This window comes from Cnephaeus nilssonii, assembly GCF_951640355.1.
Source record: "Cnephaeus nilssonii genome assembly, chromosome: 13".
Taxonomy (NCBI): Eukaryota; Metazoa; Chordata; class Mammalia; order Chiroptera; family Vespertilionidae; genus Cnephaeus; species Cnephaeus nilssonii.
Window position 1 is genome coordinate 18,306,099 of NC_137084.1, and position 144,179 is coordinate 18,450,277.

The window sequence follows — 144,179 nt, forward strand, 5'->3', positions numbered from 1 at the left end:
CTGGAATACACAGGAACATAGGTTTGCTGTTATTTTTCTCTCACTTGTTTTTCTTGTGTGTTGTTATGTAGTTACTCCTAGCTTCTAAAGGTTGAATAATCTCGGCACAAGTCAGTGAAATTAATATATTTTTAATTTTGTAAAATTGCTCTTGTTGACTAGTTTTAATGTCTTTTCACAATGTATTGCTCTTGCATGTGTGATGATCCCAATAGTGAAACACCAAATGTACTCCTGTGGGAGATATTGCTAAGGCAAATCTCAAACCACCTAAGTAATTGCTAGCAATGTACCAGCAGATAAATATAAGAAAATGCTATATTTATAGTACTTGAGAGCTTTACTACCATTCTCTGCTTCCCTGGTTTGTACAGTATTTGGAGGAGGCAGGGTCATTCTTGGTCACCTTCTTCTGATTCCCTTCCATACTTATTTTCCCCCCACGTACTCCCTCTCCAGGGATGTCAATTTCCTCAGGCTGCACTCCATTGAGGCAGGATCCAAACTTTTATCTTTGAAAACATGGAAGCCCCTCCAGACAGGTAGTCTAACTCCCAGTTCCCATTAAATGCATTACATGGGTAGCAATATATTGCTGAAAATTGGGTAATGTAAATTTCTTCTCAAAGGATTTATGTTCTAACAAAATAGCTTTCTTTAACTATGGGGTGAGGATGAAGATTTACAAAATAATTTAAGATATCAGACACAAACAATTGTGAAAAATATTCCTTCACTACATGGCTTTCTTTATATCACTGTTGCTTCCAAACATAATAGTGCATAGATAACTGTCGACTTATAATCTCCTTCTTTCCAGAAAATGGTTGTCTGTTCTTGAGGCAATGACCGTCATCATATAAGTTCAGTGCATGACAATACTACCAAGGAAAATGAGGTTTAATGTATGTGTGTATCTGTTGATAGATGAAAATTTGATTGTGGATGGTGTTCACATTTTTTTCTAGATGTATATTTCAGTATGTGATCCATATGGACTTGGATTTATACATAATGTATTTATAGTGTATCTATTATTATTTGAAAAAACAGGAGCAAATATTAAATAATGTATACAATGATATCTCTTGCTCAGAGATAAAAACGTTTACTTATGAACTTTGATTACAACATAAATAAGTGAAATATTTAATTTCCTTATACTAATGACAAAGGAGTTCTGACAAATTCACACAGGTCTAACAGGAAATATCATTGTCCATTAGATTGAATAGGTTATTTATCTGAGTAAGAAGATATCAAATTATTCCTTTACAAATTACTCAATACTTGATTCCTCATTTTTGTTAACAAAGCATGGAACAGATGGACAGATATCAGGAGGAAAGGGGGTTTGGGTTGGAAGAGATTAACCAAAGAACTTATATGCATATTTGCATAGCCCATGGACACATAATATGGTGAAGTCCAGGGGTGAGGCTGAGCCAGGTGGATGGGGGCAAAGAGGGAAAATGGGGGACATCTGTAATACTCTCAACAATAATAATAATAAAGAATGAAATTGAGCCATCTGCTACAATATAGTTGGACCTTAAGGGCATTATGTTAATTGAAATAAGTTAAAGAAAGACTAATACCATAGAATCCTATCTAATAAAAGGGTAATATGAAAATTAACCATCACTCCATCACAAAGATGGCAGCACCCATAGCCACAAGATGGCAGCGCCCAGTCCTCTCAGCCCTGCCGGAGTCCCCCAGTCCCGGGGGGTGGCTGCTGAGAGTGGGCAGTGTGAGCGGCCTGGCAGAATGCTTGCTTCCTCACTGCAGCAACAAGGCAAGCATTCTGCACCCGGCCAGGGATGGGCCTCTGGGCCACGGAGAGCCTCTGGGCAGTGGGTGTGGAGCAGCCAGGCCCCGCAGAGAGCTACTGGTGCACGGATTCGTGCACAGGACTACTAGTATTATTTGTATTTGGAATTGAAAAACAAAATTAATGAACCAAAAATATGAACTCTAGATATAGAAAACAGATTGGAGAATTGAACATTACCTGAGATGGGAATGGGAGTGGAAAAAATGAGTGATCCAGGTCAAAAGTACAAATTTCTAGTTATAAAATAAAGAAGTCATGCCATGTAACATGGTGACTATAGCTCATAATACTGTATTGTATATTTGAAAGTTGCTGAGAGAGATCTTAATAATTCTCATCACAAGGAAAAATTGTATTTATTGTGATGCTGGTGTTCACTAGACTTATTGTGATGATAATTTTGCAATGCAAATATCATATCATTGTTTTGTATACTTAAAACTAATATAATATGTCAATTTTATCTCAATAAAAATAATTTCTTTCATATATATATATATATATATATATATATATATATATATATTAATGATGGCCAGCGAACCTAATTTTACACAGCACAAGAAGATTACATTTTTTTTAAACAAGAAAGTTTATTATGAAATCAGGCTGGTGTGGGGACAAGGAGACAGACAAGTACTTATAGGTCGGGTGGCTCAGCTGAAATAGCGCGGCTTCTTCACATTGATGCCATACTCGCTGAGGGCAGGGTCAAGTCCTCCATGGTTAGAGTGTACTTGTGGTCCTTGCTCTTGCTGCGGAAGCCGCCAGAGGCTATGCCCTTCACTGTGTAGTGCTGTAGTGCATCGTTGGTAATATCTGAGATGAATTTCTGGGCAGCTAGGGAGATGAGCCAAATTATGTGAGGGTCTGAGGCCTCAAAGCCAGCGCATTCAGGTAGTAACCAGTCACTGCATCTGGGACCATGGGCGTGTTACCCTTCAGCTGCATCAAGAAGTCCACCAGAGGCGTGCTGCCCACCACCGGCTTCATGTGGGGCTGGTCTTGTTCTCCGAAGCGGTGTGAGCTGGCAGTGTGGTGGGGGCTGTGACTGGGGGTGCCTGCCAAGGGCCACAGCAGCTCAGGCCAGTGCTGCCTCGGGTCCGCACAGGAACCGCTGCAGCTCATCAGGCCTGTGGGAGAGGCGGCAAACCAGTTTAGTTTTGTAGATATAAATATATTTAATGTTATTAATAAAGTACATTAAGTTGGGAAAAGATTTGAACGGTGATTGAGAGGTTCTGATATGTGATATAGTCTGTGAACAACAAAGTATTGGAGATTATAAAAGGAAATATTTGACATAGTAAAATATATTTATTTTGTCTAAAACTGTGTTCAATAAGTAATGCAAGAAAAGTAACCAGCTCAAAATTGCATGTTTTTAATGTGTTATTTCATTCTTATAATGTTTGAAGTATGTAACATTAAGTGCACTTTATACATTAAAGGAACATATATGTGTGTATATATATATGTGTGTGTGTGTGTGTGTGTGTGTGTATATATATATATATATATATATATATATATATATATATATATATATATCCCTATATATCCTATCTAATAAAGAGGGAATATGCTAACTGATCGTCATGCCCTTACAAAGATGGCGGTGCCCACAGCCAATAAGGAGGGAATATGCTAACTGATTGCCACACCCTCAAAGATGGTGGCTCCCAGTCCTCTCAGCCCTGCCGGGGCAGCAGGCGCGCAGCACAGCCAGGCCCGCCCCCAGGTGGGTCTGGCCACTCCATGCACCTGCCTCTGGATTCCCCCAGTCCCCTCAGCCCCCCAGCCGCCCAGGGCCAGCCTGAGGTAAAGGAAAGCCTCAGACGGTGGCTGCCCAGCCACCCAGGGCTGGCCTGAGGGACGACCAAACTATTGAACAAGCAGGCTGCTTGGGGCAACAAGGCCTGCAGGGGGTTTAGTGAGGGGCGACCAAATGACTGAACAAGCAGGCTATGTGGGGCAACCAGGCTGGTGGGAGGGCCATGAGGGGCAACTAGGCTGGCAGTGAGGGCAGTTGGGGGTGATTAGGCTGGCAGGGGGGGCAGTGAGGGGTGACTAGGCTGTTGGGGCGCAGTTGGGGGCAACCAGGCTGGCAGAGGGGGGCAGTTGAGGGTGACCTGGCTGGCAGTGGAGGGGCAATTAGGGGCAATCAGGCTGGCACACAGAGGCAGTGAGGGGCGATCAGGCCAGCAGGGGTGGCAGTTAGGGGTGACCAGGCAGGCAGGCAGGCAGGCAGGCAGGTAAGCAATTAGGATCCAGTGGTCCAGGATTGTGAGAGGAATCCCAGATTGAAGAGGGTGCAGGCTGGGCTGAAGGGACCCCCCCCCCCACCCCGTGCACAAATTTTGTGCACCGGGCCTCTAGCATGTATATAAAGTTAGAGGACCTCAGTGAAAAACCTTGTATAATCTCTAACTCTGTCCTCCAGAAAGAAGAAGAGAGAACCTCCATGTTTCTTACATATAATAGAAACATGAGAAATAAATGAATACTCCAAAAACCTTGAAATTGTATAATGTTTTTCATAACTGGATTAATAGCTAATCTATAATAGTACAAACATCATGTACAATTACCTTAAGTTATTAAAATAGATTTTAGTATTGCTTAATATCCAACCATAAAGCAATGACAACTATTGAAATTGTGTTTAGAATACAGTTTCAGTTTATTTCACAGATACACATAGAACCAATTTAACTCATTGCAAATGGAATTCTAATGTAAATACTATTTTGTTCTTTGTGTTTTTTCCCCCCTTGAACATAAATTATTGTTAACTCTGGGCATTTAAGTTTTTAAACAAATTTTGTTAATAACTCTTGCATTTCATTTCTTTTTTAAAAAATTAACTAGTACGCCGAAACCGGTTTGGCTCAGTGGATAGAGCGTCAGTCTGCGGACTCAAGGGTCCCAGGTTCGGTTCCGGTCAGGGGCATGTACATTGGTTGCGGGCACATCCCCGGTGGGGGGTGTGCGGGAGGCAGCTGGTTGATGTTTCTCTCTCATCGATGTTTCTAGCTCTCTGTCCCTCTCCCTTCCTCTCTGTAAAAAATCAATAAAAATATAAAAAAACCAAAAACAAATAATAAATTAACTAGTATAATGCTATGAACATGTAAAGGTAGATAAAGTTCTTTTTTTTCTAGTAGCCATTAGGGAAGGTCAAGGTCCTATACCCCCAACATAATTCATGCAATTTCTGTACAGTTGTCAAGAGCCTATATCTGTTCTCCAGAGTGAGGGCAAGAAGGGAAAGACAGTCTGATGTGAAGAATAATAAGTGCAATATAAGTCTAGAACTGCTGCCCTGTCCAAGTGGCTCGGTTGGTTGGAGTGTCCTCCCATGTACCAGATGGTCTCAGGTTCAATTCCTGGTCAGGGCACATACCTAGGTTGAGGATTCCATCCCTAGGACATGTATTGGAGGCAACAATTTGATGTATCTCTCTCACATCTTTCTCTCTCTTCTTTTCCCTCTCTCTAAAATCAATTTAAAAAATTAAATCTAGAGCTGCTGATCATTGGGACAGAATGATCAGAATTAATGGATGCAAAATGTTCTCTTCATCAAATGATCCCTGTATCTGATACTTACTCAGCTTAGACCAAAAGAAGAAATATAGTTGGATTTTATGAAGATGAACATGCTAGAATAAAATTAACAAGAAAAGTTTGTTTTTGTTTTTTTTTCATTGAAAAAGGCTTCTTTTTATTTTTTTGTTCATTCTCACCTGAGGATATTTTTCCATTGATTTTTAGAGAGAGTGGAAGGGAGGGGGAGAGACACAGAAATGTGAGAGAGACACATCAATTGGTTGCCTCCCTCACACACCCCAGTGACAAGGTCCGGGGATTAAGCCTGCAACCTAGGTACGTGCCTTTGACTGGAATTGAACCTAGGACTCTTCAGTCTGAGGGCCTATGCTCTATCCACTGAGCCAAACCAGTGAGGACCAAAGGCTCCTTTTTTATATCAGTCTTGCAGGGGACACACATCCATTCACTCAGTAATTTTTTTATTGAATTTATTGGGTTGACAATAATAAAATACAGGTTCCAGGTACACAATTCTACAATGTATCATCTGTATGTTGTATTGAGTGTTTACCACCCCAAGTCAAGTCTCTTTCCATCCCATTTATACTCCCTTTACCTTCTCCTACCCGCTCCATACCCTTCCCTCTGGTAATCACCATATTGTTGTCTGTGTCCAGGAGTCTTTTGTTTCTTTGCTCAATCTCTCACCTTTCTCATCTAGCCCCTAACTCCCTCCCTCTGACAGCTGTCAGTCTGTTCTCTGTGTCCATGAGTATGTTTCCACTTTGTTAGTTTATTTAGTTCACTAGATTCCACATATAAGTGAAATCATATGGTACTTGCCTTTCTCTGACTGGCTTATTTCACTTCAGCATAATAATCTCCAGGTCCAACTATGCTGTTGCAAAAGGTAAGACTGCCTTCTTTTTGTGTGGCTGAGTAGTATTCCATTGTGTACACGCATCACAGCTTTTTTATCCAGTCATCTACTGATAGGCACTTGGGCTGCTTCCAAATCTTGTAAATATCCTATCTAATAATAGAGTAATATGCAAAGTAACCATCACTCCGTGACAAAATGGCAGCCCCCATAGCCACAAGATGGCGGCGCCCAGTCACCTCAGCCCTGCTGCTGGAGTATCTGGTCTGTCCGACTAACAAACAGAGGCCGGAGAGCAGGGCATGGCGGCTTCCTTAGCATGGCAGCGGGGAAGCCCCAGGCCCTGCAGACACAGCCCTGAGAGCAGAACATGGAGGCTTCCTTAGCGCGGCAGCAGGGAAGCCCCGGGCCTTGCAGACACAGCCCGGAGAGCAGGGCATGGTGGCTTCCTTAGTGCGGGTGCAGGGAAGCCCCAGGCCCTGCAAACAGAGCCCAGAGAGCAGGGCATGTCGGCTTCCTAAGTGCAGCAGCAGGGAAGCCCCAGGCCCTGCAGACAGAGCCTGGAGAGCAGGGCATGGTGGCTTCCTTAGAGCAGAGGCAGTGGGAACACCCCAGGCCCAGCAGACAGAGCCCAGACAGCAGGGCTTGGGGGCTTCCTTAGTGTGGCAGTGGGGGTGAAGTTCCTAGACATGGCAGACAGAGCCCAGACAACAGGGCTTGGGGGCTTCCTTAGCAAGGTGGCAGTGGGAACACCCCAGACCCCGCAGACAGAGCCCGGACAACAGGGCATGGGGCCTTCCTTAGTGTGTCTCTGTCGGCGAAGCCCCCAGGCCTGGCAGACAGAGCACACTGCAGGGCATTGGGGCTTCCTTTGCATGGTGCATGGCAGCGGCAGGCAGAGAGCGGACAGCACGGCATGGGGCTTCATCTCCATGGCTGCAGGGAAACCTCCAGGTCCGCAGAGAGCAGAGAACCATGGGGAGTGGGCCTAAGCCATCAGTAGGACATCCCCTGAGAGCTCCTGGATTGTAGAGGGTGCAGGTTGGGCTGAGGGACCCCCATGCACAAATTTCATGCACTGGGCCTCTAGTTTTAAATATTGCTGCAATGAATGTTTTTGAATGGCATCCTGAAAATGAGCATTGTAAATAGCAAAGTAGAAATAATTCTGAATAAGACAGTCAAGAACCTTGCATTTATAGAACATTGAGTTAGGGCAGGAGAATTTAAATTTAGTCTTAATGATTTATTTACTACTTATTACTTCTAAGTGTTATGATGGAAAATGTATATATAGTAAGATGCCAGCACATAGAAAGAAGATAAAACCCCCCAAAAACAATAATATCTAATTTAAATCACTAAAACTCTTTTCTGACTGAGCAATTTTATTAAATCCATTGTATTGAAAAAAAATGGAGCTTTAGGTAGAATAAATTTAATTGACATGAAGGCAGATGCTACTATACCCATATCTGGGACATACCCATGAATAGAGAAAGTGGCATAAAAAGACCCTCTTGGCAAAACAGTAGAGCAAACATATTACTACTCTTCCTTAGTTTGAATAGAATAAGATTAATAATCACTGTATCCTACACTAAATTTAGGTAAAAAGAGGTAAAGAAATATCCAGAATTGTACTGGCGAGACTACACAGAACACTTGTCAAAGTATCAGAAGGTGAGCTCTCAACATCTCGAAACAAAAAATTTTGGGTGAACACGCTTTCACCCAAGACATAACTTACTGCCAACTGCTTTCCTCAGGGCACCTTTCACATCCTTATTCCTTAAGCTGTAGATCAGTGGGTTTAACATGGGGATGACAACTGTGTAGAAAACAGAAGCTACTTTGCTCATGTCCATGGTGTTACTCAAGCTGGGTCGGAAATACACGCAAAAGAGTGTTCCAAAAAATATCGCCACAGCGGTTAGGTGGGAGGCACAGGTAGAGAAGGCTTTGCGTCTGCCCTCTGCTGAGTTCATTCTAAGGATGGTAGTTATGACGTAGCTGTAGGAGAGGAGGACAGTGATGATGCTGGACCCCACAACACAGCTACAGGAAATGGTCAATGCTATTTCAATGATGGTTGTATCTGAGGAGGAGAGGGCAAGTAAGGGTGGGAAGTCACAGAAGAAGTGATTGATGACTTTGGAATTGCAGAATGACAATAGAGTTGTGCAATAGGTGAAGATTGTCATATCCATTAAACCTGCAATGTAGGCAATGGCCACGAGCTGGATGCAAACACTCCTGGACATGGTAGTTGTATAAAGAAGTGGATTACAAATGGCTACGTAACGGTCATATGCCATGACAGACAGCATGACACATTCAGCAGCTGCAAAGAACCCAAAAAGAAACATCTGAACAACACATACATTATATGGAATCCTCTTTAGCTCAGATAAGAAATCAACCAGCATCTTGGGAGCGACAGTGGAGGAGTAGCAGACGTCACAGAAAGACAGGTTGCTCAGGAAATAATACATGGGCGTGTGGAGTCTGGGGTCCATGTTGATCAGCAGGATCATCCCTAGATTGGCGATCACGGTGATGCCATAAACCAGCAGGAAGAGCACAAAGAGCCCCCGCTGCACATCCTGTCTGCCAGAAAGTCCTAAGAGTATGAAGTCAGTAAACACAGTGCAGTTCTCAGCAGCCATCACTCAGATCTGGAAACCCCAGGTGTTAAAGAAGGAAGTGGAAGTGGGGTTGACATCAGATTACTTTTTTTTTCAGTAATTAGAAAAAGAGATATACATTGCTAAGTATGCTTTAGGTAAAATGACTCTCCTTGAAATATACCCAATTTATTACAAATTATTGAAGTGATTATGCTAATAATATTGCCTACAGTTGGGTAGCGCTGTATAGGGTTTTCAGGGCACTTTTATTCAAAATCACTCATGTTATTTGCACACCAAACCATGTAGTACTTATGGTAATTTTACTACTTCAATCTCATATTACGCAATCGATGTCCTCAGTGTTCTGTATAGGCAATAGTTCTTAAAATTATTTGGTCCAGTAACCCACATATTCTGACAAGATTGTTTTTCTTGTTAGTGTTGTAGTACTATTCTGTCCTTAATAGAGAAGTATAGTTAGTGAGAAGTTCAGATAATAAATGTACTTTTTTATTATTTCTTCATTAATCCAATTGTGAAGCAGGCAGAGTAATGACAGTTTCCTAGATATAACATTCTTCCAATACCCCATCAGCCCCTCAGATCCTATCCAGCCTTAACAAATAAGGGATAGAAATGGTCTGTAACCCAGGACCCAGTGGAGCAGTGAGGGTGGTGGTTGCTGGAGTAGTTTGGTAGGGTCCCTGAGAACGTTATGTTAGGGTTCACAGTCAGGAATATGCCAGTGCTAACCATGCCTCTTCTCACAGCAGCTGTTGCTCAGGGAAAATGATGGGAAGCTTTTGGGATACTATTAGCACAGGTGACCTAGAAGAAAGAAAGAGAGTATGGACTACTGTGTGAATCCTTCAACTCTAATTACTGGAATCCACATAATCTATTATTCACCAACAGATCAAATCTCTAAGACATTCAAAAATACTCACTGGTGCACAATCCCATTATTTTAGAAAGATTAATATCCAAACTATACCCTCACACCAATTCCCTAGAAATTATAATTTTTTTTATTGTTTTCATTGACTCATATTTCACGGGAAGATCTCCAAATCAGCCTCCTTTTGGTGGTGTTGGTGGTTTTTGGGAGGCCAATGGAATTCTATGTCCCACTGCCATATTTTACCCAATCAATTATGCTATGTAATAAAAGCGTAATATGCTAAGTGTCTGACTGATTGGTTAACCCTTTGGTTGACTGCTTGACCAGTTGCTGTGATGTGCACTGACCACCAGGGGGCAGATGCTGCGATGGGTCTGGCCAATCCAACCTGGGTGAGAGGGTCGGACATGCCCTGGAGCCCTTCCACAGTCCCTCCCTGACCAGCTGGCCCCCATTGGCCTGATCTGGAGTGGGTGAGATGGCCTGATTGGCCCCGATCGCTGGCCAGGCAGAGGGACCCCACCTGTGCACGAATTCGTGCAGTGGGCCTCTACTAATATCATGTGTGACCTCCTTAGTTCTGTGGGAATATAAAGTGGAATTGAGGGTATATGACATAAGAAAAAAAAATCTGAATAAGGATCTATTGATCAATGTGCAAGATTCCAAAACCTTGGTCTCAGGTTCTCTAGATATGTCATCAAGAAATGTCTTCCATGTAAAAATAAATCTATTTCGGAAAATGTACAAAAATAGAAGTTAGAATGTTAAAATAATTAAAAATGAGCTACCACCTCCCCAATCCATGCTGACATTTCATGTGATTATATCTACGTGCATGTGTTTAAATTAAATAAATAAACTATATCTGTATCTACATGGCTTTCCTGATATCACTGGTGTCCTTAAGCCTAATACTAAGTGAACAACTGCCTAGTTATAAAATCTATCTTCCAGAAAATGGTTGTCTGATCCTGAGAGATGGCTATTGTCATATAAGTGCATGACAGTGCTACCAAGGAAACCAGGTTTAGTTCAGCCTCCCTGTTGCATGAAACAGGAAAAGAAGGCACCATAGGTGGCCAAAAATACCTCTGTACTATAAGCAATGTAGTGTTTTAACAACATAAAAAATAATAATTTAATTGAACATTCTGTGAATCTAGTATGCTTTACTAATTTCAAAACATATATTGAAACCATATTGTATAAAATAAACTGCTAAAGATTTAAAATAAAAAATGGATTCCTGCAGTTGTCTACAATCTCGTAGTAGATACTCCTTGCTTTTATAAAACCACTTAAATGTATACATACATACATATATATATATATGTGTGTGTGTGTGTGTGTGTGTATGTATATATATATATATATATACATATATATATATATATATTAATCTATACTTTTTAAAGTCATACACTTACTTTTTTCTGTACTCCATACACCATTATCTACTATTGGATTTGATGCAAATCCTTTGTGTTAATAAATTGATAGGCAGGTAGTGTTTTAGAGTGCATATACTGGCTACATATTTTCTCTGCATTAAACATGTTTTTATGTAACTCGTTTTGAATTTGCTCAACTAGTTTATTGAAGTAATTTCAATGAATGAGCATTGCCAGGGCAAAGCATATTCAAAATTTATATTTTGATTAAAAACTAGCTTTCCCCCTAATTGTAGATACTCTTCATCAATCTGTCTCCCAGTGTTCAGTTATGAGAGTTAAAACTGTACAACACTGTTCAAAATTGAAAAACATTAGATGTCAGTGTTTTTATTCTGTGACAGTGTGATATTGCAGATAAATTATTCTGTCATTGTTTAGCACAATCATCATAAATGCTTAATCCTTGACCATCATTTGTATTACTTCATTTTCTTTTTTCCAGTTTCCTTGGAGTATAGTCTCTCTGTTACTGATTTCTAAGAGCTTGTTTAAGACTAAAGATGTTAACCATTTGTTAGTCATTGCAGATGAAATACCATGTGTTTTTTTGTTGTTATTATTTTACTGTGGTGTTTTACTTTTTGGTTGTACCAAAGTTGTGTATTAAATATAATCATGTTTTCTTGTTGTTTTTTAAAGCAAATGAATTTTCAGAATGAAAACAGCCCTGCATTAAACTCTGAACTAATAAAAGAACATTAGCATTTCAGAGACAGTCTAAAGCTTTAATACATGGCAAATATGATAGTTTTGTGTTTTCACTAAAAAAAAGACTGATTTTATCACTGACAATGGTACTGCATATGTAATTAAATGACAGAAATTGTTTTTCTTTTCTTTTATTACTTTATATTTATTGTTGGCAATATTGCAGATATCTCCATTCCTTCCCCACCCCCCTTTGCCCACCTAAATGAAAGTTTTTATGCTACTGTTTTGGTGTGTGGCATCTTATTGTTTAATGAAACCTGAAACATATTTAGCAGAATTATTCTATCATTCATATTCCCTGGTTTGTAAAAGCATGTAGAACCCATTTGTATGACTGACCTTTGACAAAAGGGCAAAACCATTTTCAAGCCAAAGAGATGTGATAAAAAGAAGTGAAAATAAAATAAAATGTGGAAGTTTACCTATCCTTTTATTTTAAGTGACCTTTCCCATTTAAATGAAAATAAGTACAGGAAAAATAAATGTTCTTGAGATATATAGGATTCTGTCTTTTTTCTATGAAAATCACTATGTTTATGTGTGTCTGTTGATATATGAAAATTTGAATGTGGGCAGTGAGTGGTCTAATTTTTATTTTTTCTAGACTTAAAAACTATGATATGGATTAACATTGATACTTTTGAATGTATTATCTCTATTATTATTTGCAAAACACAAGAGCAAACCTTAAATTGACATGTACAGTGATGCTGGGGGTCTTTCTCAGCATCTGCAAGGGGTTCAGAAATCTGGAGAAGGGGCTGCTATAAATTATTAAAGAGTCTAGAGATGAAACATAATTTTGGAAGGCATTTTGGAGGTCCAGAGAAGACTTAGCTAAAGAAACCAAGTCCTCCTGTCTCTTGGGACCCCTTGCTTTTTATTAACATAAATTATCCTAAAGAAGGTAGATATACATATCAAAGGCAAGGTTTACAGAATCTATTGTCAGATTGGTACAAATCTTTAGATGTGGGAAAATGCCCTTAGCCATTTCCAGCAGACAATCCTCAAGGTTTCAAAAACCTTTTGATGAAACTTCTTACATTTATGACATGCTATTGTAGAGTGAGAAAAAGTAATGGTTTACTTATCAACATTTATTAAAATGTAAATCAGATATTTAACTTTCTTATACTAATGATAAATGAGGTTAGACAAATTCACACAGGTCTAACAAAGAAATATCATTATATGGCCATTAGAATTAAAAATTTATTTAACTGTAAGCAGATATGAAATGAATCATTAACCAAATTCCCAAATCTGGATTCTTCATTTTTCCAAAAGTAAGGTTTTTCTTTGCCCTACATTCTTTACATTAAGCCATTTAGAAACCTACCTGAAATGAGCAAGTGTTCCTGTCCTTATCTCTGGTACACCAACAATAGGCAGATTGCATTTTATTTCTACCTCATGACTGTTGGGGACAAATCTCTGAAGATCTGTCTTCACTCTTCTGTGCTGTGAGAACATGATTAATTATATTCCGCTTCTGTGTTTTCCCCTGTGAATGTTGCAACAACTTTAGCAAAGGCTCAACTTTAATTCTTCACTCTCTTGACTAAATTGGTCAGTGTCAGACATTTACCAGACTATTTCAATGCTGTGCTTCTTGGCCTCCATGGGTCTACATTCTCCTCCAGTGAAACCAGATGTCTAATGAGATTAGGTTTTCATCTCCTTTTCATTGTTTAGCCTGTTTCTTCCACCTCTGAAACGTCTCCTTCACTTCTCATTTAGAAATATGGTCGTCTCACATATTGCCATTTTCATTAGTCATTGTTGGATTCCTTCCCACAAGTACACATCAGCTGCCCTCATTGCAAGGATTTTTTTTTTTTGGACTGTGTAGGGGTGGGAAAAGTTTTCCTTCTTCTCTTCTGTTTTCTTTGACTGGCCTAATAGGAAATTGGCATAACACAAATTAACAGGAGAAAGCCAAATTGAATTTTGCATGTAGAGGAGACCCATACCAAATGTGAGACTCAAAGACGTGACCAAAGGACGCAGTTTATGTACCTTTTAGACAAGAAAACAACAAATATGTGAAAAATTGAGGAATTGACAAGATAAAGGGGTTTAAGGTTGGGAGACTGAAGAAGTAACAAGTTTTACTTATACAACCTTCTTAGCTCTAAATTCCCTATCTCTAGTGTTAAGAAAGCAAATATAAATTGTTGCAAATTGACCAATGTGAATACTACTTTGTTATTTTTTAAAAATTTTAAATACATACATTTATTAATAATTATTCCCTTACAACTTAAACTTTATAAACTGGGAGGTTTAGTTTTATTTCTATGATTTTAACTAATACAATGCTATGGACACTTCAAGGGAGATGGAGTCCTTTCTCCCAGTGACATTAGAGAATGCCCTGCTCCTTTATCCCCAACCTTCGTTTATGTAGCTTCTGTAGAGTTGTCAGTAGGACCATATCTGTTCACCAGAATGAGGGAAAGAAGGGAAATTCACAAGCTGATGGGAAGACTCTGAAGTGCAATGTAAATCTAGAGCTGCTGATCCTGGGGATGTCTGCTGGTATAATTGGGGCAGAGTGAGGAGAAATAGAGGATCTGAGAAGTTCTTGACATGAAATGATCCCTGCCCCTGATACTCAGCTGAGGCTAAATGAATCAGTGGAGATGAATCTCTGTAAGATGACATACTAGAATAAAATAAAACAATTGTGGTTTTTAAAAAATGTACAAAAGCTCTAAAATAAAAAGAATAAATAAAATAAAAAGGATTTTTTGGAGGGATGAATATACCAAGGCTCAAATGCATCAATTTTGTAGGGAACAGTCATTCATTATTCAATAAATGTTTTAAAATGTCATGTGGGAGCTGAACATTATAAATAGCAAAGTAGAAATATTGTGAATAAGGCAGAAAAGGGACTTGCATTTATGGATTATGAGTTGGAGCAGCTTTCAAATTTTTTCTTATACATGTATTTAGTACTTACATATTTCTGAACTGTGTCCCATCTCAATTTGCTAGGTTTAAAATGTGTTTTATATATTTATTTTGGATTCATATTTTCCTTGAATATCAGAAACATTATTACATTAAACACACTCACAAAGTAAATATTTTTGGAAAATACTGACCAAAATCACACTACCAATGTTGACTATATTATTAGATTTTTAACTTTTAAACCCAAATTAGGTCAGAATAAATATACCTTATATATATAACCAAGTATTATGAATACAGATAATGCATTTCTTTCTACTCTTGTGTATTAATTTATTCAATGTACTCTCTGCTAATAGATACTTGTTTTATATATAATTGTTCACAGCATGCAAAACTCTTATATGAGTAAATTTATATTTACATAATTGTTCATATCCATGTATTTTTAAAAATAAATTATGAAAATTATGCTTAGAAGCAAAGAGATTGACCTTAAATGAAGAAAAATTTGGCCTTTTTGCCCAAGACAGATGTTTAAATATCTAATGATTAACACATATTATGATGTATTTCATATATTTCAAGGTTGACTTGTCTCTAACAACCTCATGATTTTAAACAGAACATGAAAACCAGAGGTGATAAGTTAATGTCTAGAGTCTCTTTGACATTGTTTCATTGAACTATTAGATGTTGTTCCACAGATTCCTGAATACAGTGCAATGAACCAAATTTGTCTTAAAATATAACTCTCTTAAATACTCTCTAGAATATTATTGTGTGTTTATGTTAAAATGACATTTAAAAAGTCACAAAATTAATGGCCCATAGACTCCTAGATTCTGAGAGAAGTGAGAGACCGTTTAAGTCCCACTTCTAAACAAACATGGGATCCTAACACTGATAGAAGACAGAAGGGGCAATTAGGAAGGGCTACTGCTTTGGGAATGTTTTCTGTATATCATCTGGGCAATGGAATAGAGTTAATGCTGGTATGAAGACAGCAATGTAGAGGGCAGCTGCATTGCACCATGCCCAGGAAGAATTAGTACATGAGGAAATTGGTCCTTTGATGTTGTGCAACCTGGCAGCTTTGTTGGATAATCTTTGCATTGTCCATTTATTGAGTAATAGTTTATGTTGAGTTTGAGTCATTTATAAAATGTATAATAATCATGTACATTAGTTATACATCTTGAATATTATCAGAGTTAACTTAATTGCCAGAGACTTATAAAGGCAAAATTTATTTAAACAAGAAGAAAGATAAGATGTGTAAGGCATGTAGATTTGTGCATTCCAGTAGTTCAGGAAATTTCATGTTTCCATTGAAACCCACCTGGAGTAAACAGGAACATAGGTTTGCTGTTACTTTAGCTCACTTGTTTTTCTTGTGTGTTGTTATGGAGTTACCCCTAGCTTCTAATGGTAGAATAATCTCAGGTAAAATTCAGTGAAATTAATGTATTTTCAATTTTTGGAAAATTGCTCTTAGTGACCAGTTTTAATGTCTTTTCCTAAAGTATTGCCTTTGTGTGTGTGATGATCCCAATACCAAAGCACCAAATGTACTCCTGTGGGAGATATAGCTAAGGCAAATCTCAAACCGCCTAAGTAATTGCTAGCAATTTGCCATCAGATAAACATAAGAAAATGCTATATTATAGTACTAGTGAACCTATTGTCACTCTTCCTTTGTCTCTCTAATGCTGGTGTTTTTTTTAAATACTATTTTGAATATAGAATGATACATTAATTCATCTAAATATACTTTGGAGATAAGAAAGTCAAAACCCAGGAAAATATAAAAATTTACAGAATATTGCATACATCATGAGAACATGAAGATTTAGTTAAGTTTTTCGGTCCCTATCCTAGTTTTTCTTATAGTTTCATATAAAGAGCAATGTTTCTTTTAAAAGAGTGGGTACATGACTAAGAAAAAACAACACTCACTTGAGAAGATATTGGTAACCCCATGTTCATAATAGCATCTATATATATAAAAGGCTAATTTGCTAAGTGTCCGACCTCACTGGTCATTTACAGAGAACCCGCACCATGGAGCTGGTGCCAACAAAGCAACACTCAGCTTCCCTCAAGTGGGACACAGGCTCTGCCACCACCCTGGAGCGACAGCCCACTAAATCGCAGCTGATGCTACCAAGATCCCATGGTGTAAAATGTGGCCACAGCCCAGCCCAGCCCAGAAATGGTGGCTGTGGGTGCCGGGTAATGACATCACATAGCAACGCCCAGCTTCCTCTCCCTAGTGACAACTAGCCTCCTTGCAGTTTCTTCAGCCCAGGAACACGACTTGCTTTATAGCCAGGTGCAAACATTTCAAACTTTAACCAAATGTCTGTGATGCATTTTCCCGTGCCTCATTTCAGTTGACCTTCACAGAAGTCCTGGAGTAGGTAGATAGGAGACTTGGTGGAATCCTATTTTCTTTTCATTAGCCTGAAAACAGATATTTAGAAAGCTTAGAAACTTAATCCGACTGAAAAGAAGTAAGAAATGGTGGACTTTGAAAATGACTGCTGGTTTTCTCACTGTGCAGAATATAGTCAAACACTGCTGCAGTTAAATATTTTACCCTTTCTTCTCTCTGAGTGATCTACAATAATAATCTGCTTTGTGTTGATATTTACTGCTGTGTTGCTGACAATTATCTGAAAGAGAAGTTGGGGTGCTTCACTGGGCTGGAAAAAGTTTAGCTAAATCAGAAAACAGGTCTAATTAAGCAAGTTTATCAATATATATGAAGCTCTAGCTGGTGCCAATTGCAAGCATGTGTTTCGATCTGTCATTGTCGATCATGAATTTGGTTGACACTTCTATTATAGAGAAAGGGGAAATAGTGATATTAAAATATTTCTTTTAATTAATTTTCTTTCAATGTGCACAAGTCTGTGCACTGGCCCACTAGTTACTAATGATAGCCAAGACGTGGAAACAACCTATATACTCATCAATAGATGAATGGATAAAGAAAATGTGATATACATACAATGGCATATTATGCAGCCATAAAAAAGAATGAAACCCCCAAACACCAATCAGAATAATATATGCACTCCTATATTCATAACAGTGTTATTTACAACAGCTAAGATCTGGAAACTACCTAAGTTCCCATCAGTAGATGAATGGATAAAAAAGCTGTGGTACAGTTACACAATGGAATACTATGCAGCAATAAAAAGGAAGATCTTCTATCCTTTGAGACAGCATGGATAGATCTTTAGATTATTATTTTGAGTGAAATAAGCCAGTCAGAGAAAGACAAATATCACAAGATCTCATTTATCTGTGGAATCTATTGAACAAAATAAACTGACGAATAAAACATAGTAAAAAATGTGGAAGTATGGAACAGAATGATGAATCTCAGATGGAAGAGGATCAGGGGGTTGGGATGAGATTAACCAAAGAATTTATATGCATATATGCATAACTCATGGACTCAGACAATAGTGCAGTGAAGACCTGGGGTGGGGTGGAAGCCAGGTGGAGGGGGGTAATTAGGGTAAAGTGGGAGACATCTGTAATATTCTCAACAATAAAGACTTTTTTTATAAGTAGGAAGTTTGCACAGAAATCAGTCAAGGGGTAGTTTTTAATGGCATGATGATGAGATCTTTACATTGATTTTTAAATTGAATTTATTGGGGTGACATTGCTTAATTAAATGATACAGATTTCAGGTATACAATTCTATAACACATCATCTGTATATTGTGTTGTGTTTGTTTACCACCCCAAGTCAAGTCTCCTCCCATCAACATTTATCTCTCCTTGACCCTCTTCTACCTCTCCCACACACCCTATACAGTATCTTTCATGATTTTAGGGATCTTGCTTTAGAAGCACAATAACTCTACATGCTCTGATGATTAGAAGATTAGAGTTTTAGAAGTTACACGCATATATATGTGTGTGCATATGCATATGTGTATGTATATATGTGTTATACATATTATATACATAAAATCTGGCCTTGTTCTCCACAGTGGTGCCAGCGGGCAGTGCAGCCAGATGCCACGACCATCCGTGCCAGGCCCAGGCCAACGCAGCTCAGGCCGGTGCTGCCCTGGAGTTAGTGCAGCTCATCAGGCCTGTGGGAGAGTTGGCGAACTGGTTTAATTTTTGTAGAAATAAATATATTTAATATTTTTAATAAAGTACATTAAGTTGGCTAAAGATTTGAACAGTGATTGAGAGGTTCTGTTATGTGATATAGTCTGTGAAAAACAAAATATTTGGGATTATTAAAGGAAATACTTAAGACATAGTAAAATATTTTTTTTGTCTTAAAAATGTGTTCAATAAGTAATGCAAGTAAAATAACCAGCTGAAAATTGCATGTTTTAATGTGTTATTTCATTCTTATGTTTTTTAAAGTATATTACATTAAGTACACTTTGTACATTATATTAAGGTTAAGGACCTAAATGAAAAACCTTGTATAACCTATAACTCTCCAGAAAGCAGATAGAACCTCCATATTTCTTACATAATGGAAACCTGAAAAATAAATGAATACTCTGAAAACCTGAAATTGTATAATAGTTTTCATAACTGGATTAATAGCTAATCTATAATAGTATAAACATCATGTACAATTACCTTAAGTTATTAAAATAGATTTTAGCATTGCTTAATATCCAACCATAAAGCAATGACAACTATTGAAATTGTGTTTAGAATACAGTTTCAGTTTATTTCACAGATACACAGAGAATCATTTTAACTCATTGAAAGTGGAATACTAATGTAAATACTATTTTGTTCTATGTTTTATTTCATTGAACATAAATTATTGTTAATAACCAAGGGCATTTCAGTTTTCTTAACACATTTTGTTAATAACTGTGGGTGTTTTATTTTTTTAATTAATTAGTATATTCCAGTGGTCGGCAAACTGCGGCTCATGAGCCACATGCGGCTCTTTGGCCCCTTGAGTTTTTAGCAAAGGCCAGCTTAGGAGTACCCTAATTAAGTTAATAACAATGTACCTACCTATATAGTTTAAGTTTTAAAAATTTGGCTCTCAAAAGAAATTTCAGTCATTGTACTGTTGATATTTGGCTCTGTTGACTAATGAGTTTGCCGACCACTGGTATATTCTATGAAAATGTAAGGTGAGATAAATGATGAACAAAAAGATAGATACAGAGACAGTAAAGCATCAAACGGACTGTCAAATTACAGTAGGAGGATTAGGGAGGGGTGGGGGAGATAGGGGATCTACCAAAGGACTTGTGTGCATGCGTATGGGCACAACCAATGGACACAAAACTCTGGGGGGTGAGGGCAGGTATGGGAGTGGGGTGGAGGGGGCAATGGTAAGATATGTACACATATAATCCTACCTAATAAAAGAGTAATATGCAAATTGACCACACCTTCGCTATGCCCAAGCCACACCCACCAGCCAATCAGAGAAAATATGCAAATTAATCCAACCAAGATGGAGGTTAATTTTCATATCAAGATAGCATAGAAAGAAGCCAAGCTTGCAGAAGGGAGCGAAGCTGCGGAGAAGCAAGCAAGCAAGCGGAGCGACGGAGAAGGAAGGGCAGGCAGGGCCGGGGGAGAAGGGAGGAAAGCAGGTGGGGAAGTGACCACAGCAGGAAGCCCTATTGCAGGAATCTTCCTGCAACGGGCCACTAGTACCTTAATAAAAAAATGAAAAAAAAAGTTGTTATTTTCTAGTAGCCATTAGAGTAGGTCAAGATCCTTTACCACCCACTTCATTCATGCAGTTTCTGTATAATTGTCAAGAGCATGTATCTGTTCTCCAGAGTGAGGGCAAGAAGGGAAACATGTGAAGAATAAGAAGTGCAATATAAATCTAGAACTGCTGCCCTGTCCGGGTGGTTCAGTTGGTTGAAGTGTCCTCCCATGTACCACATGGTCACAGGCACACACCTAGATTGAGGATTCCATGCCTAGTCAGGGCACATATGGATGGCAACCAATTGATGTATCTCTTTCACATGGGTCTCTCTCTCTCTTTCTTCCTTCACCCCTCTCTAAAATCAATTAAAATAATTAAAATAATTTTAAATCTAGAACTACTGATCCTTGGGGCAGAATGATCAGAATTAATGGATCCTAAAAAGTTCTGTACATAAAATAATTCCTTGTCTGATACTTACTCAGCTTAGGCCAAAGGAAGAAGTACAGGTGAATTTTGAGAAGTTGAACATACAGGAATAAAATAAAACAAAGAAAGTTCTTTTTCTTCTTCATTGATAAAAATTCTTTTTTATTTATTTTTATTTTTTGTTAATCCTCAATCAATGAGATATTTCCCATTGATTTTTAGAGAGAGTGGAAGGGAGGAGGAGAGACAAAGAGAAACAACTATGAGAGAGAGACACATCAGTTTGTTGCCTCCCACACTCACCGCAGAGACCATGGCGAGGGATGGAGCTTGCAACCAAAGTATGTGCCCTTGACCAGAATTGAACCTTGGACCTTTCAGTCCAGGGGCTAATGCTCTATCCACTGAGCAAAACCATCTAGTGTCAAAGGCTCCTTTTTATATCAGTCTTGCAGGGGACACAGATGCATTCCTTCAATAATTTTTTAAAAAAAATTTATTGGGTTGACATTGGTTAATAAAATACAGGTCTCAGGTATACAGTTCTACAACACATCTGCTATATATTATATTGTGTGTTTACCATCCCAAGTCAAGTCTCCTTCCATCCCATTTATCCTCCCTTTATCCTCTCCTACACCCTTCACCCCGATCCTCTGGTAATCACCATATTGTTGTTCGTGTCCATGAGTCTTTCCTTCTTTTCTTTGCTTAATTGCTCATCCTCCTCACCCACTCGCAACTCCATCTCCTTTGACAGCTGTTTGTTCTGTGTTCATGAGTCTGTTTCCACTTAGTTGGTTTATTTTGTTCACTAGATTCCACATATAAGTGAAATCATGTGGTATTTGCCTTTCTCTGATTGGCTTGTTTCAATTAGCATAATAATCTCCAGGTCCATCTATGCTGTGTCAAAAGACAATATTATCTTCGTGTGTGTGTGTGTGTGTGTGTGTGTGTGTGTGTGTGTGTGTGTGTGTCTGAGTAGTATTACATTGTGTAAATGCACCACAGCTTTTTTTATCTACTCACCTACTGATGGACACTTGGGCTGCTTCCAAATCTTGGCTATTTGTAAACATTGCTGCAATGAAATTTTTTGAATAGCATCCTGAAAACGATGTAAAATATTTGCATTGTAAATAGCAAAGTAGAAATAATGGTGAACAAGTCAGGTAAGGGCCTTGCATTTGTAGACCTTTGAGTCAGGGCAAAAAAATTTAAATTTATATTATTAATTTATTTACTACTTATTACTTCTAAGTGTTATGATGTAAAATTCATAGTATGATGCCAGAACACAGGAAGAAGATAAAAAAACAACAACACAAAAAACAACAACACACACACACAAAAAAAACCCCACCTAACTTAAACCACTAAAACTCCCTTGTGACTGAGCAAGTTTATTAAACTCATTGTTTTGAAAAAATGGAGCTTTATGGAGGATAATTTTAATGGGCATGGAGGGAGATGAGACTATGCCCATATTTCTCTGGGAGATACCTCATTAATTGAGAGAGTGGTATAAAAAGATCCTCTTTGCAAAACAGTAGAGTAAACCTATTACTACTCTTCCTAAATAAGAAGAGATTAAGATTGGTAATCACTGTATCTTACACTTAATTTAGACACAAAGATAGATAAAGAAATAGGAAGAATTGTGCTGGTGAGTGTATAGGACACTTATCAAAGTACCTGAACTTTAGCTCTCAAGATCTCTAAATAAAAATTTTTGGGTGAACATGCTTTCATCCAGAACATAACTTAGTGCCAACTGCTTTTCTCAGGGCACCTTTCACATCCTTATTCCTTAAACTGTAGATCAGTGGGTTTAACATGTGAATGACAACTGTGTAAAAAACAGAAGCTACCTTTTCTGTGTCAGTGGAGTAACTGGAGTTGGGTCTGAAATACATGAAAAAGAGTGTACCAAAAAATATCCCCACAGTGGTTAAGTGAGAGGCACAGGTAGAAAAGGCTTTGTGTTTGCCCTCTGCTGAGTTCATTCTAAGGATGGTAGTTATGATGTAGCTGTAGGAGAGGAGGACAGTGATGATGCTGGACCCCACAACACAGCTACAGGAAATGGTTGTTGCTATTTCAATGATGTTTGTATTCAAGGAGGAGAGAGCTAATAAAGGTGGGATGTCACAGAAAAAGTGATTGATGATGTTGGAATTGCACAGTGATAATGGAAAAGTGCAAGAGGTGAAGATTGTTACATCCATCAAACCTCCAATGTAGGCAATGGCCACGAGCCGGAAGCACACTCTCCTGGACATGGCACTTGTATAAAGAAGTGGATTACAAATGGCTACATAACGGTCATATGCCATGACAGACAGCATGATACACTCCACAGCTGCAAAGAACCCAAAAAGAAACATCTGAAGAAAGCATAAATTATATGGAATCCTTTTTTGCTCAGATAAGAAATCAGCTAGCATCTTGGGAGCGACAGTGGAGGAGTAGCAGACATCACAGAAAGACAGGTTGCTCAGGAAATAATACATGGGCGTGTGGAGTCTGGGGTCCATGTTGATCAGCAGGATCATCCCTAGGTTGGCGATCATGGTGATGCCATAAACCAGCAGGAAGAGCACAAAGAGCCCCCGCTGCACATCCTGTCTGCCAGAAAGTCCTAAGAGTATGAAGTCAGTAAACACAGTGCAGTTCTCAGCAGCCATCACTCAGGTCTGGAAACCCCTTCGTGTTAGAGAAGGAAGTGGAAGTGGGGTTGACATCATATTACCATTTTATCAGTAACTAGAAAAAGAGATAAACATTTTGCTAAGTATGCTTTAGGTAAAATGACTCTCCTTGAAATACACCCAATTTATTACAAATTGTTGAAGTGATTATGCTAATAATATTGCCTACATTTGTATTGCACTGGATAGAGTTTGCAGTGCACTTTCATTCAAAATCAATCATGCTATTTTCACACCAACCTATTTAGTACTTATGATAATTTTTACTATTTCTATCTTATATTAAGAAATGGATGTCCTCAGTGTTCTGTATAGGCAATAGTTCTAAAAATTATTTGGTCCAGATAACCCACATATTCTGACAAGATTGTTTTTCTTTTTAGTGTTGTAGAACTATTCTATGCTGTAATGGAGAAGTGTAGTTAGTAAGAGGTTCAGGTAATGAATATATTTCTTTGTTATTTCTTCGTTAATCCAATTGTGAAGCAGGCAGAGTGATTACAGGTTCCTAGATATAACATTCCTCCAATACCCCATCAGCCCCTCAGGTCCTATTCAGCCTTAACCAACAAGGGATAGAAATGGTCTGTGATCCAGGACCCATTGGAGCAGTGATGTTGGTGCTTGCTGGAGTAGTTTTGGAGGGACCCCGAGAACATTATGTTAGGGTTCACAGTCAGGAATATGCCAGTGCTATCCATGCCTCTTCTGACAGCAGCTGTTGCTTAGGAAAATGATGGGAAGCTTTTGGGATACTATTAGCACAGGTGACCTAAAAGAAAGAAAAAGAGTATGGAGTACTGTGTGAATCCTTCAACTCTAATTACTGGAACCCACATAATCTATTATTCACCAATAGATCAGATCTCTAAGACATTTAAAAATACTGGTGCACAATCCCATTATTCTAGAAAGATTCATATCTAATCTATACCCTCACACCAATTCCATAGAAATTATAATTTTGTTTTATTGTTTTCATTGACTCATATTTCACATGAAGATCTCAAAATTCAGCCTCCTTTGGTGGTGTTGTTGATTTTTGGGAGGCCAATGGAATTCTACACCCCACTGCCATATTTTACCCAATCAGTCATGTTGTATATAATATGTGTGACCTCCTTAGTTCTGTGGGAATATAAAGTGGAGCTGAGGGTATATAAATGTGAGAAAAAGAATATATGAATAAGGATCTAGTGATCAATGTGCAGGATTCCAAACCTTTGGTCTTAAGTTCTCTAGATACGTCATCAAGAAATGTTTTCCATGTAAAATTGAATCTATTTCAGTAAATGTATAAAAATATAAGTTAGAATTTAAAAATAATTAAAAATGTGCTATCACCTCCCCAATGCATGCTGACATTTCATGTGATTATATCTACGTGCATGTGTTTAAATTAAATAAATAAACTATATCTGTATCTACATGGCTTTCCTGATATCATTGGTGTCCTTAAGCCTAATACTAAGTGAACAACTGCCTAGTTATAAAGTCTTTCTTCAGAAAATGGTTGTCTGATCCTGAGAGATGGCCATTGTCATAAAGTGCATGACAGTGCTACCAAGGAAACCATGTTTAGTTCAGGCTCCCTGTTGCAGGAACAGGAAAAGAAGGCTCAGTAGGTGGCCCAAAATACCTCTGTACTATAAGCAAAGTAGTGTTTTAACAACATAAAAAATAATGATTTAATTAAACATTCTGTGAATCTAGTATGCTTTGTTAATTTCAAAAGCATATCTTGAAACCATATTGTCTAAAACAAACTGCTAAAGATTTAAAAATGGATTCCTATAGTTGCCTACAATCTGATAGTAGATAATCCTTGCTTTTATACAACCACTTAAATTTATACATATATATTTATACTTTTTGAAGTCATATACTTATTTTTTTTGTATTCCCTACACTATTATTTACTATTGGATTTTTTGCATTACCTTTGTGTTAATAAATTGATAGGCAAGTAGTATTTAGGGCGCATATACTGGCTACTTATTTTCTCTGCATTAAACATGCTTTTATATGACTCATTTTGAATTCATTCAACTAATTTATTGAAATAATTTCAATGAATTAGCATTGCCAGGGCAAAGCATATTCAAAATTTATATTTTGATTAAAAACTAGCTTTCCCCCTAATTTTAGATACCCCTCATCAATCTGTCTCCCAGTGTTCAGTTCTGAGAGTTAACACTGTACCACACTGTTCAAAACTGAAAAACTTTAGATGTCAGTGTTTTAATTCTGTGACAGTGTGATATTGCAGTTAAATTATTCTGTCATTGTTTAGCACAATCATCATAAATGCTTAATCCTTGACCATCATTTGTATTATTTTATTTTATTTTTTCCAGTTTTCTTGGATTATAGTCTCTCTGTTACTGGTTTCTAAGAGCTTGTTTAAGACTAAAGATGTTTACCATTTCTCATGCTTTGCAGATGAAATACCCTATTTTTGCTATTATTTTACTGTAGTGTTTTACTTTCTGGTTGAACGAAAGTTGTGCATTAAATATAATCATGTTCCATTTTTTTTAAAGCAAATGATTTTTCAGAATGAACACATCCCGACACTAAACTCTGAACTAAAAAAAGAACATAAGCATTTCAGAGACTGTCTAATGCTTTAGCATTAATAGATGTCCAATGTGGTAGATTTTCACTAAAGAAAAAAACTCTAGTTTTATCACTGACAATGGTACTGCATATGTTAGTAAATGACAAAAATTATCTTTTTTATTTTATTATTTTATGTTTATTTTTGACACTATTACAGATGTCCGCATCCCTCCTGCTCCCCTTGCTCACCTAAATGAAACTTTTTATGCTACTGTTGCCGTGTGTGGCATCATAGCGTTTACTGAAACCTGAAACACCTTTTGCAGAAGGATTCTATCATGCACCTTCCCTGGTTTGTGGAAGCACTTAGAACCCATTTGTATGACTGGTCTTTGCCAAAAGGACAAATTCCCTTTCAAACCAAAGAGATGTGATGAGAAGAAGTATAAACAAAATAAAATGTGGAAATTGACCTATCTTTTTATTTTAAGCTGTCTGTTCCATCTAAATAAAAATAGGTACAGAAAAAATAAAAAATAAATGTTCTTGAGATATATAGGATTCTGTCTTATTTCTATGAAAATCAGTCTATTCATGTGTGTCTATTGATATATGAAAATTTGAATGTGGGCAGTGAGTGGTCTAATTTTTATTTTTTTTAATAGGCAAAAACTATGGCATGGATACTTTTAATATGTTATCTCTATTATTATTTGCAAAACACAAGAGCAAATGTACAGTGATATCTCTTGTACAGTGATAAAAGGTACTGGTTTACTTATGAACCTTTATTAAAATATAAATAAAATATTTAAGTTTCTTATACCAGTGAAAAATGAGGTCAGACAAATTCACACAGGTCTAACAAAGAAATATAATTGGCCATTAGAAGGAAGAATTTATTTAACTGAGTATGCAGATATAAAATGATTCATTAGCCAAATTTCCAAACTGGATTCTTCATTTTTCCAAAAGTAAGGTTTTTCTTTGCCCTACATTCTTTACATTAAGCCATTTAGAAACCTACCTGAAATGAGCAGTTCTTTCTGTCCTCATCTGTGGTACATCAACAATAGGCAGATTGCATTTTATTTCTACCTCGTGACTGTTGGGACAAATCTCTAAGCCTCTGCCTCCACTCTTCTGTGCTGTGAGAACATGATTAATTAGATTCTGCTTCTGTGTTTTCCCCTGTGAATGCTGCAACAACTTCAGCAAGGCTCAACTTTAATTCTTCACTCTCTTGACTAAATTGGTCAGTGTCAAACATTTACCAGACTATTTCAATGCTGTGCTTCTTGGCCTCCATGGGTCTACATTCTCCTCCAGTGAAAGCAGATGTCTAATGAAATTAGGTTTTCATTGTTTAGCCTGTTTCTTCCACTTCTGAAACATCTCTTTCACTTCTCACTTAGAAATATGGCAATCTCACATATTGCTATTTTCATTAGTCATTGTCAGATTCTTTTCCACAAGTACACATCAGCTGCCCTCATTGCAATGATTTTTTTTTTTTTTTTTTTTACTGTGTAGGGGTGGGAAACGATTTCCTTTTTCTCTTCTGTTTTCTTTGACTGGCCTAATAGGAAATTGGCATGACACAAATTAACAGGAGAAAGCCAAATTGAATTTTGCATGTAGAGGAGACCCATACCAAATGTGAGACTCAAAGAGGTGACCAAAGGATGCAGTTTATGTACCTTTTAGACAAGAAAACAACAAATATGTGAAAAATTGAGGAATTGACAAGACAAAGGGGTTTAAGGTTGGGAGACTGAAGAAGTAACAAGTTTTATTTTATACAACCTTCTTAGCTCTAAATTCCCTATCTCTTGTGTTAAGAAAGCAAATATAAATTGTTGTAAATTGAACACCAATGTGAATACTACTTTGTTATTTTAAAAAAATTTAAATATATACATTTATTAATAATTATTCCCTTACAACTTAAACTTTATAAACTGGGCAGTTTAGTTTTATTTCTATGATTTTAACTAATACAAAGCTATGGACACTTCAAGGGAGATGGAGTCCTTTCTCCCAGTGACATTAGAGAATGCCCTGCTCCTTTATCCCCAACCTTCGTTTATGTAGCTTCTGTAGAGTTGTCAGTAGGACCATATCTGTTCATCAGAATGAGGGAAAGAAGGGAAATCCACAGGCTGATGGGAAGACTCTGAAGTGCAATGTAAATCTAGAGCTGCTGATCCTGGGGATGTCTGCTGGTATAATTGGGGCAGAGTGAGGAAAAATAGAGGATCTGAGAAGTTCTTGACATGAAATGATCCCTGCCCCTGATACTTACTCAGCTGAGGCCAAATGAAGCAGTAGAGATGAATCTCTGTAAGATGACATACTAGAATCAAATAAAACAAATTGAGATTTTAAAAAAAAATTTACAAAATCTCTAAAATAAAATAAAAAGGATTTTTTTGGGGGGATGAATATACTAAGGCTCAAATGCATCAATTTTGTAGGGGACAGTCATTCATTTATTCAATATATGTTTTAAAATGTCATGCGGGAGCAAAGTAGAAATATTGTGAACAAGGCAGAAAAGGGACATGTATTTATGGACTATGAGTTTGAGCAGCAGCTTTTTAAATTTTTCTTATTCATTTTTTACTACTTATATATTTCTGTGATGATGGAATATTTATTGGCTAATCCTGGTACATGGGAAGGATACAAACATACCTCATATAATCCACTAATACTATATTCTACCTGAGCAAATTTATTAAACTCATTAACAAAATTGAATCATAATAAGAATCATTTGAATTGACATGGGTTGAGAGGTTATGATATTTCACTGGGGCATACCCATGAACAGAGAAAAGGTGTATAAAAAGAACTTTTTGCAAATGAATTTATTAATTCTCTCTCTAGTTTGGAAAGCAGATTAAGGTCAATTATGACTACCTTGTACATTTTGTTTAGGCATAATAATAATTAATGAGTACTCTGAAAACCTGAAATTGTATATTGTTTTCCATAACTGGATTAATAGTTAATCAATAATAGTATAAACCTCATGTACAATTACCTTAAGTTATTAAAATAGATTTTAGCATTGCTTAACATCCAACCACTAAGTAATGACTACCATCAAAATTGTGTTCAGGACACAGTTTCAATTTATTTCACAGATACACAGAGAACCAATTTAAGTCATTGCAAATAGAATAGCAATGTAAATACTATTTGTTCTTCATTTTATTTCATTGAACATAAATTTTTGTTAATAACTCTGGATATTTCATTTCCTTTTTAAAAAATTAATTAGTATAATGCCATGAACATGTAAAGGGAGATAAGGTTCTCTTTTCTAGTAGCCATTAGAGAAGGTCAAGGTCCCATTTCCCCAACTTCATTCATGCAGTTTCTGTATAGTTGTCAAGAACATGTATCTGTTCTCCAAAGTGAGGGCAAGAAGGAAAAGCCACAGTCTGATGTCAAGACTATGAAGTGCAATATAAATCTAGAGTTGCTTCCTTACTGGTGTTGCTCAGTTGGTTGGAACATAGTCCTGTGCATCAGAAGGTTGCCAGGTTTAATTTCCCATCAGGGCACACACCTAGGTTGTGGGTTCCTCCTTGGTCAAAGTGCCTATGGGAGACAACCAATGGATGTATCCCTCTCACATTGATGTTCCTCTCTCTCTCTCTTTCTCTCCCCCCTCTTTAAAATAAATTAAAATAAAAAAGTTTAATCTAGAACTGCTGATCCTGCTGATCCCTGTGACAGAATGTTTAGAAATGAAGGATTCAAGAAGTTCTCTACATCAAATGATCCCGGTCACTGATACACAGCTTGGGCCAAAAGAAAAAGTACAGGTGGATTTTGTGTAAGATGAACATACAAGAATTAAATTAAGCAAAGAAAGGTTTTTTTCCTTCTTCATTGATAAAGGTTCCTTTTTATATCAGTCTAGCAGGGGAACACACGTTCATTCAATCAATTTTTAATTGAATTTATTAGGTTGACATTGGTTAATAAAATACAGGTTCCAGGTATACAATTCTATAAAACATCATCTGTACATTGTATTGTGTGCTTACCACCCCAAGTCAAGTCTCTTTCCATCACCATTTATCTCCCCTTTACCTTCTCCTCCCGCCCTCCACCCCTCTTCCCTCTGGTAATCACAACACTGTTGTCTGTGTCCAGGAGTCTTTTTTTTTTCTTTTGCTCAATCCCTAACTCTTCTGATCTAGCCCCCAACTTTCTCCCCTCTGACACCTGTCAGTCTTCTCTGTATCCATGAGTCTGTCTCCGTTAGTTTATTTTGTTCACTAGATTCCACATATAAGTGAAATCATATGGTACTTGTCTTTCTCTGAATGGCTTATTTCACTTAGCATAATAATCTTCAGGTCCATCTATGCTGTTGCAAAGGTAACATTGATTTTTTTTTTGTGGCTGAGTAGCATTACATTGTATAAATGTACCACCACTTTTTTATCCACTCATCTACTGATGGGCACTTGGGCTGCTTCCAAGTCTTGGCTATTGTAAATATTGCTGCAATGAATGTTTTTGAATGGCATCCTGAAAATGAGCATTGTAAATAGAAAAGTAGAAATAATGGTGAACAAGACATGCAAAGGCCTTTTATTTATGGAACTTAGAGTTAGGCAGGATGATTTAATTTATTCTTATTATTTACTACTTATTACTTCTAGGTGTTATGATATAAAACTTATAGTATGATGCTAGTCCATATTAAGAAGCCAAAAATGAGCTAAATTAAACTGCCAAAACTCCCTCTGGTTTCGCAAGTTTATTAAACTCATTGTGTGTTTTTTTTTAAATGGAACTTTAAGGAGGATAAATTTAATTGAGATGGGGAGAGATGTGACTATGCCAATATTTCTCTGGGACATACCCATGAATGGAGAGAGTGGTATAAAAAGACCCTCTTTGCAAAACAATATAATAAAACTATTGCTCCTCTTCCTTAGTATGAAAAGATTAAGCGTTAAATCACATGATCTCACTCATTTATGGAATATAATGAACAACATAAACTGATGAACAAAAACAGATCCAGAGACAGAGAAGCATCGATCTGACTGTCAAACCTCAGAGGGAAGGCAGGGGAGGGTAGGGGTAAGGAGGAGAGATCAACCAAAGGACTTGTATGCATGCATATAAGCCTAACCAATGGACACAGACACCAGGGAGGTGAGAGCATCAGTGGGGGTAAGGTGGGGGGGGCAATGAGGGGATAAGGACACATAATACCTTAATCAATAAAGAAAAAAATTTAAAAAAGAGTGTTTCCTATACTTAATTTAGACACAAAGATAGATAAAGAAATATCCAGAATTGTACTGGTGAGACTATAGGACACTGTCAAAGTACCTGAACTTGAGCTCTCAACATCTCTGAATAAAAACTCTTTGCGTTAACATGCTTTCACCTAGAACATAACTTAGTGCCTAGTGCTTTTCTCAGGGCACCTTTCACATCCTTATTCCTTAAGCTGTAGATCAGTGGGTTTAACATGGGGATGACAACTGTGTAAAAAACAGAAGCCACTTTGTCCGTGTCCATGGAGTAACTGGAGTTGGGTCTGAAATACATGAAAAAGAGTGTACCAAAAAATATCGCCACAGCGGTTAGGTGGGAGGCACAGGTAGAGAAGGCTTTGCGTCTGCCCTCTGCTGAGTTCATTCTAAGGATGGTAGTTATGACGTAGCTGTAGGAGAGGAGGACAGTGATGATGCTGGACCCCACAACACAGCTACAGGAAATGGTCAACACTATTTCAATGATGGTTGTATCTGAGGAGGAGAGGGTGAGTAAGGGTGGGATGTCACAGAAAAAGTGATTGATGACATTGGAATTGCAGAATGACAATGGAAAAGTGCAAGAGGTGAAGATTGTCATATCCATTAAACCTGCAATGTAGGCAATGGCCACGAGCCGGAAGCACACTCTCCTGGACATGGCACTTGTATAAAGAAGTGGATTACAAATGGCTACATAACGGTCATATGCCATGACAGACAGCATGACACATTCCACAGCTGCAAAGAACCCAAAAAGAAACATCTGAAGAAAGCATACATTGTATGGAATCGTTTTTTGTTCATATAAGAAATCAACCAGCATCTTGGGAGCGACAGTGGAGGAGTAGCAGATGTCACAGAAAGACAGGTTGCTCAGGAAATAATACATGGGCGTGTGGAGCCTGGGGTCTATGTTGATCAGCAGGATCATCCCTAGGTTGGCGATCACGGTGATGCCATAAACCAGCAGGAAGAGCACAAAGAGCCCCCACTGCACATCCTGTCTGCCGGAAAGTCCTAAGAGTATGAAGTCAGTAAACACAGTGCAGTTCTCAGCAGCCATCACTCAGATCTGGAAACCCTGGCTGTGGAGGAATGAAATGGATGTGGAGAGTTAACATCATCTATCTTAATGGTTAAGTGACTGATTCTTTCTATTATTTAGTAATTAGAAAAAGAAGTAAACAATGCTAGGACTTCATGAGGAAACCTGACTCTTTGGAAGTATATGCAATCTAACATAAATCAGTAAATGGTAATGATAATATCTCTTACATTTCTGTAGCACTTCAGAGCGAGTTTATGGCACGTTTTTATGTTTAATCATGCTATTTCCATACTAACATAAATTAAATAGTATTATGGTAATTTTTGTTAATCCTGTGTTATAGATTAGGAAATTGATGTTTTCATAGTGGAGACAATAGTTTGTAAATTAATTGGTTCAGTTATCCACAACTTCTGACAAGATTGTTGCTGTTTTTCAGTATTATTATATCCTTTAATAGAGAAACATAGTTAAGTGAGAGGTACAAATAATGAATATATTGCTTTATTTTTCCCTCATCATTTACTTGTGAGGTAGGCAGAGATATGGTGGACTTCTGGATATAACATTGTCCCATGTCCTTTCCTGTCTCAATGAACAGGGATAGAGATGGTCTGTGATTCAGGACCCAGTGGAGCAGCAAGGGTGGTGGTTGCTGGAGAAGATGCTGGCAGGGTCTCCATGAGTGATCATTAGAGTGGTATGTGCCAGGGCTAACTTTGCTTGCTCGGCAGCTTCTTTTCAGCAGAGATTATAATGAATATTTGGGACCTGATCATAGGCATGCTGGTAGCAAGGATGACAGAGACATAAGGAAGGCCTGATATATTTCTATGTGAATTACTTTCCTCTAATCAACTCAAGTCCACATGATTTATCCACCAACGGAACAGATGTGTCAGATACATGATAAAAGTCCTCATATGTCCATAGTCTGATAACCTCAGAGAGAAACCATGTCTGAACTGTGCCACCATTTCTCTAAGAATTGAAGTATTTTTTATTGTTTACTTGGATCCCTAATTTTCTTGAATATCTGTGAAATACGCCTCTCTTTGCTTTAAAATAATTGATCATAGGAAGGCCAATTGAATTCTACATCCTACAATTATATTTTATCCAAGCAATTATGTTATATATAATGTCACACATGACCACTCCTGTTCTGTGAGAATACAATGAAAGTGGAGTTGAAGGTAGAACAGAACAGGAAAATCTGAATAATGATCTAGTGATCAGGTGCAGTTCTCCAAACCCTTGGTGTAAACTCCTTTCAATATCTGCCCCTGTAGACACATCTTTAAAAAATATGCTTTCCTGCCCTAACTGGTTTGGCTCAGTGGATAGAGTATTGGCCCGGGGACTCAAGGGTTCCAGGTTTGATTCCGGTCAAGGGCATGTACCTTGGTTGCGGGCACACACCCAGTAGGGAGTGTGCAGGAGGCAGCTGTTCGATGTCTCTTTCTCATTGATGTTTCTAACTCTCTTTCCCTCTCCCTTCCTCTCTATAAAAAAATAAATAAAATATATATATTTTAAAAATATGCTTTCCTTAAAAAAAAGAAAACATTTTTAAAAATATAAAAAGTACAGGTAAGAGATTAAAACTAAATAATTCCTACGACCTCCATAATCCATACTTGCATTTCGTTGTAGTCCCTGCCATTTGTGAATGTGCCTTTAAAATAGACTGAAAATCAATCAAAATAAAAGTAATCAAAATAAAAGTTTGTGTAATATTTCACACCCTCTTTAGGTTTTATGCCATGCTTTCAGTCAATAAAGAAAAAAACATGAAAGAAATATAAAATATAAATTAGAAAAATAACAATAAATGGCAGCACCTGTCTCAGAACACCAGCTTCTCTGTTCCATCTGGTCCGTGTGCAGGAGGGCTCAGCACTGTCTCCTCAATGACCTGGGTTATATCACCATCTCTGTGTCTCATCACTGGGTATTGAACACGTCGTCTCTCAGGAATAAGAGCTTGATATAATTATAGGTTTTATCATTGGTTATTTTCTACAGGCTGGGTGACTGAGAAAGAAATACAGCCCTTTAAAAAGTATGTTAGGTGGTTTAAAAAGCCACCTAAATGATTTCCACCAGGAAAACGCAAGAGAGTGCTGTATGTGTGGGATCCAAGAGCTTAGCTACCAGTCTCTGCTTCTCTGGAGTATATTTGGAGGAGGCGGGGGTCATCCTTGGCCCCCTTCTGATTCCCTTCCATACTTTGCCCTCAGGTGCTCCCTCTCCAGGGATGGCAATTTCCTCAGGCTACTCTTCCTTTAGGCAGGATCTGCTTTACCTTTATAAACATGGAAGCCCTCTGGACCTGTATTCTAACTCCCAGTCCCCATTAAATTTGGAGCCTGGGTAGCAATATATTCCTGAAAATTGGATAATTTCAATTCCTTCCCAATGGGTTTGTGTTCTAATAGAAAGACTTTCTTTAACTATGGGTGAGGGGGAAGAGTTAAGGTAGAATTTAAGGCATCAGAGACAAACAAGTGAGAAAAATATCCTGTACCTACATGGCTTTCCTGATATCACTGGTGCCCCGAAATGTACTACTGCATAGATAACTGTCTACTTATAATCTTCTCCTTCCAGATAATGGTTGCCTGCCCGGGAGACACAGACCATTATCATATAAGTCCAGTGCATGACAATGCTACCAAGGACAACCAGGTTTTGTAATGCTTCCTGTTGCAGGAAATAGAAAAAGCAGGGACTGTGGGTTGCTAACACATCTCATATATATGAGCAAGGTAGTACTTTGTGGTAATAAAAGATATTCACTTAATGAAATATTCTATGGAAGTTGCATGCTTTATTAATTTTATAAGAATATTTTGAAAACGTGTGTATATGAAACTGTTAGAGATTTAAAAGTTAATAATGAAATTCTGCAGTTATCTACAATATTATAGTAAATATTCTTTGTTTTTAGAAAACCATTTAAAGTTATATATACATTTTTTTAAGTAAATTTTTGAAAATTAAAATGTTCCCACATCCAAACCCTGAGCAAAAACCAGAAGACCACAAATCTTTCAGAGACTGTCTGTTGATCCCTAGCACAAATCAATGCCAATATGACAAACAGTTTTGTGTGTTTTTATAAAGTATACAGAATTAAAATCATTCTGTTTTTATCCTGTAATAGTAGCTGTATTCTTTTATTGAGTATTATGTTTATGAGATTCCTCCAGGCTGTTGCACATGATGCTATTTTATTCTTTCTCTTTGCTGTGTCATATTCCAATGAATAATCATTCTATACATTTTTTTTTTGGTCAAATCCTAAATAATGCTACATTAATCATTTTTGTATAAGCTTTGGGTGTACATACTTTCTCATCTCTATTGGGCACAAAACTAAAAATGGAATTTTAGGGACAGTCCTAACAAATAATTGCTATCTTGTTTTCCAAAGTTGAACATCAATTCTGACTTCTGTCAGTGAGTGACAGCTATACTTATTTGACATTTAAACAGGAATTTGCTATTAGTATTGTGAATCTTTTTCACTTTAGCTCCTGTTTAGGTGAGTCATGGTACACCAACTACATATAGAAAATGCTTAAGTGGTAAGTTTACAACTAGTTAAAAAAATACCCCAGTGACCAGGACCCAGACCAAAAACCAGAACATTGTCAGAATCACTAAAGCCTTCTACTTTCTCCCTTCTTTTTAGTTCTCTTTAGTTCACATATTAGACTTAGATCTGAAAATGGGAACTCAGATGGAGATAAACTCTGATTTTAGATTCATTTCAATTGTCTTATGGGAAAGTAATGTGCTAGCTAGATGCTATCTTGATACTTCTGGGATTGACACCATCTTTGCTTGGGCTTTAGTCTGATTCAATTGCACTCCTGCCATGTTGATGCTCAAGTTAGTACCTAGTTCATAGGTAAAATCTCAAAAGTCGTGGGTTAATATGGAGATATTATAACTACAACAAGCATCTCCTATTGTTTTTTCCTCTACTTCTATACTTCCCCCTATTGTGACGCAGAATCCCAGAAACGATAGCCCCCTAGAGAACAGAGGAGTCTCATTGTCCTACTTGGGCTTTGCTGGCAATCTGAAATGTTCTCACTCAAAGGCATTTTACAAGGGCACCTTAGCTCTGTAAGTAAATGTGAAATTCAAAATAATTAGAAACAAAATATTATCTTGCTAATAAAGATATTTGTAATTTACAAAGCATTGAAAGTAGCTGCACGGTAAAACATGAAAGAAGTAAAAAGTACAAATTGCTGGTTATGAAATAGTCATGGGCAAGTAAAGTACAGCATAAGGAATATAGTCAATAATCTATACTAATAAAAGGGTAATATGCTAATTAGACTGGGTGACTGGACATCTCTGGACGTCCGACTTCCTTCTGGACAGTTGTGGGGCAACCAGGCTGGCAGGAGGGCAGTTGTGGGGTGACCAGGCTGGCAGGGGGGCCATTGTGGGGCGACCAGGCCAGCAGGGGGCAGTTGTGGGGCAACCAGTCTGGCAGGGTGGCAGTTAGGGGGCGATCATGCAGGCAGGCAGGCAAGTGTTAGGAGCCAGCTGTCCCGGATTGCGAGAGGGGTCCCTGATTGGAGAGGGTGCAGGCCGGGCTGAGCCCCACCGCCCCCCATGCATGAATTTTGTGCACCAGGCCTCTAGTCTATATATATATATATATATATATATATATATATATATATATATATATATATATTGGTAAAAGCCTAAGTGACTGTTATGACAGACTGACTGGAATGACCAGTTGCTATGATGCACACTGAACACCAGGGGGCAGACGCTCAACACAGGAGCTGCCCATAGCCCACAGGCCCTGATCGCTGATAGGGCCTGCCGGCCACCCTCCCAGTCCCTCACCCCGGCCAGCAGACCCTGATCACCTGATTGGGGCCAAGCCCCCCGGGCTGGGACAGGGAACCGGGGATGGGTGGTGGTGGATGTGGCCCTTTTCCCAGGGCGACTGAAGGTTGGCTCCCTCCTCGGAGCTGGTGGCCAACTTCCCAGGTCTCTCCCCTGTTCCTCCCCTCCACCAGCAGGCCCCGATACACCTGCTGCCTGCCCACCTCAGTGGTGGTTGGCCCCTCTCCCTGGCCGGCAGGAACCGGGGATGGGTGGTGGTGGCAGACATGGGTGGCGAGAGAAGGAGGATTGGGGGAGGCAGGAAAACTGATAGGCCCTGATTGCTGGCCAGACCTAGGGACCCCACCCATGCATGAATTTTGTCCACCGGGCCTCTAGTATTGTAGTAACTGTATATGGTGCCAGGACGGTACTATACTTATTGGGGGACTTTGTAAATTATATAAATGTCTAACCAATATACTGTTCACCTGTGCTGGGAACCAATTCCAAGATGTCATAATTACAAGAGTTTCATCAAAAGGTTGGTGAAGCTTGGGGGGCTCAACAAGGGCTGAGCCACATATGTAGTTTACCTGTTGGAATGGCTGGAAAGGCACTTTCCCCAAACCTGAATAGAATTATTGCTTGCTGCCAGACAGCTCAGAGCATCTTAATTTTCATGTTATTGCCTCCTGTTGGCCAAACACCTGAACAGCTGTGGGCTATTCCTAAAACTGACAATGCTTCTGTAAACCCTACCCTTTGAAGTGTATTATCTCCACCTTGCCTTAGGACAAATTGTGTTAATAAATAGCACGGGGTCCTTAGACAAGGAGTAGTCTTTAGTCTTTAGTTGAAGCTCCTCTGACACCCAATGCCTTTCAAAATTATCTTTTGTCCTTGGACTCCTTCTTAATCTATGCATCAACTCCTTTCTCCAGATTGCTGAACCCTTTGTAATGCTAGGACAAGAACCCTGGCACACCTGAAACTAATATAAAATAATATTGAGTGTCAAAAAGAACATAGCTGCACAAATTCATTATGTTTAAAAAACTAGTGACACATATGCATTTCTGCCACATTATTACCACTGAATGTAGTGAGTATTTAGATATGTTTGTTAGTTGCCTAGTTTAGTGACAAAATAATTTTTGAAATTCTCCACTGAATTTTACTGAATGAAACTTTATTTAGCAAAAAATAACATTTCTCCAAGAACATAGCTCTTATTTGCCCTTCTCTATAAAAAGAAATGTGTTCATTCACATCTATTCAAGATATTAATATTTTTAATGTTTTTCTCTTTTGCCAGTTATTTCTTCTCTCTCAAACATTATTTTTATCTATAATAGGCAGGAATGACAAATGCAAGGACTTCTCAATTTCTGTCTCAACTCTTTCCACCTATAATAGTTTCAGGGTTACACAATTTCTGCTTGGAAATTTTCTTGGAATTTTTTGTTATTACACTTTTCTTTTATTCTTAGATTTATATAGTTTCTAAGAGTTGTATTATCTGAGATTCTTTGTGACTCATTAATTACTTGCTTTGCTCCTTAGATTTATTATCAGGGATTTTTATACATCATCTGGCTGTTTTCTTCCAGAGAGAAAGTAATACTACTCTTGCCTTCCTTCATGGAGTGAGTCAGGCCCATATAAATGTGAACAAAATTGACATTTTAAAAAAATGGGAGAAAAGCTTAAAAAACATTGCAAGCTTCACCACATTCTTTTTAAAAGTGTTTTAAAAAATATTTTTGGTAATAATTCTTTATTTTTGAAAGTATTACATATGTCCCCCCTTTTCCCCCATTGACCACCTCCAGCCCTCCCCTGTCAAGCTTCACCACATTATTTTTTTAACTTTGAATGTCTCTGTTCTTGGTGCTGCGTCTCAGGTCCAGGTACTGCAGAGATCTGTTGCCTGCCTATATGAAGGATTCATTAGATAAGCATGAAAGTTTGAAAATAATATAGAGAAATAGCACAAACAACTAACCATTAGGATTTTCTTTATTCACAATGAATATAAATTTATTGTTTGCTTTGTATGATTACATAAATATCTCAGGTTTATTGTAATAAACTGCAAAATTTCAGTAAAACAAAAGAAAAATGATAAAATGATTTACTCTGAGATTTCCATAGTTAACATCGATGATTATATTTTTATTGATCATTTCTAATGTTTATGTATATGTGCATACAAAGTATGTGTGTGATAGGAAATAGTTACTGTGTTTTTATAGGAAATACTTACTTTTATAAACATTTACTTACTTTTCCCTAGTTTCCCTATTCCAACTATCATCTCTAGGAAAATATGTTTAAAAATAATAAAGTGAACATACCCATGACTACTTCTGAGCTCTTCTTTTTATATGCAAACATTTAAATAACAATAGTTGTTTTATCATATTATATGAAAATATTTGATATATATTAGTACATAGCCTAACATTCACTAGTATCTTTATACAAACATCATTTACATTCCTAATGAAAGGTGCTTATAGCTCTAAAAATTAATTTCTCTGTAGAGTCATTGCTTGGCCTAACAATATATATAATTTTAATTAATGTTCCATTACCAATCCAGTTTTAAAAATGACTATGACAACTCTATGAAAATGAGTGATATGATTTCCAATATGTGATACAAGAAATACTATATTACACTTGAGTCTATTACATTGATCCTTGTCAGAAGTTCTTATTGAGAATGAACATTTCACAATAAAATTACACAACTCCCAAAACAGTGATTTGCTATTTGTACTAGTAGACACATACGTAACTATAGAACTGAAGACAGAAAAGTATCTCAACAGTATAAGTAACTTCCAATTTGGAAATAAATAAATTGAGTTTAAGATAAATAACTGTTCAAATTTAATAAAAATCTATAAGATATCAATTTCTATAAATGGACTAATTTTTTTAATGTAGGGAATTATTTACCTAGCAGTTTTCTCAGTGCCATTATGACATCCTTGTTCCTTAGGCTGTATATCATGGGGTTCAATAAGGGAGTCACGATCGTGTAGAAAAGAGACAGCACTTTGTCAGTTCCTGCTGAGTCTTGGGTCATGGGTCTTAAATATGTGATGATACCTGATCCAAAGAATAGTGCCACCACTATAAGATGAGATGAGCACGTGGAGAAGGCTTTGCCCTGACTCGTGGCTGATGGCAATTTAAAAATTGTAGAGATGATTTTGCCATAGGAGAGTAGTATCAACAGAAATGGAACCATGACAAACAACACTACAACTATGTAGACCATCATTTCATTTACAAAGGTGTTCCCGCAGGCCAACTTGACAATTGGGGGGATGTCACAGAAAAAGTGGTTGATGAGGTTAGAACCACAAAACGGCAGAGAGAAAATCTGGACGGTCTGCCCTATTTGGACTGGAACTCCACTGATCCAGGAGCCCGCCACCAGCTGGACACAGACCTTGTGGCTCATAACTAGAGGATAGTGCAGAGGGTTACAAATGGCCATGTAGCGGTCATAGGCCATCACGGTCAGAAGGAAACACTCAGTGGCTCCCAGAATAAGAACCCAGCACATTTGTGTAGCACAAGCAACTAAAGATATTGTTCTTCGTTGGGTCCAAAGATTCGTGAGCATTCTAGGGAGTGTAACTGATACATAGCAGATTTCCAAAAAGGAAAAATTGCCAAGGAAAAAATACATGGGGGTCTGGAGAGCAGGGTCCAGTTTTGTAATTAGAAATATGATGCTATTTCCCATCAAGATAATGATATAGATGATTAAGAATAATCCAAATAGAAACCACTGGAGATGAGGAACATCAGCAAAGTCCAAGAGAACAAATTCCATCAATTTAGTTAGATTTTCTTCTGGTGTTTTTTCTTGGTGTTTCATCTGTGGGAAGAAGAAATTTACTGTGTGCTTTTATTTTTATCTTCATGGATCAGTGCCTGTTCTTTAAATTGTTTGTGGATGTTGAGATTGGTTTTCATGATCACTGAAATTATTTCTAATTTAAGAATATTACTATTGATACATTTCCCATTCTCTCAGTGTAGATACTATAGGACAGGCGTCCTCAAACTACGGCCCGCGGGCCACATACGGGTGTTTTTGCCGTTTTGTTTTTTCACTTCAAAATAAGATATGTGCAGTGTTCATAGGAATTTGTTCATAGTTTTTTAAAAACTATAGTCTGGCCCTCCAACGGTCTGAGGGACAGTGAACTGACCCCCTGTTTAAAAAGTTTGAGGACCCCTGCTAGGTTATCACTGTAAAATTCCTTGAAATTTCCTTTAAGATCATTGTTTGTACTTTCTGAATAGAACCCCAAATAAACCAAACTATGTCCCGCTCCGCATAGAGACTTGCAAAATTGGGAGTTGTTAAAGATAGACCCATAGCTTTGCCATATGATCTAACTTTTAATGAGTTACAGTTCTTGACAATCCAGCTCTATGTCAAAAATTATCTTCTGTATACATTTTCAACTGCATGTGGCAATCCTTCTTTCCCTTACGTCACTCGATTATCTTGAATATACATGTCTTTATTGTACAGTTCATATTATTAGGTAGTTTAAAAAAGAGGAGAGAATATTTCATTGTACATAGTGGTATAAAACAAATTATTTTTTAGTAGAATACCGAGTGGGGAAATAAGAGCGTTTTATTCTAGAAAAGTTGCCTGGGAACACAGATACAGATAGAAACAGTAAAGAGGGAAACCCTGGGAAAACAGGAATGGCCGGGAATGTGCATGTGTGTGGGCAGGGGGAGAACTATGTTGCCTGTGATATTTACCCTATGTGCCCCTCCGCTATTTTTGTTGTTCCTTAAAACACAACACTTAAGGTAACCATTTCTCACTTTTTTTTTAGGAATAAAGATAATTGAAACTAATGATGGCTACTTTGATCATTTGCACAAAGGTTTTATGATTGCAAGTCAGGGCCTTATTTTATTTTATTTTATTATTTTATTATATTTTAATTTTTGTGTGTGTGTTTAATTGGACTTCAGTTTGAATCCTAATTCCTAAATCTGTGTTAAATAAAGCAAGTGTTTAATACAGTTCGCTTCTTTATTTGTGATAATTAAATGAAATCATATTGGTAAAATTGCCTATCAATTTTAATTATTATCTATAATTATAATTATGAATATGATATTATGTTCTTAAATTTTTAGTCCCCAGTGTTATATAACATATTGCCTAGCAAAAAATGTATTTAATGGAGTTATTGAGTTACTTGGTGATTACTTTTTCCATTCTCTTCTTTCATCAGGACAGGGATAAAGGAAGGTGAGTGACACCCCTCGGGTACAAAATTTAAGAGGCACTCACTCATTTTCAGGGCCGGCTGATTCCGTATTATACAATCCTGAATGTGTGTTCCTCCTTAGATATTGTATCCCAAGCATCTCTTGACTCAAGATTGGTCCCAGCCATGCCTTTCATTTCTCTGTCCTGGTGTACCATGTTCACCAAACACAGTGAAACTATAGTGTTATGGATAAACAATATATTCCTACCAAGGATAGACAGGATTTTAATTCTAGCTTCCCACCTGCTTGCTGTGTGGCCTTATGCAAGTTGCTTAATTTCCCTTGGCTAACTAACATATAAACACAAGATTTTTATATGAGTTAATGCATTTAAGATATCCAAAGTAATTTGAAGGAGTTCTGGCATTTATGAAAGCATTGCTAAATGTTAGCTATTATTATTGTTATTTCAAACTCATTTGAATTAAATTTTACTCTTTCTTCTAAGCTGCAATAAAAAATACCTCTAATTTACTTTTTCTTTGTAGCACATGTTTAAAATGAAAAAGGACTAAGATCTTAAAGCTATCAATCAGAGTGTTAAAACTGGATTAATTCTCTGCCAATATTTTTGCTTATGTTATTGTCTCTAATCTGTGGGCCTAATACCATGATTACTCTCACTACCCAGCCCATAGTCTTGCAACTTGGCTACTTCCTTTTGATGACTTTTCTTTTACCATTACTAATGATCTGGAGGCAAGAGCTCTGACTATTTTCTACCTGGGAACAATATAGGTCTTAGAAAATGCCTGATTCCCAAACTGAGTAAAGCATCAAAAATTGTTTAAGTGAAATCATTATTCTTAAAAGGGAGAAAAGGATAAATATACAATGTAATAAAATTCCAATTTTTATGTATTGCATTTATGAATGGCAGCATTTAATAAAATAATTTAACCCTTATTTAAATAAAGTGATTTCTGGTGCTAAAATATATATGCAGTTTCTAACTGTACAAACCCAATTTTGGTGATGAAATCATAAATCTATTTAATGAAATATGTCAGATTTGTTTATGTTTTTCTCGAGAGGGGAGCAAGGTTGAAAAAGCAGAGATCTACTTTTGTGCTTTAACAAAATTATCTATATTTCTCTATTTTCTTGTAAATGTTTAAGTACTTATTAATCAAGGAAAATAAAATTCAATATTTAATCATTTTATTTTAAATGCCAGTCTCCATTCCTTGAGTAAATCCAAATAATTAAGAAAATGTATACAATATTATAATTTGTTAGCTATAAAGAGCTAACCAAGCTTCAAATATATTTATGTATTTGGTATAAAATTTCAAATTAAACCTTGAAATTAATAAAACATCATATAGAACTTAAACATTTCTATTATATTAGAAGTCCTTAATTTTATTTTTTTCTTTAAAATAATTTTTTAAGCTTTCCTAATGGTTGTACTTTATTCATGGACTGTTTTAATTTAAATCTCCTATTACTATATCAAGTTGAATACATAAATATTATACTTATTTGTTATATGTTGGCTCAAAATGAAGTATTTTATAATATTACCTGTACCTAGAAAATATTCTTCAATACTACAGTTTACAGTATTTCAAAGTGATTTAACATCATCATTTCATTGTAAAATTTAATAAAATTAGAATATGTGAGATTTGTTTTAAAACAGACACTATATGTTAAATATTAACTTTAAGAAATATTAACTAAAGCTTAATATCTTATAAAGTAGTTCATATTTACCTTTCTTACTTTGGATGTTGCTGATTTTTCTCATTATACAGGGTTTAAATATTTAAATTAATGTAGGTGAAATACTTGTTTCATCAAAGATATTGAAGCCCACCTTTAAAATATTCTGTTCTTTATAAATCAAAGGTGCTCTTTAAATAAAAGTAAGTCATCTCTACCCCAGGGATCTCTTCCACCTAACACATTTAAATTTTCAATTATACTTTCAAACTTTACTTCTAATAAAATGAGAACATGGCACTAGTCCAGCTGAGGTATTAGAAAAGATGCCAAGAAAACAGGCTTCAATTCTGGGAAAGACAGATTTTTTTCAACACTTATATTGTTTAAGATCTTGAGTTGGAATCTATTTCTTATAACAAACATAGGCTGTTGCTTCCTATTATTTAGTAAATAGTGACTTCTAAGGGTTTATACTTATGAAGAGAAAACATTGACAAGATAGGGAACTCCTATAGTCACGTGATGCTGGAAAGTGACTAGGAAAGTTTATTACAAAGTATCAGGAGCCATTTGTCATCGTGGAAAACAGAGAGGAAGGTGGTGAGAGGCCTCAGGGGAACCAGATGGGACACAGCACAGCAAAGGGGCAAGAGGCAGCCAGGGCTGAGCTACTGCAGATGCACATCTAACAAGCAGCTCAGCTGAAATGGAGTTCTGAGCCTATTAATGAGCACAGAGTAATTTCATGCATGGGTAGAAAGATCTTCTGATGCCAGAGTATAAATTCCAGAAAATGGCTCAAATACAAGCGAGAATTTACTTAATGGAGAGAGCTTACCAAATTGGCAAATCATGGACATAAAGAATAAATGCTACTGGGACAAGTTAGCAGCCTTAGTGGGAAAAATAATAAACCTTATATTTTCTTAATACTCTATATTATAGCAAGAAAAACTCCAAATAATACACAAGCTTAAAGGTTTTAGAGAGTGAAATGATAAAAGTATTCTAAGAAAAAAAAAGGATTTTATAATTTTGGAGTAAGGAAGGTTTAACTATAACTCAAAATTTAGAATAAAGGACACAGAGGTTGAACAAAAAGCTTCCTATGTAATAATAAATAAGTCTGCTTGATAAAAAGACACAAACTCCCCAAAATAAAGTCAAATAGAATTGATATAATGGAAAAAATAATTACAAATGATATCTCAGGTAAATTGCTCTTGGCTTATTCTTAAATACTGAGGAACAGTCCAAACTATAAATAGAAAAACGAACTACACAAATGAAGAAATATTTCACAGAAAAGATAGGAAAATAATCCCTTAAACATATATACAGATACTAAACTTTATTTGTAAAATTTTATATTTTAATCTGAACAATGACTTAGTTTAAAAATTCTGAGATATTTCCTATGCATTATATATATAAAAAATGAAGCAGGCACCATTGACCAATTGTGTTTATTTTTGATTCAATCAATTAAACATGCATGCATATAAAGTTATGCAGTAACATAGTATTGCAACAAGTTTGTAATTGCAAAAGATTGTAAACCAACTAAGTAAAAATAATCATGTGGGTTATCTCTTACTGGCTTAATTGACCTTAATTTTAATATTGTCATGTTTTCATTTTTCTCCCAGAGCTCTATGATGCCTCTAAAATATGAGTTTTATAATTTATGCAAAATTTTCTAGTGCTTTCAACAGGAAGACTGGCTTGCTATGACTCAATGAAACAAATATGGACGTTATTTCTTTATTTGTTTTAAATCTTGGAAAATATATGTGGCTTGGTTTTCAGTAAGTTCTTCATAGGCTTGATTCATTTATCCAAAACAAATCAGTACTATTGCCACTTTGGAATATATTTTTGTTGTTGATTATTTTTTGAGGTAAAAGGCAACTCATTTTTCTGAATTAGTTTCAGGAAAAATAGAAGTGTGGCATAAAAATAAAGAGTATTAGGTTATAGTTCATTATAAATATATGTTAAATAACATTTAGAAAAGAGAGGAAGATATATGTAATGGACATTCTAAATACTGTCTTTTAACCTTAACTAAAGGCATATATACAGCAAGATTATGGCTTGTTTTTCTCAACAATATACTTGATTTATGTTGTATGTAATTGTGTTTTATTAACTTTTATTACTGTCTGGTTCTCCCCTGTATGATGTTGTCAAAATAATTTCCATACTAATTTGAGAAGGATTTAACATAAAATGATGTAAAGATAAAAATTCTCAGATGTGTGCCTGGCACACATATGTATGTATTTCTGCTAGTACATGCCTGGGAGTAAGATAATCAGTGGAATGCTACTCAGCCATCAGAAAAAGTTGAAATAGTGGCATTTGCAACAACATGGATGGGTCTTGAGAATATCATGCTTAGTGAAATAAGTCAGACAGAAAAAGTCATGATCCATATGATATCACTCATATATGCGAGGTAAAACTAAAAACAGCAAATGAACAAACAAGACAAACAAACAAAACCTCATAGACACAGACAACAGTATGGTGGTCACCAGAGGGAAGGAGGTGGGGAGTTCGAAGTAAAGGGTAAAGGGGGTCAAATAAATGGTGACAGAAGATTTGACTTTGGCTGATGGGTGCACAATGGCGTATCATAGAATTGTGCACTTGAAACCTATATAATCTTATTAACAAATATCACTCCAATATATTTCATTAAAAGGTAGATTAAAATAAAATTTAAAATAGTTTCTTCAGATGAAAGCAGGTTGTCTGCTAGAGTGCTGTCCCAATCCTCATGCCTACAGTCATGAAAGCTCCCATTGCTCCATATCCTTTACACCTGCAGTATGGTTAGTCTTGATTTATTCAGTTACAATTTTTTCTTTTTCTGAGGAGTGTGTCATAGATCTCATTTGGTTTTAAATTGTCTTTTACTGTTTACTAATGAGTTATTTTTATTTTCCTGGTCATTTGGATTATCCTTTATTTTGTTTAAAATTCCTCATCATGTTTCCTTTCAATTTTCCTCCTGAGTTTTCTGTGTTTTGAACTTGGAGTACTTCTTCATTTGTACTCCTGGTCCATATGTCATGGACCCTGTGCATTGAAAAGTTCACTCTGAATGGCTTCTTTGGATGAGGAGTACTTCATCATCAATTCTGTTCAACATATCACTGTTTTTCACTATGGCTACTACTCTTATTTAAATATTTTTCACAGCCAAGGTCATGAAGACCATATACATAACCCTTGAAAAGAGTCATGCTGCATTTCATATTTAGGTTTACAAATCATCAGGATTTTTTTCCTAAGTTATGTGAAGTAAAGGTCATGTTCTTTTTTTTTAATACATTATACTCATTTAAATTAATGTAGTTTATTAAAATACCATCTTTTCTACACTGAAAACTTTTACATATTCAAGTGTCCTATAGTCATTCAACAAATATTCTCTATAGGCTTTCCATACACAGTACTCTTTACAAACTGATATCTTTTTAAAGTAATTAATAACAATAAATGGAGAGAGGAACTAAACTGTACATTATGGTTTTTAGGGAAAAACATAGGGACATGCATTACTAGAAAAAAGATACTATATATATGCTGTAAACAGTGTCAAATCAGCAGTGAATTTGTGCTGACAGAGACTAGTCCCCTAAATATACAATTTTCTAAAATATTAGTTTTTTTTATTGGAAATACAATCACTTGGGATATAACTTTAATATCAAAAAGTCCAGCCACAAATGGCAAGTTTAAGAATGAGTAAGCAGAAAAGAAAAGCACATGATAACTTCTGATTAGACCAAAGCCGAAATGGAGTAGGGGGATATATATTCAAATCAGTGGTTAATGTGTGTTTAATAAAATTAAGAGAGACATTTTCTCAATGCCATCATGACATCCTTATTCCTCAGAATGTATATCATGGGGTTAAACATCAGGGTAACAATATATAGAAAAGAGAGATAAATTTGTTCTAGAAGAGTGTTTGGATTCAGGTTATAAATATGTAATGATTCCAGATACACAGAATAGAGCCACAACTATGTTGTGAAATGAGCGAGAGGAGAACGCGTTGGCGACTTCATGGTGGTAGACATGATTTTACTGTAGGAGCCAAGTGTCAACAAAAAGGGGATCATCATCAACAGCACAGCAACTGTTAAGACCAGCATCTCTTTCAGAAAAGTGTTCCCAAGGGCCAGCTTGAGCATTGGGAGGATGTCACAGAATTGATTAGTTTGGTTAAATCCAATAAATGGCAGAGAGAAAATATGGAATGTCTGCCCTAATGTGACTGGAATTCCACTCATCCAACAGCCAGTCATCATCAGCCAGATACAGAGCTCATGGTTCATAACCATGAGCAGAATGTGACAAATGGCCACATGGAGGTCACAGACCATTACTGTCAGGAGAAAGCATTCTGTGTTCCCAAGCATAAAGATAAAACATACTTTTGTAATATGGGCAAAGAAAAATAGGATACTTTTCTGAGTCCAAAGATTTATGAATATTCTGGAAAGAGTGACAGAAACATAACAGATTTCCAGGAAGAAAATATTACTGAGGAAAAAATACATGGGGGTTTGGAAAGCCTGGTCAACTCTGGTTCTGAGAATAATAATGCCTTTCCCCATGAGTAGTATCACATAAACAAGAAAAATGTCATAAAAAGAAACATTCAGTGATTGGGAACACAATAAAATCCCCAAAGAACAAACTCCATCATTGAAGTGAAATTCGCTTCTGGTTGGTATTTTGTAGTGTTCCATCTGTAAAAATAGTGAAATTAATCATTTATCCTTTTCATTTTTTTTATTGACTAGAGAAGATTGAGGAATTTATATATATATATTTCGTATTCAAATTCCAGCATTTTATATCATAATATTAAAGAGAAAAACTGAATCTGATGGTGAACATATACTAAATCTAAAGATAGCAATACAATAAAATATATAGTAGGTTTGCATTTTAATGGAATTGAAGGGTTCCCTTACCTTTTACATAAATAACCCTTGCCTCTATTTCAGAACGCCAAACACTATTTGGGTTTCTGTCTTAATCAGTGCTACCCAAGTAGCTATTTTCTTAAATCTGAAATAAATGCTGCTACCTCTCACTTTGGCTTTTTATTTTTAAGGTTAACAGAAACCTATCTCCCCAAAAAAGAATAAGGTGGTTTGGAAAATAGAGGTTAGAACAAAAAAAAAAGTATGCTTTAAAGCAAATAAAAGTACAAAGAGTAAAAACAAAGATGACAAAGAAATGAGAAATCCCATGTTTGTATTCTATTTTATGCCTACTATTCTTAAGAAGAAAATAACTTCTAAAAATATTTTTAGTGAAAAAATCATAGAATTAATCTTTAATGTAGCATATATATATATTTTTCCATAGTAAGTCATAGAAAGAGATATAAATAAAGATAAACCAGTATCTTTTCTTATTAAAAGGGGTTTGGTCCAAATTAGTTTCAGTTATTTACCTGATTAATTATTAATACAAACATGCTGTACTTATGTAGGATTCTATGATCTCTAAAGTGTTTTAGTATCAGTTCCATTTCAATTTCCTGTATCATAATGAAGGTGAGAAATCCAAATTTTCAGCTTTGATTGGAGTGCAAATTATGAGCTTCAATCCATCTTCTTTACATGGTGAGAATGTTGAATCGTGATTCTCAGAGTTCTACAGTGTTCTAAAATAAATGAAAAATATCAATACAAAAATCAGAGTGACATAATTCATCCTTTTTCTTTCATATTTAGTAATAGCTGCTTTTTTATTTGTTATGCAGTTTTTATTTACTGAATAAAAATTATTTTTTGAGTTACATATTACATTCTCTTTGTAATGGATCCAAACAATAAATGAAAATATAATAATAAATAAATCAGAAATTATTTGAAATCTTACCACTATGAAGAAGCCAATATTTTCTTTTTCTTTTTTAAATATATTTTTATTGATTTCAGAGAGGAAGGGAGAGGGAGCGAGCGATAGAAACGTCAATGATGAGAGAGACTCATTGATAGGCTGCCTCCTGCATGCCCCCTACTGGGGATCGGCCCTGAAACCCAGGCATGTGCCCTTGACCAGAATCCAACCTGGAACCCTTCAGTCCACAAGCCGATGCTATATCCATTGAGCCAAACCGGCTAGGGCAAACCAATATTTTCTAAAAAACAGAGAACAGAGTAGTTGGTGGTTGCCAGAGGCAGGGTTGTGGGGTGGGCAAAATGGATGAAGGCGGGCAAAAGATAGAAACTTGGAGTTATACGAAAAATAAGTCATAGGATGTGACCTAGGTGACTATAGTTAATAATACTCTATTGCATATTTGAATGTTGCTAGGTGAGTAGATCTTAAAAATCCTCATCATAAGAAAACAATGTTTCATAACTATATATGGCAATGGATGTTAAGATGAACATAAACTCATTATCTTGTACACCTGAAACCAATATAATGTTATATATCATTATAACTCAATTAGAACAATAAGAAAGTTATTTTTTTGTTTAATGTATTACAATTTCTTTGTAACAAGTCCAAAATCTAAATAAAAACATAATAACTAAATCAGAAATTGTTTGAAATTCTACCACTGTGAGGAAGGCAATATTCTCTTCTTGTCCACATCCTCCCAGATACTGCTAATCTGAATACACACCACTACTGACAAGCACACGCAAAATGCTACATGAGATTATGGAGTGCGATCCTTCTTTGTTTTATAAACATAGAGCTATGAGCTACATACATGTGCATTCTTTCTCACATGTCAGCAAAGCTTGGGATGTACTCAGAGAAGTGGATCTGACCCATTGTGTTGAAAAGCTCTGCAGAGTTGCTGCTGCAGATGTTTTCCAATGTGTTAGGGGGTTCCAGCTGAGAGGGCCTTCCCTTTGCTTCCAGCTTGCTTTTGCACTATAAAAAATCTTTAGTAAGCATTCTTGAACAAACACATGTAATACTCCTTCTTGGGCAAATATTATTTCTACCACTTGATGTTACTTTGATGCAATTTTTTAAATTAAAAGATAACTATTTTGATTTTACTTTCAAAAGAAAAACAAAAAACCCCACCAAATTATTGCCCCCAAATGATACAGAATTCAATCATTCCAGATGATTCACATAAAATCATTTTAATGAAAAGACTATTTATATGGTGTATTACTTTCTTTGATCTGCTGTAACAGATTACTACAGATTGAGTGGCTTAACACAACAAAAATCAGGTCTCTCACAGTTCTAGAATTCAGTCCCAAATCACAGTGTTGGCAGGTTCTCACTCCCTCTGAAGGCTTTAAGGAAGAATCTTTCCTCATTTCTTCCAGCGTTTGGTGGCTCTTGACCTTCTTGGTTGCTTGGTTCTTGGGTGCATCCCTCCAATCTCTGCCTCTGTCTTCACATGGTGTCCTCTGTGTCTCCATCTGTTTTCTAAACTTTCTATGCCTTTCTGTCTCATAAGGTCACTGGTCAGGGATTTAGTGTCTACTTTAAGTCAGGATGATCTTATTTCCTTAATTTGATACAACTTAATTTGATACAACTGCAAAGGCCTTTTATTTTTTCCAAAAAGGCCACATTTTCAAGTTCTAGATGGAACTTGAAAAAAAAAATATATATATGGTTAATATATATATCCATATATATATATATATCCATATATACACACACACACACACACACACACATATATATATATATATATATATATATATATATATATATATATATATGGTTAATATATATATTAACCCAATATATATATATATATATATATATATATATATATATATATATATATATATTCCTATATTAACCCAATACACATTGATATGGATAGTTTAGAGTAAAAATTTCAGATACTTCTAATACTAAGTAGATATTACTGAAGCAAAACTTGAAATTGCAAGGGGAGGGATGATGTTATCAGAGACAGTTAGTGCTGGGATAATAGAGGGGACACCCTCAGGGTTTGTAGTCTTAAAGCACCATGGACAGTGACAGGAGATAGAAACAAGGAAAAAATGCAAACAAACAAACAAACAAACAAACAAACAAAAAAACCCACTAGTATTCCCCTCTTCCACCATCTCAGCTACTGCTGGTTTTTCTTCATTGACCAAATATAATCATAATACAGTGGAGGTCAGTAAATATATCTGAAGGAATGGGAAGGTTAAAGAAAATATATCACAGAACATGACTCTAATCTCTGGTTATATAACACACTCAGTTAAGTATCATTGTATTGCTCAGACAATCTCTTACCTCACTAGTTCATAGTGAGAGGAAAGATGAATCTTCAAATTAGACTGTTACAATTGAGATAATTTGTGCTCTGATTACACGGAAGCCCTTTACTTAACTCTTTGAAACTAAGGCCCCTTAACATAATGTGAGGTTGCTATGATGATGTAAATGATCATTACTTAAAAATGGGTGGAAGGGGCAAAGGGGGAGAAATGGGGGAACATCTGTAATACTCTCAACAATAAAAACAAATTTTTTAAAAAGTGCAGAAATTTCTGAAAACAACAATATAGGAATGAAACTAGATATTTTTTTCCTGTTGTACCTATGTGACAAACACATAAACAAACCTGTTAGCAAGTTCAAGTCTTTGAGTCATCGTAATAACTTAGTTGCTAATTTTTTCAGTGCCATCATGATGTCTTTGTTCCTCAGAGTATATATAATGGGGTTCAATGTTGGGATCAAAACAGTGTAGAAAAGGGAGATCAGTTTCCCAATTCCTTCAGATTGATTTGGTTTGGGTTGTAAATAAGTGATAGTAGCTGTTCCATAGAATAAGACCACAACAATCAGGTGAGATGAACAGGTGGAGAAGGTTTTAGCCCTCCCTCTGGCTGAAGACAATTTCAGAATGCTGGAAATAATTTTGCCATAGGAGACAACAATCAACAGAAATGGAACCATGATAAATATCACCGCAACTACATAGACCGCTATCTCATTCACAAACGTGTCCCCACAAGCTAGCTTGAGTACTGGGGGGATGTCGCAGAAGAAATGATTAATTGTGTGAGACCCACAAAAGGGCAGAGAAAAAATCTGGCATGTTTGGCCAATTACAACTGGAACTCCACTGACACAGGAGGCAGTCACCAGCTGGACACAGACCTTGTGGTTCATGACTAGAGGGTAGTGCAGAGGGTTACAAATGGCCACGTAGCGGTCATAGGCCATCACGGTCAGGAGGAGACACTCTGAGCCTCCGAACATCAGGACAAAACACATTTGTGTAGCACAAGCAAGCAAAGAAATGTTTCCTTTCTGGGTCAAAAGGTCCATGAGCATTCTTGGGATAGTGACTGTTACGTAACAGATTTCTAGAAAGGAAAAATTGCTGAGGAAAAAATACATGGGGGTCTGGAGAGCAGGGTCAATTTTTGTTATCAGTATTATGATGCTATTGCATATGAGGATAGTCAGATAGATGACTAAAAATATCCCAAAAAGAATCCATTGGATATTGGGAATGTCAGAAAACCCCAAAAGAACAAATTCCATCATTGCAGTAAAATTTGAATTTTCTGTTTTTAATCTGTTCTCCATCTGCAAGTATGGTAAATTCAAGATGGTTAATTCATTTCTGTTCTTGAACCACATCTTCTTCTGTTAATTGTTTGAAATGCATGAAAGTATTTCTATAATCTCTAAAATTATTTCCATCATTACCTTCCTTATTTCTAGGAAATGATATTTGAAACTTTGGAAATGAACTGATGTGCAATTAAATTAATCCAAGAAATAAAATCCTAGTATGTTTTATACTTAAGTGGAATGATATCAAAAGAAAATGAGAAGTGTGCATTGTTATTTAGAGCTTATTGTGCAATAATAATGTCTAATCATTGCACCCCTATTAAGAATGGAATTATGATGCAGGCTTTTTCTATTGTTTTTGTCTGGGTTCATCATTTTTATTCTATATTGATTGACCTATTCCATCTTCTTTCAATGTAAAGCTTTTCTCTTACAGTTTTTGTTTATTCTTATTCAAAATGAGCTTTAAGTCTTCCCAATTGTATAATCAATGAGAATAAACTTTCTCAAAACAAACCTTTTTAAGTTAGGGAATAAATATATCCAATATTAATGATCTACTTTATGTACCACACCTATCACTTATGCTAAGTTTAAAAAACAATTCTATCATCCTGTTAAATAACTTTCCCTATTAACATCTCCACAGTGTATGCACTATCTGATAAATGTAAATAAACCTTTAACTCAGTCAAGAGTTACCTGAAGTGAATAATTTTATTATAAATATCATTACTATTTCTATTTCACATATTTCTAATTTTACTTTATAATTAAGAAAGTTAAGAACTGCATGATTTATTTTAAGTAATTATTCATTTTCAGATAAAGATCCTAGAATTTTATGCTTTCCTGTTTTATTCTTTGTATGTTGATCCTCAAGTTTATAACTACCTTTACATTAAATAAGCTTATGACGCATTTACAGCTTACCTTTATGGATTTGCATGAAGCTGACTTTGTGAGTGTAGGTGCTTTTTAACCTGTAAACTTTTTAAGTTCCTTGGTGTCAGTCATGGTAACTCTACAATTCTTGCTAGCTTCAACGCTGGCTGTTCTTAAGTAGGAAGTAGCCATGCTCACCCTGGGGGACATCTTTCTCCCGTGTATCAATTTAATTTCTAGATGACGGCTTCTGTTTGGCAATCATCTGGGTTTATCACTTGAAACTGCTTTCTCTGTAGATGGCCTGTCTTCTTCATCCCCTTCCTGGCATAAAGCTCCCCAGTATGGGGTAGTCCCTGGGTGAAGAAATACCATTTAATCACCTAGTTTTACTTTCAAGATAAAGTTAAAACTCCTTCTATGTGTTGTATTTCAGATCCTTCATAATTGGTGTGGATTTGCTTTCCTTTATTTTTTCCTATAATTCATACAGATCGAGAGCATCCACAATTTTAGAAAAATGTGCTCATTGTTTATCACATGGACATGGCACACTTCCTCTCTTCCATACATTTGGGTGGTTAGATCCCTTTCCAGAAGTGAAACTCTCTGTCCCCAGATTAACTTTTGTGGAAAATAGAGCATCTCATGTGTGCTGGTAAAATTCTGGGTGATTTTATTCACGTATGGTCAAAAGGGATATATTTAAATGACTCAGAGACACAGACAACAGCAATGTGTTACCTGAAGGAAGGAGGGTGGGGGGTTAGTATACAGGATAAAGGAAGGTCAAATATATGGTGATAGGAGATTTGACTTTGGTTGGTGGGCATATAATGCAATATACAGATGATGTATCTTAAAATTGTACACTTGGAAACCTATATAATCCTTAACTAATGTAATCCCAATAAATTTAATTAAAATAAATAAAAAAATTTAAAAATGCAATATCTGGGAAGCACCATAAAGTGAAGTGCAATTAAAAAAAATGTAAGCCACTAAAAAATAAGCATTGTCTTGGCTGGTGGGGCTCAGTGGTTACAGTGTTGGCCTGCACACCAAAGGTTCACAGGTTTGATTCCAGGTCAAGAGGTTTCAGTTCACTCCCTGCCCCCGCACCTGTGCCCCTATTGGGCACAGTGTGAGGCAACCAGTCAACGTGTTTTTACTACATAGATGTTTCTCTCCCTCCTTCCCTTCCAATCTCTCTGAAAAGCAATGGAAAAATATCCAAAGTGTTATTCAAAGTGGTTATAAGATTTTACTCTCCCATCAGCAGGGTGTGAGAATGATTGCTTGACCCCCCCCTTGCCAACATTTGGCATTGTTAGAGTTTTCAATATTTGCCATTCTAATGGTTGATTGTGATGCCTCATTATGTTTTGATTGCATTTTTTAGTGGACATGGCACACTTACTGGCTATATATATTTGTACTTACTGGCTATATATGTACTTACTGTTTTATGTACTTACTGGCTATATATATTTTTTCTTTTTTTATTTATTGTCTAAAGTTTTACATATGTCTCCTTTGTTTTTTGATGAAGTGTTCATTCAGTCCATTAGCTCTCTCTCTCTCTCTCTTTTTTTTTCTGCGTTGTTTTATTAATATTGGATGGCAAGTATTTGTTATATATTCTTGTCATAAGTCCTTGGTCAGAAATCCAGGGTGGGGCCAAAGCAGGTTTATGTTGTGTGTGCGGGAAACACAGTATTTATTCTTGTATTATTATTTTATTAATTACTGTATTGTTTTCCATATGAACAAATGTAAACTTACTGATGTCCCACCCTATATGTATGAAGGATATATTCCCCTTCTCTCTGGTTTACTTTTGTAGCTTTTAATGCCATGTTTTGAAGAAAAATATGTTAAGCATGACCTCCTGACCTGCCTTGGCACATTCCACTGGGAAAATTTGGAAAGGCTTTCTTTATCCCAATGTCTCTTCCCTTTGTTCTGTGGGAGTCAGCAGAGGTAAACTGGCAATAAGTTAATATTTTATGTCTAGTGTTTTTCAGCTCAATTGTCCATCTTCATATATGACCCATCTGAGCCATACCTGTGCTTTTCAGCCAAAAATTCAAGCTGACCCTGGGAAGCCCACATTTCTTCATGGCGCTAACATTGCTAGGGCAATCCCCAGGACCATATAAGAGTTTCACCACTTTCATGACCCTTCTATGACTATTTGTATTTCTTTCATCTTCCCCCAACTGGATTTCCAATGTGTAATGTCTGATATAAAATTCTAAGTTTATACATTTTAAAAGGAAATAAGATTCTGATGTTCATATGTTGACTGAACATAGAACTTAGAATGCAAGCATTGTGTACACCAATACCCACCCTGTCTTCCCTGCTTCAAACACCTTTCATAGTTTCAGTATTCCATCCATAACAGTTTGATCTTAATGGAGAGAACACAGTTCTAGAGATTACATTGCTAAAAATGTATTAAAAAGCAATCCACAGTATTTTTGATATCTCTTTTACACAGAATTTTAGAATATCTCTAAGATCTATTTACTTAAGATGTTTTATAATCTCTTTTATATAAAGAACAAAACTATATTTTCTTATAATTGGACTTTGATAATTGTTTCTTAAAGGTTTTTTTCCCCCAGTTTTCTCTTAAGCTGTGGTTTTAATGGTAGGGAGAGATTGTACAGAAATTATGTTACATGCACTTTCTCATCACCTTCTAAAGAGCTCTGATGATGGATGTGATTGGAGAGATGGAGAAGGTGGAGGTGAGTGAAGGCATTCTGTGTTCTGAAAGTAACATCATGGGGAACTTAGTGAGAAAACCCACAATCTTGGAGAGGTTGGTGCTCATTTTACAGAATGCAGGATTATGTGGAGGAAAAGAGACATCGGGAGTGCAGAGATGACTAATATGGGTTTTATCTCGTTTTGCTGCTTTAGCATTCAAATTTACATTTTCCTATCTTCTTACACAGTTATTCCTTTGTCATTACACAGTTATTCCTTTGTCATTAAGGCCCTATAAGTTTATTTAAAGAAAGAAAGGAAAATTGCTGATTTATGCCTCAGAGAGAGAGAGAAGCTGGAAGTGAGAAAAGTGACTCTCACACATCCCAGGGATAAAGTTATAGTATCTATATATATAAAAGGCTAAGCAACCATTGAATCTGAAACAACTGAACAGACGACCAAACAAGTTGTGGGGGCGACCAGGTTAGCCGGGGGGGGGGGGAGGGGGGGGAGTTGCAGGCGACCACACCGGCAGGGCATGCAGTAAGGGGCGACCAGGCCAGCGTTGGGGCGAGGGGGGGCACTAAGGGGTGACCAGGCTGGTGGGTGGGCAGTTGGGGGCAACTAGGCCGGCAGGTGGGCAATTGGGGGTGACTACATCATCAGGGGGGCAGTTGGGGGTGACCAGACCAGCGGGGGGGGGGGGCAGTTAGGTTCAATCAGGCAGGCAGGCAGGTGAGCAGTTAGGAGTCAGTGGTCCCAGATTGTGAGAGGGATGTCCTGGATTAGAGAGGGTGCAGGCTGGGATGAGGGGACCCCCCCCATGCACAAATTTTGTGCACTGGGCCTCTAGTTTTTATATAAAAATCTTTGTTTCAATTACTGAAATACCTTTATTTTTCTCACCTCCACAATTTGTATTATTATTTTTCTATACATTTAAAACCTGTAAAACAAAATTACAATCAAGTCTTTTAATTAATACAATAAAGGTAAAAGCAGTTAGTTGGCATTCTAGAGGAAAACTAAAATTTGGAACTAAGTGTGCCCTTTTTTCATATGTGAATTTACCTTACTGAATTAGTTGATGAATCACCAATAAAAACAGGTGAAATGTCAATTTTCTTTAATGCATCAACTTACTGTTGAATTCTAATTCTTCTTTGCTCTCCATGACCTTGCTTGATTTTAATACACTTAGTGATCACAAGCAGGTAAAACATCAGTAGTTACACCTTTGCTGCAAAGTTAATTCAATACCTATTATTTTTCAGACAACATGTTGGGCTCTGGAGATACAAAGATGAATATTCTTTTTTTTTTTTTTTTGGGTGAAAAAAATGTAGGCAATATTCTGGAATCTAGAGAACAATGACAACAACAACCTTTAATGACTCCACTGTGTTATTTCAAAAATTTCAATACCTTGAACTTGAGGAGAAAACTGGTCTTGCAGAACTTGTTATCTAAATGCAGAAGCCATGGAACTGTGAACAATGAATTGCCATGGGGGTGAGAGGAGGGTTGTTATGCTGGTGCCAGGATGGACCACCTGTTGTGGCCTGACACCTGGGGGCCTTCCTGCAGGGCCACGAAGGGGCCAGGGGGCATATCTGCAAGACAAAGACCCCAGCGGGATATATATAGACAGGCTCTCTGCATGTTTCTTCACTCTGATTTGGAAATTATTCCCGGAGTCCACTAGAGTTAATAAACGGGGTCCCTCCCTTTCTCTAGGAAGCATGCTTGGTATTTCTTTGGTCTTCTGTAACAAACTGAGTTTTGAGTTAATTTGCTATTTAAAAATAAGAGCGTAGTTTATTTCATGTGACATACAAATATGACATCACTCGTCCAGAATACTTGAGATTCCTAGCAATATTGGAGAAGAACCAGAATTAATGTCTGGAGTCTGTGATGAATAAGAAACACATTTTAGGAAGCTACATTTTAGAGTCATAGAACAATCCATGTCGATAGGAATTTTCTTAATGCCATCCAAACATCTTTGTTTCTCAGGCAATATATCATGGGGTTCAACACTGGTATCACAATGGTGTAAAAAACAGAAATAAATTTGTCCATCCCTGTTGAATAACTGGAATTTGGTCTTAAATATGAAATCATTCCTGATCCAAAGAACAAAACCACAACCATGAGGTGTGAAGAGCAAGTGGAGAATGCCTTGGCTCACCCAGTTGCCAATGGCAGTGTCAGGATGGTGGAGATAACTTTCACGTAAGATCCAGGAATCAACATAAAAGGAATAGTGACAACTAGAATGGCAAGAACATAAATCAACATTGCTATCATGAAAGTGTTCCCACAGGCAAGCCTAAGGATTGGTGATATGTCACAGAAAAAGTGATTCAACTGGTGAGACCCACAGAAGGGTAGAGAGAAAATCTGGTAGGTGAGCCCTAAGTGCACTGGAATTCCAGTCACCCAACAGCCAGCTGCCAAATGCATACACCGCCTATTGATCATGATGAGAGGGTAGAGTAATGGCTTGCGAATGGCAACTACCTGCCATACGCCATTACTGTCAAAATAAAGCACTCAGTGGCTCCCAAGACCAGAAAGAAATACATTTGAGTAGCACAGGCCAGAAAGAAAATATTTCTGTTTTGTCTACAAAGATCTATTAACAATCTGGGGACAGTGACTGACACATAACATATTATTTCCAAGGAAGAAAAGTTCCCAAGGAAAAAATACATGGGGTTCCGAAGGGACGGATCCGCCTTGATTATTAGAACAATGAGGCTATTTCCCATCAGAATAATCACCTAGATGATCAAAAACACCCCAGAAAGGAATCCTTGCAGACCGGGAACATCCGAAAAGCTGAGCAGGGTAAAACTCATCAGTGTAGTGTGGTTTTCCCATGGGGGATTTTGTCCTGTAGATTCCATATATGAACAAAGCTGTTTCAGTGTAGAAGTCCCTTCAACTCACTGGCATTGGGATAGATAATGCAGGTTTTTGTTTGTTGGTTTTGTACTTTTGTTAATATGTTTGAAATCCAATATCTTAAAATTCTGATATGGCAAAACAGAAAACAATCTTAAACTTTATTTTTCCTGTTCGTATTAACAACATGCACAAATGAAGAACATGGCAAAACAGCCATGTCAGCTAGCTTAGTCTCAGGATAAGAACCTTGCAAGGTAACTTGTGAGACATTTTTCTCCTTCCCGCCCAATCTGCTCCATGTTTGCTTTTTATTTGCATTTTTGTCTGCCTGGCACCTGCTAGTTTACAATCTGTTTAGATTAGTTTTTTTCATCATGTTTGGTTTTATGTTTCCTCTGTGAACTTCATCTCAGATGACTGAAGGGCAAGATCATCAGTAAGACTCCAGTGCAATCCCAGTTCAGGCCAGCCTGGGCCACATCCTATCTGGTAAAGAGACTTAGACACTCATCAGAAAAGTAAGGAATATAGTCTTGTTCCATCATTAAAATGTTCCATTTAAATATCACAGAAAGTTATATGAGTAATAATATATCATAGCTAGTCCTAGGTTCATTTGAATTTTTGAATGTGAAATAAAGATATTAGAATTTGCTTTAATGAGTCCTCACCCCTGCCATGACCCCCAACAATCTTAACAGCTTTACTTATATATTCTGACCTTTAGGTATACTTTAGAGGTAATTAGCTAAATTTAGGGCTTTATGGGATAATTAAAAAAGGGAAAGGTAAAATAAAATGTGTAAGGAAATTTGATCATAGGGTTCACCCCTGATACCAGACAAAATATAAAATTTGCTTTTCTACACTTTTTTATATCTCTAAATATGTATAAACTCTTGAGTACATAATTAATATGTATTACAATTATAATATATATTATTTATAATGCATATTTAAAATATCTGTATTTGAATAACCATTAGAAAACACAGTGCTAAATACAGTGTAGGTTTAGCATTTTAGACCAAATAAGTTCAGTCTTTCCTCCACTGTGTTGGACCCTAGACATCACTTTTATGAAATTTCCACCCAGCCTTCATTGGTGCTAAACTGTGACCTTTTTCACAGCGAAACATACTCCAAGATCTACATTGTCATGAGTTTTGAAGTTTCTCCTCCATTTCCCAGACTCCAATTTCACCTTCTCTTCCTACAGAATACAGTCTTCCTTTCCATCTATATAGAACACTTGGGCTTTTTATGGACTCATAATGTACAACCACGTCATGGCATCTTTCAACATCATTAATGATATATATTGTTTTTCTTACATTGTAGGTAGTGAGTAAAATGCTTGAAAGGTGGTATGCAATAAGAACACAAAGTACATTAGTGAGGGCAAGGGTGGAAGCAGAGAGATGAGTTAGAATGTGTTTACAACAATCCATGTGGGAGGGGGTGTTAATTGTGGCCAGGACCAAGTTTGTAGTAGTGCAGCTATTGTAATCAGTGGTCATAGGATTTACATAGATATTATGCTCAAACATTTTCTTCTGTTTTTATTCTCAATTTTTTTCATACAAAAATTGACAATTGTCAGCCATGCCTGGTCAGTGTTGCTCAGTGGTAGAGCATCGACCACTATGATTCCTGGTCAGGTCACATTCCCTGGTTATAGGTTTGAACCCCAGTAGGGGGCATGTAGGAGGCAGCCAGTCAATGATTCTGTCTCATCATTGATGTTTCTATCTCTCTTTTCCTTTCTCTTCCTCTCTGAAGTTGATAAAAATATTTTCTTAAAAAGAAATAGTATTAAAAAAAAAAACCTCAGCCACATTATAAATTTAACGTATTTATCATTCTTTTACCCACATGTCTAGTGAGTCACCAAAATCATGCGAACTCTGTCTTGTGTCTATCAATGTCTAGTCAGGTCCTTTCCCTCTTCTGGAATACAGTTAATTTTTGTTTCCTATTGAATTTCCTATATTTAAACACCTTATTAGATATTTAAGTCTTTAATTAAATTTGAGTTGATTTTTGTATATGTTGTAAGGTAGGAGTCCTTAATACATTTCAATTTAATTTTTGTGAGTGGTGTAAAATAGGAAATTAATTTCATTGTTTTGCAATGGGATATCCAGTTTTTCTGGTACCATTTATTGAAGAGGCTATTTCCCCCTGTTGTGTGTTCTTGGTGCCTTTGTTGGCCATATATGAGTGGGTTTATTTACGGAATTTCTATTTTGTTTCACTGATCTATGTGTCTATTTGCATGCCAATACCATACTGTTTTGGTTGCTAAGTTTTGTCATATTCAGGGTGGGGGGAAAGTAGGCTTGCAGTTTGAGTGTGCGAAACTCAAGGATTTATTCTTGCATTATCATTATTTATTACCTATAGGCCCGGTGCATGAAAATTCATGCACTGGAGGGGGCATCCCTCAGCCTGACCTGCCCCCTCACACACACTTGGAGTCATCAGGTGCGGGAGGCAACCTGGTGATCAGGGGAAAGCAATGCCCCATCACACCTCTGCTGCTGTCACTGCTGGCAGTACAAGCTTCAGACAGACCTGGTTAAATGAGCCTCTGGCGGCCCTAGGCAGCTGAGGGGCTGAGGGGACTGGGGGACTCTGGAGGCAGGCTCATGGAGTGGCCTGACCTGCCTGGGGGCAGGCCATGCCACATGCCTGCCACCCCCATGGGGCTGAGGGGATTGGATATCGCCATCTTGTGGCTGTGGGTGCTGCCATCTTAGAGGACATGACAGTCAATTAGCATATTCCCTTCTTATTGGCTGTGGGCGCTGCCATCTTTGAGGGAGTGACAGTCAATTAGCATATCCCCTTCTTATTGGCCTTGGGTACTGCCATCTTTGCAACGGTATGAGAGTCAGTTAGCATTTCCCTCTTTATTAGATAGAATTATTGTATTATTTTACATACTAGTGGACCGGTGCACAAAATTCATACATGGGGGTGGGGGGGTGTCCTTCAGCCCGGTCTGTACCCTCTTCAATCTGTGACATCTCTCTCACAATCCGGGAATTTTGGCTCCTAACCACTCACCTGCCTGCCTGTCTAATTGCCCCTAACTAATTCTGCCTGCCAGCCTGATCGACCCCAAATAGCTCCCCTGCTGGCCTGATTGACGCCTAACTGCTCCCCTGCCGGCCCAATTGCCCCCCACTGCCCTCCCCTGCTGGCCTGATTGCCCTCAGCTGCCCTCCCCTGCCACGACCTGCATCTTCTGTAGGGACACGCCTCCTCTGTGGGAGATGGCAAAGATGCTGGGACCAGCCTCCTCCACACCACATGGAGCTGCAGGACCCCCAGGCCGCACAGCCTAGAGTGGCTGCCAGGCCCCGCCTCTGTTGTGGCGGCCATCTTGTGATGACGTGGCGTGCAAGGGTCACCTAGGCTTTTATTAGTATAGATTAACAACTGTAAACTTACTTTTACCCTACCCTGCAGTATGAAATCAGGAAGTGTGATGCCTCCACCTTTGCTCTTCTTGCTTGCTGGAAATTGCTTAGCTATAATGGTGTTCTATGTTGCTTAATATATAATTAAGTCCAATGTAGTTGGATGGTAGTTAATACACAGTTTCTTTGAATGTATTTTAATAAATTGCAGCTCTCAGAATAAGTAGCAATGTGCAAATGCATTGTTATTACTACTGGTGTTTTTTTCCTTACACCATTTATAAATGCAAGAATGCAACATCAGAAATCAATTTGAATCCATGCAAAGGGTAAACAGTTTTGCTAAAAACATTCTTGAAAAAAAAAAAGGAATATTCCTGACAGGAACAATGCTGCCATTGACCAAGAACGTGAGGAGAATGGAGTCATAGCCTGCATTTTTGATAAAGTGAAATTAGCAAGGGACAAATCACAAGATATCTGTGATCCCTATACTGGAAACAACCTCTTGGACATTGTCAGCTCTCAATGACTATAGCTTTATACATATTAAGGTTCTCAATGGCATATCAGTGTCTTTAAAATCCTGTGTGTGAGTGCATGTGTGTTTCACATGAAGCATATTGTTTTCATCTAAACAGATTAATAGTAAATAACAACTTTATTTAAGTCTCACCTGAAGTTAGCAGCCTTATTTTCAGGAGAAAAATGTAATATATATTTTTAAAGAGAAAAATAAAAATTAAGAAATAGGAAAAGTGAATTTTGCAGTTTTTGTTATCACTAGTAAAAAATCACTGGCAATGGCCCATTTAAAAATAAGATTTGTGGTTTTTCTTTTGTCACTGCTTCTGACCTCTTTTGACACATTCTATGAGCCAATGCTAATCATGTCTATTTGGGCACTACTTTTGGAAGATAAAGCTATGTCATTACACTCAGCCATAGATATAATTTATCATCCACTCTTTAAGTGTGTTGTTTATTCTTTTTTACTCTCTTACCAAATCTAGCACACAACTTATTCTGACACACAACGTCTTAAGTAGCATATGATTTGGACATGATAATAAAATAAAACCTCCACTTTAACATGTTTATGTTGCTCATTATATTTTCCAGCTTTATAAATAAAGCTTCTATTGCCATATCCCCTCTAAGCCTGTACCTTTTTTCTTCTTTCTGTTTCTCTTCCCAGTGTATTAATGAATCTGACGCAGTCTCAACATAAACTTAGCCAGTACATCATATTTTATTATGTTTGTTTGTTGAACAACACATGGTAAATATGATCATACAATTTCAGGAGGTTGAGGGTTTGGAGCCTAAGTCAGACACTCAGAGTTTCTGACACACATCTCCATCAGGTTGATCTCCTGTTTGCAAAACCTCAAAATTCCTTGGACAATATTCATCACCTCTTTCTTCAGTTCTTGAGGCAATCAATTTTGATAGTGGCTGAAATTTAGCAAGGACTCTTTAAGATTTAAGGGTGGTTCACAGATATATGCAATGTTTTCACAACAGGATTTAAATCACAAAAATTTAAAAGAACCTTAAAGATAATACATTTCAATTTCACAGCTAAAGCAGTAAATTAGATGTAAAATTAGCAACACATATTCACATTTCTGATTTGTGATCCACACATTCTATTGGACATGCATCCCATACATTTTTGATGAAGCTATTTAACAATGTATGTATGAAGCTATGTATTTTCAATAAAGTTTTTTGCACATTCTTCTTGTACAGACTACAGATTCTCACATCAATTCAACTACTTTGTAATTGATTTTTTTTTTTGCCCTGCAGTCCACCACTTAAGCATTGCCTCTTGGACATCATATTATTTATTTCTGTTCATTGAAACTTGCTGACTATGAATTAACACACTATCTTTGATTTTATTTGATCACTGTGGAGTTTAAATGGAATTATTACTTAACTTAATCTTGGCTCTAGCCTTTTGCCTAATTATTATTTACAATACATTTGCCCTCTTCTCCCATTTTTAATATATCAATGAAAGCTACATTTCCCATATTACTGTACAACTACAAACTAAGCCAACATTATTTTTATATAATAACATCATATTTTCTCATATTTCTCCTGTACTCATATTTTCCTGCCTAAATTCAGGGCTCCATCTACTAATGATTATATTTAGTTGCTTATTTGAAATTTGTGACTCTTGAATATTGATTCTTTTGCTCCTTTCAGCTTACTTGCGTACTTTCCAACTTGGTCACAGGTTTTGAGAACTATTCTCTATTTGGCCTCATCTAATTACTGAATAAAATATAGATTAAAACATAGCCTAAAGACATACATTTCAAAATTCATTAATTTTAATAAATAAATTTCTCAAAACTATTGAATAAGACAAAACATTGATTGAAATGTGTATATTTGGGGAATGTAGTAACAGTAAATATTCAAGTAAAATAAAAGACTGGGAATATAAAAGCCAGAAGGCATGGAGATACTATGACAAAAATGCGAAAAGAACATTACATTCATTGGAGGTGGGAGGGGGTTAATAAATATTGTTAGGTCTTGAAGAAAGAAGAAAATGATAAAATCACACACATACAATATAAAAATTAGAAGTCTCTTAATGCCTTTATTTTTTTAATCCTCATACAAGGATATGTTCCCATTGGTTTTTAGAGAGAGTGGAGAGAGAGGGAAAGACAGAGAGAAATATGGATGTGAGAGAAACACATCTATTGGTTGCCTCCTGCATGAGCCCTGACCAGGGCCCAGGCCAGGGAGGAGCCTGCAAATCAAGATACATGTCCTTGATTGGAATCGAACCCGGGACCCTTTGATCTGCAGGCCTATGCTCTACCCACTGAGCAAAACCGGCTATGGCTCTTAATGCTTTTATAATTAAAATTTCTTTTGAGTTAAAGAAAGTAAAAAATATTTGGAAAAGTTTTCATATAAATGTATTGAACAATAAGCAAGAACATATGATAAAAATAATTTTTAGAAATACTAATGGATTTAAGAAATAGTTAAAATTGACATAAGAATCTTATATTTAATGAATTAAAAAGTAAGAAACATCATTAAATACAATAGCTCCTAATGTTGAAAATATTTGTAGAACTTTTAAATGAGATTAATTAAATGTAGGAAAACTGAACTAGAGAATGGAGAACATGTCTGAAAATATGATTTGTCTAAAATCCCAAATCTCAAAGTAGATTCATCTTTCAAATGTTTTCCTATTTCTGTTTTACTGGAAATTAAAGCATTTGATGGAAGGTCTATATTAGTTTGTATTTGTGAAATAGCCTGGTCCCATATAGGATTCCATTAAATATACAAGGCACGGAAAGCAGAGAAAAATCTAGCCCATGAGCAGCCAGCTGGTGCAGAAGAAAGTAGGCAAGGTACCTAGGAAAGAGTGAACCACCCCCAAGACAGCCTGATCATTCTGCTGCAGGGCTCCAGGGCCAGATACCAACTATATACCTGAGGGGTGAGAGGATGGCCCACAGGTCCAGAGAAAACACCAATAGCTTCGTGAACACTTGTTTGGTCAAGTTCACCTGTGTGGACCATTGATGGCATTATGAATGGTCTAGCTGGATGACCTCTTTGTGACATACCATAAGTTCTGCTATGCCATATCCCAGATGACTTGTTCATCACATCTATCAGGTACAACTTCACCAGCAAAGGTAAAGGAAAGGTGGTGAAACATTTCCCCCCAATAACTGTAAATGTGGCTGTCTCCTTAGCAAGCACTGGCCCTCACTCAGTTTCCTCCAGTGTTCTATGAACCTAGCTGCCTGTCTACCTGCATATTTAGAATGCTTAGATTTAATATAAAGATAAATTTTAACCCTTTGCACTCGCTTGCTTTGTTCTCAATTCCTGCTACCAATGCTAACCGTGTCGAGTCACACTCGACATCTGAGTGCAAAAGGTTAATATATTTTTATTAGAAATTCATAGAGGATTTATCTATGTAAGAAATCCATGAACTATGGTAAGTAATATGTGGCACATTCATCCATTTAAGTCTTCATGCAGTAAACTCTTTGCAAGCAGCCAAATGTGTATGTGTGCGGATTACTGTGTGTGTGTCAGTTTGGGTGAGAGGATGAGAGAATTGGAAACATTTGAGGAGAAGGAAAGGAAATAGAGGTGGTAACTGGAATATCCTAACTAGACAGCGGTTTTCTCAAATCACACTTTTGCACATAATCACAATTATTTTTTAGAGAATATATATGTGTGTATATATGTGTAATGAGGAAAATAAAAGCTGGAGAGTTTATACTTGTAATTAAAAATATAATTTTGAAATTTAAATATTTTCCCATAGATAATTCAATATTTAAAAATGGATAACATTTTTTCAATTTAATAAATTTTGACAGGTAATACATTTTATTTTCTTAGAAATCACAAATGGTGGAAAATAAACACATGAGAAAAAGATAAATGTGCAATTACCAATGTTTGCTATAACTATTTTATGTGATATTGTGACTTTTGTCTCTAAACACCCAATACCTTTGTTTCCCTAGGTAAGATTTTCTTACAAATAGGCCTTATTATTTAGAACCCATGAAGACACAAAATGGTTACATAAAAGTTTTATGGTTACATATAAGTTTGTTTATATACTAGAATATTAAAGGACATAATTAGAAATATTCTCATGAAAATCTGTAGGCTTGAATAGGCTTTGCAAATTCATTAAATACTCTGCTAGGTTCAGAAAATTAACCAAACAATCACAGAAATGAAGGGATCCTTTTCCTGGTGATTACATTCCATAAAGCCTTCTTTACTTCCTTATTCCTGAGGCTGTAGATCAGTGGGTTCAACATGGGGATCACCACTGTGTAGAACACGGAAGCCACTTTGTCCTGACCCAGGGAGTAGCTGGAACTAGGTCTCAGATAAGTATAGATGGCGGTGGAATAGAACAGAACTATGGCTGTCAGGTGAGAGACACACGTTGAGAAAGCTTTGTGCCTCCCCTCCCCTGAATGCATACGAAAGATAGAATAGAGAATATAGGAGTAGGAGGTGAGAATGACCAGTAGAACCCCCACCATATTCACGCCAGCAAAAGTGGAAAAGATGCTTTCATTCAGGTGTGTGTCAGAACAGGAGAGCTTAAAGAGTGGAGGGCTGTCACAGAAGAAGTGCTGGATGACATTGGAACTGCAGAATGGCAGGCTGCTGACATAACTTGTGTTCACCATGGAGTTCAACAGTCCTGCTGCCAAAGCCCCTACTGCCATTTTAAGGCAGACGTTCCTGGTCATGACCAAGGGGTACAGTAGAGGGTTGCATATGGCCACATACCGGTCATAGGCCATTAAGCCAAAGAGGATGCATTCAGTGGTGGCCAAGGCGATAAAGAAGTACAGCTGCAGAAAGCAGCCAGCAAAGGAGATGGTTTTCTTCTCTGACAATAAATCCACCAGCATCTTTGGGGTGATGGTGGATGAATAACAAACGTCCACAAAGGACAGGTTAGCCAGGAAAAAATACATGGGTGTGTGGAGTCTGGAATCAGCCCTGATTAAGAGGATCATCCCAACATTCCCCCAAATTGTCAGTGTGTAAATGACAAAAAAGAGCACAAAGAGGATAATCTGTAACTCCGGAGTGTCTGCTAATCCCAGCAGGATGAACTCTGTCACCAAAGTATAATTAGTTCTCTTCATGTCTTGCACATACAGTTAGCTTAAGCTTGTAGAGATATAGATATTTCCCTCTCCAAAGGTTACAGGAATTATTAGCCTATTACCACATGAAAAATAAAATGTTAATGAGCCTATTACCACATGAAAAATAAAACCCTTAGATTAATATAATATAGTAAGTAGAGTGACTAAAGAAAGAGGAAAATTAGTGGAGAAACAGAGAAGCATTTGAAATTATGAAGCAATTGTCCTTATTAAGCCTGTTATAAAGTTCCTCTGATTGCTGGTCTCAATCCAGGTACTCCACTTAAGTTTCTTCAACTGCAGCAGATGTTGTTCTCTACCAGCCCACATTCAAAATGCAAAGGATAAAAATATTGATGCCTTAGTCTCTCCCATTCTTTGAAAGGTGTGTGCATTTAACACAAATCCATTGTTTATTTCTCAAGACCACTCTGTTTATTCTTCAACTTCTAAATTCATGCATTGCCTCCCAGAAATTTCTTGTGTACCTCAAGTCACAAAATAGTGCCCATTTCAAATACCCAATATTTTATTTCTATTGTATATTATAAGATGATTTTGTAGTTTTAAAAATGAACTAAATTGTTATTCTTGAAACAAAGTACACAATCAAATTAGTGTCATGTAGTTGCAGACACAGTACCTGTCCACTGCAGTGAATAACAGCAAGAAATTTTATGAGCTTCCTTCCCCACTGTCTTACTCGTGCAGACTATTATTTTCATTTTTCTTAGGGCTTCTTAGTTGGAGCTTAAAAAGAAAAAGAAAAATTTCACTCTCTAAATGAAATGAAAGGCAGTGAACATTTGAGTTACTTACTAGTAAAAATATGAGAATCCGCCTGAATAAATACATGTTGCTGCACTTTTATTTTGTTTTCCTAGAAGAGAAAATTGGGTGACCATGGGGACTATATTATAGTGTTTAATTGTGTAGTCAATCCTCTAACGGTAGAAACTCCCAGGCGCAAAATAAAATAAAATATAATCACACGCAGTTATGTGGAATCAAACATTGCATCATGAAGTGGTTCCTGACCTCTGAATCACCTTAAAGACTTTTACCAATGTCAAAAAGAAATTGGCTATTTACATTGCCTCTCTCTTTGTATTTTTAGCCTTTTTTTAATGGGTTGTAGTCTACTACCAAATTCTTATTGTTCCCTTTACCTATTATTTTCTGTGTGTGTGCATGATGACTCAGTTTAAACTTCAATCCAATTCTTTTCCTGAGTGAAATTAATGGCAAGGAGCAACTAACTAAATGCATTGTATAGTGTTTAAAAAATTATACCCTGATTAAATAGGACAATGAATAAGGGAATTGAATTACTTTTTTATTATTTTGAAATTGTGTGAGCGTATTGCAATTATTGTCCTTATCATAGAAGGGGATGATAGCACAGTTTTTCCAGAGCTAAATATGCAGGTAAAACCAGGTTGAATGAAGCACATTGTGTGTCCATATGCATGGAGAATCTACTGGCAGAGAGAACTCACCATGCATTGAGTTCTGTATTACACTTTCCCAATTAAATTCTTAATTATCTACACCAGTTTTCCAGAGAGGTATTATTATTTTTACCTTTTTCAGAATAAAGCAAGACTTGACATTTCAATGAACTAACTGTTAGGAAGTAAAAAAAATTGACTTGAGTGCAGGCTTCAACAGAAACATTAACACCCAACTATCTAATTTTTCTGTCTAGTTTCATTTTATCTCAGTTAGAAGATTTTACTGATATATATATATATATATATATATATATATATATATATATATGACATATAATACAGATATATTCAAATGCATATGCACACATATACATATATGTGTGTATCTTCTAGTAAATCTAACTTCCCTAACATCAGAGCATATGGAGTTGTTGTGCTTCTAAAGAAAAATCTGTAACATCATGAAAGATACTGAATGGAGCCAGTGGGGAGGTAGAAGAGGGTAAATTTAGGATAAATGGTAATGGAAGAAGACTTTACTTGGGTGGTGAACACACAATATAATATATAGATGATGTATTATAGAATTATATATCTGAAATCTATATCATTTTATTAAGCAATGTTACCCCAATAAATTCAATTAAAATAACAATGTAAACAAAAATTGATTGGCATCTGTGCAAACTGTTTTTTTCAATTTATCTTTATTGTGGCGAGTATTATAGATATCTCCCATTTCCCCCCACCACACCATTACTCTGATCCACCAAGCTCATACCCTACCCCAGGACTTCACTGCAGTATTGTCTGTGTCTATGGGCTCTGCATATATGCATATAACTTATTTGGTTGATCTCTTCCTGCTCCCTCCCCTTGAGATTCATCCATCTGTTAGATGCTTCCCTGACTCAGGACCCATTTTGTTCATCAATTTATTTTGTTCATTCGATTCCACAGGTAAGTGAGATCATGTGATCTTCTTATTTCTCTGACTGGCTTATTTTGTTGAACATAATATTCTCCAGGTTTCTTTAAGTTGTCTCAAAAGAAAGAATTTCTTCTTTTTAAAGTTTCATGGTATTCCATTGTGTAAATGTACCACAGCTTTTGTATCCACTCATTTATTGATGGATACTTGGGCTATTTCCAAATCTTAGCTATTGTAAGTAACACTGCTATCAACATAGAAGTGCGTATACTAGTATTATTTTCTATTGGTGTTTCAGGATTCTAGGATATATTTCTTTATTGTGTTTTTCTTCTAATTACCTTATAAAGTAATATAGATATTGACTTTCACAGAAGGTGCATAAGAGATAAACTCTAGTGTTCTGAGGATTATCGTCTCTTCACTGGGTATAAATTTGGTATTGATCAAAGGGAATTGCAATTTATGACGTGTAGGGTAAGTTTTATATTGTCACATGTCACTTCACTATTACCAAAGTAAATTCTATGAGAAAAGGAGTTTGAAAGCATAATTGTAAATGCACTAAATATATTGTTTATCATTGACTTACTTGACAGAGATACTGATCCTATTGTTGATTTAGATTTCCACATATCTTGATTATATTAGGTAAGGTTGTTTTATACTCTGTAATTTAAATACTTTTAAAAGACTACAATATGAAAGGTAAAATGAAACAATTACAAAATCTAGTTAATTAAAGAAAACTTTATTGTTGAAAGTACTACATATGACCCCTTTCCCCCCTGCATTGACCCCATCTATCCTGCCTCTGTTCTTACCCTCTATCTGCTCCACATCCCAGGCCTTCACCACCATATTGTCTGTGTCTATGGGTGTTCATATATGCATACAAGTTCTTTGGTTGACCTCTTCCTACCCGCCCTCCCATGCACTCTCTGCTTCCCTCTGAGTTTCAGCTGTATGTTTTAATCTTTTATGTCTCAAGAAATAATCTAAATTTAAATAATTAAAGAAATCCTATATAATAAAAGAGCAATATGCAAATTGACTGTCACTCCAACACACAACATGGCTGCCCCCATGTGGTCAAAGATGGCTGCCCCCATGTGGACACAAGATGGCTGCCACAAGATGGCCAACAGGGCAGGAAGTTGGAAGGGACCAGGTCTGCAAGGGAGGGCAGTTGGGGGCAATGTGGCCTAAAGGACAGGGCAGTTAGTGGAGACCAGGCCAGCAGAAGAGGGAAGTTGGGGGCAACCGGGCCTTCAGGGAAGGGCAGTTGGGGGGGACCCAGGCCTGCAGGGGAGGGCACTTAAGGGTGACCAGGCCTACCAGGGAAGGCAGTTAGTGGCAATCAGGCTTACATGGGAGTGGTTAGGCATCAATCAGACTGGCAGGGGAGTGGTTAGGGGGTTATCAGGCAGGCAGGCAGAAGCAGTAAGGGGCAACCAATGTGGGGTGAGAGCATGGCCCCTGGGTGCTCAGACAACATTGATGCCTTTGTGAACATCCATTTGGTCAAGGTCCCCTACATGTACCACTGAGGGCATTGTATGTATGAGCAGAGTGACCTGTTAGTGACAGGTCATAAAGCCTGCTATACCACATCTCAGATGACTTGACTACCACCTCTCCAATCACGTGCCACTTCAGAGGGAAGGGCAGGAGAAGTTGTATAAGGAATTTTCCTTCAAAAACTATAAATGTGAGTCTCTCATTTTAGCAAGCCTGATCTCAGTTTCCTCCAGAATTCTACTAGGCAACTTCTGTCTACCTTCCTATTAATAATGCTTATTTTTTCTTTTTAATTGTCTTACAATGGGGGTATAATTGACATATAACATTATTTAGGTCCAGGTGTAAAAGATAATTATTTAATAATTGTATATATTATGAAATGATCACCACAGTAAGTCTAGCTATCATCATTACTATACATATTACAACATTCTTTTTTCTTGTGACGAGTTTCATATATCTACACTCATAGTAACTTTCAAATATTCAACACAGTCATGTCAACTATAGTCACCATGCTGTACGTTACATTTCATGAGTTATTTATTTTATAACTGTAAGTTTGTACCTTTTAATCTGCTTAGCTTTAATATTAATATCAATTCATTACATTGGCAACCTCTTGGATAAAATTGGCTCTCGGTGTCTCAAGCTTTATACATATTAAGGTTCTTAGTAGCATGTCAATGTCTTTAAAATCCTGTGTGGGAGTGCATGTGTGTTTCACATCAAGCATATTGTTTTCATCTAAATAGATCAATAGTAAATAACTACTTTATTTAAGTCTCACCTGAAGATATCAGCCTTATCTTCAGGAGAAAAATGTAATATATATATTTAAAGAGAAAATAAAAATTAAGAAATAGGAAAAGTGAATTTTGCAATTTTTGTTATCTCTAGTAAAAAATCACTGGCAATGGCCCCTTAAAAATGATATATATATATATTTTTTTGGTCACTGCTTCTGACCTCTGTTGGCACATTCTATGAGCTAATGCTAATCATGTGTATTTAGGCAATACTAATAGTGGTGGTAACTGGAACATTCTAACAAGACAGTGGTTTTCTCAAATTACACTTTTCCACAAAATCACACTTGTTATTTAAGGAATATATATGTGTGTATATATGTGTAATGGAGAAAATAAAAGCTGGAGAGTTTATAGTTGTCAAAACTATGATCTTGAAATTTAAATACTTTTCCAGGAGATAATTCAATATTTAAAGATGGATAACATTTTCAATTTAACGAATTTTGACAGAAAATAGATAGTATTATCTTAGGAATCACAAGTGGTGAAAAAAGAATACATGAGAAAAGACAAATGTGCAATTACCAATGTTTACTATAGCTAGTTTTATGTGATATTGTGACTTTTATCTCTAAACCCCCAATATCTTTGTTTTCCTAGTTAATAATATTTACAAATAGGCCTTATTATTTAGCACTCATGAAGACACAAAATGGTTACATAAAAGTTTTATGGTTATATAGAAGTTTGGTAATATACTTGAATATTAAAAGACATAATTAGAAATATTCTTATAAAACAGTAGGCTTGAATAGGCTTTGCAAATTTATTAAATACTCTGCTAGGTTCAGAAAATTAACCAAACAATCACAGAAATGAAGGGATCCTTTTCCTGGTGATTACATTCCACAAAGCCTTCTTCACTTCCTTATTCCTGAGGCTGTAGATCAGTGGGTTCAACATGGGGATCACCACTGTATAGAACACGGAAGCCACTTTGTCCTGACCCAGGGAGTAGCTGGAACTAGGTCTCAGATAAGTATAGATGCCAGTGGAATAGAATAGAATTATGGCTGTCAGGTGAGAAACACACGTTGAGAAAGCTTTGTGCCTCCCCTCCCCTGAATGCATACGAAATATGGAGAAGAGAATATAGCAGTAAGAGGTGAGGATGACCAGCAGAGTCCCAACCGTATTCACTCCAGCAAAAGTAGTAATGATGCTTTCATTCAGGCGTGTGTCAGAACAGGAGAGCTTAAAGAGTGGAGGGCTGTCACAGAAGAAGTGCTGGATGACATTGGAACTGCAGAATGGCAGGCTGCTGACATAACTTGTGTTCACCATGGAGTTCAACAGTCCTGCTGCCAAAGCCCCTGCTGCCATTTTAAGGCAGACGGTCCTGGTCATGACCAAGGGGTACAGTAGAGGGTTGCATATGGCCACATACCGGTCATAGGCCATTAAGCCAAAGAGGATGCATTCAGTTGTGGCCAAGGCGATAAAGAAGTACAGCTGCAGAAAGCAGCCAGCAAAGGAGATGGTTTTCTTCTCTGACAATAAATCCACCAGCATCTTTGGGGTGATGTTAGAGGTACAACAAACGTCCACAAAGGATAGGTTAGCCAAGAAGAAATACATGGGTGTGTGGAGTCTGGAATCAGCCCTGATTAAGAGGATCATCCCAACATTCCCCCAAATTGTCAGTGTGTAAATGACAAAAAAGAGCAAGAAGAGGAAAATCTGTAGCTCCAGAGTGTCTGCTAATCCCAGCAGGATGAACTCTGTCACCAAAGTATAATTAGTTCTCTTCATGTCTTACACTTACAGTTAGCTTAAGCTTGTGTAGATGTAGATATTTCCCTCTCCAAAGGTTACAGGAATTATTAGAAATGTTAATGAGCCTATTACCACATGAAAAATAAAACCCTTAGATTAATATAATATAGTAAGTAGAGTGACTAAAGAAAGAGGAAAATTAGTGGAGAAACAGAGAAGCATTTGAAATTATGAAGCAATTGTCCTTATTAAGACTGTTATAAGGTTCCTCTGATTGCTGATCTCAATCCAGGTACTCCACTTAAGTTTCTTCAACTGCAACAGATGTTGTTCTCTACCAGCCCACATTCAAAATGCAAAGGATAAACATATTGCTGCCTTAGTCTCTCCCAGTCCCTGAAAGGTGTGTGATTTAACACAAATCCATTGTTTATTTCTAAAGACCACTCTGTTTATTCTTCAACTTCAAAATTCATGCATTGCCTCCCAGAAATTTCTTGTGTACCTCAAGCAACAAAAATAATGCCCATTTCAAATAACCAATATTTTGGTATCTATCAATATTATAAGATGATTTTGTAATTTTAAAAATGAACTAAATCGTTATTCTTGATACAAAGTACACAATCAAATTAGTGTCATGTAGTTGCAGACACAGTACCTGTCCACTGCAGTAAATAACAGCAAGAAATTTTATGAGCTTCCTTCCCCACTGTCTTACTCGTGCAGACTATTATTTTCATTTTTCTTAGGGCTTCTTAGTTGGAGCTTAAAAAGAAAAAAGAAAAATTTCACTCTCTAAATGAAATGAAAGGCAGTGAACATTTGAGTTACTTACAAGTAAAAATGTTAGAATCTGCCTGAGTAAATACATGTTGCTGCACTTTTATTTTGTTTTCCTGGAAGAGAATTGGGTGACCATGGGGACTATATTATAGTGTTTAATTGTGTAGTCAATCCTCTAACGGCAGAAACTCCCAGGCGCAAAATAAAATAAAATATAATCACACGCACTTGTGTGGAATCAAACATTGCATCATGAAGTGGTTCCTGACCTCTGAATCACCTTAAAGACTTTTACCAATGTCAAAAAGAAATTGGCTATTTACATTGCCTCTCTCTTTGTATTTTTCGCCTTTTTCAATGCGTTGTAGTCTACTACCAAATTCTTATTGTTCCCTTTACCTGAATGTATGTGTGTGTGCATGATGACTCAGTTTAAACTTCAATCCAATTCTTTTCCTGAGTGATATTAATGGCAAGGAGCAACTAACTAAATGCATTGTATAGTGTTTAAAAAAATTATATCCTGATTAAATAGGACAGTGAATAAGGAAATTGAATTAATTTTTTATTATTTTGAAATTATGTTAGCTTATTGCAATTATTGTCCTTTTTCTTATCATAGAAGGGGATGATAGCACAGTTTTTCCAATGTTAAATATACAAGTAAAATCAGGTTGAATAGAGCACATTGGAGGTCCATATGCATGGAGAATCTACTGGCAGAGAGAACTCATCATGCATTGAGTTCTGTATTACACTGTCCTACTTAAATTCTTAATTTTCTACACCAGTTTTTGAGAAAAGTGTTATTATTTTTACATTTTTCAGATGAATAAAGCAAGACTTGACAATTCAATGGAAGAACTGTTAGGAAGTGAACAAATTGACTTGATTGCACGCTTCAACAGAAGCATTAACAGCCAACTATCTAATTTTTCTGTCTAATTTCATTTTATCTCAGTTAGTTAGAAGATTTTACAGGTATATATAACATATACTACATATATATATATATATATATATATATATATATATATATATATATATACATGCTTATGCACACATATACAAATATGTATGTATCTTCTAGCAAATCTAATTTTCCTAACATCAGAGCATGTGTAGTTCTTCTGCTGCTAAAGAAAAATTTGATACATCATGAAAGACATTGGATGGGGCAGGTGGGGAGGTAGAAGAAGGTAAAGTTGAAATAAATGGTGATGGAAGTAAACTTTACTTGGGTGTGAACACACAATATAATGTATAGATGATGTATTATGGAATTATATATCTGAAATCTATATCATTTTATTAAGCAATGTACTCCAATAAATTCAATAAAAATAACAATGTAAAGATATCATCATGCCATTAAAAACTGATTGGCATCTGTGCAAACAGTTTTTTAAATTTATCTTTATTGTGGCGAGTATTACAGATGACCCCCATTTCTCCCCACCATTACTCTGCTCCACCAGGCTCGCACCCTACCCCAGGACTTCATTGCAGTATTGTCTGTGTCTATGGGCCATGCATATATGCATATAACTTATTTGGTTGATCTCTTCCTGCTCCCTCCCCTTGAGATTTATCCATCTGTTAGATGCTTCCAAGTCTCTGGACCCATTTTGTTCATCAATTTATTTTGTTCATTCGATTCCACAGATAAGTGAGATCATGTGATCTTCTTATTTCTCTGACTGGCTTATTTTGTTGAACATAATATTCTCCAGGTTTCTTTATGTTGTCTCAAAAGTAAAAATTTCTTCTTTTTACAGTTTCACAGTATTCCATTGTGTAAATGTACCACAGCTTTTGTATCCACTCATCTATTAATGGGTACTTGGGCTATTTCCAAATCTTAGCTATTGTAAGTAACACTGCTATCAACATAGGAGTGTATATACTGGTATTATTTTCTATTGGTGTTTCAGGATTCTTATGATATATTTATTTATTGTGTTTTTCTTCTAATAGTAATATAGATATTGACTTTCACAGAAGGTGCATAAGAGATAAACTCTAGTGTTCCAAGGATTGTAGTCTCTTCACTGGGTATAAATTTGGTACTGATCAAAGGGATTTGCAGTTTATGACATGTAGGGTAATTTTATATTGTCACATGTCACTTCACTATTACCAAAGTAAATTCTATGAGAAAAGGAGTTTGAAAGCATAATTGTAAATGCACTAAATATATTTGTTTATCATTGACTTACTTGACAGAGATACTGATCCTATTGTTGATTTAGATTTCTACATATCTTGATTATATTAGGTAAGGTTGTTGTATACTCTGTAATTTAAATACTTTTAAAAGACTACAATATGAAAGGTAAAATGAAACAATTTCAAAATCTACTTAATTAAAAAAACTTTATTGTTGAAAATATTACATATGTCCCCTGCATTGACCCCACCTATCCTGCCTCTGCTTTTCGCCTCTACCTGCTCTCCATACCAGGCCTTTACCACCGTATTGTCTGTGTCTATGGGTGTGCATATATGCATACAAGTTCTTTGGTTGACCACTTCCTACCCACCCACCCTCGTACCTTCCATTTCCCTCTGAGTTTCAGCAGTCTGTTCCATGCTTCTATGTCTCAAGAAATAATCTAAATTTAAATAATTAAAGAAATGAAATAATAAAAATCTACATAAGAAGCCCACATTCAATTAATTAAAATAAAGTACCAACATTAAGTGATAATAGTCCGCAAAGCAGGAAATAGTTGTAGATTTTGTAAGTAAGATTAATTACATGTAGGAGGGCTATATTAGAGAGTAATTAGATAAAATGATACATCTGAAATATGATATTTCTGAAAACTCAAGTCTCAGAATAACTACAGTTCAATTTCCAAATGTTGCTATTTTTGTTTTACTGAAAATTTAAACATTTAATGGGAGGAATATAATATTAGTATTTATGGTGAAACAGTTGGTTCCATATATGATTTCATTAAATACTCAGGAGAAAGAAAGTGGGAAGAATCCACTCAATGATCAGCAGGTGGTGCAGAATCAAGTAGGTGAGCTACTCAGTGAAATAATGAACCACCTCTGAGACCAGCCAAATCATTCTGCCGTAGGCCTCCAGGGCCTGTAACAAATGTGGGGTGAGAGCATGGCCCCTGGGTGCACAGACAACATTGATGCCTTTGTGAACATCCATTTGGCCAAGGTCACCTACATGTACCATGTTGTTAATATGAACAGAAAAAATAAAGTTTAAGATTGTTTTCTGTTTTGCCATATCGGTACATATTTCCATAGAATTAAAGTTCCCAAGGAAAAAAATACATGGGGTTCTGAAGGGAAGGATCCGCCTTGATTATTAGAACAATGAGGCTATTTCCCATCAGAATAATCACATAGATAATCAAAAACACCCCAAAAAGGAATCCTTACAGACCTGAACATCAGAAAAGCCAAGCAGGATAAAACTCATCAATGCAGTGTTGTTTTCCCATGGGGGATTTTGTCCTGTAGATTCCATATATGAACAAAACAGTTTCAGTGTAGAAGTCCCTTCAAGTCACTGGCATGGGATAGATAATGCAGGTTTTTGTTTGTTGGTTTTGTACTTTTGTTAATATGTTTGAAATCCAATATCTTAAAATTCCAATATGGCAAAACAGAAAACAATATTAAACTTTATTTTTCCTGTTCATATTAGCAATATGCACAAATGAAGAACACAGCAAAACAGACACATCAGGTAGCTTAGTCTCGGGATAAGAACCTCTTGAGGTAACTTGTGAGACATTTTTCTCCTTCCCGCCCAATCTGCTCTATGATTGCTTTTTATTTGCATTTTTGTCAGCCTAGCACCTGCTAGTTTACAATCTGTTTAGATTATTTTGTTCATCATGTTTGGTTTTATGTTTCCTCTGTGAACTTCATCACAGATGACTGAAGGGCAAGGTCATCAGTAAGACTCCAGTGCAATCCCAGTTCAGGCCAGCCTAGGCCACATCCTATCTGGTAAAGAGACTTAGACACTCATCAGAAAAGTAAGGAATATAGCCTTGTTCCATCATTAAAATATTCCATTTAAATATCCCCAAAACTTATATGAGTAATAATATATCATAGCAAGTCCTAGGTTCATTTGAATTTTAGAATGTGAAATAAAGATATTAGAATTTGCTTTAATATGTCCTCAGCCCTGCCATGATTCCCAACAAACTTAACAGCTTTACTTATATTCTGACCTTTAGGTATACTTTAGAATTAGCTAAATTTAGGGCTTTATGGGAAAACTAGTGGCCCGGTGCACGAAATTCGTGCACATTGAAAGGGAACAGATTAGGGGAAATATTTTAATATTGCTATTTGCCCTTTCTCTATAATAAAAGTTCAAGAGATAAAAGGAAATGAGTACAATGTATATGGAAATAATACATACTTTTATTAATTAATAAATAATATCAAAATGATATAACAACAATGAACTCATGATATAAAAACAACATTTATACAAATAATGACAGATAAAGTGATTAAACTTATTCTAATTTCTCCCTGTATACCACATTAAGAGTGAAAACACTTTCCGAGTGCTTGACTAATTTCCCTTGGGATAAAGTATTTACAACTTTAACTTTAATGTCACATGCTCTTCGAACTCGAGAGAAAGCAACATATAACTGACCATGTGCAAAAATGGGTTCAAGTAGGAATATTCCTACTCTGTCTAGAGTTTGTCCTTGTGATTTATTAATAGTCATTGCAAATGCTGGCATCACAGGAAACTGTAGTCGAATTAATTTAAATGGGAGGCCAGAGTCAGCTGGGGACAAATCGATTCTTGGTATCAGAACAACCTCTCCCTCTGGAGATCCTGTTAATATTTCAGCTTCAATAATGTTCGGTCATAATCTTTTGATAATAAATCTAGTACCATTACAAAGACCCCATTTACTATTAAGAATTCTATGACACAGCATTCCTGAAGGAGCAATGCTATTAAAAAATTCGATGGGAAAATTTTACTTTTCAGCATCATCTGTTGAGATAATGGAATCATCACTCAAATATGTGTGAAAATCTTCATTCAGTATATCCAAAATTTCTTCATTTTATTTTTGAACGTGCTCATTTTTTGGACATAGAATCGCATGTTTAGATATATTTTTAATATTATCTATAGATATACTATTTCCAAAGGTAGCTTCAATAATAGAGCGATTACAAATCATTTTATGGGGGATTTCAATAATATCAATTCCTAAATGAAAACTGCTATCAAGTTTGCCATCTCCAAGTTTTACTAACCATTCACTATAAACAGAATCCTCTCATCTCATATTTGTTTTAAGAGACAACTTTCTGAAACATCCCCAAACATCACAGTACTTTAAACTCGTTTGTACTATGGCCGATCTCATAGCATGCGGTACAATACTGAGACATTGTCAAAAATCCCCTCAGAGAAGGAGAACTTTCCCACCAAATGCAACATTCAAATTCACAATTTCTCTTAGTAATCTGTCTATGGTGTTTATAGCATGACTGGATGCCATGGTACATTCATCAATAATAAGAAGTTGGGCCTTTTTAATGGTTTTAGCAACTTCGCTCTTTATATTGAGTCTAGAAATTGAGGTTTCATTTAATGGAATTGGTAATTTATATTGGGAATGAAAGGTTCTTCCACCAAGAAGTAAATTTGAAGCAATTCCTGTAGATGCTGTGGGTAAAACAGTACCACCATGACCTCTAATATAATGTATTAAAACTTCATACAGATAGGTTTTTCCACTGCCACCTGGACCATCCAAGAAAAAGCATTTGGGGTGTACAGTTTGATCTTCGATGGCTGACGTTATAGTCTGAAAGGCTGCCAACTGTTAATCATTCAGAAAATTTATCAAAACCTCTGCCTGTTGTTGCTAGTACAATTCATCACATGTATTTGCATTCATTAATAAAGGATAGTCTGGAAGTTTGAAATGTGAACATTTCATTCCATGCAATATGAATACCTCCTGAATTTCGTTAAGGGCATACGTTTCACAGTTTATACAGGTATCTTCTCTTCATTGTAATTTCCAACAGAAATCTTCAATAAAATGAGATTTATTATCATCCCATAATTTGTCTGCAGCAGAAGGACACCCAAACACACTATTTATGCAAAAAGTTGCCGTAGTTGTTTGGGCATATTAAGGATGATTGCATCGTCAAGTAATAATCCTCGGTGTTTAGCAGCTTCATGAAATGTATCATAAGTTACACCTCCTACAGTTCGCAGATCCTCAAAACTTATCGCACCTTTTACATGCAGAAGCAAAAGTCTAAGGTAATATCATTCTGGTTCTCTAAAGCTCACAGTGAACAGTCTACCTAATACTTTATTCCCACCCTTTCAGCGTTTTGTCCACAAAGAATTATTAAAAACATAATGCTGTGGAATCTCCCAATAATAATAATTATGTACATCAGAGTCTTCTCTATTCAATAAGAACTAAGCCATCAAAGTTGAGTTATGTCTTTTAGCCCTATCTAAAACTTCAGCAAAATCATCGGCATGAAAATACACATTCTGATCATTTGGCAAATGAATATCTAATCTTGTGATTGCATGAGATTGGTCATGCATTCGCATTGCAAAAAGTCTCCAAACATCCTCAGGAGCGCTCACATACCTGGAGTCAATGAAGTCCTGTACTTCGTCATGATTGATAATACTTTTTTCAGAAATTTGAATGTTGCACAATCATGCCCTTTATAGATGTATTTAAATAGATATTTGACACTTCTAATTGATGCACAGACTTCAACATTTATATGACAGTTAAATTTGAGGCACAAATATGGGTTATAAGGGACAATCCAAGTATTATCAACAATTTTATTTCCAATAGAAATGGTATTACCAGATCTTCATTTGTATTTGGGATATCCATTAATATTTCCAATGGTCACATTTTGAAATTCTTTTGGATATCCCTTTGAACATTTTCCATTTTCCATACATGGACTATTTGGATTTTGTATTCCACATGGCCCATGTACCATATTTGATTTTACAATTTGAAAAAATCGAGGACACTGGTCCTTATCTGGAATTTCTGCCTTAACTATATGGTCAATGTCATCTTCTGAACGTAATTTGAACTCACTATCTAATATCAATAATATGTGAGCGTGAGGCAGTCCGTGTTTCTGAAATTCAATGACTTGAATTTTAGCTATTACTTTGCCAAATAAATGGAATTTGCATATATCATTTAAAAGAGCATCCTGCTTAATATTAAAATCTCTGGCTACCAAGTCAGGTCTGTTTTCAACTTTTTGCCAGCGTTGTAAGTTGTTTGTAATATCTGCCCATTTGGGATTGCATATCATGGTTATGAATAAATCAGGCTTGCCATACTTCATTACAATTGCCATAGCATCCTGATATCGCTGCTGCATATTTCTGGGACTACCCTCAAAAGATGATGGAAGTATTATCATTTTACCAATCGGCACATTGTCATTTTCAGATCTAGATTTGAGATAATCCATCAAACCACTATATTTTTCAACTCTCTATTTAGATTGGTTTGCTTTAATGAAATTTATCCGATTGGCCTCCATTTTTGAATATGAATCCACAATAAACTGTTGAGTTAATTTTCCTGCATTTAAAATAGGATTGAACGTGTCCCACACAGAGAGATAAATCCATAATACTGCATTTGTGTGACTTGTGTCCTTACATTTCGTCTAGTATTTTTGTCGATTATACTGTTATCTCTGAGTCTTAATGCAATATCTGTTCCCCAGCCTTTTTCACCATGTGGAAAAAGAATAGGATATGTCATTGCATCTAATGTAGGAAACAGGATACTGATTTGTTTCATTTTAGTGGCACTTGGATTATTGGGATCTGGTTTACAATGAATGAGCAAGTCCCTTTCAAAAGGAGGTTCTGCATCTTCATTTCTGAATATGACAGCAACCTCAGTTACATGGAGAGAATTATATCTACCTAGGTCACTGTTATGATTGTATTTAATTGCCATTGTTACTTCTGTGGGAGCAATATCTTTTGCTGCTGCTTCAGATTGGGCTTCCTTTTCTACCTCATGTAGTATCTTGTACGATTTTGTTATTTCAATATATGTAACATTCTGAGGCGACTCAGGTTGGACATTAAGTGTTATGCTATGACTTTTCTCCTTATGCAGAGTATCTGTTTGCTTGCAGAGTGGCTTCCTGGCTTGCTGCCAGCCTGTGCATGGTCCACACTTATGAGTTCAGGATCTATGACAATGTGAATAATTCAGATGTTTACAATAAAAACACATGAATACACGAATTCACTAATGTTAATGTTAAACTTCATGGAAAAAAATAGACTTTTGAATCTTTAGTGGTTAGAAATTAAAGACCTCAAATCATGTGCAATAAACAGTAAATAAAGTTACACTGAATGACAAAAAAAATACATTAGGGGCCAGGAAACGTCAAAAGAACTGGGAAACCATATCCGGATCAGGAAGGGAAGTCACAGGATATATATTATTGCTACGAATACAGTATTTCCTACTACTTACAACATATACAATATAATGTATTAGATGCCTTCCTATTAGATGAAGTATGTATTCTCATAGAGTAATACTGGTAGATATGTTATAGTTATGGCAGTGTGTCATATCCTATCTATATTAATAAAAGGGTAATATGCTAATTAGACCATGAAACCTTCCAGATGTCCTTCTGGACAAAGCCATGGTGGCGGGGCTGAGGCAGAAGCGGTTATGGGTGATCAGGCCAGGAGGGGAGGGCAGTTGGGGTGATCAGGCTGGCCGGGGGGTGCAGTTGGGGGCAAGTAGGCCGGCAGGCAGAGTGGTTAGGGGAGATCAAGCAGGCAGGCAGGTGAGCGGTTAGGAGCCAGTAGTCCCACATTGCGAGGGGTTTGTCCAACTGCAGGTTTAGGCCCGATCCCATAGGGGTCCCAGATTGGAGAGTATGTAGGCCAGGCTGAGGGAACCCCCCCCCCCCGCACCCCATGCACGAATTTAGTATATTAGTGGCCTGGTGCACAGAATTCGTGCACGGGGGGCAGCAGTCTCTCAGCCTGGCCTGCACCCTCTCCAATCTGGGACCCCTCGTGGGATAACCAGCAGTTGGACATCCCTCTCACAATTCAGAACTGCTGGCTCCTAACCGTTCGCCTGCCTGCCTGATTGCCCCTAACTGCTTCTGCCTGCCAGCCTGATTGTCCCTAACTGCTCCCCCACTGGCTTGATTGCCCCTAATCACCTCTGCCTTGGCCCCGCATCTGGGACCCAGGATTCCCTCCTCCAGCCGACCACAGGCACCCGGGATCTGGGCTTCCCTCCCTCTGGTCAGCCATAGGCGCCCAGGCTGGCTGCAGCCTCAGGGGATGGTGGGCAGGTGGCTTCGCCTGTGCTGCAGCTGCAAGTGCTGGTGCCCAGGACCGCAGGGTGGGAGGCTTCTCTGTCTCCCAGGCCACAGCCAGCCACAGGTGCTGGTGCCCGGGACTGCGGGGTGGGCAGCTTCTCCGTCTACCAGGCTGTAGCCAGCTGCAGGTGCTGGCGCCTGGACCACAGGCGGGCGGCTTCTCCATCTTCCCTCAGATGCAGTGGGGGCGACTTCTCCAGCTGGCTGCGGCCTGGTATCATAGGGCAGGTGGCTTCTTCATCTCCCGGGCTACAGCCAGCCTCAGGTACTGGGGCCCGGTTTCTCCATCTCCCCCAGGTCGTGGGGTGGGTGGACATGGGGTGGGCGGCTTCTCCAGCTGACTGTAGCCTGGGATCATGGGGCAGGTGGCTTCTTCATCTCCTGGGCTGCAGCCAGCCTCAGGTACTGGGGCGCGGTTTCTCCATCTCCCCCAGGACGTGGGGCGGGTGGACATGGGGCGGGCGGACGTGGAGCAGGCAGACACGGGATGGGCGGCTTCTCCAGCTGGCTGGAGCCTGGGATCACGGGGAAGGGTGCTTCTTCGTCTCCCAGGTCGCATCCACCCTCAGGCGCTGGCACCCGGTTTCTTGTCTCCCCCAGGATGTGGGGTGGGCGGCTTCTCCAGCTGGCTGTGGCCTGGGATCATAGGGCAGGCAGCTTCTTCATCTCCCAGGTTGCATCTACCCTCAGGCACTGGGGCCGGGTTTCTCAGACCCCCCCCCCCCCCCCGAGGACGTGGGGCGGGTGGACATGGGGAGGGCGGCTTCTCCAGCTGGCTGTAGCCTGGGATCCCAGGGCAGGCGGCTTCTTCATCTCCCGGGCTGCAGCCAGCTTCAGGCACTGGCACCCGGTTTCTTGTCTCCCCCAGGATGCGGGGTGAGCGGCTTCTCCAGCTGGCTGCGGCCTGGGATGATGAGGCAGGAGGCTTCTTTGTCTCCCAGGTCGTATCCACCCTCAGGCGCTCGGGCCTGGTTTCTCAGTCTCCCCTAGGACGTGGGGCAGGCAGACGTGAGGTTTCTGGTGCTGGCTGCGGCCTGGGATCACAGGGCAAGTGGCTTCTTCATCTCCTGGGCTGCAGCCAGCCTCAGGTACTGGGGCCCGGTTTCTCAGTCTTCCCCAGGACGTGAGGTGGGCAGACATGGGGCAGGCAGCTTCTCCAGCTGGCTGCAGCCTAGGATCACTGGGCAGGCGGCTTCTTAGGATCACAGGGCAGGCGGCTTCATCATCTCCCTGGGCTGCAGCCAGCCTCAGGCACTGGGGCCTGGTTTCTCCGTCTCCCCAGGACATGGGGCAGGCGGACGTGAGGCTTCTGCTGCTGGCTACAGCCTGGGATCACCGGGCAGACGGCTTCTTGGTCTCCGTGGCTGCAGCCAGCCTCAGGCGCTGGAACCTGACTTCTCCGACTGCCGCAGGCCCGGAGCGGCTGGGGGGCGGGGCTGCTACCATGTTTTTGGTTTAATTTGCATACTCACTCTGATTGGCTGTGGGTGTAGTGAAGGTAAAGGTACGGTCAATTTACATGTTTCTCTATTATTAGGTAAGATAGATAGATATATATCCTACCTAATAATAGACAAATATGCAAATTGACCATACCTCCGACACACCCACAAGCCATGCCCACCATCCAATCAGAGCGAGTATGCAAATTAACCCAACCAAGATGGCTACAGCCACAGAGAGCAAGGTTTCCTAGGTAACAAGGGAAGCCACGCTTTCCGCCTGCCCTTGCCAGGCCTAAGCCTCCACGCAAGCTACAAAGTTTCAATTATAGAAGGCAAACAAATTCAAACAGAAATGGCGGCAGAATGGAGCTTGAGAGAGCAGGCCAGGGTTGCCCCTGGCAACATGGGAAGCAAAGCTTTCCACACACCCTGGCCGGGCCCACCCGCTAAGGCAACAAAGTTTCAATTATAACCCCAACAGAAATGGCTGCCGGCCTCGGAGGGAGCCCCAGGCTTGGCTCCGCTCCAGGCTACAAAGTTTCAATTGTAGAAGGAAAATAAATTCCAGATACCAGGGCCTCCACTTGGGTTGCCAGGGGGCGTGGCTGGCCTTCCAAAAACCACAGGCCCCTCGCTCAGGCCGCCCCACGCACCAAGGGAACCCCACCCTGATCCGGGACACCCTTCAGGGCAAACCAGCTGGCCCCCACCCCTGTACCAGGCCTCTATCCTATCTAATAAAAGAGTAATATGCAGATTGATCATCACTGCAACACACAATATAGCTGCCCCCATGTGGTCAAAGATCCTGCCCCCATGTGGACATAAGATGGCCAACACAAGATGGCCAGCAGGAGAGGGCAGTTGGGAGGCACCCTGCCTGCAAGGGAGGGCAGTTGAGAGGGACCAGGCCTGCAAAGGAGGGCAGTTGAGAAGGACCAGGCCTGTAAGGGAGGGCAGTTGAGAAGGACCAGGCCTGCAAGGGAGGGCAGTTGAGAAGGACCAGGCCTGTAAGGGAGGGCAGTTGGAGGTGATCAACCCTGCAGGAGAGGGTAGTTAGGGGTGACCAGGCCGGCAGAGGAGGGAAGTTGGGGGCAAACAGGCTGGCAGCAGAGTGGTTAGGGGGTGATCAGGCTGGCAGGCAGAAGCGGTTAGGGGCAATCAGGAAGGCAGGCAGGCAAACCGTTGGGAGCCAGCAGTCCTGGATTGTGAGAGGGATGTCCGACTGCCCGTTTAGGCCCGATCCCAGGGATCGGGCCTAAACGGGCAGTCGGACATCCCTCCAAGGGTCTCAGATTGGATAGGGTACAGGCTGGGCTGAGGGACAACCCCCCTTCATACACCAGGCCTCTAGTATATATATAAAGAGAAAATAAAAATTAAGAAATAGGAAATGTGAATTTTGCAATTTTTGTTATCTCTAGTAAAAAATTACTGGCAATGGCCCCTTTAAAAATAAGATTTTTTTTTTGTCACTGCTTCTGACCTCTTTTGGCACATTTTATGAACTAATACTAATCATGTCTATTTGGGCACTACTAATGGAAGATAAACCAAATCTAGCACACAGCGTATTCTGACACACAATCCTCTTAAGTAGCACATGATTTGGGCGTGATGATTTGTTAAATAAAACCTGAACTTAAACATGTTTATGTTGCTCATTATATTTTCCAGTTTTATAAATAAAGCTTCTATTGCCATATCCCCTCTTAGCCTGTAACTTTTTTCATCTTTCTATTTCTCTTCCCAGTGTATTAATGAATCTGACACAGTCTCAACATAAACTTAGCCAGTACATCATATTTTATTATGTTTGTTTGTTGAACTACACATGGTAAATATGATCATACAATTTCAGGAGGTTGAGGGTTTGGAGCCTAAGTCAGACACTCAGAGTTTCTGACACACATCTCCATCAGGTTGATCTTCTGTTTGCAAAACCTCAAAATTCCTTGGACAATATTCATCACCTCTTTCTTCAATTCTTGAGGCAATCAGTTTTCATAGTGGCTGAAATATAGCAAGGACTGTGAGATTTAAGGGTGGTGCAAGGATATATGCTATGTTTTCACAACAGGATTTAAATCACAAAAAGTTAAGAGAACCTTAAAGATAACACATTTCAATTTCTCAGCTAGAGCAGTAAATTTCATCTAAAATTAGCAACACATATTCACATTTCTGCTTTCTGATCCACACATTCTATTTGACATGCATCCCATACTTTTTCAATAAAGCTATTTAACAATGTTTCTGTGAAGCTATATATTTCAATAAAAGTACATATTTTCAATAAAGTTTTTTGCACATTCCTCTTGTACAGAGTACAGATTCTCACATGAATTCAGCTACTTCGTATTTGATTTTTTTTTTTTTTGCCCTACACCCAACCACTTAAGCATTGCCTCTTGAACATAATATTATTTATTTCTGCTCATTGAAACTTGGTGACTATGGGTGTGTCATAACTTTGATTTTATTTGACCACTGTGAAGTTAAATGGGATTATGACTTCACTTAATCTCAGCTCCAGCCTTTACCTACTTATTGTTTGCAAATTACTTGCACTCTCCTCCCATTTTTAATAGATCAATGAACATTACAATGCCCATAAAACTGTACAATCTACAAACTAAATCCAGCATTATTTTTATACAGTAACATCAACTTACACTCATATTTTCCTGCCTAAATGCAGGGCTCCATCTACTAATGGTTATATTTAGTTGTTTATTTGAATTTGTGACTCTTGAATATTGATTCTTTTACTCCTCTCAGCTTGCTTGCTTGCTTTACATTGGTCACAGGTTTTAAGAGCTATTCTCTATTTGGCCTCATCTAATTACTGATAAAAATATTGATTAAAACATAGCCTAAAGACATACATTTCAAACTTCATTAATTTTAATAAGTAAATTACCCAACACTCTTGAATAAGGCAAAACATTGATTGATATGTGTATATTTGAGGAATGTAGTAACAGTAAACATTCAAGTAAAATAAAAGACTGGAAATATAAAAACCAGAAGCAATGGAGATAGTATTGCAAAAATGCAAAAAGAACATTACATTCATAGGGGAGATGTTAAATATTGTCCCATCCTGAAGAAATGAGAAAATGATAAAATCACACATACACAATATAAAAATTACAAGTCACTTAATGCTTTTTTTTTTTTTTACCTTCACCCGAGGATATTTTTCCATTGATTTTAAGGAGAGTGAAGAAAGAGGGAAAGACAGAGAAAAATATAGATGTGAGAGAAACGCATCTATTGGTTGCCTTCTGCACGAGCCCTGACCAGGGCCAGGGCTGGGGAGGAGCCTGAAACTGAGGTACCTGTCCCTGACTGGAATCAAACTCGGTCTGCAGGCTGATGCTCTACCCACTGAGCCAAACCAGCTAGAGGTCTTAATGCTTTTATAATTTAAATTTCTTTTGAGTTAAAGAGAGTAAAAAAAATGCAAAATTTTTCATATAAATGTATTGAACAATAAGCAAGAACATATGATAAAAATAATTTTTACAAATACTAATGGTTTTCAGAAATGAAATTTACATAAGAAGCTTGTATTTAATTAATTAAACAGTAAGAAATGTTATTAAAGACAATAGCTCCCAAAGTTGAAAATATTTGTAGATCTTTTAAATGAGATGAATTAAATGTAGGGAAACTGAACTAAAAAATAGAGTACATGTCTTAAAATATAATATGTCTAAAATCCCAAATCTCAAAGTAGATTTATCTTTCAAACATTTTTCTATTTCTGTTTTTCTGGAAATTAAAGCATTTAATGGAAGGACTATATTAGTTTTTATTTGTGAAATAGCCTGGTACCATATACGATTCCATTAAATATACAAGGCAGGGAAAGCAGAAAAATATCTAGCCCATGAGCAGCCAGCTGGTGCAGAAGAAAGTAGGCAAGGTACCTAGGAAAGAGTGAACCACCCCCAAGACAGCCTGATCATTCTGCTGCAGGGCTCCAGGGCCAGATACCAACTATATACCTGAGGGGTGAGAGGATGGCCCACAGGTCCAGAGAAAACACCAATAGCTTCGTGAACATTTGTTTGGCCAAGTTCACCTATGTGGACCATTGATGGCATTATGAATGGTCTAGCTGGATGACCTCTTTGTGACAAACCATAAGTTCTGCTGTGCCATATCAAGGATGACTTGTTCATCACAACACCTATCAGGTACAACTTCACCAGCAAAGGTAAAGGAAAGGTGGTGAAACATTTCCCCCCAATAACTGTAAATGTGGCTGTCTCCTTAGCAAGCACTTGCCCTGACTCAGTTTCCTCCAGGGTTCTACTAATCCAGCTGCCTGTCTAACTACATATTTAGAATGCTTAGATTTAATATTAAGATGAATTTTAATATATTTTTATTAGAAATTCATAGAGGATTTATATATGTAAGAAATCCATGAGCTATGGTAAGTAATATGTGGCACATTTATCCATTTAAGTCTTCATGCAGTAAACTCTTTGCAGCAGCCAAATGTGTATGTATGCGGATTACTGTGTGTGTGTCATTTTGGGAGATAGGAAGTGAGAGAATTGGAAATATTTGAGGAGAAGGGAGGGAAACAGAGGTAGAAACTGGAACATTCTAACCAGACAGCAGTTTTCTCAAATTACACTTTTTTAGAAAATCACAATTATTTTTTAGGGAATATATATGTGTGTATATATGTGTAATGAGGAAAATAAAAGCTGGAGAGTTTATAGTGGTCAAAACTGAAATCTTGACATTTAAATATTTTTCCAGGAGATAATTCAATATTGAAAGATGGATAACATTTTCATTTTAACAAAATTTGACAAGTAATAGATAGTATTCTCTTAGAAATCACAAATGGTGAAAAAAGAATACATGAGAAAAATATAAGTGTGCAATTACTAATGTTTACTAAAGCTAGTTTTATGTGATATTGTGACTTTTGACTCTAAACACCAAATACCTTTGTTTCCCTGGGTAAGATTTTATTACAAATAGGCCTTATAATTTAGCACTCATGAAGACACAAAATGGTTACATAAATTTTTATGGTTTTATAGAAGTTTGGTAATATACTTGAATATTAAAGGGCATAATTAGAAATATTTTCATGAAAAACTGTAGGCTTGAATAGGCTTTGCAAGTTCCTTAAATACTCTGCTACATTCAGAAAATTAACCAAACAATCACAGAAATGAAGGGATCCTTTTCCTGGTGATTACATTCCATAAAGCCTTCTTCACTTCCTTATTCCTGAGGCTGTAGATCAGAGGGTTCAACATGGGGATCACCACTGTGTAGAACACAGAAGCCACTTTGTCCTGACCCAGGGAGTAGCTGGAACTAGGTCTCAGATAAGTGTAGATGGCGGTGGAATAGAACAGAATTATGGCTGTCAGGTGAGAGACACACGTTGAGAAAGCTTTGTGCCGTCCCTCCCCTGAATGCATACGAAAGATGGAATAGAGAATGTAGGAGTACGAGGTGAGGGTGATCAACAAAGTCCCAACCATATTTACTCCAGCAAAAGTGGAAATGATGCTCTCATTCAGGCGTGTGTCAGAACAGGAGAGCTTAAAGAGTGGAGGGCTGTCACAGAAGAAGTGCTGGATGACATTGGAACTGCAGAATGGCAGGCTGCTGACATAACTTGTGTTCACCATGGAGTTCAACAGTCCCGCTGCAAAAGCCCCTGCTGCCATTTTAAGGCACACTGTCCTGGTCATGACCAAGGGGTACAGTAGAGGGTTGCATATGGCCACATACCGGTCATAGGCCATTAAGCCAAAGAGGATGCATTCAGTTGTGGCCAAGGCGATAAAGAAGTACAGCTGCAGAAAGCAGCCAGCAAAGGAGATGGTTTTCTTCTCTGACAGTAAATCTATGAGCATCTTTGGGGTGATGGTGGACGAGTAACAAATGTCTACAAAGGACAGGTTAGCCAGAAAGAAATACATGGGTGTGTGGAGTCTGGAATCAGCCCTGATTAAGAGGATCATCCCAACATTTCCCCAAATTGTCAGTGTGTAAATGACAGAAAAGAGCACAAAGAGGATAATCTGTAACTCCTGAGTGTCAGCTAATCCCAGCAAGATAAACTCTGTCACCAAAGTATAATTAGTTCTCATCATGTATTACACATATAGTTTGCTTAAACTTGTATAGATGTAGATATTTCCCTCTCCAAAGGTTACAGGAAATAGTAGAAATGTTAATGAGCCTATTACCACATGAAAATTAATACCCTTAGGTTAATATATTATAGTAAGTAGAGTGACTAAAGAAAGAAAAATTAGTGGATAAACAGAGAAGCATTTGAAATTATGAAGCAATTGACCTTATTAAGCCTGTTATAAGGTTCCTCAGATTGCTATTCTCAATCCAGGTACTCCACTTAAGTTTCTTCAACTGCAACAGATGTTGTTCTCTACCAGCCCACATTCAAAATGCAAAGAATAAAAATATTGATGCCTTAGTCTCTCCCATTCTTTGAAAGGTGTGTGCATTTAACACAAATCCATTGTTCATTTCTAAGACCACTCTGTTTATTCTTCAACTTCAAAATTCATGCATTGCCTCCTAGAAATTTCTTGTGTACCTCAAGCAACAAAAATAATGCCTATTTCAAATAACCAATATTTTGGTATCTATTGTATATTATAGGATGATTTTGTAGTTTTAAAAATGAACTAAATAATTTTTCTTTATACAAAGTACACAATCAAATTAGTGTCATGTAGTTGCAGACACAGTACCTGTCCACCGCAGAATAACAGCATGAAATCTTTATGAGCTTCCTTCCCCAGTGTCTTACTCGTACAGACTATTATTTTCCTTTTAATTAGGACTTCTTAGTTGGGGCTTAAAAAGAAAAAAGTAAAATTTCACTCTCTAAATAAAATGAAAGGCAGTGAACATTTGAGTTACTTACTAGCAAAAATGTGAGAATCCGCCTGAGTAAATACATGTTGCTGCACTTTTATTTTGTTTTCCTGGAAGAGCATTGGGTGACCATGGGGACTATATTATAGTGTTTAATTGTGTAGTCAATCCTCTAACGGAGAAACTCCCAGGTGCAAAATAAAATAAAATAAAATATAATCACACGCAGTTATGTGGAATCAAACATTGCATCATGAAGTGGTTCCTGACCTCTGAATCACCTTAAAGACTTTTACCAATGTCAAAAAGAAATTGGCTATTTACATTGCCTCTCTCTTTGTATTTTTAGCCTTTTTCAATGCATTGTAGTCTACTACCAAATTCTTATTCTTCCCTTTACCTGAATGTATGTGTGTGTGTGGATGATGATTCAGTTTAATCTTCAATCCAATTCTTTTCCTGAGTGAAATTAATGACAAGGAGGAACTAACTAAATACATTGTATAGTTTTTTAAAAATTATACCCTGATTAAATAGGACAATGAATAAGAAAATTGAATTACTTTTTTGTTATTTTGAAATTGTGTTAGCTTATTGCAATTATTGTCCTTATCTTAGAAGGGGATGACAGCACAGTTTTTCCAGAGCTAAATATGCAAGTAAAACCAGGTTGAATGAAGCACATTGGGTGTCCATATGCATGGAGAATCTACTGGCAGAGAGAACTCAACATGCATTGAATTCTGTATTACACTTTTACACTTAAATTCTTAATTTTCTACACCAGTTTTTGAGAGAGGTATTATTATTTTTACATTTTTCAGATGAATAAATCAAGACGACATTTCAATGGACGAACTGTTAAGAAGTGAAAAAAATTGACTTGAGTGCAGGCTTCAACAGAAGCATTAATACCCAACTATCTAATTTTTCTGTCTAGTTTCATTTTATCTCAGTTAGTCAGAAGGTTTTATATATATAACATACTAGAGGCCTGGAGCATGAAATTTGTGCATGGGGCGAGGCCTACACCCTCTCCTAATATGGACCCTTGGGTGATCTCCAACTGCCGATTTAGGCCTGATCCCTGCCTAAACTGACATTTGGACATCCCTCTCGCAATCTGGGACAAATGGCTCCTAATCACTCTCTTGCCTGCCTGCGTAATCACCCCTAACCACTAGCCTGCCTGCCTGATCACCCCTAATCACTCTGCCTCCCTGCCTGATCGCCCCTAACCACCTCTGCCTTGGCCCCCACCACTGTGGTTTCATCCTGAAGGACATTCCAAATGACGTCCAGAAGTTCATTTGGCTGTCTGATCTAATTAGCATATTATGCTTTTATTATTATAGATTATTATAGACTAGAGGCCTGGTGCATGAAATTTGTGCACGGGAGTGTCACTCATTCCAGCCTGCACCTTCTCCAATCTGGGACCCCTCCCACAATCCTGTACTGCTGGCTCTCAACTGCTTGCCTGCCTGCCTACCTGATTGCCCCTAACCGCTTCTGCCTGCCAGCCTGATCACCCCCTAACCACTCCTCTGCCAGCCTGCTCGAAGCCTAACTGCTCCTCTTTTGGCCTGATTGCCCCTAACTGCCCTCCCCTGCTGTCCTCGTCAGCCCTAACTTCCCTCCCTTGCAGGCCTGGTCCCCCCAAACTGCCCTCCCCTGCAGACCATGTCCCTTCCAACTGTCCTCCCCTGTCAGCCTGTTCACCCCTAACTGCTCTCCCCTGCTGGCCTGATCTCAACCCCAATGGCCCTCCCCTGCAGGCTTTATCTCACCCCCAACTGCCCTCCTATGCCATCCAATTTAGTTCTGATTGGTCGGTATCTATGCCAGTTATGGTCAAATGCTCCGCCTCCTTGGCAGCCATTTGCTCCTCACAGTTCACCCAGATTTCATCCTGATTGGTCAGTTTCTATGCCATTCAGTGTCAAAAGCTCCGCCTCCTAGGCAGCCATTGGTTCCTCACAGGACACCCAGATTTGGTTCTGATTGGTCAGTTTCTATGCCAGTCAGCATCAAAACAGGTCCTGATTAGAAATCAGGGGCTGATCAGCAGCGCTAGTGGAGGCCTGGAGAGAAATGGACGCACGGCTGCTGGCCAAACTGGGAGAGAAAGATAGAGGCAAGTCCTGATCAAAATTTGCCACAGAGGCAATGGATCAGTCACTGCTTCTCTCTTCAGGCCTCTCTCTGGCCTTGATTCGCAGCCCCCTCAGCAGTCAGTTCTGGGGCACTGCACCTGCAGCAGAAAGGGTGCCATGGCAACCCAGTGCTCAATGCAAGACAGACTTCCATTGGTCTAGCCTAGGTTGTTACCAGACATTACCACCCAGAGTTTTTATATATTAGGATAATACATATATACACATATGCATGTGCACAATATACATATATGTGTGTATCTTCTAGTAAATTTAATTTTCCTAACATCAGAGCATGTGGAGTTCTTGTGCTTCTAAAGAAAAAAATCTGTAACATCATGAAAGATACTGAATGGGGCAGGTGGGGAGGTAGAAGAAGGTAAAGTTGGGATAAATGATGATGGAAAAAGACTTTACTTGGCTGTGAACACACAATATAATATATAGATGATGTATTATAGAATTATATATCTGAAGTCTATAACATTTTATTAAGCAATGCCACTCCAATAAATTCAATAAAAATAACAATGTAAAGATATCATCATGGAGAAGTTGTATAAGGAATTTTCCTTCAAAAACTATAAATGTGGTTGTCTCTCTTTAGCAAGCCTGATCTCAGTTTCCTCCAGAATTCTACTAGACCAACTACTGTTTACCTTCCTATTAATAATGCTCAATTTTTCTTTTTAATTTTTTATAATTGATGTATAATTGACATATAACATTATTTAGTCCAAGGTGTAAAAGATAATTATTCAATATTTGTATATATTGTGAAATGATCACCACAGTAAGTCTAGCTATTATCATCACTATACATATTACAACATTCTTTTTCCTTGTGATGAGTTTCATATATCTATACTCTTAGTAACTTTCAAATATGCAATACAGCCATATTAAGTATAGTTGCCATGCTGTAAATTACATTTTGCGAGTTATTTATTTTATAATTGTAAGTTTGCACCTCTTAATCTGCTTAGCTTTAATATTGATATCAATTGATTATGTAGGCAATTGATAAGAGATTTCTATGAGCACATAATCCATGGGCCTATTGTAAAGAATATGTGTCCCATTCTTCCACTAAACATTGATCCCTCTCCTCTGCAACCATGCATTGATAAACACTATGCTGTAGCTGATTCTGTGTATATGTGGTTTTATGTGTATGTGTCAGTCCAATGAGAGAGAAAGGAAGTGAAGGGTTGGAAATTTTTAAGAAGGTGAGGGAATAGGAGAACTCTCATTGATGCATTCTAATCAGACATACATTTGCACAAACTCACACATTCTTTAAGAAATATCTATGTAGCCGAAACCGGTTTGGCTCAATGGATAGAGCGTCGGCCTGCGGACTGAAAGGTCCCAGGTTCGATTCCGGTCAAGGGCATGTACCTTGGTTGCGGGCACATCCCCAGTAGGGGGTGTGCAAGAGGCAGCTGATCAATGTTTCTCTCTCATCGATGTTTCTAGCTCTCTATCCCTCTCTCTTCCTCTCTGTAAAAAATCAATAAAAAAAAGAAATATCTATGTATATGGAAGAATAATGGAAATAGAAGCTGGAATTTACATCTTCAATTAAAACTACAGTTCTGAAATTTTATTTAAGCATCCTACCTGGGATAATTTGATATATTAAATGGAACTATGTTAAATTTAAAGCATTTTCTACATATGTAATATTTAACAGTCTTTACAAATCATATATGGTGAATAATAATGCACAGGAAAAAGATATTTACACATTATTTTCTATGGCTAGTATCATGTGATATTGTGACTTTTGTTGCTTAAGAATTTATACCTTTATTTCTGTAGGCAAGATTTTATTGCAATAGGCTTCATTTTTGAGGATTCAGTGAAGATGCAGAACGATTAGATATGGAAACAGGATCAGAAATAAGTTTTTAAATTTATCTTATACTTAGGTAAATTTAAGGTAATTGCCTTGTATGATATGTATACTTGAAAATTTCAGAACATAATTACTTAAAAATATTCTAATCAAAAACTGTAGCCTTGAACGAGCCTTTAAAAGGTCATTAAATATTCTACTTAGTTCAGAAAAATAAACAATCACAGAAATAGAGGCATCCTTTTCCTGGTGATTACATTCCACAAAGCCTTCTTCACTTCCTTATTCCTGAGGCTGTAGATCATTGGGTTCAACATGGGGATCACCACTGTGTAGAACACGGAAGCCACTTTGTCCTGACCCAGGGAGTAGCTGGAACTAGGTCTCAGATAAGTATAGATGGCAGTGGAATAAAACAGAATTATGGCTGTCAGGTGAGAGACACATGTTGAGAAAGCTTTGTGCCTCCCCTCCCCTGAATGCATACGAAAGATGGAGAAGAGAATGTAACAATAAGAAGTGAGAATAACCAGCAGAGTCCCAACTATATTCACTCCAGCAGTAGTGGAAAAGATGCTTTCATTCAGGCGTGTGTCAGAACAGGAGAGCTTAAAGAGTGGAGGGCTGTCACAGAAGAAGTGCTGGATGACATTGGAACTGCAGAATGGCAGGCTGCTTATATAACTTGTGTCAACCATGGAGTTCAACAGTCCCGCTGCAAAAGCCCCTGCTGCCATTTTAAGGCAGACGTTTCTGGTCATGACCAAGGGGTACAGTAGAGGGTTGCATATGGCCACATACCGGTCATAGGCCATTAAACCAAAGAGGATGCATTCAGTTGTGGCCAAGGCGATAAAGAAGTACAGCTGCAGAAAGCAGCCAGCAAAGGAGATGGTTTTCTTCTCTGACAATAAATCCACCAGCATTTTTGGGGTGATGTTAGAGGTACAACAAATGTCCACAAAGGACAGGTTAACCAGGAAGAAATACATGGGTGTGTGGAGTCTGGAATCAGTCCTGATTAAGAGGATCATCCCAACATTCCCCCAAACTGTCAGTGTGTAAATGACAGAAAAGAGCACAAAGAGGATAATCTGTAGCTCCAGTGTGTCTGCTAATCCCAGCAGGATGAACTCCGTCACCAAAGTATAATTAGTTCTTGCCATTTATAACAAAATAAATGTTTTTTATTTGTTTAAGCTTGTATTTAGTTTAATACTTTATTTTTAAAAATTTTTATTAAAATAGTAGAAATGTTAATGAGGACATTCACACATGGAAAAAATTCCTGGGTTAATAAGGCATGGTAAATAGAGTGACTGAACAAGTGGAAAAATATTGGAGAAATGGAGAAGCATTTGAAATCATGAAGCTATTGCCTTTATTTAGTATGGTTCCAGGGCTCTCAAACAACTGGTCTAAATCCACATCCTCCACTTAAGTTTCTTCAAATTCATCATATGTTGTTCTCTTTCAGCTCCCATATAAAATACAAAGGATACAAGTACTTCTGCTAAGTCTCTCTCAGTCTCTGAAAAGTATGTTAGTTTAACTCAAACATATTTTTTTCTCAAGACCATTCTGCTTATTCATCAACTCCAAAATTCATGCATTGCCTCCCAGAAATTTCTTGTGTACCTAAAGCAGCAAAAATAGTGGCATTTCAAATAACCAATATTTTGACTTCTATCATATCTTTAAGAATGATTTTGTACTGTTTTAAAAGTGAACTAAATATTTTTTCTTATTACAAAGTACACTAACAGATTAATGTGTAGTAGCAGACCCAGTACCTGTCCACCTCAGTGAATAAGAGCATGAAATCCTCAGGAGCTTCCTTCCATGGTGTCTTACTCATGTAGATTATTATTTTCTTTTTTTATTAGGAATTCTCAGTTGGAGCTAAAACAGAAAAAAATCCATGTTTAAATAAAATAAAATGCAGTGACAATTTGAATGTTCTATTTGTAAAAATTTGAGACTCCTGAGTAAGTACATGTTGCTGCGCTTTTATTTTGTTTTTCTGGATGAAAATTGTGTGACCATGGGGACTAGATTGTAGGATTTAATTGTGAAGCCAATTCTCTGAAGGCAGAAACTCTGTCTCAACATAAAATAAAATTAGCTCACATGAAGCTATATGGAATCAAACATTGCATCATGAAGAGGTTCCTCATCTCTGTATTACCTTAAAGACTTGTTTTCCAATGTGAAAACATTAATTGCCTATTTACATTTTCTCTCTCTCTTTCTCACTCCCTCTCTCTCTCAGCTTATTTCAAATGGGTACATAACCCGCTACCAAATTATTATCCTTCCCTTTACCAGTATGTGTGTGTGTGTAGGAAGGTAGAGTTTGGGGGGTTTGATGGGTCTCTTTCTTTTTCTGAGTAAGTTTAACCTTCAATCTCACTCTGTTGTTCAGTGAAATTAATGAGGAGAAACTAAGTCCATCGTACAGTTTTTAAAAAAATTATATCGTGAATAAATAGGACAATGGATAGGAAAATCAAATTGCTTTTTTATGATTTTGGAATTGTGTTCGCTTATTGCAATTATTGTCTGTGGTTCTTATCCTTAAAGGGGACGGTAGCACTGATTTTCAAGACCTACATATGCAAGTAAAACAAGGTTGAATATAGCACATTGGGTGCCCATATGCAGGAAGAGTCTATGTGGAGAGAGAACTCCTAATGCATCAAGTTTTGTATTACACCTTTTCATTTAAATTCTCAATTAATTTTCTACACCAGTTTCTGCGGGAGGCATTATTATTTAAAACATTTTAGAGATGAATAAAGCATGACTTCAAGCTATTAAATGACTTTGCAATAGATAAAATATTAGAAAGTGGGAGAATTGAGTTGTTCTTCAACAGAAAGCATTCATAACCAGCTACCTAAGTTTCCTGTCTGGTTTCATTTTATCTCAGTTCCTTAGAAGATTATATGTAATATATGTATATATACAAACATATGGACACATATATATGAACTAGAGGCCCAGTGTATGAAATTCGTGCATGGGGGTGTGTGTCCCTCAGCCCAGCCTGCACCCTCTCCAATTTGGGACCCCTCAAGGGATGTCCAACTGCCCGTTTAGGCCCAATCCTGGTAGGATAAGCCCGAATTGGGCAGTCAGAAATCCCTCTCACAGTCCAGGACTGCTGGCTCTTAACTGCTTCTGCCTGCCAGCCTGATCACCCCTAACCACTCCCCTGCCTGCCTGATTGATGCCTAACTGCTCCCCTGCCAGCCCGTTTACCCCTAACTGCCCTCCCCTGCAGGCCTGGTCACCCCTAACTGCCCTCCCCTGCAGGCTTGATCACCCCCAACTGCCCTCCCTTGTAGGCCTGGTCCCTCCCAACTGCCCTCCCCTGCTGGCCTGATTGCCCACAACTGCCCTCCCTTGCAGACCTGGTCCCTCCCAACTGCCCTTCCCTGCTGGCCATCTTGTCGTGGCCATCTTGTGTCCACATGAGGGCAGGATCTTTGACCACATGGGGGCAGCCATCTTGTGTGTTGGAGTGATGGTCAATCTGCATATTACTCTTTCATTAGATAGGATAGAGGCCTGGTGCATGGGTGGGGGCCAGTTGGTTTGTCCAGTGGATCAGGGTGGGGGTTCCCTTGGTGCGTGGGGTGGCCTGGGAGAGGGGCCTGTAGTGGTTTGCAGGCTGGCCATGCCCCCTGGCAACCCAAGCAGAGGCCCTGGTATCTGGGGTTTATTTATCTTCTACAATTGAAACTTTGTAGCCTGGAGCAGAGCCAAGCCTTCTGCTCGCTTTGTGGTGGCAGCCATTTCTGTTGAGATTTATTTATCTTCTCTAATTGAAACTTTGTAGCCTGGAGTGGAGGCCTGGGCCGGCCAGGGTGTGTGGAAAGCTTGGCTTCCTCCATTGTTGGGGAAACCCAAGCCTCCCTCCTGCTCTCTCTGTGGCCGTAGCCATCTTGGTTGGGTTAATTTGCATACTCACTCCTGATTGGCTGGTGGGTGTAATGGAGTGATGGTTAATTTGCATATTACTATTTTATTAGATAGGGTATATGTATATAAATGTGTATAGATATGTGTGTGTGTGTGTGTGTGTGTGTGTGTGAGTCCTCTACTAAATTATATCTAATCATTTGAACAAGTGGAATCTTGTGCTTCTAAAGAAAGATCTGTAACATGAAAAATACTGCTAAAAAGTTGACTTGTAAATATCCCATCATTGTATAATTAAAAACTACAATCTGATTGACATCTGTGCAAAATTCTATCTATCCATCTATATGTCTTTTTCTTCTGATTATCTTATGAGGTAATGCAGATTTTGACATTCAGAGAAGGTGCATAAGAGATAAATTTTAGTGTTCTGACAATTGTCTCTTAACTGAATATAAATTCAGTATTAATTAAAGGGACTTTACAGTTTATAAGATGTAGGGTATGTTCTATATTTTTACATACTCCATTATTACTAAAAAAAACTACATAAAATGGAGTTAGAAAGCATAATTATAAATGAGCTAAATATCTTTGTTAATCACTGACTTACCTGAGAAAGATACATTCTTTTGTTGATTCAGATTTCCACATATCTTGATTTTGTTAGGTAAGATTGTTGTATACTCTAATTTAAATATTTTGGGGGGAGTTACAATGAGTCTTTTATTTTTTTATTTTTTTTACTTTATTTTTTCATCACTATCTCCCATACCTTCTTTCACCTCCATCCTTCCCTCCAGTCATCACACTGTAGTCCATGTCCATGAGTTCTTTTTTTGCACAACTCCCCCACTCCCCCAACCACCGCCCCCCAACTATAGCTATCTGATAGTTTTCTGTCTATGAGTCTGTCTTTATTTTGCTTGTTAGTTCAATTTGTTTATTAAATTCCACGTATGAGTGGAACCATATGGTACTTTTCTTTCTCTGACTGGCTTATTTCACTTAGCATAATGTTCTCCAGGTCTATACATGCTATCACAAAGGTTAAAATATTCTCCCATTTTATGGCTGTGTAGTATTACATTGTGTAAATGTACCATAACTTTTTTATCAACTCACCTACTGATAGACACTTAGCTGCTTTTAAATCTTGGCTATTGTAAATCTTGGCTACAATGAACATAGGGGTGTTCATATATTCTTTCAAATTAGTGTGTTGGGTCTTTGGATGAATTCCCAGAAGTGGAATCACTGGGTCATCAGGCAGTTCCATTTTTAATTTTTTGAGGTAACTCCAGACTGCTTTTCACAGGGACTGCACCAATCTGCATTCCCACCAGCACTGCACAAGAGTTTCCTTTTCTCCACATTCTCACCAACACTTGTTGTTTGTTTATTTATTCATTATAGTCATTTTGACAGTTCGAGGTGATATTTCATTGTGGTTTTAATTTGCATTTCATTGATGATTAGTGACATTGAGCATATTTTCATATTTCTATTGGCCATCTGTATGTCCTCTTTGGAGAAGTGACTATTCAGTTCCTTTGCCAATTTTTTAATTGAATTGATTGATATTTGGTGTTGAGTTGTATAAGTTCTTTATACATTTTGGATATTAACCCTTATCATATATATTGGCCAATATGTTCTCGCATTCAGTGGGTTGTCTTTTCATTTTGTTGATGATTTCCTTTGCTGTACAAAAACTTTTCTAGTTTGATGAAGTTCCATTTGTTTATTTTTTCTTTTGTTTCTCTTGCCCACGAGATATGTTAGAAAAAATATTGCTGTAGAGACAATAATATGAAAGGCAGAATATAGTGCTTACTTATAAAACTCTGCTCAGCCATATTAATAGGACATATTAATAATGGAATATAAATTTTCAGTTACTTGTTTATATTTTTCTTCATTTCTAAATGCACATGTGGGTTGCTTTTTTTATACAGAAAAATGAATAATATGTTGATGAATTAACTGTAATGTTGAGTTCTCTTGAGATTCAATAAAAAATAGCATAATTAGGAAATATTCTGATGCTGAGCCATATATTTTTCCCAACATAAAAGAAAGGAATTTTGCAAATTTCAAAGGGATTAATTACATTAAAGTAAAAGAAGTTGGGGAGAATCTTCATATCTTTGTCATGTATTCATCAATTTTCTCTAAGATAATCATTGTTTATGGTACTTATCCCTCATTAACTATTATTCTGTACTCTTTTAATTTAAGCTAAAAAAATTCTCCAAAGATTTTTTTTATAATGAGGTCCATTGGGCATTCACTTTGAATGGTGAGTCTGTCTCAAAAAGTGATAATATTAGCATTACAAATGTGTGGATAGTGAACAATCACTTTTAATGTTAGGTCATTTTTTTGCAATTTAATGGTTAAAGTTTCTGACCTCATTGCTTGAATTTTTGTTCTAAAAATTTATCATTGCAAATGTGTTTTTTTTCTATGTTTCTTTATGTCAATAATGGTACAGGGTAAACCAAATAATTTCAATTTGTATTTAAGACTAAGAAAGGTTAGAGATATTTACTTTAGGATTATGTAAGACAATGATGTCTAATGTTGCTAATTGTTGGTAGAAAATCGATGGAGGGAGCAGCTAGAGGAGGAAAGAAAAACAAAATAAAAATTTAAAACTTTAAGGAATAAACTCATGTAAAAGAGTAAAATAAAAATTATGAGAATAAAATAGCTTGCCTGGATTGCTAAATATAAGATAAAAGTTAGTTGCATTTTTTCATCACTGCAGAACATATTTAGAATTCAATGTTTAAAGGTTAACATTAATCATATACAAGGTCCTCAGGAAAATAGATCTAGCAATAAAAACTCATAATGTATGGAGATTATAAAACATCATTAAAATATTTTAAATAAATAACACAAATAGTTACACTATGTTTATGAGGATGACTCCAAATTTCAAAGATATGTTTTATAAAACTGGTCTGTAAGTACAACACAACTATATACAAAGCTTTATTAATGTTTTAAATGTGAAAAACTAAGGATAATATTTTTGTGGAATTGTTCTAACATGCTGTTGAGTCTGCTCTAACTTCTGGGAACCCTATGAATGAGTGGTGTCCATGCAGTCCTATCCTCAACACCCCTGCTCAGTGAATCGAGATTCATGCCTATGGCTTTCTTTGTGGAATCAATCCCTATCATATTTGGTATTCCTCTTCTTCCACTGCCTTCTACATTTTCCAGCATTATTTTCTTTTCTCAAGAACCCTGCATACTCCCAATGTGCCTGTAGTAGGACAGCCTCAGTTTTGTCACTTTGTCTACAGAATATTTCAGGCTTAATTGATTTAGGATCCACTTGTTTATCTTCCTGGGGGCCCAGGGTACCCATAGAGCTCTCCTCCAAAGCCATATTTCAAATGAATAATTTTTTTTCTTATCAGCCTTCTTTTCTGTCCAACTTTCACATGTGAACATAGTAATTGGGAATTATATGTGTTAACCCAGAACAAAAAATGAAAAAATATGTAGGCGTTATTAATGTCATTATACAAAGGAAAGGCTACCTATGAAGTAAGTGTAAGACTGAGTGATGAATAGAGTGTAGAGATTGTCCACACATTAATGAAAATTTAACATATAGTATAGGGTGCCATTCAAGATGAATGGAGGACACATGTTAAAAAACTAAACATTGGGGGAATATAGGCTGTCTTCATTCAATAAAGAAAAGATCTCTACCTAATACAATGACAAAAAAAATCTCATATGTGCTAAAGATTTAAATATCTGTCTTCCACACTTTCTTAGAAAAAAAGAAGTTAAGTGTCTGACTATAACAAGTGTTAGCAAGGTAATGGAACTTGAGGTCTTATGTGCTATTGTTGAGAGTATAAATATAAACAAGAAATTGAGAAAATAGTTTGTTATATTTTAAAGTTGAACATATGTATGTATATAAGTAATGCCACATCCTATGATACACCTGATGGATTCTTGTATTGTGTCTTGAGTGACATGGAAAGTAACATTCATATCACCATTGGTCATAACAGAAGATAACAATTTAATTATGACACGTTAAAGAAATAGAATACTACAAAATTGTGAAATTAAAGAGTGCAGGAATACATATGAATATAGTAGAATGTTAGAAACACAATATTGAAGAAAAACACAAATAATACAGAAGGTAAACTGTGTATGATATTACATTCCTAACATTAAAAAAAGTTTTAAAAATATGGTTTTAGGAATATAGATAAATTAATTTTTAAAAGTTAAACAAGGGAATAATGAAAAATACAGAAGAGTGGTTATCACTGTCAAGGATGCAGGGTAATTGAATGATCACAGAGAACTTTCAATTATAGCAATAATGATTTTTTAAAAATTCATTTTGGGAGATGAGTTTATTTGTGCTCACTTACTTTGTTTTCTAATTTACATATCTACTTTATATTTGTTTAATGAACTGAAATTTATGTTTTACATAATCCTATATAATAAAAGGCTAATATGCAAAATGACCAGTAGCTATGATGCACACTGACCACCAGGGGGCAGACAATGAAGGAGCTGCTTCCTGGTGGTCAGTGTGCCAGAAGCCGGGTGAGTGCAGTGGCAGTAGCGGGAGCCTCTCCTGCCTCTGTGGAATTCCTCGAGGGCTCCTGGACTTCCAGAGGGTGCAGGCAAAGCTGAGGGAACCCCCCTCCCCTGAGTGCACGAATTTTGTGCACCAGGCCTCTAGTATAATAATAAAGAATTAAAACAAAAATACTAGGGAAAAAAATTTTAATTTTGTGCTACTGTCTGAGATTCCCAAGACCACCATCAGCTTCAATGATTGACCAGGGCTCACAAAATTCAAAAGAGCCTTTATATGTATGGTTATATTTTATTACAATTAAGAAATAGATTAAAATTGGCAAAGGAAATAGATGTGTAGGGCAGTGTCCAAGAGAAACCAGGCATCCAGTTCTATGAGTTATGTCCCAGTAGAATCACACAGACAGAACTTAATTCTCCCAGCATTCCTGGTTGGTGATGAAGGTTTTATTATAAATAAGCCTTATTTTTTTTAGGATGACGTATCACCAACCAGAAATGCTTAATCAAGATCTGGTGTTCAGGTTTTTACTGAGAGTCAGTACATAGACATGGAAGGCTCACATAAGAGTTCTTGGTTACTTAGTCTTCAACTGCTCCACCCTGATCAAACTAATATAGCCCAACCCAAAGCCCTGGAATACAAAAACAGGCATTCACCATGAGTCACATCATTAGCATAAACTGTTACCTGTGGGCCCCAGGATACAAAGATGTTCTTATCAGGTAGGATATTCCAAGATTTCAAAGGTTCTCTCAGGAGCCAGTGAAAGTCCAGTCCTGAAGACCTTGGAATATGCACAGTTTTAGCAGCTGGTTGAGTTAACCATGTCCTGCACAGTATATGCACATATTTAGTGCAGGTCTCCATCTGTTAATAATATCATGATTTGGGGTTGTTTATTTGCATCTATGCAGTTGTTGAATATTGATTCTTTGAGTCCATATAATTTGTTGGCTGACTTTTTTAACTTTGTGACATTCATAGTTTTTGAAATTAGTCTCCATTTGGATTTAATCACTAATGAAATATTGACCAAAATAACCCCCAAAGGCATACATTTCAAACTTCTTTCATTAATTTTAATAAATTAATCACTCAAAAAACATTGAGTAAAGCAAAACATTGATTGATATCTGTATATTTAGGGAATGTGGTAACATTCAACATTCAAGTGAAATAAAAGACTGGAAAATTAGAAAACCAGAAAGCAACAGAGATAATATAGCAAAAGGCAACACAATTTACATTCATAACAAAGGGTTTAATACATATTCTCAGATTTAAATAAACAAAGAATGATAGAATCACACTCAATATAATAATTAAAAGTCTCAGTATTTAACTCTTTAATTTTTTAAGTTAAAGAAAAAATATTTGGAATGTCTCCTGCTATTTTTATGTTATATTGTGACTTTTGTTTCTAAATTCTCAATACCTTCCTTTTCCTAGGTAAGTTTTATTACAAATAAATCTTATTTTTAGGTTGCCCATGAAGATACAAAATTGTTAGATGAAAGTTTCATGATCTTATACAAGTTACATGAATAATACAGAACATACTTACTTGGAAAATATTCTAATGAGAAACTGTAGGCTTGAACAGGCTTTGAGAGTTTATTAAATACTCTGCCATATTGGATAAATTCACAGGACAATCACAGAAATACAGGGATCCTTTTCCTGGTAAGTACATTATACAAAGCCTTCTTTACATCCTTATTCCTGAGACTGTAGACTAGGGGGTTCAACATGGGGATCACTGCAGTGTAGAAAACAGAGACCACTTTGTCCTGACCCAGGGAGTATCTGGATGTAGGTCTCAGATAAGTATAGATGGAGGTAGAATAAAACAGAAATATAGCTGTCAGGTGAGAGACACATGTTGAGAAAGCTTTGTGCCTCCCCTCCCCTGAATGCATACGAAAGATAGAATAGAGAATGTAGCAGTAGGATGTGAGGATGATTAGCAAAACCCCCACCAGATTCACTCCAGCAAAAGTGGAAAAGATGCTTTCATTCAGGCGTGTGTCAGAACAGGAGAGCTTAAAGAGTGGAGGGCTGTCACAGAAGAAGTGGTGGATGACATTGGAACTGCAGAATGGCAGGCTGCTGACATAACTTGTGTTCACCATGGAGTTCAACAGTCCCGCTGCAAAAGCCCCTGCTGCCATTTTAAGGCAGACTGTCCTGGTCATCACCAAGGGGTACAGTAGAGGGTTGCATATGGCCACATACCGGTCATAGGCCATTAAGCCAAAGAGGATGCATTCAGTCGTGGCCAAGGCGATAAAGAAGTACAGCTGCAGAAAGCAGCCAGCAAAGGAGATCGTTTTCTTCTCTGAAAATAAATCCACCAGCATCTTTGGGGTGGTGTTAGAGGTACAACAAACGTCCACGAAGGACAGGTTAGCCAGGAAGAAATACATGGGTGTGTGGAGTCTGGAATCAGCCCTGATTAAGAGGATCATCCCAACATTTCCACAAACTGTCAGTGTGTAAATGAGAAAAAAGAGCACAAAGAGGATAATCTGTAGCTCCAGAGTGTCTGTTAATCCCAGCAGGATGAACTCCGTCACCAAAGTATAATTTGTTTTGGTCATTTATAAGAAATATAGTTTGCTTAACTTATATCAGGTGTAGATATTTTCCTATCTAAAGGTTACAGGAAATAGTGGAAATGTTAATGACATTATTCACACATAGAGAAAAAACCCCCACCCTTGGCTAATATAGCATAGTTAATAGAGATACTGAAGAATGAGAAAAATTAGTGTAGAAATGGAGAAACATTTGAATATATGAAGCAATTGACTTTATTAAATCTCAAATAACTGTTCTCAATTCACATCTCAACTAAGTTTCTTCAAATGCAACAGATGTTGTTCTCTACCAGCCCACATTCAAAATGCAAAGGATAAAAATATTACTGCCTTAGTCTCTCCCAGTCTCTGAAAGGTTTGTTTATGCAATTAACACAAATCCATTTTTTTTCTCAACTCCAAAATTCATGCATTGCTTCCCAGAAATTTCTTGTGTACCCCAAGCATAAAAAATGGTGACATTTCAAATAACCAATATCTTGACATCTATTGTGTCTTACAGAATGATTTGGTAGTGTTTTAAAAATGAACCAAATGATTGTTCGCTATGCAAAGTACACTATCATTAATGTCATGTAGTTGCATACACAGTACCTGTCCACCATAGTGAATAACAGCATCAAATCCTCATGAGCTTCTTACCCCAGTGACTTGCTCCTATAGACTATTATTTTCTTTCTTTATTAGGGATTCTAAGTTGGAGCTTACTAGTAAAGTGAAAAAGAAAAAGATCACATTGTAAATGAAATGAAATGTGGTCAATATTTGAATTACCTTTTGGTAAAAATGTTAGAGTCCTTCTGAATGAATACATGTTGCTGTACTTTTATCTTGTTTTCCTGGAAGAGAATTAGGTGACCATGGGGAATATATTATAGGGTTTAATTGTGAAGTTAATCCTCTAAAGGCAGAAACTTTGTCTCAAAAGAAAATGAAATATAATCATATGCAGTTATATGGAATCAAACATTGCATCATGAAGTGATTCTTGATCTTTGTATTTCCTTAAGTCTTTTGCCAAAGTAAAAAATAATAATAATAATTGGCTATTTACATTGCCTCTCTCTTTATATTTTTAGCCTATTTCAAAATGGTCATAGCCAACTACCAAATTATTAATCTTCCCTTTACTCCAGTGTGTGTTTGTGGGAGGGATGGTCCCTTCCTTTGTCTGAGTCAGTTGAAACTTCAGTCCAACCCTGCCCTTGAGTGAAATTAATATGAAAGAGGAACTAACTAAATACATTGTATGGTGTGTTTTTTTTAAAAAAATTATAACCTAATCAAATAGGACAATGACTAAGAAAATGGGATTTCTTTTATATGATTTCAGAATTGTGTTGATTTATTATAATTATTGTCTGTGATTCTTGTCCTAGAAGGGGATGATAGCACAGATTTTCTAGACCTAAATACACAAGTAGAACCAGGTTGAATAAAGCACACTGTGTGTCTATATGCATGGAGTCTATTGGCAGAAAGGGCTTACAATGCTTTGAGTTCTATATTATACTCTTCCACTTAAATTCTTAACTAATTTTCACACTAGTCTTTGAGGGAGGCATTATTATTTTACACATTTTGCAAATGACATCAAGCTATTAAATGACTTCCATCAACCACTGAATTTGTATGCATATAGGCATAACCCATGGACACAGACAATAGGGGGGTGAAGGCCTGGTGTGGGGGCAGGGCCAGGCTGGGAGAGGTCAATGGGGGAAAAGGGGAGACATATGTAATACTTGCAACAATAAAGATTAAAAAAAATAAATGACTTTCCAATGGACATATTCTTAGGAAGTGCAATAATTGACTTGAGTAGAGTCTTCAACAAAAGTATTAATGTCCACCTACCTAATTTTTCTGTCTAATTTTATTTTCTCCATTACTTAGAATATTTTAAATTTATAATATATATATACAAATACATATATATAATTCATATATACACATATACTATATGCACACATATTTACTTGTATGTATTCTAATATATCCAATCTTCCAAACATCACAGCAGTTTCTTGTGCTGTGCTTTAAAGAAAGATCTGTAACATCATGAAATATACTGCATGGGGTTGGTGGGGGAGATAGAAGAGGGTAAAGTAGGGATAAATGATGGTGGAAGGGGACTTGACCTGGGGTGGTGAACATATAATACAGTACACAGATAATACTTTATAGAATTGTACACCTGAAACCTATCTAGTTTTATTAACCAATGTCACCCCAATAAATTCAATAAAACCTAGATGTCAGAATCTCATCATCATGCTATTAAAAATTATTCCCTGATTGACATCTGTGCAAAGTTTTCCTTTGATTATCTCATGAGGTAATGCAGATATTGACTTTCACTGAAAGTGCATAAGAGATCAACTGTAGTGTTCTGACAATTGTAGTCTCTTGATTGATATTGAGCAAAAGTACTTTACAGTTATGACATGCAGGGTAATTTCTAAATTTTCACATTGCCATTACTCCACTATTACTGTTACATAAAACCGGAGAAGAACCAAGCAACGTTTAGAGAGATGGAGTTACATTTATTATTATTATTACATGCGGGCCCAGAGGAAAATGTCTCTCAAATTCTGGATCCCAACATGGAGGAACTTTCCCTATTTATATGTTTTTACCTTCTTTGTCTCCCAAATATGGGGTGTTTCTGGCCCCCTTTGCAAGTTCTTAAAGAGCCCCTATGTGCTAGGGTCTTGAGACCTCAACCAAAGGCCTGGCCTGGTGCCAGCACTGATAACCTTGTCTGGGAAAGGTTTAATGGCCTCTCTGAAGTGGGAGTAGTCTTATTTTCCTTATTATTTAAGCATGCAAGCATTTACAGAAGCCAAATAGCAGGGTTAAAATGTCAAACAGCAGTTTTTATATAAGATGGATGCTTCATTACCAAAAGAAACTCTTTGTAAAATGGGGTTAGAAAGCACAAATATCTTTGTTCATCTTGATTTACCTGACAATGATACTCCTTCTTTTGTTGATTGTCATTTCCACATATCTTGGAAATATCAGGCAAGAATGTTGTATACTATATAATTTAAATATTTTTAAAAGACTACAACATGAAAGGTAGAATGAAATGCTGGATTATATAAACCTACTCAATTGTATTAATAGGACATGTTAATGACAGAATTTGTCATTTTCAGTTACTTATTTATATTTTTCTTCTTTTTAATTAGCTAATGAAATTTTTAGAGCATAAACTGATACCATTGTAATTAGCTAGTCATATATAATAGAATAGGAGCAAAAGGAAGACAGATATTATAAGCATGTCATTTGGGCAACTTCACCAGAAATCGGCAACTTTTCACTCCCCAGGGAATCACCAGCCTATTATTCCCTGCAAAACGCTGGGGTGAGGGGAAAGAAAAGATAGACACATCCCCGGTAAAGTGATATAGGAAAGATACTTGCCTGTTAATTACACCTAGGAACAGTGATCATTGGCCAGAGTGGGCATGGCTACTGCAAGTGCGAGAAGATTTGGGAATACATAATCACCTAAACAAAGAAATGTACTCTCTCTTGCCCGGCTGGTGTGGCTCAGCAGTTGAGTGTTGACTTATGAAACAAGAGGTCACAGTTTGATTCCCAGTCCGGATTGCGGGCTCAATCCCCAGTAGGGGGAGTGCAGGAGGCAGCCAATCAATGATTCTCTCTCATCATTGATATTTCCATTCCTCTGTCCTTCTCCTTTCCTCTCTGAAATCAATAAAAAAAAGAAGAATAAATTTTCTCTTGTTGTTCCCTGCTCTTGGTTCCTCTTGGCTCCTGGGACTCTTATTTTGCTCCTTCCTGTTTTTCCTCCATAGCCATGGTGGCCCTCTGGACCCCATGCAATGGACTAATGGACTACAGCGGGGAAACAGAAATTAAGCTATCTTGATGCTGAACTGTACCCAGCTCCAACATGGAACAGAAACTCTGAACACTGACTCTGAGTTTAGCTCTACTGAATCCCTGGCTATACTTCTTTTATGACTGGACTAAGGGAAATGCTTTGGAAACCCAGTAGTATAAATCCACGGAAATAAAGCTTTCCACTAAACTTCATCCTCCCGTGGAGGCCTTCGGAAATGCTTATTCTAGCAGTACCAAGAACCCCACTTCTACAAGCAACCAGGGGAGATGAGCCCCTCTCCTATCCTGTAACATATGGCCACCCAGACGGGACAAGAAGACCAGGAGGACTGAAGCCTGGAAAGCATCACTTCACTGCTACTCTCCTCCCAACCTGCTGTTCAGCCAACATCTGGTCCGCAATGGGAAGGGAAAACACCCAGACTGGATTATGGTGAGTTAAAACCTTGCCTCCCTAAACCGGGGATTTTATCACTCATTTGCCTCTCTCTCTCCTGGTTCATTTTCTTATCTCAGCCCTGCACCACCTCTGGCATTGCCAGTCCTTGCTCAAACCCCTAGGCACGGGCCTGTTTACTTGCTCCCTGTGCAGCTTCAGCAGCCTGAGCACACAGGATCCGGCATCACGGGCTGGGAGGGGCCAGCTACCTGGAGCCCTTACCGGGGACTTAGGGCATGACTCACAGTTGAAACAGGAATTTTAGGGGTAAAATAGGACAGGTTTAGGAAATTTTAGAAATTTTGGAAATTAAGGGGACCATGGAGTAAAGCACTGGTCTGCAGAGTAGCAGAAGGTACATTTCCATAGAATGAGGGAGCTGGGAACAGCAAAAGGTCTATATGTACAGAATAGAGAGAAGGAAGCCCATCATTCAGAAGGAGAAGAAGAAAGCCCAAAGGGAATAGGAAAACAATAAGGAAGGAGAGGGGGAGAACCTCACAGGACCCAGGTGAGGTTCCACCTTTGAGCCCAGGAGTTACTCTAGTAACCAGTCTAAGGAAATAGTGACCAATCAGAGGGGATATCAAGGCACCAGGATCTGCAGCCTTTATAAGCCATAGGGAAAAGGAACTCAGTGGGACCCTTTCCCCTCCCCACGTGGGAGTCCATTCTGTGGGACTCTTCTGCTCTCCCCATGTGGGAGTCTGTACTTGTTCTTCAATAAATCTCCACCTTTGCTCTACCACTTTCTGTCCGTGGATTCATTTTTCGATTTCAGCAGACAAAGAATCCGGGTTCCAGTCCAAAAATTCCGTATCACAGTCCAGAGTGCAGCTCCCAGCCAAGGCTGAGGGCATGCAGATCTGAGGGACCTGTAGCTGGGTTGCTGGTGATGGTGTGGTTGGTGTGATAGAGAAAACCTGGACACAGACAAAAGCCACCAAGGAAAACTGCTGCTAGCAGTAACCTGGGACTGCTGGCTGCCTGGTGCCTCCCTCTCCCCTGCCCATTGCTATGGTGAGGGTACCCCAACCATCTCTATGCCAGAGAGCTCCACCCTGACCATCACATTGCTTGAAATTATAAGGTGAAGCCCTCCTGGCAGCCATGTTGCTTGGGGGCAGAAGTTATAACCTGGCAGTGGGACTAAAACACTACTTCTTTTCACCTGATACTTGCTACTGCTACTGTGTTTCTATTAAAAACACTACTGCTGTGTTTGTCACATGCAAACATTACTACTTGTCTAATAACACTTTTTCCACAATAGAAAAAATGCCTCAAATTTAAAATACTCAAAAAATAAAATAAAAATTTGTTATCTAATCTTGATAATTGATTGAAAACAATAAAACAAAACATTGATTGATAATCTGTATATTAAGGGAATGTGGTAACTTTGAACATTCAAGTGAAATAAAAGACTGTAAAATTAAAAAAACAGAAACAATAGAGATATCATAGCAAGGGGCAAAACAATGTACATTCATAAGGAAGGGTTTAATAAATATTCTCAGGTTCTAAAGAAAAAAAGAAGATAAAATCACATTCAATATAATAACTAGAAGTCTTAATATTTTTACAGTGCAAGTTTTTTTTAAATTAAATAAAAATATTTGGAATGTTTTCCAAATAAATGCATTGAACAATAAACAAGAAAATATAATTTCAAAAATATTAAATAAATAATCTAAATTTACATAATTAAATAAATGGAATAAAGAAATACTCAAAATTTGCATAAGAAGCACATATTCAAGGAATTTAAAATAAAATGCCATCATCATTAAGTGATAATAGTCTCCAAAGTAGGAAATTTTTGCAGATTTTGTAAATGAGATTAATTACATGTAGGAGGGCTGTACTGGAGAGCAGGCAGAGAACATGGTATGTCTGAAATGTGATATGTCTGAAAATCCAAGTCTCAGAATATCTGGATTTCATTGTCCAAATTTTGTTTCATTGAAAATGAAAACATTCAATGGAAGGAATATAATATTAGTATTTACTGGTGAAATGTCTTGGTTCCATATATGATGGGACAAAAAAAAATATAATAAATCAATATATGTATAGACTGTGAAATGATCACCACAGTAAGTCTAGCTTAATATCCATCACTATACATATTTATAATTTTTTTCCTTATGATGAAGAGTTTTAAGATCTACTATGTTTGCAACTTTTAAATATGCAGTATAGTCATATTAACTATAGTCACCATGCTTTACATTACATCCCCTTTACGCATCCTATCTAATAAAAGAGTAATATGCAAATTGACCGTCACCCCAACACACAAGATGTGGTCAAAGATGGCTGCCCCCATGTGGACACAAGATGGCCACCACAAGATGGCTGGCAGGGGAGGGCAGTTGTGGGCGATCAGGCCAGCAGGGGAAGGCAGTTGGGAGGGACCAGGCCTACAGGGGAGGGCAGTTTTGGACAACCAGGCCTACAGGGGAGGGCAGTTGGGGGCAACCAGACCTGTATGGGAGGACAGTTGGGGGGGCAGGCCTGCAGGGGAGGGCAGTTGGGGGGAACCATGCCTGCAGGGGAGTACAGTTGGGAGGGACCAGGTCTGCAGGGGAGGGCAGTTGGGGATGACCAGGCAGCAGGGGAGGGCAGGTAGAGGTGACCAGGCCTGCAGGGGAGGGAAGTTGGGGGCGACCAGGCCAGCAGGGGAGGGCAGTAGGAGGTGACCAGACTTGTTGGGGAGGACAGTTGGGGGAGGGGGCAGGCCTGTAGGGGAGGACAGTTGGGGGGGGCAGGCCTACAGGGGAGGGCAGTTGGGGGGAACCAGGCCTGCAGGGGAGGGCAGTTGGGGGCGACCAGGCCAGCAGGGGAGGGCAGTTGGAGGCGACCCGACCTGCAGGGGAGGACAGTTAGGGGCAACCAGGCCAGCAGGGGAGGGCAGTTAGGGGTGACCAGGCTGGCAGGGAAGCAGTTAGGCATTGATCAGCCTGGCAGGGGAGTGGTTAGGGGGTGATCAGGCTGGCAGGCAAGAGAGCAGTTGGGAGCCAGCAGTCCTGGATTGTGAGAGAAATGTCCAACTTTCCACCCCTCGAGGAGTCCCAGATTGGAGAGGGTGCAGGCTGGGCTGAGGGACACCTCCCCCCTCCCCCCTCCCCCCCCGTGCACGAATTTCATGCACCGGGCCTCTAGTTATTTTATAACTGGAGTTTGTACCTTTTAATCTGCTTGACTTTAATATTAAATTTAAATTTATTTTATTGGAAGCCAATAGGATTTTCTGTGAGCAGAAAATTTGTGAGCCTTTTGTGAAGAATATATATCTCATTCAGCCATTGAACACTGAGCCTTCTCTTTGGAACCTTCCACTGATTATATGCTTTTCTATAGTTGAATCTGTGTGTATGTGGCTTTGTGTATCTGTGTCAGTCCCATGAGAGAGAAGGGAAGAGAAGGGTTGGGCATTTTTAAGAAGGGAAGAATACAGAAAAGTTATAATCAGGCAGCAGTCTCTTGATAGCATGCTTTTGCACAAACTCACCTTTATACTTTAAGTAATATATATATATATTACTTAAAGTATATATATTTCCCTTATTCCTATATATATATATATATATATATGGGAATAAGGGAAATAAAAGCTGGTGAGTTTACAGTTGCAATTTAAACTGCAGTTCTGAAATTTTATTTAAGGATCATATGAGGAAAATTTTAAGGAAAATTTAATACATTACATTAAAATATTTAAAATTTAAAACATTTTTGATATGTCCTATATAACAATCTTTGCAAATGACAAATAGTAATGCACAGGGAAGTAGTTTATGAATAAATACAAATATTTTCTATGGCTAGTTTCATGTGATATTATGACTTTTGTTGCTAAGTAGTCTACACCTTTCTTTCACTAGGCAAGATTTTATTACAAACAGGCCTTATTTTTGAGGATCCAGAGAGGATACAGAATGGTTTAGATGAGGGTCCATGGTCTTACATAAGTTTGGTAATTTACATTATGCGTAGGTAAATTTAAGGTAGCTTTTCTTATACAATACATATGTTCCAATGTTACAAAACATGATTACTTAGAAATATTCTTATGAAAAACTGTAGGCTTGAATAGGATTTGCAAGTTCATTAAATACTCTGCTAGGTTCAGAAAATTAACCAAACAATCACAGCAATGAGGGATCCTTTTCCTGGTGATTACATTCCATAAAGCCTTCTTCACTTCCTTATTCCTGAGGCTGTAGATCAGTGGGTTCAACATGGGGATCACCACTGTGTAGAACACGGAAGCCACTTTGTCCTGACCCAGGGAGTAGCTGGATGTAGGTCTCAGATAAGTATAGATGGCGGTGGAATAAAACAGAACTATGGCTGTCAGGTGAGAGACACACGTTGAGAAAGCTTTGTGCCTCCCCTCCCCTGAATGCATACGAAAAATGGAATAGAGAATGTAGGAGTATGAGGTGAGGATGATCAACAAAGTCCCAACCATATTTACTCCAGCAAAAGTGGAAATGATGCTCTCATTCAGGCGTGTGTCAGAACACGAGAGCTTAAAGAGAGGAGGACTATCACAGAAGAAGTGGTGAATGACATTGGAACTGCAGAAAGGCAAATTGCTTATATAACTTGTGTGTATCATGGAGTTCAACAGTCCCGTTGCCAAAGCCCCTGCTGCCATTTTAAGGCAGACTGTCCTGGTCATGACCAAGGGGTACAGTAGAGGGTTGCATATGGCCACATACCGGTCATAGGCCATTAAGCCAAAGAGGATGCATTCAGTTGTGGCTGACGCAAGAAAGAAGTACATCTGCAGAAAGCAACCAGCAAAGGAGATGGTTTTCTTCTCTGACAATAAATCCACCAGCATCTTTGGGGTGATGGTGGACGAGTAACAAACATCCACAAAGGACAGGTTAGCCAAGAAGAAATACATGGGTGTGTGGAGTCTGGAATCAGCCCTGATTAAGAGGATCATGCCAACATTCCCCCAAATTGTCAGTGTGTAAATGACAGAAAAGAGCACAAAGAGGATAATCTGTAGCTCCAGCGTGTCTGCTAATCCCAGCAGGATGAACTCGGTCACCAAAGTATAATTAGTTCTCATCATGTATTACACATATAGTTTGCTTAAGCTTATATTAGGTTGAATGTCTCTTTTTAAAAATAAAATATTATTATTGATTTCAGAGAAGAAGGGAGAGGGCTAGAGAGATAGAAACATCAATGATGAGAATCATTGAACGGCTTCCTCCTGCACGACCCCTACTGGGGATTGAGCCTGTAACTGGGCATGTGCCCTGACTGGGAATCAAACCATGACTTCCTGGTTCATAGGTTGATGCTCAGCCACTGAGCCATGCAGGCCGGATTGAATGTCTCCGTTTTAAAAAGTTTACAAGTACAGTGGAAATGTTAATGAGGACATTCACACATGGGAAAAATCTAGGATAACATAGCATAGTAAATAGAGTAACTAAAGTTAGAGAAAATTAGTAGACAAATGGACAAGCCTTTGAATTTATTAAGCAATTGTCTGCATTGAACCTGGGGTGCAGTCCTCTCAAATAAACTACTGTTCAATTCCACATACTTCACTTAAGTTTCTGCAAATGCAACCAACATTTGGTGTTCTATTTTTTCCTATCATCCCATAACCAAAATGTGAAGGATGCAGATATTCTTGTTAAAGTGTAATTCCAATTACTAAACCAGTATGTAGTTTTAGCTCAAATACATTTTCCCTCTCAACACCACTCTGTTTATTCTCCAACTCCCAAATTCATTCATGGCTTCCAAAAAGTAGCTCTCATGTATCCCAAGCAGAAAAATAGTGACCATTTCAAATAACCAATTTTTGACATCCTTCAATCCTGAAGACTGACTTTGTGATGTGCTCTCAAATTATTGTTCTACTTACAATGTATGTTATCAAAATAATGCCTTGTTGTAGCACATGCTACCTGTTCATTTTGGTGAATAACAGTACCAAAACCTTACAACTGTCTTCCCATTGTCTTACCTGTGTAGTCTGTGGTTTTCTTTCTCCTTTTCTTAATCAGCACTTCTCAGTTGTAGCAAAAAAGAAAATGTTTTTAAAGAAAATTTTTACTTTTAAATAATATGAAATGCAGTGAAAGTTTAAATGACCTATTTGTAAAAATTTGAGACACCTTCTGAGAAAATACATGTTGCTCCACTTTTATTTTGTTTTCCTGGAAGAAAATTGGGTGACCACAGAGACTAAGTTACATTGTTTAATTGTGTAGTCAAATCTCCAGAGGCAGAAACTTTCAGTCTCAAAGGAAAATAAAATATGATCATAAGCAGTTATGTGGAATCAAACATTGCATCATCAGATGGCTCCTAATCTCTGTATTACTTTAAAAACTTTGCCAATGTAAAAAATTGCCTATTTACATTGCCTATCTTTTTGTATTTTTAGATGCGTCCAAAAGAACATAGCCCACTACTAAATTCTTCCTTCCAGTGTATGTGGTATGTTTGTGAGTGTGTGTTTGTCTGTGTTTGTGACCCTCCCTTTGTCTGGATAACTTCATCTCTAACCCAACCCTGTACTGGAGTGAAATTGAGAAGATAAAACTAATATTCATTGTACAATGTTTAAAGCAAAACTATTACCTTTTGTGACAGCATGGATGGACCTGGAGAATATTATGCTGAATGACAACTATCACATAATCTTACTTATATGTGGAATCTAATGGACATAATAAATGACAAACAAAGCATGTATCTCCTGGCATGGATGGATGGAACAGACTGACATATCTCAGGACAGGGATGAGGGGAGATGGGAAGAGATTAACCAAAGAAATAATGGGCATATATGCATAACCAATAAACACAGACAATAATGTGATGAAGGCCTGGGTTAGAGCAGAGTCTTGAAGGAGGGAGGCTGGGGGACATCTGTAATATTATCAACAATGAAAAAGAACCTATACCCTGAGCAAATAGGACATTGAATAAAAGAACCTAATTTCTTTTTTATGATTTAAAAATTGTGTTGTTTTTCTGCAATTATTGTCTATAATTCTTATCCTATAAGGGGGTAAAATTATAGATTTCCTATATCTCAATTCACAAGTAAAACAATGTGAAATAAGTCACATTGAGAGTCAGATGCATGGAGAATCTATTTGCATAGAGAATGCATATGCAGCCATGAAATACTATATCACAATTTTCCATTTGAATCCGCAGTTCACCTCTACACCAGTCTTTGAGGTTGGCATTATTATGTCACATATTTTGTAGGTGAGGAAAGCAAGACATAAAGCTATTAAATACTTTTTCAATGAAAAAACTTGTTAGGAAGTGGGAGAGTCAATCTGAAAACAATTTCGTAGGAAAGAATGAATACCTAGCAATTTAAGTTCCCTGTCTAGTTTCATTTAACATTTTATTTAGTCACTTAGATTACACACATACACACATGTGTATATATGTACATGTACATATACCTTTCTGTGTGTATCTTCTATCAAATCCAATCTTCCAAACTTCAAAGTAGTTAAAGTATCTCTGCATGTGAAGAAAAATCTGTTACATTATGTTAGATATTGTTTAAAAACTTGATTTGCAAAGTTCCTAACCTCAAGCCTTAAAATCTGCTCTTATTGGCATCTATCAAATACATAATATTTATTTACTAATATATGAAACTTAACAACTTAAAATATGAACATACTTAAAAATAATTTGGAATTGAGCTACCAGAAATGTGAATTAAGAGAGACAGAAAGAAAATCAGCATAGTGAGTTATCATAGCAGGGGAAGTAGAGGATGTTATAAAGAAAGAAGAGAATATTATTATTAAACTATAAATAAAACAGGGCTAAGAAAGAAGATTGAATTTACTGAATAAGAGATAATAAATTAAAATCTTAAAAAAGTTTATTTAAGGAAGAAGCAAAAAGAATAATAAATAAAATTTTTCAACTAAAAATGAGTAAATAAGTTGGAAACTTACTTTTTTAGTCATGTTTATTGTACCATAGATGTCTTAGAGAGAATTATCACTGTTTTTAGGTGGACAGTTTGGTGAGTTTTGACAAACACCTACTGTTTTATAACCATCAACCAACACAGAATACTTTATCCAGTTTAATAACTTCCATTATACCCCTTACAGACAGCTCTGGCCACTCTCCCAGTCTCTGACAACCACTGTGAAGGCATTGATGTGATTTATGCCATGTTTTTTACCTGTCCAGAATGGGATAATCATGTGTGGAATCATACAGTGGAAACCTTTTGAATCTGACTTCTGTCCTTCATTGCACTGTTTTAAAATCCAACCAGGTTGTTACTTTTATCAGTTTTTTCCTTTTATTATTAAGTAGCAGTCCATTTTATAGATGTAGCAGGCCCTTAGGTCTGTTTCCAATTTAAATAATCATGCACAAAGCCCTCTTTGTGTGAACTTATGTTTTTATTTATCTTTGGTAAATAAGAGTAGAATGGCTCTCTCTTCCTTACCTTTTTTTTCTTTTTCTTCCTTTTTTCCCTGCAAATTGATGTCTAATTGATACCTAACATTTTTTTCCAAAACACTATCCTTTTCTAATAGATTTACTTTTTTTGTAAAATTTATTTGACCATATATATTTGGATCAATTTCTAAACTTTTTATGCTATTCTTGATTACTGTCTTGATTACTGTAGCTTCATAATACATCTGAAATCAGATAGTGTCTGTTACAATATGTTTTCCAAAATTTTGGCTATTTTTAGTTCTTTACATTTACTATTGGGTTATAAATTTCTACAAAAGGACTGCTGGGAGTTAATCAATATTGCTTTGTATTTGTAGATCAATTGGGAGACAGTAGATGTCTTAACAGTAATGAGTCTTCCAGATCATAAGCACAGTATATTTCTTCATTTATACAGCTTTTAAATTTCCCTCATCATTATTTTGTTGCTTACAATATTTTGCTGTATATAGTTCTTATAGATATTTCATTATACTTACTCCTATGTGTTTCATGTTTTGATACTGATACAAATGGTATTTTATATATTTAAATTTTGGAATTAATGTGTTATATTTCTCCTTTCCAAACTTTATTCAATTTTTCATTAGTTTGTTTTTCTTTTTTTGCCTATTGTACTGGTAGAACCATCAGTACCATGCAGAATGGAAGTGGTGAGGGAACAGCTTGTTTACTGTGTTGAAGGAAAACATTCATTCATTTTGTCATTAAATATAGGTTTTTGTATATTCCCTTTATCAAGTTCAGAAGTGATATTCTGTTTTTAATTTGCTAAAGTATTTTGTTATGATTAAATGTTGATTATATTAAATAATTGTTTCTTCATCCACTGATATGATTATGTTTTTTTTAGAATGACATTATAGTGAATTGCATTGATTTATTTTTGACTGTTAAGTATTAATTTACTGTGTTCATTGGCAAATCTACTTGTTAATGATTTTCTATTTTATTTAAGTGAGATAAATATATATTTTATTGCTATAATTGTATAATTGCAAAAGAAAGCTAATAGTCATTAAATGAATAAAATCAGCTGAACAAGGTGCTAAGTATTTACATGTGTTATCTCAATCCTCACAAGAATCTGATAGTGGTCAATTATTCACAATTTACAAATTAATAAAAGTAAAACTAAATAAGTAGCTCAATGTCTCACAGTTGTGAAGTGACAAAACTAATATTCAAATCCAGGTGGCTTTATTTTGTCATAACTCTCACTCATATATCTGATCATTCAAGACATATTTCCTTGTAGTCACTCAGATAATTGAGAAACAAACAAAAATTAGGGTGCCTTGGATTCTTCTTAATAGCATTGAGCTTATAATTTAGAACTCCATTATATAACTAAATGCTCTAAGGTGTCTTTAAATATCTGATAGACATCATAGAATCTTCAGGATAAATCTTTTTATTTGGTGGTATAATTTAAGGATTTTTGTTGTTGATGTTGTTTTTTAATCAAAGATCTCCAGTGAAGGAGACATATGTTATATTATAACTGGCCACATTACAGTCAGTTCATCATCTTTCCCATTTAAAATAAATAATTCAAGCCACTTCACTGGAACAAAAGTAATTATTTATCCAAAGTCCTTCTGGGGTTGTGGATTATCTTGGGGCAATGTCCCACTTGTCACAAACTACATGATAAATACTCATTCCTTACAAGATCTATTACAAGATGGATTCACTATGCTATTGCTCCATAACTGGAGAGAAAATGTTGCCAGTGTCTTATCCAAAATAAATTCTATGATTCAAAATTCTAGATGATACTGAGGTAAGTGACTGATTCTCTAAAGCATCAACACAATATCTTGTGTGAGTGTCACAAATAATATTGCCTTAGTTATCATGTGTCTTCACTGACTCTGTAGGCTGGGGGAGTGGGTAGAAGATGGAGTGGGCCATAATTCTAACCTTACCTTAACCATGACAGTTTCCAAAATTCACTGTCTGATTCATCGTGTTCCTTATTGTTATGAGGGGGGAAACTGACTGTGCCTAATGGTCTAATGAAACTGAGAAGCCTAAATGAATTAAGCTAAATTTCATCAGCAGGATAAACCTTAGTTTCCATGGGGATAGAGAGTATGCCTATGTTATGTTTGTTCCATGTTTTGTCTGAGGTACAGTTATGCTCAAAGACTTAGATTGTCTTTGCCAATTTTTTAACACAGGTTTGCTGTGGGAATTGTAATTTGTAACAAAAAGATTTTACAAGTCAATAGCATACAGGATATCTCTTAATGAGTCAACAGAAATAAACTACTCCAAACTAATGATAGATACTCTATGCTACTGTTCCAGGTAAAGGGGAAATAAAAGAAATAAAGCCTAATGTTAGTTGTGGTGTACCTGTGCACAAGTTGGCTCTCGGAGGAGTCAGCTAAGCCACACAAGAGCTGATGTCTAGCCGTCAGCATTAATGGAAAGTCCTTTGTTGCTAGAGCATAATGCTATCCTATCAGAAGAGAGGTACTGGTGTTGGCAGGCAAGATGATCTCCTTCATGAGACTGATTCATGTTTCCACTGCCAACTAAGACCAGTCTTGACATGATAGGAGCTAATGTCCTAAGGTGTTTGGAGAGCTATGTAGGTCAGCAAAGAGTAGCCTTGCCAAGACCAAACACTCAGTAAGTCCTCATAAACTCTTGGTATCTGAAGTTTAAAAGTTCATTATGTCATAGTGGCTCCTCAATCTGTTTATATCAATAAGTACTCAGTAGCACAATAATTTTAATGACATCATCCTGACATGGCCTCCTCAAAGTAAAAAAAAATCACCTTTAGATCACAACAACTTCATTTAAACCATAAACAAATATAGCAGGTCCTCTAATAACACTATTTTGTTCAACGTCATTTCATAGTCATGTTGATGTGACTCTGTAGGAACTTAACCTTGTTCATATCAATTAATCTAGGGCAAAACTGGTTTTGTTTTACTTCATTTCCCCTAAATTTTAAGAACTTATCTATGACGTTAAGTGAAGACTTACTATATATCAAAATAATGTCACAAGTCATACAAGTAGATCAAAATGACTTTATTAAGTCATAAACAAATCAAGTATATTTCAAATCATAACAAATAAATGCACAACATTTCTATAACTGTCAGATAACATAATTTTCAAATCAGATGTTAACATCAATAATTATAACGGTATTAATAATAGATAATTGATACATTTTAATACTTCTATAGTATAACAAGCCCTGTAAATAGTGCTATGTTATCTAATTTAATCCTTGTTTCAGCATTATAGTATATTATTAGGCCAGTTAAACAAAACAAAGAAATTTAGGCATAAAAAAGTTCAGTGACTTGTAGAACATTAGATATGGCATCTGAGGTTAAACTCACTTTTGTCTATGTGTGTTTAACCACTACAGCACAATGCCATTGGAAGAGGAGAGAGAACACATTCTATAGTCATACTTCAAATAGAGTAGCAAATAAAAATCCACTCATGGGCACCAACAACAGCTTTGTCAGATGAGATTTCCTTGGAAATCAGTGGGCTCAACTTCTTTTAGGAGATTATACTGATTTTGGCTCAAAGTAGTGTGGCATGAATTCTTCAAGAGAAATGAAATATTCTGGGATTTCAGTTTCTTAATCAACAAACCCTCTAAACATTTTTAATTTCATGGACACTCAAGGAAGGAAAATTGAACTTTGACCCCATAACCCATTTAGGGAAATAATATACACACAGATTTAAAAATAACTAGTATACATGTCACTTGTTGAATGATGTTGTGAATGTGACTTTGTCACCCAATCTGAAAAATAAGAAAAAAAAGAATAGATAATTGCTGAGGTTCTTTCCAGCACTAACATTTTTTTTATTTTTAAATAATATCTTATAATATTCTTACAGCAGTAGAAAATATTTCAACACCATAGGTACCATCCTATTTTGGGTAAGAAGTGAGACCAGGACTCTGTCAATATATTAGTACAGGGTGTCCCAAAATTGTATACACACTTTTAATAATTAAAAATGCAGTGTTTATTAAAGTATATTTTATTTTCAAAATGTAGTAGAATCTACAGACATTGTGTGTCTACATTTTGGGGTAATAGACTGACATACCTTGATGTGAGATTGAGGGGATGAGAAGAGATAAACCAATGAACTTATATACTAATATGCATAGCCCATGGACATGGGCAACAGGGTAGTAAAGACCTGAGGGGGTGGGTAAGGGCTTGGTGGAGGAAGACAGGAGGGGAAATGAGAGATATCTGTAATACTATCAACAATAAAACATATATTAAAAAATAAATAAAATGACCAAAAAAAAAAAAAACACAACCAAATATATTAGACAGAATGTCATGACTATAATTTTATCATCCTTCTATTTGTTTCCTTAGAAGGGGGAATAAAGATATTCTTGATTCATTGATCACTGGATTCAACTCACGTATTCCAACACCATCTATTTTGGATGGGAAGAACAAGAAAACCAAAATGTTGGAGAGTAATTATACCATGCCAACTGAGTTCCTACTTGTTGGATTCACAGATTATCTACCTCTCAGAATCATGCTATTCTTGGTATTTCTCATAGTATATACACTAACTGTGGTGGGAAATATGGGTCTAATAATCCTATATAACATCAACCCAAGCTTGCAAACCCCCATGTATTATTTTCTCAGCAACTTGTCTTTCTTAGATATCAGCTATTCTACAGCAATCACTCCCAAAATGCTGGTGAATTTCTTAGCCTCCAGGAGAAGCATCTCTCTCTTCGGCTGTGCCCTGCAAATGTTTTTCTTCGGTTGCTTTGCTGATGCTGAGTGCCTCATCCTGGCGGCAATGGCATATGACCGCTATGCAGCCATCTGTAACCCACTGCTCTATCCTACCCTCATGTCTAGCAGAGTCTGTGTCTGCATCATCATGCTGGCATACCTCAGTGGAAGTATGACTTCGATGGTACATGTCTGCCTCACATTCTCGCTGCCATTTTGTGGCTCCAATATTGTCAACCACTTTTTCTGTGATATCCCACCTCTCCTGGCTTTATCATGTGCAGACACCCATATCAATGAGCTTCTGCTCTTTGTCTTATGTGGGTTCATTCAGACCAGCACTTTCATGGTCATATTTATCTCTTACTTTTGTATCCTCAGCACTGTTTTGAGCATTAAGTCCTCAGGTGGTAGAAGCAAAACATTCTCCACCTGTGCTTCCCATCTCATAGCGGTCACCTTATTCTACGGAACACTCCTATTTATGTACCTACGCCCTACCACCAGCTATTCCCTAAACACTGATAAGGTAGTTGCAGTGTTTTATACTGTTGTTTTTCCCATGTTTAACCCGATAATCTATAGCTTAAGAAACAAGGATGTAAAAAATGCGCTCCAAAAACTATTAGCAAGAAACTGGATTTTCAAATGAATTAGAATTTCAATCACTGAAAAATATTTAAAGCATAGCCTGACCTTCCAATATCATCATGATGACTATGCCATGAACAACTTGTGTCAACTATTTTAAATTTATTTCCAGAAATAAAGATAACTTTGCATTTTCACTCCTTTAATATTCTTTCATCCTCTCTTATGGAAATATTCTCTCTAAAATATTCTATTCTGTGAAACATTTCTGAATTAAATAATATTTACTCTTCAAGTAGTGTTCTTATAAAGCTTTGTACTCTGATTCATTATATTCTTATTCTTAATGAAAATTTTTTGATGTTGACATTATTGCAGGTGTCCCCCAGTTTCCTCCCTTTGCCCACCTCCACCCACCCCCGCATCCCCCTCCCTTGGCCTTCACTACACTATTGTCTTTGTCCATGGGGTATGCATATATGTTCTTTTGCTAATCCCTACACCTTCATTATCCAGTTACCTCCACCTGCCTCCCCTCAGGCAATGACCAGTCTGTTCCATGTATTCATGCTTCTGGTTCTATTCTGCTCATCATTTTATTGTGTAATGAGAGTTCACATATTAGTGAGATCATATGGTATTTGTATTTCTCTGATTCATTATATTCTTTACTAGTGGCCCAGTGCACAAAATTCATGCACGGGGGTGGGTGGAATCCCTCAGCTCAGCCTTCACCCTCTCCAGTCGGGGACCCCTTGCTGGCAGTCGGGCATCCCTCTCGCAATCTGGGACTGCTGGCTCCTAACCGCTCACTTGCCTGCCTGCCTGATCACCCCTAACTGCCTCTGCCTACCTGCCTGATTGCCCCTAACCCCTCTGCCTGCCTGCCTGATTGCCCCTAACCTCTCTGCCTGCCTACCTGATTGCCCCTAACTGCCTCTGCTTGCCTGCTTGATGGGCCCCTAATTGCCCTCCCCTGCTGGCCTGGTCACCCCCAACTGTCCACCCCTGCCAGCCTGATCTCGCCCCCAACTGCCCTCCCCTGCCAGTCTGATTGTCCCTAACTGCCTCTGCCTCTGCCCTCACCACCATGGCTTTGTCCAGAAGGAAGTCGGACATCTGGAAGATGGCTGGTTGACCCAGTCTAAATTAGCATATTACCCTTTTATTAGTATAGATAGGTTATATAGGATAGGATTGCTTAAATGGGGGGTAAAAGCCTTTTTCAGCAGAAAGAGATGCTATTGGCAGACAAAAAAAACACATAATCCCTATATCTGGACTGATAGCCAGCCATATGCACTATACTGCCAAACTGGTCATTAAAAAATTGAACAGCTTTCTTACACCTTACACCAAATAGCTGTTGCCCTTAAAACCCCTCCCCAGCCCTCACCTTAGGTTCTGCCTTCGCAGTTCAACCAGATTAGGTTCTGATTGGTTGGTTTCTATGTCAGTCAGCATCAAAAGCTCCACCTCCTAGGCAGCCTTCTTGTGAGGGCGTGAGGGTTAATTATGTTGTGTTGAAGGTATACATTGATATATCTGTCGACCCACCCATTTTAGAAGCTCCTTGGCAGCAGGGAATAAATACTTTGGTTTATTTTCCAATACCTATGCAGCACCTGGCATATGGGTTATTTTGAATTGTTCTTTTAATTTTAGTGTACTCTGTGTTCTAAAAAAACACATTAATGAGCTGACTTCTAATCATTCTTCCATTGGGTTAAGGGATATAAGGTTGCATGAAGAAGCAAATCAGCTTCTTTAATAGTGAGCTATTTTACCTAAGAGTTATAATTCATTTTTCAAAATAAGTTAGTTTAAAATAAATAAACCATAATGCATTTATAAACCACAAAATAGTTTTTAATATAAAATTTTAATGAATTTATTGGTGTTACATTGGTTAATTAAATTATATGAATGCTTCAGGTATATAATTCTATAATACATCACCTGTATATTGTATTGTGTGTTTACCACCTAAAGTCAAGTCTCTGTTCGCCACCATTTATATTCCTCCCACCTTTTCTACCTCTCACTCACTCCTTTGCCTCTGGCAATCACCATAGTATTGTCTCTGTCTATGAGGGCTTTATCTTTGTTGCTTTACTTAATGCCTTCACTTTTTTTTACCCCAACACTGATCTTCTATGTGTTAATTAAGCTCTGAGTTTCTAAAAACAACACTATTGTCTCTTTGAGCTAATATTTCTGTTGGGGGTGGGGATAGGGTGAGGAGACGCCTACCCTGCACATTTTAGGGAGTTTAGCAGAATCCCTGGTCTCTACTTACTAGGTGCTAGTAGCATTCTATCTATTTATGACAACCAAAATGTATCCACACATTGCCAAACATCCCTCAATGGTAGAATTACCCCTATAAGAGAATCACTAAACTTGCTCAACGTTACTTCTTTGACCATAAGACAAATGAAACCATTAGAGTGACTATTGATTGAGAATCCAACTTTCTCTTGGCTGCAAACACTGTGAAGTAGGGTGGCAAAGACTTGCCATAATTTATAACTGATACATTGCTATTAGTTCTAATCAAATTTGTTCTCTTATGATATAGTAATGTTGAAACAGGATTTTTTGGGGATGAAAAAGACAGGTTTTAGGAAATTTTAGAAATTAAGGGGACCATGGAGGAAGCACAGGGCTGCAGAGCAGCAGAAGGCACATTTCCATAGAATAGGGGAGCTGGAAAGCTGCAAGGAGTATATTTCCATAGAATGAGGGAGTTGGAAACAGCAAAAGGTCTACATTTACAAAATAAAGAGAAGGAAGCTCTTCATCCAGAAGGAGAAGAAGAAAGCCCAAAGGGAATAAGAAAACAATAAGGAAGGAGGGGGGCGAACCTCACATGTCCCATATGAGGTTTGACCTTTGAGCTCAGGAATTACTATAGTAACCAGTCTAAGGGAATAGTGACTAATCAGAGGGATATCAAGGCACAAGGATCTGTAGCCTTTATAAGCCATAGGGAAAAGGAACTCAGTGGGACCCAATTTGATGTTGTTGAACTGAGAAGTAGGGAATAAAATAATCTGCATAGATGCATTATCTAGTACACAGAAGGTCCACCGCTGACGTTATATTTTTTCTTCTAACTATAGGGAAAACCTAAATGCTCCTTGCTATTAAGGATACTGGATGAATGAGGGACTCATCATTTACTTTAAATCTGTTGATATATACCTGTAAGTATAACTGAAAACCCTAATCTGCAGATTCTTCTCTTTTTGCTTTTCACCCTTATTTACTGGTATTTTGTCACTCTGGTAGGTAATTGGGGTATGATCGCCTTGATCTGGTTAAATGCCCGACTTCATACCCCTATGTATTTCTTTCTTAGCAACCTCTCCTTTTGTGACATCTGCTAATCTACTGTCTGTACTCCTAAGATACTGGTTAATTTCCTATCAAAACACAAGTCTAGCACCTTTTCTGGCTGTCTTCTACAGAGTTTCTTCTTTGTAGTCTATATAACCACAGAAAGCTTCCTCCTTTCTATGATGGCATATGATCACTATATAGCAATAGCCAACCCCTTGTTGTATACATTCATTATGACCCAAAGGGTTTGTATTCAGATGGTCCTTGCATTTTACTTGGGTGGGCTCATTAACTCATTGACACTTACAATAGGTCTGCTCAAACTAGACTTCTGTGGCGAATCATTATTTCTGTGACATTCCGCCTCTTCTAAAGCTCTCTTGCTCTGATGTATATAACAATGAGATGTTGACTTTGACATTCTCTGGGGTCATTGCAATGTTCACCATCATTATCTTCATGTTCTCTTATGTCCGCATCATCATTGCCATCCAGAGAATTCACTCAACTGATGGGAGAAGCAAAGCCTTCTCCACTTGGCCTCTCACTTGATCACTGTGACCTTATTCTTTGGGTCTGAAACATTTAGTTATATTGTAGTAAAATATAGAAATGTTTAAAAATGCTTACAAATGTCTAAAAATATTAGAAAGGTTATAAAATGTTTGAATTAACTTTCTTGAAACCTAAAGTGATATTAAGGCCACATTCCCCACAGCCCTGAAGCATGTGTACCCCATACATAAGAATTTGAACTTCAGTTACTGACTCAGAGTGACTTGCTAAGATAACCATATGTGTAAGTAAAGTACTCTCCCTAGATAACCACAGGTAGCCCCTCGCCCCATTTTAGATTAACATGTGTGCATTGACGTAATTCATTGATAGCCACCTGAACTGCTGCGGGTACGAAAACAGGCTTTAAAAATGGGTCCTGGCCAGCCAACAGTGCTCGCCTGTCAAGACAGCCGCAAAGGCACGTCCTTTGGTCAGTCCGGCAAGCGACGCCTCTCCACGCTCCTCTTTCTGCCAGTCAACAGAAGAACAGCTAGTACCTCCCGAACAAGACACTACTGAGCTCTGGGGTGAGGACCGCCGGCCCCTGCATCCAGCCCAGACCAGCCCAGCTGCCAGACCCCAGAGGACAGCACCCCCGGGATCCCGTTAAACCTGTACCCGCAGCATCAGGAACTTTTATGAGTAATAAAGTGCTGTGTGATTTGCAACTGCATATGTTTCATGTGATGTTATTCCTCCGGCAGTTAGTTGAATCATTTTGCATACACTTAAAATTAAAATTAAAGCTTCTGGTCTTTTTGGTCCTGGGCCTGCCCTTGGTTCTGCTTGCGTAGAGTAGCCTCTTTGCTAGCAACGACTTGAATGTCCCACACCTGCACGGTTAAAGTTTATCAAAAGGGATGCCTTAGATAAACACCCCAAATCCTTTCCCGAGATCTACTTGGGACAAATTACATTCAGCCAAGCTCTCAGTATTCCCTAGAACAGGAAAAGATTTCTGCTGTGTTTTATACTTTGGTGATCCCCATGCTAAACACACTGATTTATAGCCTAAGGAATAAGGATGTGAAAGATGTAGCAAAAAGATTAATATGGTGGGGAAAAAACTCCAACTTTACTCAGTCTTGTCTATGGCTTTGTTAACATCACATTAATGGCATATAGATGATTTCTTTAAAATTGTATTGATATATTATTACAAACAACTACAGTTAAGATACTATCATGCACTATGAGACATGAATGATAGTTAACTATTCTTGTATATATGTATTATTCTTGAATATCTTCTGTAAGATCAAAATGGTTCAAAATAAACACTTAGGATAACATAGGGAAAGTGCTTAAAATTATAGAGTATTTTTACTTCTACCAGTAAGTGGATGGAGTAGCTTGTGATTAAAAGAACATTTGTGCAAAAGTAAGAAAAGCACACCAGATACAGTCTTTATTTGTTGTTAAAGAAGAAGAGCTATTACTGAAAAATAGAACTGGATGATTTAGAAATCAGGGAGTTGTAGACATGGAAAGGTGGGCTGACTTTTTTCTCACCGATTCAGGGCCTTCTTGAAAATGCAGGACTATGATGCATGGAGGACTCGGGAAGCTCTCAGAGTACCAGTGGTTTTTGATATATATTTTGTAGGTTTCACCACATATGGTTGTATTTTCTTTCAGATCATTAGCCACATATAAATAGATATTGGGGCAGACTAACAATAGATGACAGATACATGGTAGATAGATAGATGAATAGATAAAAAATAGATAGATGGACAGGAGAACTTCTAAAATCAGGGAAAAATGTTTTGGTGGTGTCCCACACAATACAAATATTAAGTGTTGTATTCTACCAAAAGGAGGACCTACTGTACCTGTGCCCTGTGACTGCTCTGGGGGAAAGAGAAGACATTGGAGCTGTATGTTATCATTTATGAAGACTCAGAAATGAACTGGATTATGTATAAGTCTAGACATACAGCTGTTTTTCACCACCGGAAATTGGAGGGAAAGGTGTGAGTCGAGAGTGTAAGAAGGTAGTTTGTGCCACAGAGACAGGTTGAACTTCCTTGCACTCTTGCTGTGCTTAGAAGACACAGAGTCCTGCTAGAGGGGTGTCAACAGCAAATGGAATGTAGGCATCCTCAAAACATTTCCCAGCCACTGTTCATGCTTTCAGTCAGGCACAGGTCTAGAATTTTCTTACAAAGCACAAGAAGATTCACAATGTAGAGATTTAGACTGAGCTGGAAAGTCAGTGAAACCTCTCAGGCTGTAGGTGCTTGTTTGACTATGTCCCACCAGAGGTAAAGACCTGGATCAAACACAAGATGGCCCCTTCAAGGTATTTGCTGTGGTTTGAAGACTTGTAATGCAAGAGTTAAAACTAAATTTTATGCAGTGTTTAAGGAGTGGAGAGGAGAGGAGAGAGAGAGAGAGAGAGAGAGAGAGAGGCTTACCTCTTCATACCTTGGTAAATCTACACCCCTGACACAGGGACAAGTCAGAAGAAAAATGAAATCTAATTGCAAAATGGTCTAGTCTCAGCCCAATTAATTATTGAACTAACAGTCAACCTCTCATACTTTATACCTTTTTAGAGAAAAAGTGAAACCCTCTTCCTTGGAAAGTACTGTCATCTTCTTTTTGTATGCAGATTTTATTCATATACAGTACAAAGAGTCAGAAAGTATAAAAGAGAGCGGAAAAAAAGCACAAATCATAAGTAGGACCACAGAAGAGCTACATGCTGGATTTAGAAAGAGACTTCAGTAATACTATGTTTAACATATTAAAGAAAATAGAGAAAAAAGTTAGGAAAATTATTCAAGATTAAATATTTCAAGAGGTAAATAAATTTAAACAGAAAGATTCTATTATGTGATTCTATGAATTAGCTATTTTAGATACCTTTCTAAGTATAATGATGCAATATTTGTATTTTTATGACTGGCTTATTTCACTTAGCTTAATGTCCTCTAGGTTAACCCATGTTATCACAGATGTCAGGATTTTCTTATTTTTTAAGACTGAATAATACTCTATTGTATGACTATACCACATTTTCTTTAACCATTCATCTCATGACGGGCATTTGAGCTGTTTGCATATTTTGTCTGTTGTTAATTGTGCTGTAAGGGACATGGGGGTACAAGCTTCAAATTATAAAATAAGTCCTTTGATATAAAGTACATCATGGGGAATAGAGTCAGTAATACCATAATGACTTTGTATGTTGACAGATGGGTGCCATACTAATTGTTGTATATAAATGTTTAATCACAATGTTGTATATTTAATATTGATATCTTATTGTATGTTAGTTACAATTAAAAATAAATTTTAGAGACCAGCCCGCGTGGCTCAGTGTTTGAATTGACCTATAAATCAGGAGGTCATGGTTTGATTCCCATTGAGGACACATGTCCTGGTTGTGGGCTCAATCCTCAGTGTGGGGTGTGCAGGAGGTAGCCAATCAATGATTCTTTCTCATCATTGATGTTTTTCTCTCTTTTCCCCTCCCTTCCTGTCTGAAATAAATAAAAATATAAAATAAATCAATCAAGAAATAGATAAATTTTATAGAATACTTATTAAAGTCACATCAAAAATTATTTTCTAAAGGAATTTTAATACAGAGAAGCAAAATATGATAGAAAACAATAAATAAACTGTTGAAACTTTTTTCTAGTGCTAAGTGTAGTAAATTATTGATTTTGAAAAGATTCTTTCCAGCCAGTCTTCAGTTGATTATTCAGGTTGGTTGTTCTATATTATAGTTGTAATTCCAGTTTGGTCCTGGAAAGAGGGAAGTGTGACTTCCACCTACTCTGCCGCCATCTTGGATTTTCATGAAAAAGATTCTAATAAAAAAAAAAGATATATTAAATTTTCTTTAAAAGCTATAAAAATTTAAACAAAAAAACTGTATAAAAGATACAGAGAAAATTTAATAGTGAATGTTAATTAATTCTATAGTACAAAACAAGAAAGGAATAAAGGTCAGAAGGAGAAACATAAACCTAATGGTGAGAAGCTCCATGAAAAATCAGCTATACCAATTACTACATAAAAACAAGTATTGGCAAAATAAATCAGGGTTATTAACCTTAACAATTTTCTATTTTGGACTCAATGAATTTTTGTGGTGGTGGCATCCTGTTCATTGTAAATTAATAGTAAATGTCAGTAACATTCCTCCCCACTAATTAGGACAACCAAACAGGTGTCTAGAATTGTCAGATATGCCCTGGGGTGGAGGTAGGAGGCAAAATTGCCTAAATTGAGAGCCAATGGAGTAAGTTTTTAAAAAGGAAGAACCCAAAATATAATGTGTACAAGAGATACAGGGACACAGACAGATTATAGAAGGAAAAAGATGGAAAAAGTTACTTAGGGACAGCCGGTATAACTATATTCATATTTGAAAAGCAAACACTAACAAAAATATTATTTTTAAAAAGGGATTCTTCTTAGTGGTAAAATAAAAATGATTCTAAATTTGAATTTACTTATTAATTTGCTTAAAAATACTTATAAGATAGCTGATGAAAGTGAGTTAATGAATTTCACAGATATAGCTGGAGTGGTTAAATAGCTCTCTGAGTAATTGACAGATCAAGCCAATAAAAATAACAGCATAATAAATTTAATTGAGCTGCTAGAAATACATGGAACACTATGCCACTCATTCTTTAAAATACACATGGATTATATGTTAATAACTAGTAGCCCATTTGCAGGAAGAATCCTGCAAACGGCCATTGGGGCCACGTGCACTGCCGCTGCCTTTGCAGGCCGCCGGGCCTGCACCTGCTTGCCACTGCCGCCCGCCCCGCTCCGCCCAGCCAGGGCTTTCCCTTTGGCAGCCACCTTGCTTTCCGCTTTTCCTCCCTCTTCCTTCTAAGTTGTCTTCAGTCTTCACTCCTCCCTCCCTCAGCGTATGCAAATTAGCCACCATCTTTGTTGGGTAATTTGCATACTCGCCCTGATTGGCTGGTGGGCGTGGCTTTGGCTGGTGGACGTGGTTTTGGCATAGCGAAGGTGTAGTCGATTTGCATATTACTATTTTATTAGGTAGGATAGAAATCCTATCAAGCATATTCTCTGATGACAGTAAAATTTTAATAAGAAAAAGCCAAGTAATCAATCTTCATATGTAAATCAACACACTCATTTAAAAATCAAAATGTAAATTTTAAAATATGCTTGAAATAAATCCAATTGAAAAAACTAAGAAGAAAAACAATAAATAAAAATAGAACATATAAATTATGAAATTACTTACCAAAAGAAAAATAATAAAGTAATTATTTTAAAATAATAATAAGACATAAAACAGTAGCAAAACTATTAAGAAAATGTGAGAGTAAAAACAAGTTACTGATACCATAAATAGAAAGGAAAATACCATTAGAGGTTTTATAACCATTAAAAAATTCCTAAGGTGAGATCTTAAATGAAATAAAAAGTTCCTTGAGAAATAAGACTTATCAAAACAAATCCAAATGATTAGATTATCTAAATATCTCTAAATATGTTTAAGATACTGAATTTATAATTATAAAACACTAGAGGCCAATGCATGAAATTAGTACACTGGTAGGGTCCCTAGCAGCTTCCAGCTGCAGGCCAGGGCCTCTCCCTTCCCCTGGCTAGCCCCACCCCCACTCCCTGGTGGAATTCCAGGAAGAACTCTTGTCAGGAGACAATTTGCATACTATGCTTTTATTATATAGGATATCCTGCAACCTTAGTGCACAGGTGGTGGGAATGCAGACTGATGTAGCCACTATGCAGAACAGTATGGAGTTTCCTCAAAAAATTAAAAATGGACCTGCTATTTGACCCAGTGATCCCACTTTTGGGAATATATCCTAAGAATCCTGAAACACTAATCAGAAAGAATATATACACCCCTATGTTCATAGCAGTGCTATTTACAATAGCTAAGATCTGGAAACAGCCAAAGTGCCCATCAGTAAGCAAGTGGCTAAAAAAAGGCTGTGGTACATTTACACATGGAATACTACGTGGCTGTAAAAACTAAGGAACTCTTACCCTTTGCGACAACATGGATGGACCTGGAGATTATTATGCTAAGTGAAATAAGCCAGTCAGAGAAAGGCAAACACCATAAGATCCCACTAACATGTGGAATCTAAGTAACAAAATAAACTCACAAACAAAATGGAGCCAGAAGCATGCATACATGCAACTGACTGGCCAGCACTTGAGGAGAGGGGTGTAGGGATGACTAGATAAAGAGGATGAAGGGATTAGCTAAAGAACATATATGCATAATTGCAGCACTATAAGAATTCTAAATATCAATATTTTTACTTAATATCAGATTTATTGCTAATAAAGCCATTAGGTTTTAGTTTGAGTATATATTTGAGTGTCTAATGATGATATGAGGCCATTTTCATAAATTTCTGCTTTTAAACATGGTATTGCATGTAACTTCAAAGGATTAATAGTCTATAGAAGATAGAAGACCTGAGAGGTACTTTCTGAATGTATTATTTGCTGTTTTTCCTTTCAATTGAGTTTCTACAGACGTTTTAATGTTTTTTATTCATTTAATTTTTTACTTTATTTAAATTTCTTAGGAGAAAATAAATATTTATCTGAGAAATTTAATCTCTTTATACTTTTTACATGTAATTCTTTATATATAAACTGAAAATAAAGTATATGATTTAAAAAGAAACAGAATATATCAGATACTTGAAATGTTCTAGACCTCCTAAAATAATAATTATCTTTTGTCCTAATTTATGTTTAGGATATCACCTAATCTCTACTCCTATCGTCTGCCCCATTAGATTTTAATTTAGGCATGTAGGAAATTTGCATTTAAGAAGAAAAAATTTAAGTGTTTTTAGAATAAAGAATAAATTAAATTTCTTATTTAGATCCATACATAATAGAACAGTGTGAAATATTATTAGAATCCCTCATAATTCATTTTTAGGTAAAGGCAAAAAAAGAAAACAACACAAAACCCACATTTTTTATCACCAAACACATGCTAGACTGAATAAACATTTTCAAGAGATGGGCACTTGGGTTCATTTAAAGGTGGACTGTGAAGAAGCAATAGTTTAATTTTCTTTGATTCCATTCTCATAATTCAAGGGAATAGAATTGCTTTTTATCAGGTCTTACTCTACTACCTGAAATCCTACTTATGTGTAGGTTTTGATTTTGCATGTGTAGGTGTTTATGTGAGTGTTTCTGACAATTCGGCCCAGATATCTTTTTCTGAAAAGCTTCCCTTGCTAAAGCACTAAGTAGACATCACTATTAATTCTGTTGCAGTTTTTTCAGAGATCATATATTCTGTTTTATACAATTATATTTTTATTGATTTCAGAGAAGATAAGAGAGGGAGAGAGATACAAACATCAAAGATGATAGAGAATCATTGATCTGCTGCCTCCTGCCTACCCCCTACTGGGATCAAGCCCTCAACCCTGGCATGTGCCTTGACAAGGAATCGAACTGTGACCTCCTGGATCATTGGTCACTGCTCAACCACTGAGCCATACCAGCTGGGCCATATTTTTTTCCCCTATCCTGGCCCACATATTTTTATATCCTATCTAATAAAAGAGTAATATGCAAATTGACCATCACTCCAACACACAAGATGGCTGCCCCCATGTGGTCAAAGATGGCTGCCCCCATGTGGACACAAGATGACCGCCACAAGATGGCCAGCAGGGAGGGCAGTTGGGAGAAACCAGGCCTGTAAGGGAGGGCAGTTGTGGGCGATCAGGCCAGCAGGGGAGGGCAGTTGGGAGGGACCAGGCCTGCAGGGGAGGGCAGTTAGGGGAAATCAGGCTGGCAGAGGAGCAGTTAGGCATCAATCAGGCTGGCAGGGGAGTGGTTAGGTGGTGATCAGGCTGGCAGGCAGAAGCACTTAGGGGCAATCAGGAAGGCAGGCAGGCGAGCAGTTGGGAGCCAGCATCCTGAATTGTGAGAGGGATGTCCCAGATTGGAGAGGGTGCAGGCTGGGCTGAGGGACACCCCCCCCCCCCGCCTCCCTGCATGAATTTTGTGCACCGGGTCTCTAGTTAATCATAACATTCAAAAAATTAAAAATGCCTTAAGGGAGTAATTAAATTCTTGAGTCTCCTAAATCCCTCAAGAAACACAGAGGAACTTTAAATAATATATTCAATATATCCTTTTAATCACAAGATTAACTCCAGGGACCCTATTCCATTTGGGTAAATGTAAATATAAAACTGAACATTTCATCCAAACCTATTTTCTGAGATGATGGTGTTTTGATCCTATCGGTTTTGCTTTCACATCCTGCAGGCATTGTCTTTGGTTCTCATATAATAAAGGAGAAGTTGGAATTTGAATCCTGCTACCTATAACTTCTATCATTTACCTAATTTATGAATGACTGTAAACATCACATAAATTGAACTATTATTTTTGTTTTGTTTTTTTGTTTTTTGTGTTTTTTTTGTTTTGTTTTGTTTCGGGGGGAGGTAATACAGAGAAATAGACCATGAGATTAAGAGGGAATGAGTGATCATGAGGTTCCTACATGAGCGAAGGTGTTGGGTACTGGTTTTTCCATCGGTAAGTTAAATCAACTTATTGAATATCCCATATACATATATCCTGTGCATCAGTTAAAAATACCAAAAAAAACCCAAAAAGATAGAAAGAAGAAAAAAATGTTCAGATTTTAATCAGATAAATACTTCAAATTATGACGGTGGGAACAATTTGTAATTTGGTCACTTTTCTTACTCCTTACCCTATACTGACATTTCATTTCCAATATTAACATCAAAATTTGTTATTCAATTTCCTAATGAAACAGTAAAGAAATCACTATTTTAATTCATTTTTAAATATTCTTTCTTAAAGGAATAATTATAATTAGTCATAACTACATATTTACTTGGGGATTACTCACGGGTCAGTAACTAGATCTTTATATTTCTTATTATTGTGGTAATCTTGTAATGCTGTTCATTTTAAATTTTACCTACTGTCCAAAAAAAAATAGTTTCTCTGTCTCCCAAGTGAAAGAATGAAGCCCAAACCATCATTCTTTATTCCCAGGAGGTAAAGATAGAGTCTTGTGAACTGTTTAAAATATTTTTATATAAATGTAAAAATATAAAGTTTTCAGATGAACTGTAATAATAATCAATAAATTCACATTGACTAACTAGAAAATGCATTTATTCTAAGAAATGTTTTGCAACAATAAAAATATTGTGAAGTAGTATCTGTATGTTTTATAGGTTTGTTTTATTTTATAGGTAAAGACTGTTTCCTGAGTAAGATAATTCTATTGGCTATCAAAGACCAATACTAAACCGTTGTTCAGTATGTTTCATACCCCAGCTCAGAGTGCTCCCCAACCCCATTTCCAGTGGGCAGTCTCCTCCAAAGCCAGTGGCTCTGGCTATTTTCTAAGGATGGCTCTAGAGACTGTGGAAGTTAGGGCCTTGCCTTTCATGACATCCCAGTTACAATAAAATATGGAGTATCAATAAAACATAAAGGCATAAGTGAAATATCTTTCTTTAAATGCCACAGTATGGTTTATTCTTACATCTGATATATTTGACTTTAGCTTCTATTAAATCCAAAATGAGAAGTTTAAAAGAGTTTCATGGTACCATAGATTAAAATTTCAACTTTGACTATTGTTATGCTTCATAAACTGGATTTCTTTACATATTTTAGAATGAAATTCACTCAATTTTTTTCTCCTTCACCCTAAGACCAGTATTTTGAATGCATCCTGAAGCTAAAACACTAGTGTTTTCATTTTTCAACAGGGAATTTCTTTATGGAACAGGCAAATAAACAGTGATTGAAAAGACTAGAGACTTTCTAGTGAAAAATGTTCTAAGTTAATAGCTTAAAAAACAGAGCAGAAAAGCAATGACACAAGTCACACAGCTAGTTAGAGACTGTAATTAGTCTGGTGTGTGCAGAATGATTATTCTCAATTTATTCCAATCTTCTTATCATTAACAGGTTCCAAGAAAAACGAACACATGGCTGATGTTAATTTCACATCGGTTACTGAGTTTATCCTCTTGGGGCTGACGGATCGTGCTGAGCTGAAAGTGTTCCTCTTCGTGTTGTTTCTGCTCATCTACACCATTTCTTTGGTGGGGAATCTAGGAATGCTCGTTCTAATCCACATAACTCCCAAACTCCAGACACCCATGTATCATTTCCTTAGCTGCCTGTCTTTTGTTGATGCCTGCTACTCATCAGTCTTTGCACCCAAAATGCTGCTGAACTTCTTTGTTGAACAGGAGACAATCTCATTTTCTGCATGCATTGTGCAATATTTTTTATTCGTGTCACTCCTTACCACCGAGGGCTTCTTGCTGGCAGCCATGGCGTATGACCGCTACATGGCCATTGCGAACCCTTTACTTTATACGGTGGCTATGACTAAAATAGTCTGTGTTGCCTTGGTCATTGGATCATGTGTAGGAGGGTTAATCAACTCTTTGACACACACAGTTGGCTTGATGAAACTGTCTTTCTGTGGACCCAATGTCATCAGCCACTTCTTCTGCGACCTTCCCCCACTGTTAAAGCTATCGTGTTCTGACACATCCATGAATGAATTGTTGCTTTTAATCTTCTCTGGCATTATTGCCCTGCTCACCTTCTTAACTGTGATGATTTCCTACTTCTTCATTGTCACTGCCATCCTGAGGATCCGCTCAGCAGCAGGTAGACATAGAGCCTTCTCCACGTGTGCTTCACACCTCACGGCTGTCACTTTATTCTATGGCTCCATAAGTTTTAGTTACATTCAACCAAGCTCCCAATATTCCTTAGAACAAGAAAAGGTGGTGTCTGTGTTTTATACCCTGGTGATTCCTATGCTAAACCCATTGATTTATAGCCTAAGAAACAAGGAGGTGAAGGATGCTGTGAAAAGGGCTATAGAAATGAAATATTTTCCTTGTTAATTTTATACCAAATGTGCTCTAAAATAGTATACTAACAAGTGCTTTGGAGAATGATATGTATATGAATTTATTAAAACTTTGATCCCAAAGGAATCTTAGAGTTTAAGAAGATGTAAGTGGTCAATGTGAATAGGTTATGATAAAACTGATGGTCAGGGGCAATGTTCATAGAAATTAAAATTTGCCAGACCGCTCTAGGATGCCTTACCTTAATATGTAGAGGAAAGTTGTAGTTTTGTCCCCAAATACTATTTCTGGTTATTTATCTAAAGGAACCAAATCAATGTGTATTCCATATTACATTTAAAAAATAAACAAAAAATTATGATTAAAGTAATTGCCCAACAGCAGAGAAAGTGACCCTATCACTGAAAACTTCCCAGAAAAAAATTTGTTTTTAAGAAAGGCATTCCAAGGTATGCAAACAGCCCAAGTGCTTAGCAGTAGATGAGTGGATTAAAAAAGCTGTAGTACATTGACACAATGGGATACTATGAAGCTGTAAAAAAAGAAAGAACTCTTACCCTTTGCAGCAGCATGGATGAACCTGAAGATTATTATGCTAAGTGAAATAAGCTACTCAGAGAAAGACAATAACCATATGATCTCATTAATATGTGTAATCAAATGAACAAGATAAATTAAGAAACAAAATAGGACCAGAGGCATGAATACCTGAAGTAGACGCTAGGTGTCAGGGGTGGGGGTAGCGGGGACTGGATAAAAGAAGGTGAAGAGCTTAGCCAAAGAACAAATATACATAGACCATGAACACAGGCAACAGTGTGGTGAAGGCCAGTGGAGGAGGGGAGTGGGTTGGGTGGAGGTCAGCAAAGGTCAGGGGAGAATCGGGGACATCTGCAATAGTGTCAACAACAAAAGAAGGAAGAACAACTGTCTTCAGGCACCTTCTGATTTCGTGTTTTTCTGCAGCACTTACCACCATTGACATACAGACACTCGTTGTTTCTTCTGTTACCCTTCCCCCAACTAGAAAGACACCCTTACTACATAGTCTTTGCTATTCCTCCAACTTTGCACTGACGTTCCCCCAGTCTGGACACTTTCTCTTATGTACGCACCTACGTGACTCTTTCCCTCATTGAGAATTAGTCCAAATGCCAACTTTTTCTTGAAGCCTACCTTGATCATAATTTTTTATTGTTTCCTTATGCCTCTATTCCAGAACCCCTTCCCCTACAATAATTTACA

General features: G+C 37.2%; 11 protein-coding genes and 2 pseudogenes across 13 annotated transcripts; 3 read left to right on the top strand and 10 right to left on the bottom strand.

Annotated features, from left to right (window-relative positions):
• Positions 1-2,516: 2,516 nt before the first annotated feature.
• Positions 2,517-8,941, bottom strand: LOC307109335 (olfactory receptor 5J3-like; the record flags this gene model as incomplete). The annotated part of the gene is made up of 3 exons (XM_079788021.1): positions 2,517-2,677; positions 2,776-2,970; positions 8,023-8,941. 3 exons carry the CDS (start codon positions 8,939-8,941, stop codon positions 2,517-2,519), a joined length of 1,275 nt encoding a protein of 424 aa, XP_079644147.1.
• A 13,827-nt stretch (positions 8,942-22,768) lies between these two features.
• On the bottom strand, positions 22,769-23,707 carry LOC307109714 (olfactory receptor 5J3-like; the record flags this gene model as incomplete). Its single annotated transcript, XM_079788582.1, has 1 exon — positions 22,769-23,707. One exon carries the CDS (start codon positions 23,705-23,707, stop codon positions 22,769-22,771), a length of 939 nt encoding a protein of 312 aa, XP_079644708.1.
• Positions 23,708-31,717: 8,010 nt separating this feature from the next.
• LOC307109336 (olfactory receptor 5AP2-like) lies at positions 31,718-32,656 on the bottom strand (the record flags this gene model as incomplete). Its single annotated transcript, XM_079788022.1, has 1 exon — positions 31,718-32,656. One exon carries the CDS (start codon positions 32,654-32,656, stop codon positions 31,718-31,720), a length of 939 nt encoding a protein of 312 aa, XP_079644148.1.
• A 7,816-nt stretch (positions 32,657-40,472) lies between these two features.
• Positions 40,473-94,007, bottom strand: LOC307109337 (uncharacterized protein; the record flags this gene model as incomplete). Its single annotated transcript, XM_079788023.1, has 3 exons — positions 40,473-41,414; positions 53,678-53,903; positions 93,067-94,007. 3 exons carry the CDS (start codon positions 94,005-94,007, stop codon positions 40,473-40,475), a joined length of 2,109 nt encoding a protein of 702 aa, XP_079644149.1.
• On the bottom strand, positions 59,669-60,627 carry LOC307109692 (olfactory receptor 10AG1-like; annotated as a pseudogene). Its single transcript has one exon. The product of its transcript is annotated as an olfactory receptor 10AG1-like (transcript).
• LOC307109702 (olfactory receptor 5F1-like) lies at positions 68,820-69,764 on the bottom strand (the record flags this gene model as incomplete). The annotated part of the gene is made up of 1 exon (XM_079788568.1): positions 68,820-69,764. One exon carries the CDS (start codon positions 69,762-69,764, stop codon positions 68,820-68,822), a length of 945 nt encoding a protein of 314 aa, XP_079644694.1.
• LOC307109703 (olfactory receptor 5F1-like) lies at positions 75,296-76,240 on the bottom strand (the record flags this gene model as incomplete). Its single annotated transcript, XM_079788569.1, has 1 exon — positions 75,296-76,240. The coding sequence occupies one exon, from the start codon at positions 76,238-76,240 to the stop codon at positions 75,296-75,298; it is 945 nt and encodes a 314-aa protein (XP_079644695.1).
• A 4,989-nt stretch (positions 94,008-98,996) lies between the features above and the next one.
• Positions 98,997-99,941, bottom strand: LOC307109706 (olfactory receptor 5F1-like; the record flags this gene model as incomplete). The annotated part of the gene is made up of 1 exon (XM_079788572.1): positions 98,997-99,941. The coding sequence occupies one exon, from the start codon at positions 99,939-99,941 to the stop codon at positions 98,997-98,999; it is 945 nt and encodes a 314-aa protein (XP_079644698.1).
• A 9,022-nt stretch (positions 99,942-108,963) lies between these two features.
• On the bottom strand, positions 108,964-109,908 carry LOC307109705 (olfactory receptor 5F1-like; the record flags this gene model as incomplete). Its single annotated transcript, XM_079788571.1, has 1 exon — positions 108,964-109,908. The coding sequence occupies one exon, from the start codon at positions 109,906-109,908 to the stop codon at positions 108,964-108,966; it is 945 nt and encodes a 314-aa protein (XP_079644697.1).
• An 8,384-nt stretch (positions 109,909-118,292) lies between these two features.
• Positions 118,293-119,330, bottom strand: LOC307109338 (olfactory receptor 5F1-like; the record flags this gene model as incomplete). The annotated part of the gene is made up of 1 exon (XM_079788024.1): positions 118,293-119,330. The coding sequence occupies one exon, from the start codon at positions 119,328-119,330 to the stop codon at positions 118,293-118,295; it is 1,038 nt and encodes a 345-aa protein (XP_079644150.1).
• Positions 119,331-127,237: 7,907 nt separating this feature from the next.
• Positions 127,238-128,176, top strand: LOC307109712 (olfactory receptor 5AS1-like; the record flags this gene model as incomplete). The annotated part of the gene is made up of 1 exon (XM_079788580.1): positions 127,238-128,176. The coding sequence occupies one exon, from the start codon at positions 127,238-127,240 to the stop codon at positions 128,174-128,176; it is 939 nt and encodes a 312-aa protein (XP_079644706.1).
• Positions 128,177-131,281: 3,105 nt separating this feature from the next.
• On the top strand, positions 131,282-133,122 carry LOC307109340 (olfactory receptor 5J3-like; annotated as a pseudogene). The gene is made up of 3 exons: positions 131,282-131,324; positions 131,605-132,059; positions 132,940-133,122. The product of its transcript is annotated as an olfactory receptor 5J3-like (transcript).
• An 8,906-nt stretch (positions 133,123-142,028) lies between these two features.
• Positions 142,029-142,967, top strand: LOC307109710 (olfactory receptor 5J3-like; the record flags this gene model as incomplete). Its single annotated transcript, XM_079788578.1, has 1 exon — positions 142,029-142,967. One exon carries the CDS (start codon positions 142,029-142,031, stop codon positions 142,965-142,967), a length of 939 nt encoding a protein of 312 aa, XP_079644704.1.
• Positions 142,968-144,179: the final 1,212 nt, after the last annotated feature.